The sequence below is a fragment of the Cibotium barometz genome, chromosome 26 (genome assembly GCF_041138505.1).
Source record: "Cibotium barometz isolate CiBa-2024 chromosome 26, ASM4113850v1, whole genome shotgun sequence".
Taxonomy (NCBI): domain Eukaryota; kingdom Viridiplantae; phylum Streptophyta; class Polypodiopsida; order Cyatheales; family Cibotiaceae; genus Cibotium; species Cibotium barometz.
In genome coordinates this window covers 38,412,339-38,552,338 of record NC_141071.1, presented here as the reverse complement: position 1 = coordinate 38,552,338, position 140,000 = coordinate 38,412,339, and the positions used below count along the sequence as shown (strand labels likewise).

General features: G+C 41.5%; 1 protein-coding gene and 1 long non-coding RNA gene across 2 annotated transcripts; one reads left to right on the top strand and one right to left on the bottom strand.

Annotated features, from left to right (window-relative positions):
* Positions 1-16,078: 16,078 nt before the first annotated feature.
* LOC147623943 (uncharacterized) lies at positions 16,079-17,135 on the top strand. The gene is made up of 2 exons (XR_015269297.1): positions 16,079-16,200; positions 16,427-17,135. It is a non-coding gene; the product is annotated as an uncharacterized LOC147623943 (long non-coding RNA).
* Positions 17,136-33,382: 16,247 nt separating this feature from the next.
* On the bottom strand, positions 33,383-85,206 carry LOC147623942 (uncharacterized). The gene is made up of 20 exons (XM_086820594.1): positions 84,042-85,206; positions 83,734-83,954; positions 83,419-83,455; positions 82,800-82,862; positions 82,601-82,715; positions 82,417-82,481; positions 82,239-82,316; positions 61,409-61,474; positions 50,213-50,361; positions 50,021-50,081; positions 49,772-49,911; positions 49,568-49,684; positions 35,841-35,907; positions 35,435-35,649; positions 35,184-35,319; positions 34,940-35,109; positions 34,787-34,832; positions 34,595-34,665; positions 34,089-34,233; positions 33,383-33,983 (listed from the first exon to the last, which is right to left on the bottom strand). The coding sequence occupies exons 1-20, from the start codon at positions 85,029-85,031 to the stop codon at positions 33,780-33,782; spliced, it is 3,156 nt and encodes a 1,051-aa protein (XP_086676720.1). The 5' UTR covers positions 85,032-85,206; the 3' UTR covers positions 33,383-33,779.
* Positions 85,207-140,000: the final 54,794 nt, after the last annotated feature.

Below are 140,000 nucleotides of genomic sequence, written 5' to 3'. Positions count from 1 at the left end.
CCAAGCCCAAGTAAGTATATCTAAAAACATTAAAACACAATCTCAATAGAATCTTGGCTATTCACATCATATACCTTTCTTAGTCTTTGCCTGTTTTTTTTTGCTTTTCTTGGAGCCATCTCTCTCTCTTTTGCCTTGAATATGAGTAGCAAACAGTTTGAGCTGAATGACAGATAGGAGACGAAAGGTCATGAATCTTGCTCTACTGCTATTGCACAAACGGTGACTCCTCCCATCTTGCACATCTCCCCCCTTGCCCCCCGTTGCTTCGGCCAGTCCAGGCACCCAGCAAAGCCAGGGGATGGCTCTGCCGGGTGCCTGGACTGGCCAGTGCAACGGGGGGCAAGGGGGGAAATCACACCTGCCTGGACTGCCTCCACCTCCACCTCCATCTCCACCTCCACCTCCATCTCCATCCACCTCGCCCTCCACCTCCATCTCCGCCTCCTCCCCCTCAACCATCACCGCCTCCTGCCCCTCACCATCGCCGCCGCCGGCCCTCTCAACCCCCCTGAATGCTGCGAACAGGCCCTCTTAGCCCTCCATCTCCCTCTCCATCTCAGCCCTCCATCTCCATCCTGCACATCTCCCCCCTTGCCCCCCGTTGCTCCGGCCACTCCAAGCACCCGGCAGAGCCGGGTGCCTAGAGCTCTGTTGGGTGCCTGGAGTGGCCGGAGCAACATGGGCAAGGGGGGAGATCACTCCTGCCTAGACCACCTCCACCTCCACCTCCATATCCATCCACCTCGCCCTCCACCTCCATCTCTGCCTCTCCAGCGTTGCCGCCTCCTCCCCCTCACCATCACCGCCGTTGGCCCTCTCAGCCCCCCTGAACGCTGTGAACACACCATCTCCATCCACCTCGCCCTCCACCTCCATCTCCGCCTCCAACACCGCCGCCTCCTCCCCCTCACCATCGCCGTCGCGCCGGCCCTCTCAGCCCCCCTGAACGCTGTGAACAGGCCATCTCTATCCTCCATCTCCATCTCCATCTCCATCTCCATCTCCACCTCCATCTCCATCCTGCACATCTCCCCCCTTGCCCCTCGTTGCTCCGGCCACTCCACGCACCCGACAAAGCCGGGGGATGGTCTGCGCTAGCGTAGACCATCCCCTGGCTCTGTCGGGTGCCTAGCGCAGATCATCCTCTGGCTCTGCCAGGTGCCTGGAGTGGCCAGAGCAACAGGGGGCAAGGGGCTACGCTAGCGCAGACCATCCCCTGGCTCTGTCGGGTGCTTGGAGTGGCCGGAGCAACGGGGGGCAAGGGGGGAGATCACTCCAGCCTGGACCGCATCCACCTCCACCTCCATATCTATCCACCCCGCCCTCCCCCTCACCATCGCCGCCGCCCCCATCTCTAAGCGCCCGAGCCATCTCCACCGCTGCCGCCACCTCCACCGCCGCCGCCAGCCCTCAAATTTTCAGAAAAGAGAACAGCAAGAAGATAGTGAGAGAAGTACCTTACCTGTTCGAAGTTCACAGATGGGATGCAAAAAGCAAGGAAGCACAATGCGTTAGATCACCAACTGAGTTGAGAGTCTCCATTTGGATGATTAATACTGTTGGTTAGATATAGATACATATGTAGATACATATAGGAGATAAATATAGGAACTCAAACTATAAACCTTGATGTCAATAATAATAATCGTCTACTATTTAAATAGGGCCTATAGACAGTTACATATTATTTTCATTTTAAAGGTTACTTACATATAAAAAACTAATATAAAAAGATACATATAATACTTAGAACCAATAAATGTATAATTTAAAACATACATATAATAAATTAATATAAAAAGATACATATTTAACTTATAATTTTTATATATATTTGTATATTTTTTATATAAAAAAATTTATCGTGACCATTCTCAATCGTGATTGCTCCACCTTGTTTAATCATTTCACCGCCTTCATTCTCAATCGTGATTGCTCCACCTTGTTTTATCATTTCAGCCTTCATTCTCAATCGTGATTGCTCCACCTTGTTTCTTCTTTGTTATATTTTCATTTCACATTTTCGTCTCTCCTGTCCTTTCTGCATCTTCGTATTGCCTTCCCTATGGGCACACTGTGACCTTTGAGTGGGAGCTTGTTGATGGCTGTAGCAAACAATCTCAAACTTTAATACTTCTCCACCAGACCTCGCTTGTCAGTCACATGGATATCTACAAGGGTTTCTGCCTTCATCACACGCCCTTTCTGGAGTGAAAGCTACTAGGACCAATGGAAGCCTACAGGAAATCATCACTCATTATAACATGGAGGGCAATAAAAACTACCTTGTAGATATTACTCGAAGTAAAACATATATGCTACAATGTAGTCCTCTCTGTGCTACTGATAGTCTTGATTCTAGTGCTAATGACATTGCCCAAGATGTCCGACATTTGGAGACCTCAGTGGAGAAAGAATTAGGGACATAAAACACCCATGTTCATATCTCGAGCTCCTCCTCTGAGAGTGACTTGAATGGCTCAGCCAACTATTTTGCAACTAGGTGAAGGCACAAGCAATCCAAAAGGTTCTAAGCACAATATCTCTGAAGATGAATGTATTGCTTCAGAGAGTATACTTTTAGTTCTTCGTCATAAGAAGGAGCAACCTTCTCTTCTACGTTCATTGTTGGAAAAAGTTGCTCGAGCCATCCAAGTCCAGGAGGTGCCAAGACATTATGATGGTGATTCCATCCTAGAGTTTCCACCAACATATGGCAAAATAGGAAATATGGATGGAATGGAGCAAAAATATGATGGTCACCTATGGACACGTCCACTAACATCAAACATGTCTGTAAGTTGTACCGTGCATATTAGCTATTGTGTTGGTGCTTTGGAGTGCCATAGGCTCAGCTGTCCTTTTTACTTGAACAATAAAAGGTATAACAACACCTTCTTTCATGGACATCTAACAAAAAAGATTGCAGTTGGACTTCTGACAGAGGATGAGAAAACTAAAATAGTTTGTCACTTTTGTCGCAAAACTGCACACTGTGTGCAAGTGTGTAGATGTGTTGTGTATTACGTAATGCCTCGTGACACAACTATTACAAGAATGATGCTCCACACTGGGCTGCATGAACATCCAGTTCAGCCAGGAAATTCAAGGTCAATGTTGGAGCACATGAAAATGTTTGTTTCTCAAGTGTTGAAAGCCCAGAGAAGTGCAGGTCCTCGAAAAATACAGATGGATATTGTGAAGGATATACTGTTTTCCTCCATGTGATGAATCAAAATGATGAGATACCTACAAGTATTGGGGATCATGAGCTCTACAATTTTTTGGAGGAGTTGAGTCCTCTTGTGGAAAACTAGAGGTGAGTATTCATTCTGTAACTTAATTATATTTGGATGCATTTTTCTACATTCGGTCCTCTCTTTATTGTGAAATTATGTTTTTTAGGTTTAGACGCATTGTATCCCAGGAGAAAAGAAAATTGATGCCGACAGGAGAGGGCTTTGATAACATCCTTCTTATACAGAGAAGATCTCGCTATTCATTTTTATAAGGTAGCCGGTTCCTATGACAAGGTGGCCTTGATGATAAATGTTATGTCTTTAAGATGTCTTTGTGCGAGGACCAGCATCAGGCGCGGACTTGGTGAATCGCATGCGGTGTGATAGTGGAGGTGACTTGGCAAAGTCGTGGGTTTTTTTTTATCACACTCATCGAGTTTTTGGTTGGTCAACAATGGCTTGTCATGTTTACGACCCAAGGTGAGACTACGTACTTTTATTTTTTCCTTTCTTTCATTTACCTTGAATGATAGCTGATTGAAAAAAAATTCTCTCCAAAATCCTATAGTGTTCAAGAGCTGTTGACAATTGCCACATACGAAATGAAGGAGGAGGATACAAAAAGCCAAGTACTATTTTGGGAAATGCTGAATAGCACAATGGAGCAATGCGGTTATGCACCCGCACACTTCTATGGGTTTATGGCTGATGAAGCAGGGTCAAATTGGTGTGCAATTAGGACCGTTTTCAATGGGGGTCCACACAACATTATGGAGGACAAGGAGCGAACGTGCTTATTCCATTGGAAACAAAGTTTGATGAAGCATGCTAAACAATGTGTGAAGGCAGAAAGTCGACAACACCATATTGACTTGTGTGAAGAATGGAGATTGGCAACCAATAAGGAGTCAGCTTTCTTAAAAAGTAAAGAGATTCGTGAGTGGTGGAGAAATGGACATGTTCATGAGGGAAAACTATCAGTAATGGATACGTGGATGAGTTGGTGGGAAGTACAAATAGCACATTGGGGCAACCTCATGTCAAGGGTGAGAAATTTTATGGAGAAATGATATGTTGTATGGATGTATTTGCATTGGAGTCAATTTTGTGAATTCATGTATGAAACCTCTTGTGTGCAGGTGGTCTTAAGCTCGGTGGATTTAGCACAAACCCCTCGAACAAACTTATCTGAAAGTGTACATGGGAGTTGGCTTGCTGGTGAAGGATATAAGGAAAAGGTTAGCTTGTATGATGTGTGCATTTCAGATATGGCAAACGCTTTATTACAAAGTGCAAAGCAATATGCATATCAGATGGGGAAGCACAAAGGTGAGGGACCAAGCTTGAGCAAGTTGCTGGATAGGGTGGCAGAGCAAGGTCAAGACCGACACCACCACAAGTGGCTCGCATGGTCCATGAAACAGTAGCTAATACTCCTATGTATGAGGAATCAAGGCCTCTACATGGAGATAAGGAGACTATTCAACAGAAGAGGGTGAGGACAACGGAAGTAGACCAATGCTCACATCGTCTAGGTTATGTCATGCAGAGCAGACATCGTCAAAACCAGGGAACAACAAGAAGAGTAAGTTTTGGAGATAGATCTAGAACAAACAGTGCAACAAGTCACGCTTCAAGGGGAGGACCAAAAAGTCCAATGACTAGAGGGAACAAAGATGTAGGACATGAAGAGCCTAAACAACATTATGGCACAATGATCGGAGGATAAATGCATGTAAAGGAAGAGGCCGTTGGACGCACAATGTGGGCCATTAGACGAACCCCATTGAACTCAAAAGTCAAATGTTTGGGAGGTATTGATGGAAGACTTAAGTGCAACTCATACATATAGGGAAGCTCTATTGGAGTTGTTGCCCCTAGCTTCTACTCAGAGCGACGACATCCTGGTCCGGGAGGAGGGCCAAAGCTCAAATGATGTGGTTTTGTCCTTTAGATGTTTCACACACATGGCATGTAGATCCAAACATAATATACAAGCCATCATACCCAGATATGTGGAAAGTGGATGTTGGGACCAACATAACCAGCCAAGAGGTAGAGAAATTAGTAAAGGCAGGGTTCAAGTTAGATGTTACTCATGAAGAACCTTTTGTGTCAGGGGTGGGAGAAACGTCCACACAAGCAGCGGGCAACAAAGAAAGTGACAAGAGGCCACATGATGCTACACAGAATACAAAGAGATCAACCAAGTGGCAGCATTGGATTTCCAAAGAAGCAGAAAAGAGGATTGGTAGTGTCGAGGCCATGACAGAGACAGTCCTTAATGAGAGTGCAATGCAGCTGTCCCCCTACTCTATTTTTCATTTGGCATGTGAGAGTGGAGAGGACTATTTTATGCACATCAAGGTACAACCTTGGTGTACATGTCTTGATTTCATGCAGCCGTCCCCCTACTCTATTTTTCATTTGGCATGTGAGAGTGGAGAGGACTATTTTATGCACATCAAGGTACAACCTTGGTGTACATGTCTTGATTTCATGCAAAGAGAATCTAGAGGAAAGTCTTACGTTGCATGTAAGCATATCTATTTTGTCTTCTTGCGAGTTTTGGGATTACATAAGAATGAGGATATGGTAATGCATCAACCGACACTATCACCAGAGGATGTGGGCAATATACTATCACGTCCTCGAAGCAAGGATGTTTGTGCCTATACTTAAGCTTTAATCAAGCCTCTCATGTTTGTGCCTACTTAAGCTTGTAAGGAAATGTGAAGTCAATCTTTTTGTAAGAAAATTTGAACCCAATATTTTTGTCTTGCTTTGGGATGGAGTATACTGTCACGTACTCTAAAGTCTTATTGTAGTAGGTAGCTTGCGACGTTGTGGTAAAGGAGCTGTACCAACCATATATCTTCTTGTAAGAAAATGTGAACTCAATCTTTTTGTAAGAAAATATGAACCATGTATACTTGTTTTTACTTGTGTTGAAATAAATATTGGTCTTTGAGTATGCATGAAAAGTTGAAGTATCCTCGTCATCATAAATTGTATGTATTGGAAGAAAGGTACATAGGTAGGTATGTTTGTGCCTATATTTAAGTTTCTTTGACATAAAATGTGTGTTTACATGTAGGAAGGAAGGAAGGTAGGTAGGTATGTAGGTAGGTATGTATGTATGCATGCATGTATATGTTTGGGAGTATGCATGCATGTATGTATGCATGTATTGTACACATGTGTGTATATATGTATGTATATATGTAGGAAGGTAGGTAGGTAGGTGTGTTTGAGAATATGCATGTATATATGTATGTATGTATATATGTATGTAGGTGTGTTTGAGAATATGCATGTATATATGTATGTATGTATGTATGTATGTGAATGTATTTATTTCTCTTTCATAAATACTTACTATATAAAAGCTCACCAAAATGTATCATTTTTCTTACAAGCTCGCATAAAACTATCTTATCTCCAAAAAGCTCGCCAAATAAAGCTCGCAAAAAAATCAAACTCTTGTTGAAAGACTGCCTATGTCTCTCGGTTCTCTGGTAAGTGAGGGATCCTTACACGTGTTTGTCTAATATTCAATCCTAGGGAATGAATGGATCGACAAATCTTAATCTGCCTCCTCAAACATTCTTGTCATTAGGTCACTATGAGTTCCTTCCTTGGACCCTTCTAGAATTGGAGTAGGCACATCCAACTTCCTTTCTTTTAACAGCTCATTTCGTGAGTACATTGTATCCCTGGCCTTGTTAGCCCTCAATTTGGCTTCATGGTTGCGTTGACACTCCTCAACAAGGGTCTCAGCTTCCTCAATCTTCCTTATTTTCTCTTTAGCATTTAGATATTCTCCAACACCCTTGAGGGTTGCAGGTCTCTCTTTTGTCTACTCATCCGGTTTCAACACTTGGTCGTCTCCTTCCTTTGATTGCATGGATCCCCGGTGTCAATGGTATCTTCCTCGGATCCATCCTAAATTATGACCATGGTATCACCCTTGCCCACCTTTTTCACTCTTCTTCTTCTCCCAATCTTAGAGGTTGTAATACCTCCTGGGTTCTTCCCTTTGTCCACTTATTTCGCTTGTGCATGTGTCAGGACATTCAGTGGCATGATATTTCCAGTCTGCACACTTATAGACCTAATGGTGGCATGGTTAGAAGTAGAAGCAGAGCCATTGACGCGATATGAGCAGTCCTTGATATGATGATCAACACCACACTTAACACATGAAAGAGTTTGCATGATGTTGGTCTGCACTACTATCAGCTGAGTTTGGCCAGCATTAGTCACATTTTTCAAAGGACACTCCACTACTCGATGAGGTCCATTACAATGAAAACACTATATGGGTTCCCTTCTCATAGTCGAGTTTATGCATTTTCCCTTTCACTGTCCCATGGTTTGAAACACTGGTACTGGCGTGCTTTTTTGTAAGACATAAACTTTGGTGTGATCTCCATTGGTTCCTCATAGTAGTCGTTATTTACTTCTACTTCATGCATGGCTTCCCCTTCTTCCAAGGGTTCTTCAATCAACACCTAGTTGATCTTGGCCTGTGGTGACTGTGGTGGTAGAACAAGTGGGGGTAATGGTGACATGTCTTACATCCGAAACATTCCTCTTGGTAAGTAGGACATATTCGGCTGCCTTGCAGCCGCATTGGTTTGCATTGGAGGGTGTTGGTAAGGCTAGTGGTACTCTAGGTGCTGGCAATTGTGCTAGAGGCTGGATCCTCGGATATCTGCACATGGTAGTATCATGGTTTCCTAGTCTTTAACAATGAGCACAATAGAGTAACTGCCTGCGGTCTTAGGTGAGGACATTTAGTGCTTTTATGATTTTGTCTACTGATTGAGCACCAAATCAACTCTCTCCAAGGGTAGAGATGATCATTCCTTGATGCTTCTCTCCCATCCCTAACTTTTAACTTCTCCAAAATGGTAATATTGAGCTCCTCTTGGTAAGTAGGACATATTTGGCTGCCTTGCAGCTGCATTGGTTTGCATTGGAGGGTGTTGGTAAGGCTAGTGGTACTCTAGGTGCTGGCAATTATGCTAGAGGCTGGATCCTTGGATATCTGCACATGGTAGTATCATGGTTTCCTAGTCTTTAACAATAGAGTAACTGCCTGCGGTCTTTAACAATAGAGTAACTGCCTGCGGTCTTAGGTGAGCACAATAGAGTAACTGCCTGCAGTCTTAGGTGAGGACATTTAGTGCTTTTATGATTTTGTCTATACTGATTGAGCACCAAATCAACTCTCTCCAAGGGTAGAGATGATCATTCCTTGATGCTTCTCTCCCATCCCTGACTTTTAACTTCTCCAAAATGGTAATATTGAGCTCCTCAATTGTCATGTTGCCAACTTGCTTATTCTTGGGTCCCCTGTCTTGATGACTAGAGACTCGTGATGCTCCCACCACCGAAGCTGCCTTGACATCTTCTGGTTCAATAACTCGAGCATGTTATCCTTATACTCAATAGCCAACTTACAACACGTATCCAAAGTAGTCGATCGGGCTAACACCAGATAACCATGCATCTTATGATCTCAAACTCCTCTCCAAAAGAAGGGTAATAATTGATCATCAGTTAGCCTTTCTCTCAATTTGCATCTTGAGTTTGAGTTGAGAAACATAATCCCACATGGATTCATTTTATTTTTGCTTGATGATGTGGAGCTGTGCTACACGACTCAATCTATCACCACTTCGAGCAAAGCTCGGTATGAACACATTCTTAAGCCAAGTGAAATTGACTTTATCCTTAGGCTTTAAGGTTCGATACCATTGGTGGGCCTTCCCTTCTAAGGTTAGAGAAAAAGCATGTATCATGGTTACAGCACTCACTAGACCACATGTTTCACACATTGACACAAATTGACTCAAAGATCTCCATGTGCTAGTTCGGGTCCCCGTCTCTTGAGAACTTTTGCACAAGCTTCAAAATGATGTGTGGCTTCATTTGAGATGGTTTGGATTCAAGGGCAGTGCCTAGTTCCCTTTGCCCATTTCTATACGGCTATATTCAACAAATCTGTCCTCATGGCTGTACTGCGTGGGGATCCATTCTTGGTCTTCGAAGGAGCTACCCCCCTACCTAGACCTCGTCCTCTTCCTGCATAGGTTCTTCTATTCAATTCAGATTATTCAATTCAGGTCTATGGATGGGTCCAAGCACATCCTCGTCACCTAGCTCATCATTAGTGGTCTCAGCCCACCTTTTTTGAATTAGAAGTTCCATGCTCTGAAGGAATGTGGGATCATTGATCATTTCATGTATATCCTCTCTTGTATAGAGCCGGTCCTCTCCTCCTACAGATGCCCTAGGTAGATTATCCACTTCTTCTTGTGTTTCAAGGACTTCCTCAGCCTTTGGTTCCTCGTTTATGGGTTCTAAGGCTAGTATACCTCCTTCTGTCATTCCCATCCACATGTTATTAGTGGCATTTCTAGACATTTTTGGTTCTTTGCCACATGGTCGAAACAGATTCAAATTATCAAATTCTATTCTGCCAATCGTTCTTCTCGTATCAAGCTCTTACCTTTTTAAGCTCGATAGTTGCAATTGGCGCTCAGCTTTAGCCAGTTTCATGTCAATGTCCACTTCCTCTGATGTGGGGAAGAAGATTTGACCTGTCTCGGCAACATTTTCCTTATCCCTTCTAACCCTAGGAGTCATTCCACTAATCCTCACTGTGTTAACATTCTTGGGACGGCCAGAAATTAGGGTTGTTTGGGTTGGTGGGTCCAGTATTAGACCATGTTTTGTACTTGTAGACAGGGCCCGTACCTACAGATTGCACTTTATATTCGGTGCCATGTTGGAGACCAAAAAATCCCATGGCCATATCAAAGATTCCACTCAACTTTGCAGGAGAAGCTGGTTTTCCATCCTCTCCAAGCCCAGCAAACCTTAATCCTTCTTCCATGGATTCTTCGCTACTCGTTTCTACAGTGGTCAAATTTCTCCAAGCTACAACACTCAATTTAGTGCTCATTGAGCAACCTAAACCAACACTTCCCTAGTAGAAAGAACTTGGGTGATTAGATGCACTGTTGTCTGAGGTCAGGTCGTCTCCAATAAGTTTCCATGACCTTAAGTGCATGAGAATACGATTCAGCATGATAATTCACTACTCCACTGTTATGCTCAAGTTTCTCTCGAACTAACATTTTTTGTCCATGAAACGTCGTGAAATAGCAGGTTCTATTTTACGTCATGAAATAGCAGCTATTTAACGTCGTGAAATGCAATGCGTTTTATACGATGAAAGACTTGTGTTTCACGCCTTGAATTTTTTGTCTAAAATTACATCAATTTGAGTCAAGGAGACTCCTCCTGTGCACATATGACCCTCTAATACCTCTGGTCTGACAATCCTATACTTCATGAAAAACCCTTTTTACTTCGTGAAACAGAAGAATGTGTTTCACATCGTGAAGTAGCCGGTTCTATTTCACGTCGTGAAATGCCATGCATTTCACGCTATGAAATGTTTCACTACACTTTCATGAGATTAGGTTTTTTCTGTTTCTTTGTGTTAGTTGTGTCAAGATAAGGCACCCTAACTTTAGTAAGGCAATCCCAAAATTTCCAACGCTGATGGCGGACAGTGTTTCACATCGTGAAGTAGCAGGTTTATGTTTCACGTCATGAAACGTATTCCTGTACTTTCATGTGGCGGTTTCGACTGAGTCAACAAAAATGATGTTTTTATTGATTTAGAGTATGAGTTCCCTACCCAAATGATCTAAAGGAATGTAATGCAAGTCAACACACCCAATGGCTCCTTGTTTTTGTAATTTTCATGATTTTTTGTTGAAAAACAGAAAACAAAGTATTACCAATTGCTATCTCATGATAGTAAATTTGGTAATCAAAATAACAAAATTGAAAGAAAAACCAAGTGTAGCTTTCCTCTAGGTAATACCAAGTACTCACCCACACTTCCACACACACAATCTTTCACAACTACTCCAATTTCTTCTCTTCCACACAAACCTTATCTACATAGTTTTTCACATTACACCTATAGAATGCAAAGACAATAGTGAATCTTGCATAATGGGAGCTAGAGCTATAAGAAGATGGAAGAAACAATGGTTGTTTCCCCGGCCACGACGCCAAAAATGTTATGGTCTACTGCACCTCCGAAGGGAACTCCACACATTCACCAAATGGACAAGCAATAGACTACAACCGTCGTAGCGTACTTACCAATGCTTCGAGCTCATGTCCCTTGAGGCTCTCCAAGCTCACTTTGGGAAGCTCCAATCTCCACCTCCACGCTATCACCGTGGAGTTACTCACACCACATGTAAGGCAATCTCTTCCTCTTACTCTCTCACACACAAGCATGAAAGAGGCACATGTACTAGAGTACTCTCTCTCTCTCTCTCTCTCTCTCTCTCTCTCTCTCTCTCTCTCATACATAAGATAAGGGAAGAGTTCTCATAGCACAAAGGGGCATTGTTCTCTTTCATATGAGAAATTTCCTTTTATACATTTGGCCCTTATTGACACTTGGGCGTCCTAAACTTACTAATCTAAAGCCTTAGCCGGCTAGTATCTCATAATGTATAATGTTTATAGTGCCATTATATAACACTTATTAATGTCCTCAAATGGAGGAGCATCTTTGTTAATCCATAGTGGGATTAACACTTGGTTCTTTGTTTGATCCTCAAGATCATGGGTTAATCCCACTATGGATTAACCAAGTGTTAATCCATAGTGGGATTAACACTTGGTTAAATACTTGCTAGTATGATTTAGAATGCACCATCAAACATTCCACTTCCATACTCAATTTTCCAGGGGATTATTCCCAATGTTAAATACAGTAGAAAAGGCTTTAAGACATGCAATAATAAATGAATCTAATGTTCTTAATTTGTGATTTTATGGGTGCCAATGTAGGTTGTCCAAGTAAAAGCACCAAGCTTCACGAGACATTAGATTGTGGCTAGATTATGCCTAGCTCGAGTGTCAACTAGAACTAGCTTCTGCTCAAATCCCATCTCTATGGTCATGCCTATGGTTGTCTTTACCTCCCATTCTTCTTCTTCCAAGACAATGGCATAAACAATGCTTATGCTTGAGTGTCAACTAGAGCTAGCTGCAGCTCAAATCCAATCTCTATGGTCATGCTTGTGGTTGGCTTTACCTCTTGTTCTTCTTCCAAGATAATGGCATAAGCAATGTTTATGAAGTTGTGAAAGTTTTGTAACTTTTCTTGCTACTCCATCACTTCTGTTGTGATGATCTTCTTATTTCATCTCGTCTTGTTCATTGAGTCCTATAGTCAGTGTGATATTTTATCATGTATGTTGTCCATCTCACTATGACCACTATTGAGTATGCACGGTGTAATGAAGAGGCATGTAACTACTTCTTGGAAGTAATATAAGTAATGTTTACAATATTCTTATCATTGTATTATGTTGTACTATGCTTATGTTCAAGTCTATTTAAAGTGTTACATTATGTAGTGTGAGAGTGTTGGGGACTACATACATATTGTCTATAGAAGAATCACCACTTTAGTGTGACGTGGTCAGGCAACCAACCCTTTTATATGATTTTTTTAAAAGTTATAACGGCTCAAAGTTTTTGGATTTGCATTTTTATTTTTGATTTTTTGTATGATGTTAAGTTTGTTAAAATATCAAGCTCAACTAGTGTGGATATAGATGATAGTCAAGATTACAACTTCGTATTTATACTACTCGCATGGTTGATGAGATTATTATGCTTGATATGTAGCAAGTGGTTTGTAGGTCGTATGCCTATCACTTTGGTTACTAAAGTTATGGCATAGCTATAGCACCAGCTCATAGACTAGCTCATATACTATATGGATGCTATATGTTTTAATAGAAGATTGCTTTCCCTTATAGTATCTACTCTTTTCTCTATGCTATGGTTGTAGAGAAGTAAGAAGAAACAAGAAAATTCAGCCATCCATCTCTCGCTTATGTCTGTGTTATGTGTTTATCTATTCTTATGTATGTGTGTGTGTGTGTGTGTGTGTGTGTGTGTGTGTGTCTGTGAAGAAGAAAGCTTGCAAGGAGCTCAAGCTCACCCTCCCCCCCACACACACACATACGGGTAAGGGCAACTCTCCATCTCTTTCCTTTGATTCAAAACCAAATCTCTAAAGGTAGCTGCTAAGTCTAGGGGACATTGTCTAATCTTAGGATGCTATCTTCATTGAAGTAAAAGCATAGTATGCCTTTCCATTGTTAATTTGGCCATCCAAAGTCATTTTAAGCCATATTTTAACCTACAAGGTTTTTGCAAACACTCTACCAAAGTGTTTAGTTATGCAATGTTTCTAGGCATGTTTTTCATAGATTATCATGCACAATGGTTGATCTCAAGTGCCTTATGATATTTTGAGATCTGCACATATATAGAACATGTATGTTAATGTGGTTGGATCACTTTATGCGATTGGTTCACATGTATGTTGATGCTATTGGTTCACATAAAAGTGACTATAAACATATTCACAATACCTTTGGTAGTTTGTTATATATCTATCATACCGATTATTAGATATTGGAGGATTGTTATGAGTGTAAAAGTTATTGCAAGTTCTACTTAACCTATAGAATATCATATTTGGTGTAGGTGAAAGTTATAGGTAGTAAAAGTCTGACAGTCTATCCCAGATTGTGAAGAACAAGAAGTTGGACAAGAATAATTCCAAGCATGACCTATAGAATACTATATTTGTTGTAGGTGAAAGCTACTATAGGTAATAAAAGTCTGTGATAGTCTATCCTAGATTGTGAGTAAGAATTTGGATATAGAACAACTTTTAAGCATGGACTTTGAGGATGACAAAATTCTTTATAGAAATCAGATATTGAGAGTTTATTATAGGTGATGAGAAGGAGACCAAGCTTCTAGAAGAAAATACCACTCCATAACATATGCAAGACTTTAAGGAAAAGTATGAAGGGAATAACAAGGTTATGTATTGGCTCTCTATTAGTGTGTATGATTCTATGATTGGTCACCGAAAGATGTATGGGGTACCTTTGTTATAGTATCATAAGTACCAAGGCTAGGACGACGTAATTAAATGTAAGAACTACATAATGTGTAAAGGAATAAGCTACATATCAATGATTACTCTACATATCATTAAAGATTAAAGGGCTTACAGATGATCTTGCCTTTATTAGAGCACCAGTTGATGATGATGACCACTTGGAATGGGCTTGAAAAGTCTGTGATCAATTTTGGACATCTATCCGTGTTAAACTCAAGAAAATTTAGCAAACTTTCAGGAATGTTGTAAATAAGTCATCCTCTAGTAATATGCATAGAAGCATGCCTTCTACACACACACACACACACACACACACATTAGTAGAGGTGTTGGCAGATCTTCATCTGGAGAGACCGAGGTGTAGCCGATATGGAAACATGAATCTTGAACAACAACAATAAGATTCCAATTCATAAACATGTGAAAAAGCTCACCCTCAAGGGAAAGGGAGCCAAAGAGACCAAGGTGAATGGTAAAAAAAATCAAAGTGAAAATAGCATAGAGTGCTATTACTATGACAAACTAGGGCTTATAGTAGCAAAGTACTATTATAAAAAGAAGAATTACATAAAAAGTGAAAAGTTGCAGTAAAGGAACTATACATTATCAAGTAAGCAGGGAGGCTAAAGATAGAAGTTAGCAACTTTTTGTGATGTAGCTTAGTTCACGACTAGAAATTCACTAATAAATTAAAGAGATGTATGATATGTTGATTAAGGTGCCTTTAATAATATGACCAGCCATGGTGAGTGGTTTAGCGAACTGAGGTGTGCTAATTCAGGTGACTAATAAAATTACCCAGCCATGGTGAGTGGTTTAGAGAATTAAGGTATGCTAATTCAGGTGACTCTAATAAAATTGTCCAGCCATGGTGAGTGGTTTAGAGAATTAAGGGATTTGGAAAAACTAAGTCATGTAGAAATAGATGAGGATATAGCAAATCCTATTATGTATATTAGGAAATTCTTTTTGCTTATACGGGATGCAAGATGAAGTATCTTTCTGATGTGCTTCATGTGCCAAACATAACATAGAACATGGTTTTTGTTAAGCAAATGATTGATCAGGGTATTTAACCTCCTCATGGATGTTATGTGGAAGACTTTAATAACCATTATCTCTTGGTTACAAAGGAAAACAGAGTTCGTAGAATGTTTACATTGGATATAAGCATACAAGAAGTGAAGGCTGTAATATTTGCACATGGTATAGGTATGATTGTAGAAATTACTATTTGGCATAAACGCATTGGATATGTCAATATTCAATGGGGTGGTGTGGCTGAAAAATATGTAAGCCAAAGTATTATTACTGGTTTGCCAAAGTGTAAAGTGGATGGAATGCATAGAGTATTTGGAGCGTGCCAATTGGGCAAGCAAGCTAAGCATGCATTTTTGCATGATAATCATGTAAATTAAAGATCTTTGGATGTGTTCCATTCTGATGTTTGGGGACTAACAAAGATGACATCAATCAAAGGATACCAGTATTATGTATCTTTCATCGATAGTTAGAATTGAAAAATGTGAGTGTATTTTACTCACTTTCAAAGCTTCAAAGATATGGTAGAAAAAGACAAAGGCATGCACATATAAAATGCCTAAAGTTAGATGGCGGGGGAGAATATTTCTCAAATGAATTTAGTGATAAAGATGTAGTTTACATGTAGATAGACCATGCATTAACATAGAATAAAGAGTCAATTTACATGCAAGTACACCACATGTCAAAATGGGATAAAGAGACAGTTTATATGTAGGTACACCATGCATCAAAATCAGGTTATAGTAGAAAAGAAAAATATGCATATCACAAGAGCTGCTCATACATTGATGAATGAGAAGGGATTTCTCTAGTAGTAGGATCAAGAGCCATCGATTGAAATAGCCAAGGAGATAGATGTGAACGGAAGGCAAAGTAAGTGTAAAATGGGCCAAGTTAAGGGAATGTAAAAGAGGAAAAGAAACCCTAAGGTTTTTAAAAATATATATATAGTATATGCTCCTCTTTCTTCCCGCGTGGCTACCTGGTACCACAACATATAGCTCCTCTTTCTCTCCACGCTGTTGTGCCACTGCTCTTTGAGCACCCCTCGTTACATTTTTTCTTCTCATTGATTTTTTCAACGCTTGTTGATCTGCAGGCGATGAAACATGAAGCTTTTAAAAAAAAACTGCACTATCTTAACTACAGCAGTGGGCAGGCCAAGACAGGGCATGGGTGGCGGGCAGCATCTTTGTCAGGGCTGGACAGGTTAGGTCCTTCCTCTCCAAGTTTTTTCTTGAGACCATGGTGCTAGGGCATTTTGGATAGTGAAGCTTGGAGGGCTTGAAGCGGTGGTAATTGTTTTTGCTGAAGCGACACCTTTGAAGATGGAGATGAACCAATTTTGAAAGGAAGGTTTTCCTTATATCTGATTTCTTTTTATGGTGGTTTCTGTTGCAAGTTCTTTTGTTGATGCATCCTGGAACAACCCATGGGTAGGAAGGTTAGGGTTCTTGGGGTAATAAAACCTGCTCGTGTGAGGTACCCTTACTGCTAGGCTGGATAGCAGCTAGGCTGTACATGAAAGGGCGCTCAGATCAGGTGGGGCAGTTGGGATAGGGGTGAGCAGGCCGTGAGGTGTGAACGCCTTGATGTGGATGGGCTAGTAAAACACCTAGTCCGGATGCATTCGGTGTGTGCATTGGATAGTGAGATCAGGACAATGATGGTATACTTGAATTGATGCTTTGGATTATTGAGATTTAGCACCAAAAACAAAGGAGAAATGCTAATTTTTTTGCAAAATACACATGCATGACACTTGAAGTTGATCTTGGATTTTCATAAGGATACCAATTGGTGTTGCACGTGCTTTTGGATGGCTCCAATACATCTTCGATGCAATTGAGGGCAATTTTTGACAATTTTTAGCAATTGGAGGCACTTTTTGATCATTTTTGCTGAAGCACAAAACCCTAATTCAGTCCAAAATAGTCGAGGCTAATTTCAAGGTGTTTATATAGCCTTATAATACTCTCCAAGGGCTACGTCTAGATTCCTCAACTGTCCAATTCCGATACCGTTTGCTTATGGTTGCTTCTTGAGTCCCATATCTTGCTTCAACATACAAATAAGAGTAATTGATTATTTCCATATCTTGACTTAGAGAGTCATCAAGTTGATCCTTCCCGTAACCAAGTAGAGAAGCACTTGATGATCTACAAAAAATACAAATTCGTTTGTCAGATAATGACGGTATTTCTTTTACAGCATAGACCATTGAGAGTCCTTCCCTTTCTGTGGTGGTGTAGTTTTGTTTAGCATCGTTTAGCTTTGGGGGCGAGACTAGAAAAGCTAACACAGAAATCCTCGTTCTCCTAGTTGTACCAAAACATAGTCAATTACGAAAGCGAAGTTATCTATATGCACATGGAAAGTAATATCCTAGTTGGAAGATCTTAGGATCAGTGTGCTTGCTAGAGCTTTTTTGAGAGTGTTGACACTCATTCGTTCACTCAAAGATGGCAAGTAGTCTCTATAAGGGTCTTGCTATATTGATGTACATAATTGTAAATCTTTTATAGTATCCGACATGTCCCATGAAACATTGGCACCCTTTAAGTTACTAGGTGATGAAAGCTTAAGAATTAGCTTTACCTTGCTATCATGTTCATAAATAATGCGGCCTCGTATAACTCTATGCCTCCCCTAAAATTGGCATTTGAATAGGTTAAAGGATATTCTATATAATCTGCATCTTTCTAGTACCTTTCTCGAGCATCAAAAATGTGCTTTCCATTTAGAACTGATGCAAAGGTCATCCATGAAAACCTCAAGGAACTCCCCAATGTATTCCTTGTATATTATGTACATAAGCCTTTGGAAAATCCCTAGTGCATTGGATAGGTCGAATGATATAACTCTATATACACAAGTGTCCCATTCTGTGTAAAATATAGTCATATGTTGATCATTTGGGTCTATTTCCACTTGGTTATAGCCCTAGAACCCATCAAAGAAGTTGTAGGCCTCCTTGCTTGCTACTTGTTCCAGCAGATGCTCAATGTGAATGAAAAAGGGTAATGGTCTTTAGCGTGATTGCATTAATCTTTTTGAGGTTATAGCCCGAGAATCCATCAAAGAATTTGTAGGCCTCTTGCTTGCTACTCATTCTAGCACATGCTCAATGTGAATGAAAAAGGGTAATGGTCCTTCAGCATGTATGCATTAACCTTTTTGAGGTCAATAACACAAAGCCTGATCTTTTCATTTTTCTTAGGCAAAATGATTATTGGGGATACCATTCCGTGTGCTTTATCTCGTAAATGAATCTAGTTTCAATGAATTTGTCAATTTTGTTTTTGACCATTCTAGAGTATTTGGGATTCATTTGATAGGTCCTATGTCTTGATGGTCGTGCTCCTTCCACAATGGGAATAGTGTGTTTGACCACCTTCAAGGGTGCACCTTTCATGTCAATACATTTCCAAGTAAAGTAGTCTTAGAATTATGTGAGTAGATCATTAAGGTCTTTTTCTTCTTCTAGAGATAAGTTTTTTCTAATGTATCTAGGTTTGAGATCCTCGTCTCGGGCCCTGCTATGTTAACCTCCTTAAATTCAATCATAAGATGTTTCAAGCTTCTCATCAAGGGTTCTCTTTACCTTTTCAAAGTGTACAAAGCGGTCACCGACATTATACATTTTGAAATACTCAAGCACCTATCTAAGGTCTTTAACGTTGGTGCACCCTCTTACAAGATGCACTTAGCTTCTTTTTTAGCCTCTGCTAAGGCTTTGTTTTTTCCCTTCTTATGGACCGAGAGAGTTTTATAGGCTCATTAAATCCAGCAGGTTCATCTCTCCATGGCCGGTACTTCATAAAGATTAAGCTCCTGCTCCACCACGGATTGCAAAAGTGTACATGGGAGTCTATGGCTTTGATGTATCAAAGCTAATGGTCTTCATTTCCTCCTTGGAAAAGATATAGGTCATCCCTTTTTAATCTCTTTGGCCCCCAAGCTACCATCTTCTGGTCATGGATATCACCTTCAGATTTTGGTGTATATTGCATTGCTGTTGTTGCAGAGCACTCAACATATATATGGAAGCAATTTCCTTGCCATCTATCATGGCATATCTTGTGCTGTTCTCGTTGTTGGGAGGATGTCCATATTTGTAAGAATGTATATCCAATTCTTGGAGTCTTCCGGCTGTGGAAATGAGGCAAACTCTAAGCTCTCACATTAATCGTCCAACGTTTTATGACAAGTTTGTCACATGTTTAGCTTAGTGGTGTTATTGGTGGTTATTGAGTCTTCAGCCACCACACTCATAGGATGAGTTTTCCATGTTCGTAAGCTTACTTTAAGGGTTTCATTAATTTTTTGAATGTAAATGTGGTCGGTGTTCCAGTCATGGACCATTTGGGTCTCTCTCTTGAAGAGTCTACCAAGACACAGTCATAGGAATTAGGGTGATGTGAGAAGATCATCACTAAAAAAGAGTGGTAGAAATTTGGATCAAAAGTCTTAATTCTCAAATTTTACAATAGCCCCATGGGTCAGCAAGCTTGGCTATCAAGCTGGTAGTGTTAAGTGATTGTTGCCACCATTTTTCTTAGCACTACTTAGTAATGATGTTGACTCTAGTCCCTCTAGGATGGTAGGCTATCCTTGTATTTTACCAGGAGGAGGATGACATTCATGTTGTCACTCTCAAAGTAATGATCTAGCTTATTCATTGGTACCTTTGGAAAGGCTTGATGAACTTCCTCTTCCTTAGCAAGATTGTCATTATCCGATTCATCCAAGGAGTCTTGAATCGCTTGCTCTTCCATACCCACTTTTAACTTTTCGTCCATCTAATCCTTTAAGTCCTTCCATAGGCTTGGACTTCCTTGAAGTAAGGAGCCAATAGAAATCTGCACTTGGAAGGAAAGAAAGGCGGTAAGTCTAGCTATGTCTCTAGGTATTTATCCATTATCACTTACATAGCTTTCAGGGCTAGTAATGGTGTATGGAATGTGTATAGGCTCTTTTGGGCTGCATGATGCTGCTATCTCTCGACTATTTGCTATCTCTCATAGCTAGCTCTCACAAGTTGCATGACACTATTGTCTCTCGGCTATTTGCTACCTCTTACACTATTTGCTGCCTCTTGTGCCTACATGTGATGGTGTCCTTGGCTATGCAAGGTGGTGCTCTCACTTGGACTGAGGTAATATTTGGCCCCTTTTGTTAGGGTCTCAGGTTATATTTGGCACATTTTGTTAGGGTTTCAGGTTATATTTGGCACCTTTTCATGTTATATTTGGCACTTTTTGTTTATGGTTCCTTTTTCTTAGGCTTCTAAAGCTTCATGGAGAAGCTCAACTATGTGTATGGTAATATGGCCCTTACGGTTTGTCTAGTGCACTTATGCCTTGGGGTGGCCATCCATTCAATGGCTCAACTATAAGAGAGATCTTTGCACTCACGTTTGTGTGTTGTTTGGTTTGTCGGGCCGTTGGGTTGCTCGTCTTCCTGGTCTTTGTGTGTTGTTTGCCTCTATGTTTGTCTATCTCTTGTGTGTATGTTGATCTCTATGTCTTGGGTTTGTTATCCTTGTATCTTTGTCTCGTTTGCCTCTGTGTGTCTCTTTTACCTCTATGTCTAGCCATCTCTTGTGTGTTTGTCATTTTCTATGTTTGGGGTTTGCTAACCTTGTATCTTTGTCTCGTTTACCTCTGTTTGTGTATGATCTGGCTCTTTATGTGTGTCGATCTATATCTATGTACCATCCTTTGTTGCATGTTCTCTGTCACTTGGGCTATGTGCTATGGCACCTCGACGTCCTCTTGCTAACGTTACCAATGTCCGTGGCATTCATTGTGAAGATGTCACCATCATATCAATTGCACTCGTGGGTGTCCTGTGTTTTAAAGATGTCTCCATAACATCCATTGGTGGCTAGCCCTAGAAATCTGTAGATCATCACACCACCTAAAGGATCCGATGCGGTAAAAAATGTGGTCTATGAAAAAGAAAGCAAGGTCATCTAATACATCAGTGCATAATGTTGCATTTAAAAGGAGTTATTGGAAGAATCTATCTGAGTTGAGCACATGAGGGGGTCTATTTTCATTAGAAAAGGGTGGTACTCTCCGTTGTTTTCATTTCCAAATGGTAACTTGATCAAGTTGGTTTCTCAAGTTATAACCGCAAACTTGGCCACCAACATGTGTATGTATTTCCTCATAGCCTCCCCACCATGACTCTAATCGATGCTCTCACTTCCATCACTTGTAAGAATGGGCAATCATGAATGTGACGATCGATGTGGATCTCAAGAAAATCAGTAAGCCACTGGTTGGCTAGCCGAGAGCCTCTTGCCACATTTGACCATAGTGTCTCAGGGTGATCCAACTACCCCATAGCTCTCACACTTTTGGCCAGTCACCCAACCCAAAGGGTATGGTAAGCTTGCAGGTTGAGACACCGTTGTGCATAAGCCTCTACGTGTATTAGAGTGGTGAGTTTAAAAGGAGTGATTTGCCAAGAGGGCTTGGCACACATAAGATAAGGCTTAAGTAAAGGAATTAGTGTGGTGACTATTGGTAGATTGATCAAGAATTAGGATGTTTGTCCTAGGGTATTGTATGTGTAGAGGTTTGAAGCAGGTTTGTTTACACACCTATGAAGGCATAGGGTATTGCATGAAAGATTTACACAAGCCACACTTTAGGTTCTTTTCGCTAAATGTGGAATCTGAAGAAATAATAAGGGGTCGTGAGCAATATGCATTATATGGCCAAGGTGACTTGAAAAATAATGTATGTCTCATGTCCATTAACTTGTTTGATCGTGCCTATGTGTATATGGATAATTGTATAACAAATAGGCTTGGTGAAACCCTAGAGTCAACCTTGCTATGTATGCTACAAATCGGCAAGTACTAGCCAATTGGATCATTCCGAAGATAGGGAATGGCATGGATAAAAGAAGAGTTGCATAGCAGTGTGAACTGGAAACTTCACAAGAAGTTACAAAAATAACATAAGAAAGAGAAAAGTAGGACTCGCATGGGCAAGCAAAGTAAGCGGCTTACAAATGCTAGTCAAGGCGACAAAATGATAGTTTAACCAATAAAAGTAGAAGTAAGAAACTAGTGGGTGAAATAGGTTAGGGTAGGTTAGCATGTCAATAACATACGAAGAACCATTCATCTCTTGTTTTACAATTTCAGGTGAATATAACATGCACTAGTATGTGATAGCTGAGAGAAGCTATATCATGGTAGCTATAAATAGAAATCATGGGGTAAAGAACAATTTTACACTTTTGACTTATGAACTTTGTGGCATTTCAAGCAATCGTGTATATTGTACTCTAAAATTCACAAGGTTCTAAAAACTATAAACAAGTCTTATCAATGAAAATGGCAATCATGTAGACTTTTCCATATCTTGTTATATTTCCACATTATGCTTCCTCATTATGCAATAACTCTCTTTTACTACTTTTATATATATGTGCATTATCTGCTATAAAGAATCAATACCTGTAAACTTTAATGTTAAAATAGCAAGTGATGTTGGGTAAATGTTAGGAGCAAGGGGGAGTGGTATGTGACCCTTAAAATGATTATATGAGTTGTATAAAAGTTCAAAGGGAGCCCAAATGTGAAGGAATATGTGGAATGGCCAATACATGTGGAGGCCAAAAGTAGGCACCTAAAAAGTGGTGGGAAAAAGGCCAAGTGGGTGCTCACTTTTCAAGGAATATGGTGCTCAAATTTAGGAAAGACTAGGGGCAACTTAATCAAGCTTATGGGCCATGATTAATAGAGATGTACTCAAGCCCATAAAAAGGAACTCTATCTAATGGATTATCATATGAGTTTTTTGCTAATCCTCTTGTCAATATGCTCTAGTTTTGTCATTACCTTTATCATCAATTTTAATCTCTTTTCTTGCATTCTAGTATGTCAAGATGTTGATGCTAATCCATTTCTGTACGCCTTAATCCACAATTACCATGCCTAAATCCATGTGCTTTATCATGGTATCAAAGCTACATGTGCATAAGTCTATGGTAGAAGCAAGCAAATGATAGCATAGGTAGGCTCCTTACAAGCTCAATTAGGTGATTAATTCATTAGGGGTTGATTAGGCTTCGCTTAATCATTTTATGCCTTGTAGTAATAGACAGTGTACATCTTTGTTGCTTTCTCTTTTTTTTCCCAGTTTAGGATTAGAAAAGAAGAGAGTACAAATTTCATTTTGAGAGAAAGAGATTGTGTGCATTGTAAGCTTCAAGTTTTTATCCCTATCTGTTATCACAAAAGTATACCAGTCACAAAAAAGAAAAAAAAGAAAAAAAGAGAAAAAAAAACAGGAGAAATCTGAAGAGTAGGTTGATCATCAGTAGCAAACTTTCAAGAACTGAAGAAGAGCAACATAGAGAGAGAGAGAGAGAGAGAGGAAGAAAGCAAAGTAATGCATCTTTGCAGTCCACAACCGTAGCCACCAACATCCTCTCACTGTGTGCTTTTCAGCAAAGCAAGAGAGAGCAGCATACAGAACAAGAGAGAGGTACAAGCCTTTGCCATCATAGAGACAAATTAAGCGGCAGAGGCATTGCTGGCAACTTTACTATACATAGCCCCGGTACCTCCATGTGGGCTTCTCAAGCATCTAAAAGAGAGAGCGAGAGAGGGCGAGATATTTAGTAGGCACCTAAAGTCACCCCACCTAGCAAAGAAAAAGAACCTTGCAGTCGTCTCTCTGCACAGCTATATTGTGAGAAGCAGTAGCGAAGAAAAAGAACCTTGCAGTCATCTCTCTGCATAGCTATACTGTGAGAAGTAGTAGCAAGCACCAACGCAAGCTGAGCGGGTATAGCAGAGAAGGTAGCTCTCTCTTCTGGGTGCGTGACAGACCGAGAGCAGCAAACATCAGCAACGTACAAGGTAACCATTCACCACCATGAGAAGATTCATGCTTGCACAACAGGCATCGACGTGAAGAAGAACCCTTAGCTAATATTAAAGTGGTGTTAAAGAGCCCTAAAAGGAGGGTGTTCACATGGAGGATAAGAGCGACTTCACACGGGATGGCCACGTTCCTTTTTCCCAAGTATCTTGAACTCAGCGAACAAAGCCCGCCGAAAACGGGTGTACCTTCACACGTCAAAAATCTTACCTATGTCGTTCGGTCATAGTGGCCAGGGCACCAGCTCAAAATCAAAGCTACTACCTTCTTGACGTCATGCCATGCAACTCCACGCATATATTACAGGTTGTAAGTGGTGCAAGAAGCGATGGTGACCTGCTAAGTGGTGGAAGATGCTTGCACTTCGCCATTTCTGGCAGAGTAGAAGGCCCAGACTTCTTTCGCCTATTTCTCAGGAACATGATTTTTTTTTTCGCGTGAACGCTAATGTTTTGGTGGAATCCTAGGAAAATAGGGAAAGAAGCCTTGGCGTGTGAAAGGCCTCTAACATACATGGACTTCCATGGCCTATTCTTTACCAATTTCTTCATCAACCATATTATCACTCACAAGGGCATCATCAAAGCCAACTTCATCAAAAAACATCACTTTTCCCTTTGTAATAGTTAGACTCTATAAAATTATTGGATCATATGATGGATGCAGAATTGTTTATAGCAACAGTAGTGCAGCAATATGAAAGAGATTGGTATTATTATATATTAACCTTTTTACAACAATAATCCAACAATACGAAGGCTTGGTATTATGATATGCCAACCTTTCTATAGTAAGAATCCGACAACATGAAGGCCTTAAATAATATCATATGTCAACCTTTCTACAACAATAGTCCAGGAATATATAGGCCTTTGGTATTATGATATGCTGACCTTCCTACAATAGTAGGAACTGAAAACATGACAGATATGCATAACTATTTACACCAATAGCAATAGTCCAACAATATAAAGGCAATTGATATTATAATATACTGAGATCTCTACAACACAGAATGTTTCTTGAACACATAATAAGAGATTAGTGCAAGAAAATGGCTTGAAAAGTAGAATTTTTACATTGGTAGTTGGTCAACTAATCAGCCTACCAATTTTTACATTAGCTAAGTAAAATGGGAATAGATCAAATACTCCATAGACATGTGCTTGATCATGAATAGGAAGCTCATCAGGGCATCAATGGCAGCCAAATTGGAGGTAATACAACACATTAGGGCATCGGTGGTGGTAACTTTGGAGGTGAGACATCACATGTAAAAAGATAATGCAAGCAGGCCTATGATGGCCAACTATACTAAACGATGCTTGGAGCTTTTCCAAGTAGTGTGATGTGTGTTGGAGGCTAGGTCAGTCCTACAGCTAACAGAATACCTTATAATCTGATCACCACTTAAAGCATTCATAAAGTGGAAAGATTTCATCGCCAAGGTCAACCCTACAGCTTAGAGGATAGGAAATTGTTACATCTTGGTTGCACAATAGACTACTACACCAAGTTGGGTGAAGGTAAAGGCTCTTAGAGAGAGTTCGGCCAATTTAGTGGCAAATTTTTTTAATGAAAATATCATGACAAGGTTTGGATGTTCATCAGTAGAGCTAGTTAGTGACCAAGGAGGCCATTTCCTCAATGATGCGGTGCCTAAGCTCATGACCAAAAACTTAGTCATTCACCAAAAAAAAATAGCACGTTGTAATGGGCAAGCAGAAATCTACCAATCAAGTGCTCCTAAAAATATTTTAAAATATCCTCAACAAGAACTGGTAGTGGATAGGTTGGGATCAGAAGCTATAATCCACATTGTGGGCATTTAGAACAACATACAAGGTTGGAACTGGGCAGACATCTTTCAAACTGGTGGATGGGCTAAAATCAATTATTCCCATTAGAGTTCATTGTGCCAAGTATGAGAGTGATAGTACACAAGAGAGGCTTTCCCTAAATAAGTCTCGGCAACATTGACTAAAACAACTACTAGCACTAGAAGATGACAGAAGAAAAGAATCCTACCAAAACATTTGTAAAGGAGAAGGAAAGCATGGGGCTAAAATATAAAATACATGCACTTCGAAGAAGGTATCTTAGTATTGGTATTCAACTCAAGAATGTGGTTCACACCTTGGGAAGCTAAAGAATGGGTATTGGTATTCAACTCAAGAATGGGTCCATGCCCTAGGAAACTGAAAAATATGGAGATGATCATATCATATCATGGTCCCAAGGACAAGGAACCTTCTAACTGATGGGATTCCACTTCCCAATCTCGTAAATAGATTTAGATTGAAACCCTACTTTGAGAAGGTCAACAAATGAAGATCTGCAAAAAATAATGGATCCACTAGTAGAGCACTTTGTCAGCCCCACAAGATCAAGGTAATGCGGCATACATTGGATTATGGGGACAATTTGGCTCATTTATGGTGCAACCAATAATAAGGGCCAATAAAAGGGTAGTATAACAGCCACAAAATAGAAAAATATTAGCAAAAAGGGCAATTCAAAATTTAAAAAACCTGAATGTGATGACATGGAAAAAATATTTCTATTTCTAGTATTTCTAATATAGGGAAAGCAAGCAATTTTTTGGATCGTGGTTTTATTGTGTTAAGTGCATTTTTTGGCTTGAAGTTTGATTGTGTAAATGCACTTTTGTTAGATTCCGAAGACTAGTTTCATAAAGAGAAAGCAGCAAAGATGCCTGCTAGTGAAAGATTTGATAGTTTGTTGCTTTTGAGGAAGCGGTGCATGTACTCTTTTGAGGAAGTGGTGCATGTACTCTTTTTTGAGGAAGTGTGTTGCTTTTGAGGAAGCGGTGCATGTACTCTTTTTTCCATGAAAGTCGGTTCCCAGGCCAAGGCCACTCAAATGACAGATGTTTTGTCTTGAAAATGTCCACCAAGGGACCCACATCTGGTGTGGATTTAGTAAATCACATGAGGCATAATGGTGATGGCGATTTGAAGTCATCTTGGGTGTAATTTAATTACACACAGAGTAATAAATTCGTGTACCATGGTGGCTCACGTCTATGACCCAAGGTAGTAAGTTAAAAAAGGGTCAACCGTGTCATTTGTACTGAATAACCATGGAGAAAGATGTTTTGATGTTGTTTTATGTATACAGTGTGCAAGAGCTCATGACTATAACAACTTGTGAGATGAAAGAAGAGGATACAACAAGTCAAATTAGAACCATGGAGAAATGTGGCTATAAGCGTGCTGATTTCCATGGCTTCATGGCAGATGAGGCACGGACAAATTGGATGGCGGTACAAAATTTCTACAATGATGGGCCAAATAATAAAATGGAAGACCGAGAACACTCCTGTCTATTTCATTGGAAGCAATGCCTCTAATGACGAACTAAAAAGTATGTTAATAAAGACTTGCAACAAGAGCACATAGCCATGTGTGAGAAGTGGCGGAATTGTAGAAATAAAGAAGAGGCTCTAGGAAAAAGCCAATCGATAAGAAACTCGTGGAAGGAACGGTCAAGGATTCTCAAATCCCTGCCATGGATATTTGGATGTCTTAGTGGGAGGTTCGCATTGCACATTGGGAAAACTTAATGTGTGGTATGATACACAATGTAATTTAACCTGGATTTGAAAATGTAATTGTTGGTTTTTTATTGTTAGTTAATTAATATTGAATTTTGGAATAATTGTTGTACCTTCAAGTCCAGAAGAGTCCAATAGAAGAGGCAAACACACCATGAACAAACCTGGCTGAAAGAATGCATGGGAGCTGGTTAGCCAGTGAAGGCTATAAGCACAAAATAACCCTATATGATGCTTGTGTGTCGGACATGGCCAATGCACTGATGCAAAGTGCAAAACAATATACATACATGATTGGAAGACATCTGGGTGATGGGCCTAACTTGGAAACATTACTCAACCGGGCCGCGGCTAGAAAATCACCATCAACTACTTAAGTGGCACATGTTGTTCATACTACTATTGCTAGCACTCCAATGTATGAGAAAGCTCGCCCATTACATGGAGAGAGAGAAACAATGCAACGAAAACAAAATCAAAGTGCAGTGATTGATGTTGAAGATGATGATTGCCATCAACCAGGGTTTGTGATGGAAAATAGGGACCAAAAACAAAGGAGTCCGAAGAATCTTGACTTCTCTACTCTAGACCATGGAAAAAGCAAGGGGTCTTCGAGAGATTTCTCCCATTACAATGCAGTGGAAGCACCTACAATAACTCTCAAATGAAGTTCCAAAGAGGATTTGTATTTTTGAACAAGAGGCCAACCGTACATTCTGGGCCATACGTTTAACCCCACCCAATTCTAAGTTGAAATGTCTTGGATGGACAACAGAGAAGTTCAAATGCAATCGTTATATCCAAATCTCATCATCAGGAGTAGTGGCTCCTTCATTTTATTCTGAGAGACGACATCCTGGTCGAAGTGGTGCAAAGGCACAATTTATGTGGTTCTGCAATGATGATGTTACCCACACTTGGCATCCAGATCACAATATAAATCATGTGTCCCTAATGCCTTCTGTTTGGCCTGTGCAAATTGGAACAAATATCACCCGTGCAGAGATATAGATGTTAGAAGTTTCTAGGTTTCACCTGCAAAAAATAGCTACTCCGATGCATGAGATACATGCAGCTCCAAACCAAGTTGAAGAATTCCAAGAACAATATACAACAAATACTATAAGAAAGCCTAAGTGGAGACAGTTCATTTCAAAAGATGCCTTCCAAGAGAATAGAGACAACTCATCAAATGAAAATTGTGCACATTGAAGAGCAAATCATTGTTTCTTTGAATCATTCAATCTTCCATGTGACCACAACTAGCTATGAGATGACATATGAGGCCCATTTGACTAGTCAATCCAAGTGCAGTTGTCCAGATTTTCAAAAGAGGGAGAGTGAGAACAAGTCATATCTTGCTTGCACATATTTATTACATCTTTCTGCATGTTCTGGGATTATCCCAGAACGAGAATATGTTTGTCCACACCAGCCAAGTCTCTCTCGTACCGACCTATAAACAACCCTAAGTTAGATTAGAACCTTTCCTTAAAGAAGAATCTTTTAAGGATCCTCTTGCAACTATCTTTGTTTACAAAGCTTGTCCTTGGGTTTCTTTTGAGATTTTGGTTCTAATCATTTTTTATAGCCATGTTTAATTATTTTGTGTGACAGAATGAACAAGAATATGTTTGTCCACCAGCCATGTCACTCTAGTACTAACCTATATACAGCCCTGAGTCGAATTAGAACCTTTGCTTAAAAGAACAGCTTTGGGGAACCTCTTGTAGCCCACTTTGTTTACAAAGCCTGTCCTTGGATTTCTTTTGGGATTTTGGTTGTAATCATTTTTTTTGTGGCCATGTTCAACATTAACATAGTGCATACCTTGCCATTTTTAGGATTCTATAATTGCAATGGCAAGGTGTGCACTATGGCAATTATAGTTATAACTTGTAAAGGGAAACTATAACTTATACGACCCCACTTGTAAGAGAAGTTATATAACAAGACAAGAAGATCTTAATAAAAATAAAAATCAAACAACTAATTTATCAAAACCATTGGATTCCAATAAACTCAAATAAATTCAATGGATGGGATTTGGTCAAGTTGAACAAACATTCAAAATCCGAAATTTTCCCCCATCCTCACTATACCCTGCTTAGAGCAGGACTAATAAAGAGACTTCCTTCAACATTGAATTTATCTTCAAATTAGACAGACTGTAAAACAACGATCTTCATTTAAATTAGTGATCAAATAACTTCCCAATAGTAAACTTTAAATAACACAAATTGAAACTATGATAAGCTAACAAAAACCTTGGCACTTCAAGCACAGCACACACATCTCGGTAATCAAGAAGTATCATAATATATAATAGGGGTTAATTATCTTCTTGATACTCTTTAATAATAATAATAATTAATATTATACCTAAAGCAAAATAATTATGGATATAGCAATGCTGAAAGTAACCTATCATGTCTTTGTGCCGATCATGATCAGATCCAACAGTTTAGGATGAAATCTTTTATTAAAAAAAATTAAACGTGAAAAAATCAAATAATTGCTCCTCTACCACCTAATTACAATGTGCAAGAGGTGAAGATGGCAAGGTGTTTCCAATATATTTGCATTATTCCTACCATATTGCGCAGCCTTCCATTGAAAATATAGAATCTTGTCCTAAAATGTTTTGCAGTTACTCAAAAAAGCTCACAAAATCCTAAAAATGGTTAAAAAGCTTGCTAGGAAATGCTCGCAAAAAAATCGCACCTCAACCCGATGAGGCAGTACAATAAAAAAGATGGACACGAGCTACAAAACGAGGGAAACAATTCAATCAACCCATGTTTAATGACACATACCATAGGGTGTGGAGCCACACATACCAAAAAATATGGAGCCACATATACCAAAAAATACAGAGCCACATATATATAAGAAGATGCGATAGAAGACATGATCAATGCATTTTTTCAAGGTGATCAAATGAATGAAGGACAAGATGCATTGTTGGAAGAAGCATGAGGACAAAATTTGGCATCAACTCCATCGTATGAGGGATCATGAATGTCAAAACTTTAAGCCTGTCTTTCTTTGTTGAACTTGTAATCTATTTACAGTTGGTTAGACAAAACTGTCTCTACATTACTCAAGTGAGTGAGTCAACTCTTGTTAGTGAAACAACCACTTGCATATTTTTTGGTTTTTTACTAATATTTATATATTTTACAAGGTTGTTCAAATTAACATATTGCCTAAGGGTAATGTTATGCCCAAATCACGAGATAAGGCAAAGAGGATGTTGGGTTTTATAAGCATGGATTATGTCCAAAGGATTTCATTCTATTTCATGGAGAGTACAAAGAATTCTTTGCATGTCCAAAATGTGGCGCTCAGAGATATAGGCAAGATTTACAAGTTGAAGCAATACCTTGTAAGATTTCATGGCATTTTTTAATAATTCCAAGGATAAAACACATGTTTAAGTGTAGGTCCATAGCAGAGCTAAAGACATGACATGTTGAAAATTACTATCTTAAGAATTCCTATTGATTGTGCTGCATGGAGGCACATAGAAGAGACGTGGGTTAAATTTAAGGAGAAGCCTTGCCACATACATTTTGGTCTAGCAATGGATGGTGTTAATCCATTTGGTTTGTGTTCCACAACATGGAGTACATAGCCAATGATATTAGAAAATTACAACATCCCACCATGGTTGACTATTAAGAAGGGACATGGTTTGCTCTGGTACTTCGAAATTACAAAGTGAAAAGCATGGATGTTTAAATGGCACCATTAATAGATAAGCTCGAAACCTTATGGGCAGGCATTCCTATACATCATATATCTAAGGGGGACCTAATTCTAGGTCAGCCAACATAATCATATATCTAAGGGGGACCTAATCCTATACATCATATATCTAAGGGGGACCTAATTCTAGGTCAGCCAACATAAGACCTAATTCTTAAGGACCTAATACTAGGTCAACCAATATAAAGGGAATATTGATATTGATAATGGATGACTTTTGGAGCTATGGTGAGTGCTCAAGCCTTGTTACAAGTGGGTACCATGCATGTCCTATATGTGGACCTCACTTAGTTACACTTCATTCTCAAGATTTAAAGAAGATGATATATGAAGGCCATATTAGATTACCTTCCAAATGATTAGCCCCACAATGAGAGGGGAATCTTGGATGACCACCTCCAAGAATAAAAGCTAGTGATTGGTTTGAATCATGGAGAGCAATTGGTAGTGGATGGAACGAAAAGACTCTCTATCTTTCACCAGCTCTCTTATTGGAATAGTTTACTAATTGACCATGTCTTAGACCCAATGCACATATTTGAAAATGTGGGTACTACTCTTTGGGAGTTCTCGATTGGTGACAAAGACAATAAGATAGACGAGATGATCTAATGTAAGTTTAGAGGGTATGGCCACAATCTATTGATGGCAAAGTAACCCTCCCATGTGCACACCTTGGATTTTTATCAAAGAGGGAGGAGAGAAGAGTGAAGAAGGTGATTGCATCCTTCCACACACCAACAAGTCATATGCATTATCTTAAAAGTGCTTTCAAAAAGAATAATAAGCTCAGTGGCTTGAAATCTCATGGCTGGTACAAGTTCTTTTGCAGGTATGTATGACTAGTTTAGAATTTCTTTTTTTGTCCTTCAAGTTTTACATGATCTACTCATCAATGTTTGTTTATTAATGGCATTGCTTTGTAGTTTAAGCTTCCTTGCAATCAAAGACTGTAATTGAAGACATAAGGATTGCCGTTTATAAGAACAGTGGATTAGTTAGATGTTTTTCTTCAAACAAGATCAATTTGCAATCCATCGAGCAGTTGGATTTCTTCAAAGAAGATCAACTTGCAATCCATTGAGCAAGCAAGAATCAACTCCATAGAAGCTCTGTGCTTAATTGGGAAGCACTTTCCAACCAATATTCTCACTATATCCAATTGCACTGGTTAGTATTCGTAGTAGATGAGTTTGCAATACCAAGTACTATCCTTCTTTTTGGAGAGAATTATGAAGACCTTAAAGGGTTTTTTTTGAGGTAATGACCAAGGCGTGAAGGGAATATGGCAGAAAATTGACTAGTACAAGAATCATTGGTGTACATCTCAAAGGTCCGTCACATTTTCAAATTTCTTTATAGATGGAAGGTGGTGTCTCATGCTTTTTTTGGGTCACCCCAAGATTGGGCCTTACACAAGCAATCAAATGGGTTATATTGTAGAATTGCCTCGTCTGAATGTATCCATAACCCTTACCCTCTTTGTTGATCCCACCCTCTTTGGAGACTGCTAAAGCATAGTTGCTATGATTACTGCCTGTGTTGCCACAGGCGATTGTAAATCAATCTTATTAATGTTTATGTATTTTAAGGAAAAAAAAAGTGTCGCCTCTCTGTGTATGGTCTTTTTTCCTCACTACACATGAGAAGCATTGTTACAGCCTAAATCACTAACTGAATCAAAGGACTAATGTTACAACCAAAATGATAAACTTCACCAAACTGTAATCAACAATTGAAGCATCCGTCCATTCCCTAACAATGAGTTTAAAAATTTCCACAAGTTTACTTCTAATAGAATATTTTGTTTTTCGAGTTAATTAGCCATTAGAGTCGATTTTTCTTACTACGTCTTATGCGGTTTTATAAAAAGTCTATGTTTCTACAGAGTGAATGACTAACACATTAGGGCCTTGTGAATATGGATTCATTATTGGCTTAATAAGCACGATAACGTACTCTCAAATTTATGAATCTCCTAGTACTCTACATTTTAAATGTAGACAATGAGAGACCACACGCACAGCTGATATTCCAGTTCACTCTTGGGTAGTCTTTTGAGGATATCTACAGGACTTGTGAACCAGTATCAACCCAAGAAATACACATGCTTTGATGGACTGGACTTCAAGCGACTGTAACTGATTAGCAATCCTTCAAGCTCCAAGTGTTGGACTTGGTCATGATTTTCGCTACGAAACAGGGCTACTAAACAGTACATCTTCATTTATCTGGTTATCGAATGCCTGCAACTTTCTGTGAACAAAAGAGACCACGCCACTGTGGATTGCCTCCTTCAATGCCGGATCATCCACATCCTGTGAGCAGTCTCTCCACTGCTCCTCAACAGGCAAGTCTCGGCCTGACAGTAGATCATGTGTGTCACATTGAGTATCCTGGACAAACAAACAAACAGACAATCGCTTTTTATATCAAAATGCAAGCATTCCATTCACCAAGTTTACATAGCAGAGAGCAATGATAAGCCCAAGGGTGAATACCGAATTCAGTGTAAAAAGTTCATGGAGCTCCTCCCGGCTGAAATACCTGCCACCATTGCTTTTAATCCTGCTATCAAAATTATCTTCCACTGTTGCGGCGATTTCACCCTTGACCATCTGACGCTGGTAGATTTTCTCCTCAATGCTGAAACCACACTAAGCAAGTTTAAAATTTCAAGCCCTTGGCTATGAGCACTCTGATTATTGTGCAAAGGAGCAACAAACGAAGAGAGCTTCCAGCCGAATTTTCAGAGCAGAGCTAGTCCTCACACATGTATGCTAAATCTAAAATGTGCCCTCAATCTAGAGATAGAGACCACAATGCTTTACAACAAGCAGAATCTGTGTGTGTGTTGTGTGTGTGTTGTATTGGTGGGGGTGGGGTGTGCTCCAAGAACAGGAAAAGGCAACTCATATGATTGGAGGTCCTGCTAGCAGTACTAAGTACAAATAAGCAATGCCTGATCAGAAAAGCTAATAAAGCAAGGCTTCACAAAAGCAATCACCTGCCAGTTGAGAATAGTCTGTAGATCAAGACAGGCTTCTTCTGTCCTTCCCTCCATATGCGGGCCATTGCCTACATACCAAAATCAAATACCGTGTTTGCTACAGCAGCACAAAGTCTACCTCCCTTTACCCTTACAAAACCAAGGCAGCGTGTCTATAAACACATCACAAATACAGGCAGCACACCAAACCTGTGCATCAGTTGCAGGATTCCAATCTGGATCAAAAAGTATCAGTCTGTCATTGAACATACAACAAATCGTTTCTTAAAATTTTGCCTTTTGTAACATCGCTACAAAGCTTACCCAAAAAATACTTGAAACATCAATCGGCAATGACTTTACCGGTTTGCTCCCACCAAATTTAACCCCATGCCACCAGCCTTTGAAGAAAGCAGAAACACTCTCTCTCCACCACAACCAGAGTTGAAACGATCAACAAGTCGCTGTCTGTCCGCAACAAGTGTGGCACCATCTAGCCGCAACCATTTCCAGCTCTTACTCTCACACAGAGCCTGGGAAAGATGGAAATGAGTTTAAGAACTTCGATTGAATCAACTTGTAGAGATTGACTGTTATAGCTAAAGACCTGGACAAGATTAAGTGTCTGGGTAAAATTGGAGACGACCACCACTCTCTCTGTTGGGTCTCCCAAAGCAGGCTCAAAAGTTGCTGAAAGCAGTGCACATAGACAATCAAGTTTGCCAGAGAAAGATTTTTCATATCTGCAAAAGCAAAATTAGGTTAGGATGAAGAAAAAACTACTAGGTCGTAAGAGACATTTATCTAAACAGGAATCCCTGGAGTGGCATAATACGGTTAACAGCTTGAACAACTTACTGTGTCGATGATTGCTCTTGCTTTGAAGACCCCTCATCACCGTGATCATGAGTCAAATCCATACTTAGACTGCAATTTTGCAAAGAGGTTTCCAGATTTTTTCTTGACATGTCATCCAACACCAACCTTGGATGATTGCAAAGCTTCCTTAAGATACCAATAGCAGATAACACATTTGCAGAGCTGGTCTCTGAGAAGAACAATTTGGTCACAAACTGCAAACGCATTTAAACCCACTATTGTGGTGTTACATGTTGTGAGTCTTAATAATCATATCAAGGGAGAGCTGGGATAAAGCTCCCAAACTTAACAAAGAATATTGACTTCATCATCTGTTCAAGGGCAAGCTAACTTGTATTAATGAAAGCAAAATGCCATGTTGCCCACATCCAGGGAACTTAATGACCTGTGACCTCACAAAGGATTCGTATAATGAAACTTGAAGAGGCTGAAGTCGACAGAATACTAGATATCTGCATCCAAAAAAACCCATCATTCCAACGAGCCTATAGATGAGATCTTATAAAGATAAGCTAATGCACTAAGGGCTTGCTGAGAGGCTGAGCAAGATGCAGGTGCATGCAAATAAAGGTTAGCTGTTGCAGAGGATCTGCAGTAATGACTGCGCTAGAAAATGGCTATCACGAACACCTCATCTTAGTAGGCAAGAAACTGCTGGGACTTAAGACATGAGCATGGATGAGTTGGCAAAGAATTGTTAAACCGTTTAGGCCTAAGGACAACCTCAAGGCCAGCCCCAGCCAACTGCAATCAGTGGAAGAGAGTGGCAACCTGATGTAGCAAATCATTGATGAGTCTACTGCTTGAACAAATACAAGAGGTCCTGCTGCTAAAGCCTAAGCATCTGAGTTTCTGCTGCCTTCTTATGCCACTCTTGGTGCTATTCCACATTCTTACTTTGGATGGCACTTTTGCAAAGTTTCAATCAAGCAATTACCAAGATCTTAGGGTTCAAAAAGCGTTTACAATCAAAAAATGGAGACCACCCTCTGATAACATTGTAACACAGTTTGCCCTTTAGATCTTAAAATCTTACTTAACAACAGATCCATGCAAATACGACATGCAATAGAAAATTTGGTGCATGCTTCCCTATGCTTTGTATGCAACCATTGCAATGGGGCCCATTCTCTTTTCAAGTTTTCTTTTATTTCAAAAGTTTGGATACAATGCTTTGAGGAGGCATCAATACATTGTCCTCAAATTTGGCATGCTCAATATAAATCAATACCAACTACTAGCAAGATGACTTTTGAGGTTGATGCTTTCTATACCCCCATCCTGTGTGACAGCAAGTTCAAGCTGTCATTGAAGGATCTCAGCAGTTAGGGTTAGGGTTTGGAGGTACTTCAACAGAAAACGTGAGAGGCAGAGAGAGAACACGACTACTCTTGTATTCAGTATATTGATAAAGTGAAGTACAATAGCCACATAATGAAGTGACCTAAAAGATGTGTTCACATGGTTCGGCCATAAAGTGTGCCAGGTGGACCAAATCACTTATAAACTATTATAAGTGAAACTAAGCTAAAATTGGGGTAAAAAACCTCCACTAACTGAAGTAAAAAGTGCCCCAATAATCTACTGATGATCACTAGCACTCCTCTGGGTGCATACACAGCATAAAACCCAACAAATCCCCCTGGAGTGATATGTGATCACTGTACATCATCCACCAAAAGGAAACAAATTCAAAGCAGTGCGGAATGCTTCGAATTTTGGACGTGGTAATGCCTTGGTGAAGATGTCTGCCACATTCTGATCTGTAGGACAGTAGATCAGACTGATATCACCTGCCTGGAGTCTCTCCCGAACAAAATGATAGTGAATCTCAATGTGTTTCGTGCGAGCATAAAACACAGGATTCCTGGCCACAGCAATGGCACTCTAACTATCAGTATAGATAGGTGTAGGCTCCTCCACTGAAATATCCATATCAGTCATGAGACGACGCAGCCAGACACACTCAACGGTAGTAGTGTAGGCTGCTCTGTACTCTGCCTCACAAGACGAAGTGGCCACTGTGGTCTGTTTCTTGCTTAGCCAAGAAAGAAACAATTTCCACTAGTGGAATGTCTAGTATCAAAATCACCAGCCCAATCTGAATCACTGTAAGCATATAACTGCATGTCACCCCCCTCAGGATAAAGCAATCCAAGAGACAAGGTACCCTGCAAATACCGGAATACACGCTTCACAGCTTGCCAATGTGACAATCGTGGGCTGTGCATGAATCTGCTCAACTGAGATACGGCATAGTGAATATCTGGTCGTGTAGTACACAAGTAAATAAGGCACCCAACAGCCTGAGCATATGTAGTGGCATCAAAAGAAATACTATCATCTTGTAGTGACAGTTTCATCCCAGGCTCCATAGGAGTGCTAATAGGCTTGCAATCCTGAAATTTAAACTTCTCCAGAAGTTTAGCAACATACCGAGATTTCAACAACCCAATGCCTCTGTTATCCTGCACAAACTGTATGCCCAAATAGTAGTGTACGAGCCCCAAATCAGACATGTCAAATGTCTGTTGCAGTATCTCTTTAAAAGCTGCAATTTTGTCATCATTCGATCCCATGAGCAAAAGATCATCTACATAAAGACTGATGACCAGCAGATCTTTCTCTTCTTTCTTTACATACAAAGTGGCTTCTGATGGACTGTTCACAAAGCCTTGAGTGAGCAGGAAAGCATCTATTTTTGCATACCAAGCTCGTGGAGCTTGTTTCAAACCATACAAGGCCTTTTTCAACCTGCATACTTTCCCTTCATGACCATGTTCTGCAAAACCTATGGGCTGATATACATAAACTTCCTCCTCGAGGTCCCCATGTAGGAAAGCAGTCTTGATGTCCAACTGGTGAACAACCCAACCACGATGTGTAGCCAATGCAATGACACACCTAAGTGTCGACATACGGGATGTAGGAGCAAATGTCTCCTCATAATCAATGCCCTTCTTCTGTGCATAGCCCTTTGCAACTAGACGTGTCAATGGATCCATCTGCATGTCTTTTCAACTTATAGACCCACTTAGTACCAATGGCTTTCTTGCCTTTGGGCAGATCAACCAAATCCCATGTTTGATTCCTTTTAATAGAATCAAGCTCATCCTGCATGGCTTTGTTCCAATGCACATTGTCTCGTCATCCTCATCCTGTAAACTGGCTGCCATAACCATATTCAAATCCATGATGTGTGCATGCTCATTGGTCCGTGTCTCCCTACGAGTACGACCAACAAGAGGACCCTCTAGATGGCTGTCCTGTAATGTCCTCAAATAGCATGTGTCTGACCTGTGGTGCCTGCTGCCCCATATTTGGCTCAACTTCTGGCTCAATTTGCTGCTGAATTTCTGCACCACCTTCATGATTGGCTGGCTGTCCTGTACCCTCATGGGTTGGATCACCAACTGTGGAATGAAACTCCATAGGTAGTAGACCTTCAAACACATCATTTTCAGCCTGATTTGCATCATAACCAGCCATGGATATTTCTGATTTTTCATCAAAAATCACATCCCGACTAGTGAATATCTTCTTGGATAGGGGGTCATATAGCCGGTAGCCCTTGCTCTCACGGCTATACCCAACAAAAATGCATTTTGTGGCTTTATCATCCAACTTCCTCCTCAACTCTTTGGGTATGTGTGCATATGCAAGACACCCAAAAGTACGAAAATGTGATACCAAAGGCTTGCGGCCATGCCAAGCCTCAAAAGGAGTAATCGAAACCAATGCCTTTGTGGGACATCGATTCAAAATATGACAAGCACACATAACAGCTTCCACCCAAAAGATATGTGGTAGCTTCTTTGCCTTTAACATACATCTGGCCATCTCCATGAGTGACCGATTCTTCCTTTCTGCAACCCCATTCTGCTGTGGAGTATAAGGAGTAGTATACTGATGTTTGATACCTCTACTCTCAAGAAAGGAGTTCAACATGTGTGACATATCTTCCCCCCCTCAGTCAGAACGGAGAGTCTTAACCTTGCATCCTGACTCTGTTTCAACAAGTGCTACAAAGGCCAAAAATGCATCATATACCTGTGATTTCTGTGTCAACGGATAGACCCAGCATATACGAGAGAAGTCATCAATAAATGTAGCAAAATAGAAGCAACCTCCTAATGACTTCGTCTGCATGGGACCACAAAGATCACTATGTATAAGCTGCAACTTTGCAATTGCTCGTAGAGCCTGATCACGTGGGAAGGAAACCCGATGCATTTTTCCCAAAATACATCCTTCACATATGTGATTTGGAGGCTTCTCCATAAGAGGTAGGTCTGTAAACATGTTATGTCGCTGCATAAGCATAAGACTACCAAAATTTACATGCCCCATGCGAGCATGCCATAACTCCGCATCAACCATAGCTGGAGTAAGAGTGAATGCATTATAAGCAGACTGATCCACTGGCTGAAATGCATCCAACTGATAAAGCCCATGACATAATGTACCAGTAAGCATCAAGATCAAAGCATTAGCTTTGTCTCTGACCATGCATTTGTCATCATCAAAGTGGACTTGCATACCACAGTGTGCTAAAGAAGAAATGGACAACAAATTCTTCTTTATCCCTAGTACATATAAGGCATCTGTAAGGCGAAGAATAGAGCCATCAATGGCTGTGAGCTGAATCTCCCCAATGCCACGAACTGGATATGAAGCATTATTGGCACACTAAACAGTTTTGCCAATAGGGGCAGGGCCTTACATGACAAAACAAATCCCTACGAGATGTGATATGCTTTGAAGCACCACTATCAAAATACCAAGTACATGCATGCTCTGTCATACTGAGTACCTGTGAAGACCAAGAGGCATCATAGCTGCATGTGTAGAAACAGTAATCCTTGTCCTCAACAAAAGAAGCAGTCTCCGGAGGAGCTTTAGAGGCATCATTTACAGACATCCCAGATTCCTTTGCCTTCTCTTTGGCAATCCTCTTTCTACACTCTGTGATGTAGTGACCTGGCTTCTTACACTAATGGCATTTGCCCTTCTTCTTGGGCTCTCCATCACCTTTCTTGGTATCCTGAGATGAACCACCATCACCTGGGTTCTGATTTGAACTCTTTGGCTGAGATTTGCCTTTCCCTTTTTGACCTGTAGTAAATGCTTGTTCAGCACTTGTGTTCATATTCATGTTCTTCCTGATTTGCTCTTCTTGTAGCAAGAGAGCAACAAGTTCCTGATACTTAAGGGGTTCAACAGCATTCCTCATGCTAAGGTTCAAAGAGGTATGAAAAGCCAAGTAAGATCTTGGCAAAGAGTTCAAGATGGTGGACACAAGCTGTGTCTCAGGAATAATCTCATCCACATTGATGAGTTGCTCTCTCAAATCCTGCAGCTTGTTCAAGTGGCTAGACATATCATCTCCTTCATGCATTTTCTGATTTTCTAGCTCTCTTTTCAAAAACGAGATCCGAGCCTCATTACGAGCAGCATACATCTGCTCCAAAGTCACCCATGCATTCCTTGAAGAGCCAGCTGAACGAATATGAGGTATAATAGACCTCTGTACTGACAATGCAATAAGTGACAAGGCTTGTGCATCTCTGGCATCCCATGTCTTCTGAGCATTTGTTCTTTGAACAGGCAATGCCTGACCTGGTGCCTGTACCTGTTGTCCTCGTCCACGAGCACCCCCTTGGGGAGGAGTCTCTGGAGCCAATGGACCTGGACGTGGTTCATCACCACTAACAAAATCCCAAAGACCTTTTGCCACGAGCACATTTCTCAGCATAAAACTCCACAAGGAGTAGTTCATGCCATCCAACTTGTCTTCCTTAGACAAATACGTGAATACATCACTCTGCTGTTGATTTGCCATTATGCCAATGCACAATGTTGTACCTGTGTATCAAAAAACCCAATAGCAACAACCCTGAAAGCAACTGTACTCCACTGAATACAGCTTACCCAAATATGCCTGCACTCTCAATCCTCCGAATGTGCAAAACAATGCACCACTGACTGAGTAGAGCAGCAAAAATGGCTTACACAGTGCCAAAATGCCCAAAAATGCCCAAAGTTACTGCACCCAAAACCTTGCAAAAAACCTGTAGAGATTTCTTTGCAAGAAAATCTGCCTGTATCTGCCAGAAAATTTTCACAGAGAAAAATGCCCAAATTTCAAAACTTGTAAAGCTTACCACAACTGTGATTTTTGCAGGTACAAGTTGACTGTACTGTGCAAGTACACCCAGCAGGTACTGTACGGAAACTACAGTCGACTGGTTGGCTTCAGATATGCGTAGCAGGTACTGGACTGCTGTACTGTGCAGGTACGGATGACTGTACAGCTACAGTACTGTACGATGACTGTACGGATCAGACTACAGGCGAGCAGGTACACAACAGCAGGTTCTGTATGGAGCTGAGCGAGCAGCTAACAGCAAGTTTAGGTCACTTGTTGCAGGTACTGTACGGGACTGGGCGACTGTACGGTACAAAGCAGGCACCTGTACGGAGCAGAGCGACTGTACCTGCAGCTGACAGGTACTGGGCGAACTTGGTTGTACGAACAGAAATGATAACAGGCGAACTCTGCTCTGATACCAAATGAAGGATCTCAGCAGTTAGGGTTAGGGTTTGGAGGTACTTCAACAAAAAATGTGAGAGGCAGAGAGAGAACACGACTACTCTTGTATTCAGTATATTGATAAAGTGAAGTACAATAGCTACATAATGAAGTGACCTAAAAGATGTGTTCACATGGTCCGGCCATAAAGTGTGCCAGGTGGACCAAATCACTTATAAACTATTATAAGTGAAACTAAGCTAAAACTGGGGGGAAAAACCTCCACTAACTGAAGTAAAAAGTGCCCCAGTAATCTGCTGATCATCATTAGCACTCCTCTGGGTGCATACACAGCATAAAACCCAACAGTCATGCAGTTGAGAAACCTTACTTTCAAACAAGCAAACAAGCCTTTGAAATATCTTCAACACACCACACATTTCGCTATCAAACGAGGGATTTAAATTCAGCGTGCAATCAAGAATCAACCCCAAAATCATGTCCGTTGACCATGTCAGTAGCTTGTACATACTCCTATGGCCACATCAACAGTTCATATAGTTGTGTGCATTGCCCGTACACCTAGATCTGCTGCTCGCACCCTTCTTCCTTGTCAAACCCGCCTGTTTTGTTGCTTGCATTGCTGTTGTACACTTCTTGTACAAATTGTAATGAAAGGGGCTTGGTCTTGGACATAAGGGAAGACCATGGGCTTGGATATGGCCGGGCAAGTATGGGGACCCAACATTAATAAGTGTGAAAAGATGGGTAAGTATATAAGTGAACAAATTGTAATTAGGAAAAACTAATCATTTACTAATCAAATCATACTTTCTTGGAGCTTCAAGCTTCCATGGCTATGGTGGTACTCCCTTGAGTGCATGTGACATGCATGTTGTCACATGCACACTGCAGACAACATGCACTCTGCAATGTAGTGCATGGTGACAAGATGGCTCATCATCATCAGTGCAACATTGTACAGTAATAGCACCCTTTAGGATGATATTTGTCGTACGTCGTGACCCCATTGTAATCCTTAGTCCAAGATAAGTCAGGCGCGAGCTACGTAGGTCATTCCTCAACCATAGCGAGTCACTCAGCCAGTCAACAAAGAATCTAGTTTCTATTAGCCAGATGATTGAGCAGGGTTTGCAGGTTTGGTTTAACCCTAATGGCTACTTGTCTACCATGCGTGATTTCTATCATACGGATACTGATTTTGCCACTATTTGGGCTGATTTGATGGCTGGTCATGCACATGCCTCATATGTGATCAAAGAGGATTATCTCATGAAAGATAATTGCCTATGTGTGGTGTTTGACATGAGGCAAAAGGTTTTGGATGAGTGCCATGCTCCTCCATATGCTGGTCATAGAGGCATAAGGCCTACTACACACATGATTGAGCGGTATTTCTTTTGGCCAGGTATGCAGAAGGACATAGAGCCACATGTACGTGCATGTATCACATGTCAAAAAGTCAAATTTGATAGACAAAAGGCACCAGGTTTGCTTCAGCCATTGCCTATTCCCACGCAGCCATGGAAAAGTATTACAATGGATTTCATTATGGACTTGCTACGTACCCAACAGGGTAATGATGCAATTTGAACAATTGTGGACAGGTTTAGCAAGCAAGCTCATTTCTTGCCGGTCAAAAAGACCATCAAAGTTGCGCATATGGTTGAAATATATCTTGCACAAGTGTTCAAACATCATGGAATGCCGAAGTCCATTGTGGGAGATAAAGATCCCAGGACTACAAGTCTCTTTTGGCGGGCCTTATTTGATAATATGGGCACCAAATTGGACTTCTCATCAGCTTATCACCCTCAAATAGATGGGCAAAGTGAGGCTGCAAATTAAGCTGTGTTGGATCTCTTGAAATGTTATGTGGCGGATCAGAAGTCTTCTTGGGAGAAGTACTTACCGCTTGTGGAATTTGCATACAACAACACAGTGCATGCATCTACGGGAAAGGCCCCATTTGAGATTATTTATGGTAAGGTGGTTTTGCCACCCATCCTTCGCACAAAGGATGAGATATTTACAGCTGATGAGTATGTAAGAGACTTGGATATTGCTTTTGCTCAGGTGCGGACAGCCATTGCAAGGTCACAAGACAAGCATAAAAAGGCTGCCGACAAGCATAGAAGGCAATTGGATGTTAAAGAGAATGATTGGGTATTGTTGAAATTTGAGAAAGCAAGACTTGCAAAGAGGCCTCGCAAAGAGGGTGCATATCCTAAGCTTGCAACCAAGTACTATGGGCCTTTTCGAGTGATCGAGAAGATCAATAAAGTGGCTTTCAGATTGGCATTACCTAGTCATTGGCACATACACAATGCTTTTCATGTGAGTCTCCTTCCCAAGTATGTAGGGCCGGAGCCCAGTGAAGTGGTCATTGAGGATCCACTAGAAGTGGATGAGCTTGAGGAGATCTTGTAGCCAGAGCAGATTGTGTATCAGAAAGAACGCAAGCTTGCTGTGAGGCATTACCTTGTGAAGTTTAGGAACTATCTTCCCATTGATGTTAAATGGGAACTATCTTCCCATTGATGTTAAATGGGTAGATGAAGAGTTCTTCAAACATTGCCCGCATGTGCTTCAGACATATTTGGATGCTTTCCAGTTGTGGACAATTGTTTAGAAGCCGGAGGGGATGTCACCACTTGCCCACCCAATTGGTCCACCCGTGCTTTCTTATCATGTATGTACATATAGGACTGGTGTCCATGGCAGTTGTTTATGCCGGGGATTGATGCCACTCATGTGATACTGTAGACTTGGCTTTCTGTTGGGACTTGTGCCTCCGTGTACATACTCGGAAATGCTTGGTGGATTGGTGTTCCATTGGGTCTGGTACCTCGTGTACTTGCCTGGAGCACGTCTATTTTGGTATAGTCTCATGAACGGGGATTGTCCATACCAATGCTGCATTGCATTGCATCTTTATGTGTTGCCTGCAAATGAAATTCCATGTTGTTTTCATACCTGCATGACCTATGTGTAGTTCCGGGCTAGGGGACGCCCGCCCGTGAACCGTGCGTGTGAAACTGTTTGCTGACATGGTTGTGGGGCATGTGAACAGGTGGTAAGTATTACCCAATCTAGGCTCAAATAGCCCTTAGAACTTAGCCAATATTTATAAGTGAGTGCGTTCCCACTTCATTAAAGTTTGGGCACCCAAAAGTCACTTATAAATTATGATCGCTTCCAAGTTCACACTCACTGAAGTCCCGAGGCAGACAAGACTCAATGTCCAGGACCTGATCCTCTCCTTTTACTCATAAATGGGCATCTCCCCATGTCCCTTCACTTGATTGGACCCCAATTCACTTACTTCTTAAAAGAAAATTCGTGTTTTCTCTTCATGAAGATTTTTGGAGGCTGAAAACTCTGTTTTTCCACCATTTTCAAGCTCTCAATAGCCATACCCAACTTACTAGGGTGTTTTCCAAGCTTCCAAGAGTGTTTCCAAGTGCTAATCACTCTCCTACTCACTCCCAATGACTGAAATTCAGTAAAACAGCTCTCATTTTTGCTCTAATTTCTGGTCTTTTTGCTGAAAACCCTGATTTCAGCCTTTCTTTCTCAAGTTGAACCATAGGGAAGCTTTCCCAAGGTTCCCTTCATCCTCTTGAAGACTTTTGTCGCGAAGAAAGGCGACAAATCAAAGATCTCAACACTCCAAGGACTTCCATCGCAATGACTTCCGCTGTCATCGACTCTACTTGCTATTGGTAAGCTTTTATGCTTAAATATGGGAGCAAGTAGCAGAAGGGAGGAACTGGATTACAAGATCACATACCTTGTGTAGTGTTCTCTTGTCCTACGTGCTCTCTTGCAGATTCTTGCTACCATGTGTTGATGGAACAATAGAGAGCAGATGGTAAGGAACATGGGCACTTGAGAGGATAGTGCGGGTTGCAAGTCTACATCGACAACCACTTGTTTGCAATACTGTATTCATATGCATTGGTATGGAAATCTCGTCAGAAATGCCCATGACTCTATGTACTTGATTCTCCCAAGATCAATATACTTTATTTGAGGGAGGGGTCGGCCGTTCCGGCTCATTGTGTGTCTCTTGTCAATTCAGCAACTTACTTCTTGTATTTTGAGCAAGTGTCCATCAAACCTTAGTGTATTTAAGTGTATTGGATTAGCATTGTGTTCAACCAAGTTAGAGGTGCAAAGGGACTAGTTTGGTCAGACCGAAAGTTCTAATTCAGTCCAAAACAGTGTGGACTGAATTCAAGCATAGTAGTTACGAAACGCGTTTCCTACAAGGAAAGAAACGTGGAAACGTTTCATTGTAGAAAACGCGTTTTTTTCACACAAGTTTTATAACATTTTTTTTACCAAAATCTCACGTCAACATCAGGGAACTCTTTCAATAAATAGTTCTCTTGTTTCCGTGCGTCGCTTTCCCTTCATCGTCAACATCGAAGACAGCACTGCCCGACCTGTCCCAAACCTACACGTTTCCTCCCTTGGGTCGCGTGTCTACAACCAAGTGTGTCTTTTATCAAACCTACTTACTAATTTTGGGCAGTTTGGGACAAGATGGAAATGCTGCAAAATGGGGGTTTTCTTCACAAAGACCCCATTAAGCCTCCAACATTCGCCTTAGACTCTGCCCAAGGGTCTTAAGCAACTATGTAATCCATTACATGGTTGATTTTTGTCAATTGAAGTGGTTTAAAAATTGGGGGTTTCTCTGCATGCACACTCCTTTAAGAAAATGCCTCGCACAAGAGATGATATGTGGACCCATGTGATCAAATCAGCCTCCTACAAGGGTGGTCCAAATGGTAGTGCAAGTATTGTGGTTTGCAGTCCGGTGGTAGCATAGACCGGGTGAAGGCCCATTTCACAGGTTTAGCAGGGAAGGGAGTTAGCTCTTATCCACTTGTGCCGGATGCTATCAAGGCATCATTACAAGAGTGGAAGAGAGCCAAATTATTAGGCCAAATGAAGTTACAGACAGAAAAGGAGAGAAATGAAGATGAGGAGGAAGATGTGGATGTGTCAGCTACAGGTCGTACAAGTGTATCCAAGAAACAAAAGGTAGCTTTGCACCACAAGCACAAAGGACTCCCATCCCAATTGCAAAGTCCTTGCAAAGAGGGAGCATCAAAGACAGTCTACAGATGCAAGCAAAGCAATAGGCCACCCGAGAGCTGACAAAGCTCTTCATACAATGTGCTTTGTCTTTCAATATTGTATGCACCGCACAATGGAAAAAGGTCATGAGGGCAATCGACCGCATAGGATGTGAGTGGGAGGGGCCCTCTTATGCAGCCTTGCGCACACGGGAGCTCAGAAGAGAGAGACGAGCTGTGGAGATGGAGGTAGAGCCTCTCAAGGGAACATGGAAAAAATATGGATGCACTCTTCTATGTGATGGATGGTCAGATGTCAGAAAGAGGAATGTTTATAACATCCTCGTCTCATCATGCAAGTTGCGAGTATGGTCGGTGTCGCTGTGAGAGATCCATCGGAGAGGTAGGCTATGGGGAGGGGCCCACGGGGGGCTCAGAGAGGTCAACCGGCCTCATAGTGCATTGAGGGCCGGGGAGGGGGGAATCTCGACGAGGGATCGATCGCCAAACTAGTGAGGCCGGAGGGGTCACTTCGTGACTAGAGAGGATGCGTCACCAACGGAAAGATGCTGAGATAAATGCTCAAAACGGTTACTCTGACAAAACCAAATCCTCCTGAACTCTACCAGCCTGGAGCATGCGACGGCAACGCTTGGCTTTGGTGGTCGGCGCGCGGCCCAAGCATGGGCTAACCGTCCACCACTTGTCGGAAGCTGGGTCGTCTGTGGGGTCGGAGCCTAATGCTCTACTGTCTAAGAACCTACCTCTCTCCCTGCCCCCTACTAAGGAACTGAACGAGAAACGGGGGGGAGGAACCATCGGAGGCGTTCTCCTGGACTGCCACCGAGGACAAGCTCTGGCTAAATGACCCATCTGCCTGCAAATGAAGCATTGACCTGGAAGACCTGAATACTCCACGCGTTGTATGATGGGGTCGCCCCTGAGGCTGGTAATAGATATACAATGCGGCACAAAATCCGGCAAGGCAACACAGATGCAGAGGGCTGGAATCCTGCTGCTCATGCCAAGGTCGAGGCAGCAATGGGGGGGGGACTCTATCACTCTCCCGATGGCACCACCAATCATCGGGAGAAGAGAAAGGTACTCCTTCCTAAGGCCTAGGAAACAAACTGTCACTGGGAAGCCCGACACGTCAGAGCCAGCGGATCAGACGCAAGATCGAAGCTAGGCTGCCACCGTGCAAAGAAGGCATGCACCGCACATAGTGCAAGGGGGCTCAATTGCATGACTCGGTATGACGCCGTTGGCAAGTCGAACTCCACCTGGTAATATCCGCACCCCAGAGGGTGAATATCGGTGATCTTTGCAAGCTCGCCAATGAGGCTCACTTGTAAAAGATCCCTGAGCTGTCCGCGCACAGGGCTACCAACAATTTCGCAAACCAGGGTGGAGGCCTCTAATGAGGCAATAGTTGTGGTGAGAATCTGAAGATCAGCTTCAGAAAAGGAAATGCAAGCAACGGCAGCCTCGGTTAGGGATGACAAAGCAGCTACCATGGAGTCCTCCTGAGGGTGAGGACCAAAATAGGCCGAAACTAACTGAAATGAGCGAAAAAAACCCGAAGAAACTGAAAGCTCAACCTGCATGGGAGGGGAGAAAGGAAGAAAGGCTGAAAACACAAAAGGACGACGGAAAGGGGGGGGCGCTGACAAGAGGCAGGGCAGGCAAGGGGCCTAAGGAAAGTGAAGATGGGGCGGGAGGAGACGGAGGCGCAAAGGAGAGAGGGCAGGGCAGCGCGGGAGGCACGAAGGGCGAAAGAGGGAGGGGGCGCGCAAAAATTGCGCGGGGGAAGGGGGGGTGCGGTGGGGAAGGGGGTGGCGCTGAAAAACGCAAGAAGGGGGGGCGACGCAGGAACACACAGAAAAGGCTGGGGGGGGGGCGCAGGTGAACCGCAGGCCAGGGGAGCTCGGACACGCACTCGTGCAAAGCTCTAAACGACGACTAGTGATAAATTATGTAGCGATGGGCTTCATAGTCATAGTTGCCAAAAAAACGTGTTTCATACCTTCGTACCAAAATAAAAGCGGCACCATCCTCTCCTACTACAACTAATTTTTGCTTGAAATATGTGTCTTGTGCACCTTTCTTTTCAGATTGGTACCTTCAACTTTGGTTGATTTTACTCAATTTTTTTGCAAATTAATTTTGACATTTGGGCATTTTCGCCAAGCTACCCTGGCATCTATCAAACCTAGCTATTTTTACATGTTGTAAAGGCTAAGGGTATGCATGTTGTGTAACAGTGTATGTTTTGGCATTAAACAATCAAATCTAGCACAAGCATCCCCTTGCGTGAAAGGTTTCTGAAACTTCCTTAAACTGTATGAAAAGTTTTTGAAACATTCAAAAATGACATAATCTACATGCTTTTTATTGATTAATTGCCACAGCAGACAAACATCTTTAGAATGGTTTGGAAACAAAAGTGATCTGGGCATTTCAACATACTCTATTTTAACAGGCAGGTAACTTTTGTTGACAGCAGCTGTTCTCCGCAAGATGCAGAACTTGGTTCTTGCCTGCAGTTCTAAAAATCTGGCTTGTCCCAATTGTCTTTGGTCATCGCTGCCGCAAATACATTACCATATCTTCAATTTGTTTTGTTAAGGAACATGAAACCGCAAGGAAAAACTATTCAGATTATTAGCTGACCTTGCATCACGATCTCTGCTCAGTTCAATCGGCTCAGTGTAAAGGCGCTTGAATGCAGAAAGAGGACCAAGAAGATTTGGGTTTGCAAAGTCAACCATTGCATAGAACTCGTTCAGATCATTTTGTACAGGTGTCCCAGTCTGCAAGTCTCAAATCAAATCAGCCCACTGAAAACTAAGCTAGATGCCTTACATATTTCAATCATTGTAATCAGGAGTGCAAGGGACAGACAGGTTCTACTCAGCTTACCAATAGCACTCTTCTAGGACAGTTCAATGCCAAAAGTGCATTGATAGTTTTGTTTCCAGCACTGCAAGTTGTCATGAACTAGAGTAAAGATTGGCAAGAATGGCACTTAGAACAGGTCCAGTATTTGCCAAAAATGGCACTTAGAACAAGAACAAGGTCCAGTATTCGGGTAGGTAACAACTTCAAGAGTACCTATTCTTCAATCGATGAGCTTCATCGCATACTAGGAGCCCAGGCTTTGAAGATGCTAGAAGATCTTGATGCTTCCGCAGTAGTTCATATGATGTGATCAAAAGAGGATGTGTTTTTCCATTTTTAAAATCTAGAAATTTCTGATCTACCTACATTGAAGCACACAAAATCCATGTCAGCACAGTGACTGGTAAAACATTATTGTTTCAAATTAGGGTTAATAGGAGTTCAGGCTTGCCGTTACTTCAAAAATGTCATCTTCATGAGTAAAAACAGACTGAGAAAATTCATTAAGAATGATGAAATCTTCAAAACTTGAGAAATATTCTCAAAGTAACAAATTGCAATGCTTGAAAGTGGCTATAGATTTGTACATTGGTGCATTCGTTTCAAGGTGAACGGAAAATTTTGCGGGTTGAGACAACAAGCAAAGATAAACTGCCAGTATCAAGCTACATTTTAGATCCCCTCCCCCCTCCCAAAGGCAGTCCTTGAAGAGTGAACGAAAATCCTCTGATTACTGTGACCAATTATAACCATGATGCTTCATGAAGTTTCCAACAGCCTGATTTGAGTAAAAGCCCAGGTCTATTATAAACAGGCAGAGCATGCTGATGTCTCAGAGCAGAACTTTGGTTTGATCTCTTGTTTGATGCCATTAAAAGTAATGTATCTGTAAAGCAGTAGTTTCTACAGCCATACATCAAATCTTCAAATGACATCTTACCCTAGTTTGACCACTAGTATCCATGAAATTAAATTGGCCGGTAGGCATGACATTAATTTATAAGACATTCATTTGGTAACTAACCCATATATTTCTGTTGGCATTATCATCTCCAGATTGGGCATATATGTGCATATTTCATGCTGTATCTGGCCAGATTTATGAGGCCATGCATTCATCTTATTTTAGATATTTTTCTGCTATTTTTGTCTATTTTTTTAGACATTATTTTAGTATTTTTTGCATAGTCGGCCAGCCCACTGTTTTTATACTGGCCGACCAGCTCTTGTCCAACCTATATATAGGTGGCTTGGGTTTGCATCATTAGCACATCATTATTCAGCTATTGCTGTTGGTTGTATGCACCTACGGGCAGCCCTCGTGCTCTACTTCAGCAGATAACAAGTTTTCTACTTCAGTTCTTTTGCACGTGTGTTTCTTTGCAAGATCTATTTGCTGTTTTTTCTGTCTTACAGCCATTCTTTCATGGTATCTGAGCCCAGTGTTATAAAGGGACCTGCGTTTTCTACATCTACTGCTGCACGCAAAGATCCACCGCCTCTACATCTACAAAGGAGCTGCGTTTTCCACAAAGGAGCTGCGTTTTCCACAAAGGAGCTGCGTTTTCTGTTGTGGACCTGTGTTTTCCATTGAGGAGCTGCATTTTCCACTGAGGAGCTGCGTTTTCCACAGAGGTGCTGCGTTTTCAGCCTGAGATCTGCGTTTTCAGATCTCAGCCCTGTATTTTGGTGCTACAACAGGGTTTTAACCCAGGGGAGTCATTTCTTACCTCTCCTTTTGGTTTCCCACCCTCCCATCCCTTTTCTCCTTCCTTTCTCTTGGCTGCACTCAGCTTTCGAGGAGTTTGCTGATTTTCTGATCAGCTTTGTTGAAGAGGAGGATTCTGCTGCATTATCAGAGGATATGGCTTCTGGTCATAGTCATTCTTCTCTCTCGGGGATTCTCTTTTCTTCTCCCCGATCCCAAGCCCCAACTTCACAGGCTTCTTCTTACCTTCCTGTTTCTGCCTTCTTCCCAGATTCCTGTTTCTTTTCCTTCCATATTCCCCACCACCACCACTTCTCTTGCTTCTCCCCTCCCACAAACCCTCATCCCAACCCCTTCCCATGTGCCATCCTATTCACTCCCTCCAGTGAGTGATTCCATGAAGCTGACTGCTACCAACTACCATACTTGGTCGTTTTATACGCAATTGCTTCTTGAAGGAGCAGGTGTGTGGCCCTCTATCACCACTCCTCACTTGGTGGATCCCACGTTTCGTGGAGTTCTGGATGCACGGGCCCGTCTCATCATCATCCATCATCATCCATTGTATGACACCATCTATCCAGGCACAATTTATATCTTCCTGGAGTGATGCCAGTCAGATGTGGAATGAGATTCAGAGGAGGTTCAGGAGAGTATCTTCCGTGAAGATTGCTAAGTTGGAGGCGGATCTTGAGAAAATTACCATCAGTGACTCAGATAATATCATTGATAAGATTGGGGAATTCACAAGGATCAAGAGGCAGCTTGAGGAGTATGGGAGCTCAATCAACAACCCGATCCATAAACTGCTTGGTAAGCTGCCATCATCCTTTGACTCTTTCAAAGATCACGTCTACTTCCGTGAGCCTCTCCCCCCTTTTGAGGAAGTCGTGAGTTATCTCCACGACAAGTGCATGCTTCACGGAAAAGGCAAGTCAGAGTCTGCTTTTGTTGCCTCTAACAAGGGCAAGGACAAAGGCAAAGGCAGAAAAGGGAACTCCAACAACAACAAGCAAAAAGTCACCACAAAGTCATCTTCTGACGACGACAATTCTGACAGCAACAAGGGTTCTAGGATCAAGGAATCTTGTGAGTTTTGTGGCCGACTTGGTCATTCTGAGGCCAAATGTTTTGCCAGACAAGCTAATTCCCACAAAGCTAAAGCCAAAGCTAAAGCAAAACAAGAGTCCTCCTCCAATGGCTCAGACACTTCACCCACGACAGATGGTTCAGATACTTCGCCAACGAAGAGGAGGGTACGAAGTCTCATGCGCTAAGATGGCTTTTCTTGCTGTCTATGATCCCCCCTGCTCTTTCATCTTCACAAGATCAGGATGAGTCCATCCTGGTGGTCATAGAGGAGACTTCTATTTCAGAATTCAATGCCCTATCCGCAACAAAGGATTATTTATAGGAGTTTCTGATAGAGACCTTATCAGTTCCTCTAATCCCTTTGGATGAGTATCTCCCTTCCCTTGTGTTGTTTCATGCTGATGCTATTATTGCAGATTTTCTCTCGTCCCTTTCAGAGGAGGATAGTGGTTCTTCTACTGGGCAGGTGGATGATTTTGCCGAGATATCCTCACATATTCTCAAGCTTCCTACTTTGGCAGTTGCTTCTCCTTCTTATGTTTCAGAGGAGGCATCTTCCACTATCTTGGAGCCTGTCACTACTTTGAACCTAACAACTTCTACTATCATTGATGATCAGTTTGTTCCAATGGTTGTTTCATTTCCTTCTTCTTCAGAGGAGGAGTCTACTTCGGTCCCGATACTTGTTGCATGTGCAGAGAAGGTACCATCTATGGTTCCATCTCCTGAGGGCTTCTCTCTTCATATTGATCCTATTGTTTTGTCTTTGATATCTTCTCGATCTTCTCGTGGCTTCTTCTGAAGACCTTCTCGGTATTCAAATGTACCATATGTTCGCGAGCTTTGTGCCTTTTATGAGGAGGTGTTCCTTCAGACTCTTTGGAAGTCGGTCCGCCCATCTGGCGCTGAAGAGGAGGTGTTGGCATTATCATCTCCAAATTGGGCATATATGTGCATATTTCATGTTGTATCTGGCTAGATTTATGAGGCCATGCATTCATCTTATTTTAGATATTTTTTTGCTATTTTTGTCTATTTTTTAGACATTATTTTAGTATTTTTTTGCATAGTCGGCCAACCCATTGTTTTTATACTGGCCGACCAGCTCTTGTCCAACCTATAAATAGGTGGCTTGGGTTTGCATCATTAGCACTTCATTATTCAGCCATTGCTGTTGGTTGTATGCACCTACAGGCAGCCCTCGTGCTCTACTTCAGCAGATAACAAGTTTTCTACTTCAGTTCTTTTGCACGTGTGCTTCTTTGCAAGATCTATTTGCTGTTTTTTTCTGATTTACAACCATTCTTTCAGAGCTGAAGCACGGTCGATGACGAACGCTCGTGTCAATGATGTGAGGCAAAGCACTCTAAGTGGTGGTCGGTGTCTAAGGCTCGCGTCGGTGGATGCAGAGGCACTCCGAGGTGGTAGTGGCAGTGGAAGATGAGGTGATGCAGGCTCTGATGACAAGAGTACTACTGTACCTGAGGTGGTAGATGAAGAGCAGAGAGGGTTGCCGTCCCGAGTGGTGGTGGTGGTGCACGCTCTGATGACAAGGGTGCTGCAAGACCTGAAGGGTGCAAGCTCTTGTGACACGAGTGATACGTACCTGAAGGGTGCACACGCTGATGACAAGGGTGTTGCGTACCTAAAGGGTGCTGAAGAGCAGAGAGGGTTGCCGTCCCGAGTGGTGCAAGCTCTAGTGACACGGGTGCTGCATACCTGATGTGAAAAAGAGCAAAGAGAGATGCCATCCTGAGTGGTGCAAGCTCTAGTGACAGGCTGACGTAAACACTGATGTAAGCGCTGATGTAAAACGCAGATGAAGTCTGATGTAGGCACCGATGTATGCTGATGTAAAACGCGGATGATAGTGCTGATGTAAGCCTGATGTAAGTGCCGATGTAAGCCTGATGTAAGGCTGATGTTAGCCTAATGTAAGGCTGCTGTAAAATGCCGATGATAGCAGAAGTAAAACGCTGATGACAGCAAATGTAAAACATTGATGATAGCAGAGAGGGTTGCTGCCCCACCATCGCTTGTAGCAGAGAGTGGGCTGCTGTTTTTCTGTCGTCTCTTTCAGAGGAGGATAGTGGTTCTTCTACTTGGCAGATGGATGATTTTTCTTTTTCTTTTTTGAAAGAGACTTCTATTAAGTATGAGAAAAACATACAACAATCACAGCTATAAGCTGGAAGAGAATAGAATCACCCCAATATGTAAGGTGATTTCAACCACTGAGGAGTATCATGATGCCATGTAAGACCTGTGGTACTAGAGGAAAAGAAGATGCCATGGTCCCATTCTCGCATAAATATCACACGCTTCGCCTACGCAAAATGAGAGGGCCCCTGAATGCGAGCCCAAGTAGCCATGAGAGTGTGGATGATATCACCCCATATAGTACTAATGCACTAGGACCCAAAAATCTGGACACCCTCAATAGCCTCCGTGCATCTACCTCTCCAGATCTGCCATGCTGTAATACTGGCAATAATCTCTCAACTGGTGTCAATCCTCTGTCTAGGAGGTGTATAATCAGAGTGAGGAACATCCTGCAATAGACCATGCTGGGCAATACCTCTACGAATGAAAAAAACAGAATCTGTACCACTGCCCTCATAAAAAAATTGCGGACCGAAGTGGGAGAGCCAAGCAACTGCCTCCCAAGTCACATGCATGGCTCGACCACTCAATTTGCCCATAAGTTGGGCTACAGGACCCCAACCCATAGACAATGTTGTACGGACTCAGAATATACCGCACATCTAGGACAGGAAGGTGCTACACCGAAAATTGATCTCCACTGATTGGTGGGGAGACCACCATGTAAGAATAACCAAAAGAAATGAGAGATCTGGCTCCTTTTGTATGAGTGCCAAAGTCTATGCCAATATCTGCGCTGTATCACTGGAGAAATATCATAGCTCTCCCAATGAGGCCTGAGAATAGGGATCCTATGCATCTGTCGAGTGAGGAGAAGCCTGGCATTCCGAACAGTGAAACTGAAAAAAGGAAGGCTTTTCAAAGGATCGAAGACATCAATCCACTCCCACTCTCCTGGATCCCACTGAAGATATATGATAGGACTGCCACCATATAGCCACAAACACCAAGAGCCATGAGTCACTATCTGAGGAGAAGGGTCAATGAGCCAGTGCTTCCCTGAGCGACCAACAATCCTCACTGAACTAAGCCTAGTGTTTGGTATGATCTCCTCCATACTACATCTCCTCAATCTCCCACCAGGCATGATAGAATACATGAGGAAATCTGTATCCTCTTGGCCTGGCAGAGCAATGACCTACAGAGGTATGCCTATCCTCGAAAAAACTCCCAGCGAACTCGGATGATAGTCTCCGTGAAAGGTCCCAAAAAGCCACTCATGCGGAACAACTGCATCAATCTAATCAATACGAATGCGAGAGCCCCTAAGATGCTCAGTGGATGCAACTCTCCGATCCTCCGAAAGACTCTTCAAGGTCTTCCAAGCAAGAACTGTGTATGTGCATCTCTCCCATCTTGACCATTGCATATAACGAGATGCACCAAGTGGCCCACCAGCCTCATCCCTAATGAACTCGTTCCACATAATAGGTTGTCGGTCAACCTCGTCCAAAGACCTAGAAAGCCTTTGTCGCAAAAAATATATCATGCTTCTCCATGCTCTGACAATGGCTCCAATAAGAGGGGAAGATGGTGCCCTAATATCAGCCTCTGTGAACAAAAAACGTGTGTTGGGCATCCAGCTCTCCCGACCCTAGGTGTACATCTGGAAATCTGAGACAAGAAAAAATCCTTCCAAGGCTCAGTGCCTGGTAGGAAACCTCTGACCACAAGTTTGGCGGCACGAGTGTCTGAGGTGCCATCCACGCCCGACCAAAGAAAATTGCGGATCAATCTCCGCAATTGGCCAATGCACGCACGAGAGAAGCACCAACAAAAGGCAATAAACCAAGCTGAGGCAAGCAAAACCTGATTAGCCACCCACCAAAGCTCTGGAGGCTAAATCTAATCTCTTGGAGCTCCAATGGAGGAGCTTCTTTCGGATACTCATAAGTACCGGAGCAAACTGCTGTGCAGGAGAAATATCAATCCCAACTTGGCATCCCAAATATCTAGCAGTACATCCTCTGCTGATCCAAGTAAAACCAAGCTCTGCACCCCAATCGACTCTCCGTGAATCACTAACCCAAAAACCAACAGATTTGTGCCATTAATGAGTGCCCCTGCTGCCAAACAGAACTCCTCTAGTGCTACCCGGAAGGAACATAAGCATATATGTGAACCCTATAAAAACAGGGCTGTGTCATCAGCTAACTCAAAGTCAACCAACTTCTCATGACTACGAAGAGGCAACCTCAATCCTGAAATACCAGCAGTGGAGCGGAGAAAGATGCTCATGGCCTCTGCAATTATGATATATAATAAAGGGGCTAATGGGCAGCCCTGTCGTACTGAGCGAGAAATCTGAAACCGCTCTCCTCTATCACCGCAAGCAAGAACTCTACTGTGGGCATCACGATACATGCATGAAACTCCCTTGATCCATCTCTGAGAGAAGCCCATATGACTAAGAGTACCCTCAAGAAAGTCCCAATCCACTCTATCATAGGCCTTCTCAAAATCCAAGAGCGAATGGCTAAGGGCTGATTGCTCGCTTTAGCCCATTCGACGGCCTCCCAAAACGAAAAAATGTTATCAAAGATGCTCCTGCCATGTAAGAATCCATTCTGGGTATCATGAATAACATCCTGCAAAATTAGCTGCAATCTGATGCTCACTGCCTTAGCAAGAATCTTATAGGCAGTCCCAAGTAAGGTGATACGTCTCCACTGGCCAATCAATGTCTTATCCCCGCTCTTAGGAATAAGATAAATAAGCCCCTCAGTGAGAGAAGAAGGCATAGAACCTGTGTCCCACATGTCCTGCAATGCCAATGTTATCTCAACCCCAATCTCATCCCAAAAAGTAGTGAAAAAAACAGGGGAGAGGCCATCCTCCCCTGGACACTTACCATGAGGTAAGGCATGAAGAGCATGACTGAACTCCTGCATATAGAAAAAGGGGCATCCAAAGCGGCACACATCTCCTTGGTGATCAAATGTGGCAATGCATTCCAAACCTTCCTCTGTGCCCTGTGTCTCGGATCAGAATGCGGCTCAGCACTAAGAAGGTGGTAATAGAAATCGGTGGCAATCTGTCTAACCATGAGAGGATCTGAGTGAAGAGTGCCATGTGAATCCTGCAACTGCCTGACACTATCTCTGGCATGAGATGGGCCGTGAGAAGCAAAGAAATGTTTGTTACATCTGCCACCCATCTGTGTCCAAAAGGATTCTTGGGCATGTAAACGATACTCCGCGCGCTCCTCAAGAGAGTAATGAAGTTCTGCTCTAATAGTACATAAAGAATCTGCAACCCATTGAGCATGAGGATGTTTCTCGTGCTCTTTCTGCAAGGCAGCCAATCTACGTCTAGTAGCCCTTTCTAAGTCCAAGGCCTCTTGCCTCTTAGACAAGGCACATGTGTGATAAAAGTCACTAATATCACAGAGAGCAGAGGCCACGCTTTGAGAGGCCTATAAGAAGTCATGAGATCTCCAAATATCAAGCATACGACGCGATAGTTTTGCATCTAAAAACAAATGATCAGGGATGCGTACATGGGGTGCTGATCCATGGCAATTCGGATCTCTAATACATAAAACCACTAGGCAATGATCCGATTTGGAGGTGCCTGTAGAAATCAATGTATGTCCACCTCTGTCAAGCAACCAATCATCCACATAAAATCTGTCTAACCGTGCATAGATACATCCTACATCTCTTCTCCTGTTAGACCATGAATAAAGAAGAGTGGATGGACTCCTCAAAATGTCATCCTCATGCCAACAATCTCTACCATAAATGGAGAGTATAAACCTCTCCCAAGACGCTCTTTCAAGAGGATGCACCAAGCCCTCATGTCCACCTCTTTTATCCATTGGCATCTCAACCATGTTAAAATCCCCACCAATAATCCAATGGTCGGCAAGAGGCATCAATGTAGTGAGAGATTTCCAAAAGGCAATCCTCTCACCTCTATGGTTAGGAGCATAGAGATTGAGAATACCAATGCGTGTAGTACCCTGCATAAGAAGGATCCACTGCGCTCTCGCAGGCAAACTGACACCATGTCCAATGATGCAAGGCAAGATCAAAGCTGAAACAGAGATACAAACACCACCCTTGGTACCAACAGCCGGTGACCAAAAGGTGTGTCCCAAGAGAAGCTTGCCTGATCTCCCACACTGACTAGCATCCAATTTATGCTCTTGCAAGAGCAATATATCCATAGGTCCACCTGTGACTGCACAATGAAGCTAGGTTTTTACAATTTGTTTCCGTCGACGCGGAAAAAAATCCCCAAGACCCTGAATGTTCCAAGAGACAATCCTCATAAAGACTCAAAGTAGGAACGACCATATCTCGTGGTCGACGAAGGACCCCCTTTAGAGACAGAAGTACGTCTCGCATAGGTAAGGGAGAGAAAATCTAATGATGTAAACCTTACCTCTCTCTCCCACTCCGGGGAAAGCCAAGGCTAGTCCTCAAAACTGGAGAGGTACCATGACAATGCGAATGTGCAATATCATCCTCAAGGGTGCAATCATCCTGTATCTGTAATGCAGCATCCTCCTATGAGGGATCCAGATCATGTGCCTGCAAGGCCTCATCCTCCAAAAAAGGATCAACATCCTGTGAGGCAAGAGCTGCATAGGGGTTAGGGTGCTCCACAGGGAGTGTGGGTGAAGGGGCACGTATGGGGGGGCAGCTGAAGGGCAGGCGGGGCAGCAAAAGGGGCAGGTGAAGGCAAGCGGTGAACAGCAGAGGGACTAGCGGGGGTAGCTAAAGGGCAAGCGGGGACTGAAAGGCTAGCGAAGGGCAGAAGTTGGGCAGGCGAAGGGGGGTGCGAAGGCAGCAGATGGGCAGGCGAAGGCAGCAAAGACAGGCGGGAGCAGCAAAGAACCAGCGGAGGCAACAGAGGGCAGGCGGGGGCAACAGCGCAGGTTCACGTCACTTCAACAGCGCAGCTCACGGTATTCCAAGATATCGAATTTCTCCTTCTTCCACAGGTGGATGATTTTGCCAAGATATCCTCACATATTCTCGAGCTTCCTACTTTGGCAGTTGCTTCTCCTTCCTATGTTTCAGAGGAGGCATCTTCCACTATCTTGGAGCCTATCCCTACTTTGAACCTGACAACTTCTACTATCACTGATTGTTTCATTTCCTTCTTCAGAGGAGAAGTCTACTTCTGTCCCGATACTTGTTGCAGATGCAGAGGAGGTACCATCTATGGTTCCATCTCCTGAGGGCTTCTCTCTTCAGATTGATCTTATTGTTTCATCTTCGATATCTTCTCGTGGCTTCTTCCGAAGACCTTTTGAGTATTCAAATGTACCATATCTTCGCAAGCTTTGTGCCTTTTATGAGGAGGTTGTTCCTTCAGACTCTTTGGAGGTTTTTCTTCAACGTGCTAGAGTCGGTCCGCCCATCTGGTGCTGAAGAGGAGGTGTTGGCATTATCATCTCCAGATTGGGCATATATGTGCATATTTCATGCTGTATCTGGCCAGATTTATGAGGCCATGCATTCATCTTATTTAAGATATTTTTCTGCTATTTTTGTCTATTTTTTTAGACATTTTTTTAGTATTTTTTGCATAGTCCACCAGCCCACTGTTTTTATACTGGCCGACCAGCTCTTGTCCAACCTATATATAGATGGCTTGGGTTTGCATCATTAGCACATCATTATTCAACTATTGCTGTTGGTTGTATGCACCTACGGGCAGCCTAGTGCTCTACTTCAGTAGATAGCAAGTTTTCTACTTCAATTCTTTTGCACGTGTGTTTCTTTGCAAGATCTATTTGCTGTTTTTTCTGTTTTACAGCCATTCGTTCAATTTCTGATGCAAGGAATTGAAAAAACCATGCTTCTTCATGCAAGGGCAAGGCAGGTGCAATTCATACCAATGGAATTCAGGTTATTTTCCAAGATTAACAAAAATCAACATTAATCTTAACTTCATAAGAATCTACTCACAATGCTTCAAAACATCAACCCCATCATGCATAGCACGCTATGACGTCCCCATTGACACCAGCAGCTCTCAAGAGTGATGCCTAAAGCTGTCCACTTTAGTAGACAAATCTTCATGGAAAAACCACCATACTGAGTCTCTATCTATTCTCCAGAGGTGAAGGGCAGACTCAGCCATGAGAGACAAGTTCAGTAACTCTTGCTTTGATGGTGGACAATTCATGGAATATGCAAGCTGGTTGTAAAAGTCCACGCATGACAATAGCTGATGGACTGAGACATACATCTATCCTTGAGACATTACTTTTATCAAATGGAGTAACAGGTTGACAAATGATTATTGATTTGGCTGAGGCTACAAGCTATCCAAAACACAAGTTGACTTCCGAGCTGCTCATGACAATACCTGGCATAATGCAGCAGGCAACAAAAGTAGAAATAAAAAGTCAATGGAAAAATACAAATTATGTTTTGCTAGGAAAATCGGCATCAAATCAATCAAATGAGAAGAATAAAAGAACATACCTCTTTCAGTAGACCTGCATGCACAACGAGAGCTTTCAACCTTTCTACACCAAGCCACTTCTTCACCTGTACAATCAAAATTGTATTATTGAGGTTCAAGAGTATGAAACGCCCCCAAAAAAAGAGAGAGAGAGAGAGAGAGAGGAGACTGCAATTAGCTTATAGCATAATAGGTACAAACAAATTGCACAATATTCAATGTTGAAATAAGATGGCAAAACTACACCAGCCTGATAATCCAGTGGAGTTTAAGCCCAGACAACTGACGTGATGGGAGAGGTGGAGGGTGTGACGAAAATGGGTGGACATCTGTCATGGGCAATAGTGTGTGAACACTGAGAGAAGAGTAGAGAGAGAGAGAGAGAGAGAGAGAGAGAGAGAGAGAGAAGATGAGAGTCAACACCAGATTGGGTCCCAATTACGCACTAGAGGACCCCCCCTGCAAGCAAGAGTATTCGCTTGTTTTTCTTTGGAGAACTTTGTACAATGATAATGAATGATGATTGAGGACTGCCCCAAGAACCCAGGGGATCTCAAGCAAACATGTTCTCTTGAACTGCTTTGCTGAATTCTGAATGAATGAATTGATTTATCTAATGGACCATGGAGTCATGGACTGTTTTTATATGCATCTTTGCTCCTGGTCGGTCCAGACTCCACATAAGATGTTGTCGGCAGGTTTATATGTCCCACGACTTGTTGAAAATAGCATTTAATGCTATAATTGCTGGCCGACTGACATTTTATGCTGTCAACTTGCATTTGATGCTGCCGACCTGATATCTGATGCTGGCCGACGACTGTTATATGCTGGCCAACTGGCTGTTTTGGGGGTGTATTGTGTGTGAACACCATACACAAGGCATCCCCTAATGTGGGGAGCCTTATGGGTTGGCCCATGCCCTAGATGATGTTTACATGCTTTCTATATTCTTCTATGTGACTGACCTAATGCTAGGCTGACTTCTACATGCTTCTACATGATGAATTCTCCAAGTGGGTAAGAGGACTGACATGCAGACTCTCTAAGGCTTGGAAGACTGACCTACGTAGCTCCTGCCTAACATGTCCTGGACTAGGGCTCACAATGGGGCCACGGCATATGACAAATAATTCTAAAAAGTATTAATACTATATGATGTTACATATAATGCTAAGCCAGTGTGTCACATAGCACCATAGTGCAGGGTGCATGTTACACGACATATCCTTTCAAGTGAGATACATGAAAGACATTATATATCGTTGTGGTGGAAGGGAGTAGCAACTGATATGCCACTTCTCCAACTCTCCTCAACACCTTGTATGGACCAGAGTAATGGTTGTTAGAATATTGTGTATCTCAGTGTGTGGGGACCTTGCCTATTTATCAAGGTTTTATCTATTTTTCTCTTTATTTGAAGGTCGCGGAGCAATCGGAAAGGGCCTCCTCATAATCACTTGTATCATCCATTCCCTACACATTGTAATATTGTCTGCTGGCTATTGCCATTGTAAAAGCCTCATGCTATAATAAAGGTGATCTTGTCAACAAATGCTCTCTCTCCTTTGCTCCCACTCTCTCCTTTGTTTTGCTTCCGCATTGTGCAAGTTTATCATGGTATCAATTATTTCGGCGCTTGCATCCACATCTCGTTGCCTCATCTGGTGAAGTTGGCATTTTTTGCTGGAAGAGGAAGCATGTGTTATCTTGCATTTACAGCAGCACGAAGCTGCATTTTTACTTCTTCACAAGCAGCTGCATTTTCTTCATCTACTGGTGGCTGCATTTTGCTGCATTTCCATCCAAGTGGCTGTGTTTTCAGATCTGTGGCTGCATTTTCACCCTGAGCTGCGTTTTGGTGGGTGGCTGTGTTTTTTCTCTCCTTTCGTCATCTTCTTCATCAGCGTGTTTTTGGCGGTGTGTGGACTGCGTTTTAAGCCTTGGTCAGCAGTTGGTGGTCTTCTTCAAGTGTGCAGCACCCCTGACTAGTGGCATTAACAGCCTGCCTCTTCTTTGGCCGTTCTACCTACTTCGTGGGTGTGTCCATGGGCTTGTTTGCTGCAGTCCAGTCCCACTCTAACTCAGTTCTTAGAGGGGGCTAATCAGTCCTTTCCTTCCGTGGCGTTGGAGTTTGTTGGAGAAGTTTTGGAGATTGGCGGCTTGCTCGTAGAGGTTTGCTATTGTTGTGGATATGGCTCCCCCTTGTATGAACAAGGAGGACAAGTTGGATGGAGCCAACTATGCCCATTGGAAGCTGAATATGCGGATTTGGTTCTGTCAGAATACGCAGCGGAGATGATGACCAGATCTGGGAACACGAGCAAAAAACGCATGCAGAAAAACAGCACAAGAGAGAGAGAGAGATGTAGGCGTGTAACTCTGCTCTGATATACACAAGAAGATCCCCGTGTTGGTACAATGAGTGGTATGGGGCTGGGGGCCTATTTATATGCCCCCACATCAACAGTCGGCCTGTAGGCAGCCGACTGGCCCTGAGAACTCCACGACCAGCATCACAACCAGTCGGCCAGATCATCAACAGTCGCCCAGCTTTGGCATGAAGTCGTGGACCAGTTCAGCAGTCGGCCAGCAAATGGGCTGCCTCCCAAGCCACAAAAAATGGAAAAAAATAGGGGAAAAATGCGGGGAGTGAGGAAAAATGATAAAACACCTCATACCAGCAGGCACACCCGCAACAAAGGCCCTGGTGTATAAATCTAGACAGGAGATGACTTCTAACACCCCCTCTCAGCTCCTGGATGTGAAACCAACCACAGGGAGCTGGGGTGCCGCCTGAGCACATCCTGAGATAGCGACTTCATGAAGAGGTCCACCGTACTGTCCTCCGTCGAACAGAGCTCTAGCAAGATGTCATCAGCAACGATCTATTCACGAACAAAGTGCCTCTCGATGACCATGGGTTCCTCCAGTGGAAGCCCAAACCTGCAATGCAACCTCTGCATCCTCACCACCTCACAAGCAGCATCACAAACAGCCCGGTACTTTGCCTCTGTTCTCGACAAGGCAAAAGATGATTGTCTCCTACTGCTCCGTAAAACTGCTCCTGGGCCTGAAGTAGAACTCCTCGTGTCTGAATCTCTTCCCCAAACCGAGTCACTCCAACCGTGGAGCGGACTCCATCCAACAATCCCCCTCCTATGTAAAAGAGTCCCTGATCCTTCACATGCCGCAGAAACCATAGGAAACGCAATCCTGCCTCCCAAAGAGTCATCCTTCACATGCCTCATCAGGAAGCTCCCGTCCAATCTGGTGTCCATCAACCAGATCCATGAACCATACAACTTCTGAGTCAAAGAGACATCACACTGCTCACAAGGATCACCACCTGTTACGGTGCACATACAAGTCCTGGAAACCTGATGAAACCTGTCAACCACCCTCTCTGAATCCGGAACCACAAAGCCTAGAGAAACCACCTCCTTCTGCAAGTAGGCACCTGCCACTTGCCTGGCTTTCCGAAAGGTCCCCGTGGAAAGAACATCCTCAACTACCGGAGGTTCTTTGTCCCGAACACGACGCGACATCAGAGCATAAGTGACCTGTTCAATTTTCTCTGACTCATGAACACAAGAACTACCGACATCAGTACTGGAAAGTTCCTGCCAACTGCTGCCATCTATTGGTAAGCTATCCACCATCTCGTCTCGGAAAGCCTGTACCTGCAGCGTATCCACACTTGAGTGGCCATTACCAGACTGCCACTCATCACAAACCTGAGAACCTGGGAGAGAGAGTGCTGAAAGCTTGTAAACTCCATTCTCCACTCCGCCTTCCCAAACCACTTGGCCTGTTGCTTTGTCCCGGAGAGCAGCAAAATGCTCATCAAACTCCACCCGTACGCCAGTCTTGCAAACCTGATGCACTGACAACAGATGAAAACCAAGTGCCGGAACATACAACACCTGGGAGAAATGCTTCCCCCCTCTGCCATCGAGAACTATCTCCATCCTGCCCTCACTGTGAACTGGGATAGTGGACGTATCCCCAATAAGAATATGACCAGAAAGCCTGTAGAGATCCTGTAAACCGGAACGGGAAGAAGTCATGTGCCTGGAAGCATCACTATCGAGAATCCACTCCCGAGTATCCGTTGCGGAGAGTCCTCCAATCTCCTCCCTGCCGGAAGAAAATAAAACATCGGTGTCCATCACCTCCAGGTGCACAAAAGCCGGAGTCTTCATGATTGCTGCTGAGGAATCTTCACCCTTCTCGGTCTTCCGCTTGGGACACTGCCTCCAATAGTGGCATTTCTCGCCACAATCATTACAGGTCCTCTCTGCCTTCAGTTTCTCGCGGTCAACGTCGGACTTCTTCTCAGAAGACTTCTCCGATGAAGCCTTCCCTTTGCCCGAGTTACGGCCTTTCAACCGTTGGCCAGTTAAGGCCTCCGAACCTCCACCCTGAGGAGGGTTCGTGAATCGTTCCTCCTGGTCCAGGACCATCTCGAGAGCTTGAGCCGTTCTCCATGAGCCATGTGGCTTATCATGATTTATTCATATTCAATTTTGTGTTCGTAGCCTCACACAACTCCCCTTGAAATGATCGTACTCAGTGTGCCCAACTCGATGTGCTTAGTTGGCATTGGGCCATGACTATTGATTCATCATGATTCATGTATGATGTGACATGAACACTTCAAACTTATAAGTTTTAACCTATGTAGTATCATGTATGGTTTGACATTGATGATGGATGATTATATGGTTTTTGTTATTTGTGATTCAAAGACTATAGGTTTCAAATTGATTATATGGTTTTTGTTATTTGTGATTCAAAGACTATAGGCTTCAAATTGATTTTTCCATGTATTCTATGCATTTAGTGTTATTTTTACTGTGATATGCAGCAGAAGTCTTTGTATTGGAAGATCTTGTCACACAAATGCTCACACCATCTTCTGTATCCTGAGTTTCGTGAGTTTAGCAATCCACTTTAATACTTCAAACTTTAAAGAGATATGAGAGAGAGATATGAGAAATGTACACCAGATTGGGTCACGAATTACTGAAGGGCCCCCTATCCCGATAACGAGATAGTATTTGCTTTATTTCTTTAGAGAGAATGATTGTGGACTGTAGATAAGCCAAACGCAAGATCTCGAAGGATCAGAAGCCTAGCTGAACTGTACACGGCTGTAGAAACACCTCAATGAACTGATCTCGAGCCTATGCACTCTTCCCAAGGGCATGAGAAAGGGCTGCACACCTGAGGCTCAGAAAAGAAGGCGGTGGACTGTTCTAAGCTATGTTAGAATGCTGTAAATGCTTATGAATGCTTGGTTACCTTTACCAGAGGGCTGGTGTATGCCTGGATGATGTACTGAAGGCTGGTTACTGATGTAAACTGCTGTAGGACTGAAAACGCATGGAAGAACTGCTGTAGAACTGTCAACGCATGGCTGGGCTGATGCTGGACAGAAAAACACAGATTGATGTGCTGTTTTGGGGACTGTGTAGGACTGAATCTGCAGGCGGCTGGTCACTATGCAGGAAAACGCAGATCTGCTTGCTGATTTGGACCTGAATAGATGCTGAATGCAGGCGCCTAGGGTCTGAAGGGCTGCGTTGAACTGTAGAGGCTGATTGAAAGCAAAACGCAAGGTCTCCTAGCTGGAGAAGCAAACGCAGAAGCTCCAATAGAGCTCGATTAGTCTAGGGCTGAAGGCAATGGAACTCCTAGGACTGAGGAGGAAAGCTCTTAGCACACTGAAGACTGCATGAGAAACTAAGCCCTATGCAAGCCTATTTATACTAACTAGAGGCTGGTCAAGTTGGCTGGTCATTTATTTAATAAAGTTTATATTTATAAATGACAATAAATGCTAAATAAAAACCAGATAAATCCTAGTAAATTCCCTAAGGCTTCTGGGATGTTCTAAATGATGCACAAGCATATGAATGCATATTATGCAGGATGCAGAGTGCTTTCTAATGCATCGATCTAGCCATACGGCTTCGTGGGTGCCTCGATCTCGGAATTTTGTATAGAACTGAGGTATCTGTCGACCGGAACCATGCTTCCATCGATGAAGAAGGATCTGCTCAGGCTCAATAACTTGTGCTTCGTCTACCACGCTGGCTGCTGTTCATCTGAAACATCAAACACTTCTAGACCAACATATGGTTTTAGCCAAGAAACATGGAAAACATCATGCATTGTCCAACTAGTAGGCAACTTTAACTTCATAACTTCTTAACTATTGGAAAAGGACCAAAACTACGGAATGAAAGCTTGGGACAACGTTTGCCTACTTGTTTCAATCTCTGTTTCATGATACGCAAATAGACCCAATCCCCTTCCTTGAAGTGGACATCTCGTGACATCTCGTCTAGACTAATTTGCCTGTCTGCTATATGCTTCCTGAGCTTTGGTCAAACGATCCTTGACTGACTCAATGATCTCGGAAAATGCTTCCATGGTTTTATTAGCCTCTAAAGATGGAGACACCATTCTCGTCAAAAGAGAAGAAAAACGGCGACCAAAGGCTGCTTCATATGGAGTCTGTCCGACACTGGATGAATGACTGTCATTCAAGATAGCTTGGGCCAATGGAAGATAATGTTTCCATTTGGACTGCTGGTCATGACAGTATGACTTGAGAACATCAAAGGCCAATTGGTTATAAATTTCTGTTTGGCCATCTGTCTGCGGATAGAATGCACTAGACAACTGCAACTTAGTTCCGAAGTTTTCAAATAATGCCCTCTAGAAATGCGAGGTAAACTTGGAATCTCTATCTGATGTTATGATGCTAGTCAAACCACAAACTGGATACCAATGCTTGAGAAACAGACGGGCTACGTCCTCGACTGTGGCCGTATGCTTGCATAGGATAAGCATGCAGAATTTACTAAAGCGATCCACAATGGTAAAACACTGAGTGTTACGGGATCCGGTGGATGCTGGTAGAGACCCTACAAAGTCCATAGATATGTCGATGAAAGGTCCGTCGAGGATGGACAAAGGTTGAAGTAAACCTACCTTCTTTGTACAGGGAACCTTGACTTTTTGACAAATCTTACAGGCTTGTACATGTGCATAGACATCACGCCTCATCTTTGGCCAATAAAAGGACCGTTCTAATTTCTGGAGGGTACTGTTGATACCCCTATGTCCTCCAACTAAGGAGTCATGGGCATCGTGGAGAAGAGCGGAACGCTTTTCCCGAGTAACACAGAGACGGTTCTTGTAGAACAACCAACCGTTCTTTACTTAATAGTGGCCAAGCTCAGAATTGAGGACCAAACTGTACTGAGTACCAAACTCAAGGGAGTCGACATATTGGTCTTTCATACTATCTAAGTCCTTCCCCGTGATTTCGAGAATGGTAGATTCGTGGACTGCCTGGATGCTAGACTTTCGACTAAGAGCATCTGCTACTGGGTTATGCTTACTAGGGATGTATTTAATCATACCTCCAAACTGTTGACTCCACCTGGCCTATCGATCACTCCATTGGGCACTTGGCATAGTCTGAAGCCACTTAAGTACTTGGTGGTCTGTTTTCACTGTGAAAGCCTGTCCATAAAGAAAAGGCTTCCAATGTTTGAGCACTGTGATCACACCCAAAAGCTCTTTGTCATATACCGAATAATTCTTTTCGGCGACATCCAACTTTCTACTGTAATATGCCACGGGTTGATTGTCCTGCTGGAGGACTGCACCTATGGCTACATTGCTGGCATCGGTGATGACCTCGAAAGGTTCATCCCATGATGCTAACTTTAATACAGGTGCTTCTGAGGCAGCTTTCTGGAGTGCACAGAATGCATCAAGCGCCTTGCCTGTAACTGAGACTTTCTGCTTGCGAGTCTTCACCCCCTTGAGCAAGTCGGTAAGAGGTGCTGCAAGGTTGGAAAATTGATGGACATGGGTACTATAGGCCTGACAAAGACCTACGAATGAATGGATTTCTTGGGCGGTCTTAGGAATGTCCCAATCTAAGATCTCCTGAACCTTTGATGGATCCAGTCTAATCTCATCGGAACCGATGATGTAGCCCAAATACTGAACTTCCTTAACACCAAAGACAGACTTTTTGGCGTTTATGTAGAGCTGATTATCTCGCAAAAGTTGCAAGACTTTCTCCACATCTTTCTCATGCTGCTCCGCAGTGGCTGAGAAGACTAGTATATCATCAAGGAATATGAAAACACACTTCCCAATGTGGACTGCGAAAATCCTAGACATCATCTTATTGAACATTGCGGGTGCATTTGTAAGCCCAAAAGGCATGACTACGAACTCGTAGTGACCTTGCTCTATCCGAAAAGCTGTTTTTGGAATGTCAGCTTTAAAAATGCGGACCTGATGGCAACCACTCTTGAGGTCGATCTTAGTGAAAAACTTAGCAACGTCTAAAGCTCCAAAATGTACTCTATCCTTGGCATATGAAACTTATTCTTGATAGTGAGTTTGTTTAATGCCCTGTAGTCTACACAAAGGCGTGAAGACTTGTCCTTCTTTTGGACAAATAGGATAGGTGCAGCAAATGGGGAGGAAGAAGGCTGAATGAATCCGGCTCGGAGAAGCTCAGATAACTGCTTTTCTAACTCACCCTCTAAAGTCTTGGAAAGACGATAGGGAAACCTGCTGGGAGGATCTGATCCAGGGACCAAATCAATGTGATGGTCCTCAAGGCGAGAGGGTGGGAGACTAGGCGGGAGATCGTCCCTAAGCATAATGTCCTGATGTCTGGATAGGAGGTCTGCTAACTGAGGGACTGAAGATGTAACGGATGCTACTAATCAGGGAGGGACTGTTTGAGCACGAACATAAAGGAGTGCTCCTTCTGCTCCCTTGCGGATAGCTCGTCTGGCCTGGAGATGCGAAATCAATGAGATGCCAAGAATGCTTCTCTCCCCACGAATCATGACAAGCTCAGGAAAACCTTTACAAATAGTAAAAGTGTCCTTCCCCCAATCGAGAATAGGCTCATACTCACAGAACCATTGAATTCCTAAGATCATGTCACACCCCAACAGAGGTGAGACGATGAACTCTCGTTGAAATGAGACCTTCTAAACTTCAAAGGCAAATTGCTGTGCCTTCTAGAAAATGTGGGTGCGAAGACCTAGTGTACACATCCAGATGATATGGGACTAATGTGCAGTTCAATTTATTAGCCAACTGGGGAGAGATGGCGTCTTCAGAACTACCCATATCGAAAAGGACTACAAACTATCGGCCTTGGACAGAGCCATAAGCTCAGATGAGGCTCTTCTAAGAGAGCAGCATCGCTCTCACCCTCTTGCTTAGCATCAAATACCACAGATGGCATAGGATGCATGGATGGTAAAAGTTGAACTGCATTTGAGGTAGTAGGCAGGGCTGGAGGAGCTGGGGAGGCTGTGACAACTGTGGCAGAAGGAGCTTTGGCGGCTTGTGCCACTTGCCATTTGTGGCAATCCTTCTTACCATGCCCTATAATATGACAAAAAAAACATCTATTTTCTGACTGGTACTTCCTTCGCTCCTCTAGAGGAAGATAACCTCCAGTAATGCTTGCTTTAGCATTTTCATCAAGGGTTTTCTTAGGTTCTTTATCTTTCTTACCACCTGAACTAGAGCTATTACTGCTGTCCTTCTTAGCGTCTTTAGAAGACGCGTTACCTTTCCCTGTCTGTGCAGCTGATTGCTGCTGCTAGGGTTTGGTACTGGACTAAGAGGACTGCTTGGGCTTGCACCCGTTAAGCTTCATTTCTTCATTCTGAGCGAGAGTCAGAGCCCGGTCATATGTACTTGGTTCAAAGTTACGAACTGTGAACCGAATGTTAGAGTCCAATCCACGAATGAATTGCTCCATCTTAGCCTGCTTATATAACCCTAATTGTTGTGATAAAGTAATAACCTTACCGAAAAACTGAAGCACTGGAGATCCGTTCTGTCTGAGTCCATAAAACTCGTCTTTCAGACCGGTCATGTACTGGGGCAGGAGAAATCTGGTCTTCAAGTCATGAACAAAGATATCCCAGTCAAAGGCTATGACACCTGTGGCCTAGTTTGTATGAATACTAGACCAATGCTGCCACCAAGTGACTGCCTCACCAGTGAGATGGGAAGCCACTAAGTGGACTTTGTCTTGAGGATCTGTGATCCTAGCTAATGGAAAATGAGCATTAAACTGATGAATTAATTGATTAACTGATGAATGATCACACTTACCATCATACTTATTTGAAGTTTGGTTGACTACGAATGATGGTGGTTGATGCTGCTGCGGACTGCTGACTGGTGACACCTATGATTGGGAAGACTGAGGAGAGCTGTTGATACCTTAAGTGTATGGCTTCCTTTTCCCGTTGGTGCTCGAGTAACATACGTTCTCGATCAAGCTCACGTTGGTGTTCCCGAGCGACGAGTTCAGCCTGACGCCGATCTTCGTCGATCCTGCGTTGGGCTTCCTCATAGTCCCGTCTTTCTGCTTTTTCTCTTTTCCTTCGGGCCTCATCCTCTCTCCTTTGTTGTTCCATCTGAAAGAAGAGGGAGATGTAGTCGGGTGCTGCTGGAGGTGTAGAAGGATGTGCTGCTGCTGCCTCCAAGAGTTAGAGACGCTCCATGAGTAGCTGGTTCTGAGCTCTAAGAAGAGCTATGGTGTCTGCCGTAGGCGGAAGAACATGGTCTCCTTCGGGGGAGACATCTTCCAGCCGATGAGTTCTCTCTTCTGTAGACATGATGCTGAAGTCGGTGGTCGTGCCGGAGCGCAATCTAACCATCCAAGGATGCCCCCACGCTAGGATACGGTGTGTGTGGACAATCTGAATCTGATACCAATGTGATATGCAGCGAAAGTCTTTGTATTGGAAGATCCTGTCACACAAATGCTCACACCGTCTTCTGTATCCTGAGTTTCGTGAGTTTAGCAATCCACTTTAATACTTCAAACTTTAAAGAGATATGAGAGAGAGAGATGAGAACTGTACACCAGATTGGGTCCCGATAACGAGATAGTATTTGCTTTATTTCTTTAGAGAGAATGACTGTGGACTGTAGATAAGCCAAACGCAAGCTCTCGGAGGATCGGAAGCCTGGCTGAACTGTACACGGCTGTAGAAACACCTCAATGAACTGATCTCGAGCCTATGCACTCTTCCCAAGGGCATGAGGAAGGGTTGCACACCTGAGGCTCAGAAAAGAAGGCAGTGGACTGTTCTAAGCTATGTGGACTGACTCGCTAAGGCTGAGGAATGACCTACGTAGCTCATGCCTAACTTATCCTAGACTGAGGATGTACAATGGGGTCACGGCGTACGACAATTATCATCCTACTGGGTTCTAATAATGTACAACTGTTGCACTGCTGATGATGAGCCATCTTGTCACCATGCACTGAGTGCAGAGTGCATGTGACATTTACATATTTTATACAATATATATTTGAAATTTTGTACATGCAAAAACCTGTAGGTAGGAAACTTCGGACTAATTTGACGAAACCCATTTGAAACGCGTTTGTAACTTTTAGGAAACGCGTTTCAAACAACCCCGTAACTTCTATGATCTTGGTGAAGAATCTTGCACCTTTCAACTCACCCAAAAGGTCATCTATCCCTAGAATGGGATAACGAGTCTTCATAGAGATCTTATTCAAGTCTCTATAATCAATGCACATACAAACAGTACCGTCTTTCTTCTTCACCAAAAATACAGGAGATTCAAAGAGAGGTTGACTTGACTCCACCCAACCCCTATCCATGAATTCTTGGACTTGCTTTGCCACCTCATCCTTCTCCACTTTTGATGTCATGTGCATGCACATGGACATGCCTAATCCAAGGCTATTCCCTAATGGGTAGCAGATAAGATTAGGACACTAGCCAGGCTCAGATATTTGCAGAAGAAGTCCGACTTGATCATGACAACAGTCGGCCATGTGGATTGGAGCCTGTAGATGAAGTCACCAACATATATATATTGATTGTTATCCATGGAACTTGCTGATAGTAGGTCGGCCAGTTGATTTAGTATTCCAAGAGTCTATAAAAAGGCATAGCGTTGTTAATGGTTTTGGATCTCTCTGTTGGAAGGTTGGCGATTTCGAGCGTGTGATCTATGGCTAGAAGGTGCCTTGGATTATCCCATAAGTGGAAGCATGGGAAGTTGAAGAGCCATATATAGGCTAGATTGACACCTTGTCATAATCATCTCCTCCGGCCGGTGTTTTGGGAGGCAGCTCACCGGGAGATGGGAGCCCGGTGGAGGGATGCTGCAATGCCCGTTGGGGGTGTTCGTGGAGCTCAATGGTGATGCGTCTCCTACGTGCGTTAGTCTTCCGCTGCGCATTCTGACATGGTATCAGAGCGCCCGGGCATGTGTGGTCCTGGGCGGCTCAGGCGTGTGTGGTCCTGGGCGACCCCCTCACGCCTCGGTGGCTTGCAGAGCTCGAATCGAGGGAGGGTGTTGAAAGGTTGGCAATTTCGAGCGTGTGATCTATGGCTACAAGGTGCCTTGGATTATCCCATAAGTGGAAGCAAGGGAAGTTGAAGAGCCATATATAGGCTAGAGTGGCACCTTGTCATAATCATCTCCTCCGGCCGGTGTTTTGGGAGGCAGCTCACTGGGAGATGGGAGCGCGGTGGAGGGATGCTGCAGTGCCCGTTGGGGGTGTTCGTGGAGCTCAATGGTGATGCATCTCCTACGTGCATTAGTCTTCCGCTGGCATTCTGACACTCTCTCCCATATGGAGATAGGTCCTAGATAGGAATTAGAGGGTCATTAGTCAATCTTTTGGGTAGGCCAAAGGCCATGTAATTTGTTCAAATATATACACCTTTTTGTATCTTATGAATATACTGAATACACAACCATCTCTCTCCTCTCTCTGTCTATGTTGATTGTTCTTGCATCAAGAGTTTCTATGCAGTGCTTAGGACTAAAAGAAGACTATCTAAGCTTCCGCATGTGATAGTGGTATTACAGCATCAGGCTCAAGTATGCTAAGTGCTATTGGTGTCCCAGAAGAAGTGCACAAGTCCAAGGAGAGTAACTCAGCATGTGTCAAGACCCCAAGAAGCTCGTTGGTATCAAGCAAACCCAAGGGGAGGGTTTAATGAGAGTCAGTAGCCAATTGGAGCTCTGCCAAGGAAGGCTTTTATGGAGCAACTCCAAGGGATGATGATCATCCAAGGGGTGGAGCCAAGGGTGCCAGGATCAAGTTAAAGAAGAAGGATTCATGTTTGTGTTCAAGGACAGGGCAAGAACACAAGGGGACAAAGTGGAACAAATGCATAGATCTCTACACTAGATAGATTTTAGAGTGGAATCAAAGACAACGCAAGGTTTTCAGTGAAAACGTTGCCAAGAAGGGGAGGATAACAAGTATGGGAGGTATGTTGAGATGGAGGATGATGACAAAATTATCCAAGGTCAAGGTTGGAATCTCGTCATCAAGTTTAGTAAGAGGGGATGTCATGTGCATGCACATGGACATGCCTCATCCAAGGCTAACCCCTGATAAACAATAGATTAGGGCACTAGCCAGGCTCAGATATTTGCAGAAGAAGCTTGACTTGATCAAGACAACAATCGACCATCTGGACTGGAGCCTGCAAATGAAGTTGGTGGCATATATATATTTATTGGAACTGGATGACCTGCTTGACTTGATCAGGACAGCAATTGACCATGTGGATTGGAGCCTGCAAATGAAGTCGGCACCATATATATATATAATTTTTTTGTCCATGGAACTGGACGACCTGCCTGACTTGATCAAGACAACAATGGACCATGTGGATTGGAGCATGCAGATGAAGTCGGCGGCATATATATATTTATTGTTGTCCATGGAACTCGTTGTGTAACACGCGGAAGCTCTGGGGAGTCTTCTTTCAGCCCTAAACACTCTTGAAAACCTTCTGATGCAAAACGCACCATCTGATGCAAAAACGCAGGTAGAGAGATAGTAGAGAGAGAGAGAGTAAGAAGTGCTGGAATTTCAGTATATACTATGGTACAAAAAGGTACATGTCTTTGCAGCCCTTGGCTGCCCTCTTGAAAAGGTGATAACACACCCAAAACTTGCCCTAGACTAGGATCCTAATGACTCTCACCCCTAGTGGGTGGAATGATTAAAACAAGGAGCAAGTAGCCCTTTTTATATGGGCCTTTTGACACTTTATGCTGGCCGACTGCTGGTCGGCCAGTTCCATGTCCCAATAATCCCTTTTAGCCTGCCCGACTGCTGCTGCCCCTTGTCTTTGATGCGCATGCTGCACACCCCTCTGCTGACGTAAGCCGACAGCTCCTCTGGCAGCCAGCCTCCAGTCCTGCAGCCGACAGCCATCTGATCATGCTTTGCTCCATGTCCACCTCAGATGAGTCACCTGAAGCTCCTACCTTCTGGTTCTACTGGTTCATAATCTTTATCTGTTTGCCTCTTCTGGATCTAGCCCTGAGAAGGTCCATGGCATTGCTGATGCACATGACATCCCCCTCTGCTAAACTTGATGACGGGAATCCAACCTGCTCTTGGATGACTGTCATCATCCCAATCCTGTTCCGAAGTCCCTCTGTCATCATCCATCCCTGGCAAACCTTTTTTCTCTGAAAATCCGTTCTGTTCTCCAAACCACTCTATCTCTGATGAAGATCTATGCATCTGGTCTTCCTCTAGTCCACAATCCATTCCTGCCCTGGCTCTGAACACCGTCTTGGTCTTCGTTCCTGGAACTGAGTCTGGCACTCTCACATCACCCTTGGAGGATCAACCTCCCTTGGGACCGTTCCCTTAGAACCTATCTGGCTCACGGAACTGCCATCCCCATCTGGCACTGTGGAACACCACCAACTAACCTCCTGGGAATTCTTCCCGCTCTGTGTTCTTGCCTTGGGCTTTGAATCCGTGTACTTTCCTGTACCTTGGACCTGTACACCATCATCTGGGACTGATTCAGTGTTTAGCTTGGCTGAGCCTGATGCTCTGATACCAATGTAACACGCGGAAGCTCTGGGGAGTCTTCTTTTAGCCCTAAACACTCTTGAAAACCTTCTGATGCAAAACGCACCATCTGATGCAAAAACGCAGGTAGAGAGATAGTAGAGAGAGAGAGTAAGAAGTGCTGGAATTTCAGTATATACTATGGTACAAAAAGGTACATGTCTTTGCAGCCCTTGGCTGCCCTCTTGAAAAGGTGATCACACACCCAAAACTTGCCCTAGACTAGGATCCTAATGACTCTCACCCCTAGTGGGTGGAATGATTAAAACAAGGAGCAAGTAGCCCTTTTTATATGGGCCTTTTGACACTTTATGCTGGCCGACTGCTGGTCGGCCAGTTCCATGTCCCAATAATCCCTTTTAGCCTGCCCGACTGCTGCTGCCCCTTGTCTTTGATGCGCATGCTGCACACCCCTCTGCTGACGTAAGCCGACAGCTCCTCTGGCAGCCAGCCTCCAGTCCTGCAGCCGACAGCCATCTGATCATGCTTTGCTCCATGTCCACCTCAAATGAGTCACCTGAAGCTCCTACCTTCTGGTTCTACTGGTTCATAATCTTTATCTGTTTGCCTCTTCTGGATCTAGCCCTGAGAAGGTCCATGGCATTGCTGATGCACATGACACGCTGACGGCAGGTCAACTAATTGATTTAGTATTCCAAGAGCCTATAAAAAGGCATAGCATTGTTCATGGTTTTGGATCTCTCTCCAATATGGAGATAGGTCCTAGATAGGAATTAGAAGGTCATTAGTCACCCTTTTGGACACGCCAAAGCCCATGGAATTTGTGTAGACATATACACCTTTTTGTATCATATGAATGAATACACAGCCATCTCTCTATCTATGTTGATTGTTCTTGCATCATGAGTTCCTATGCAGTGCTTAGGACTGAAAGAAGACTATCTAAGCTTCTGCATGTCACATTTGACAATCTATATAGAAGATTGTTGACGAGCCTAGCATTAGGCTCAAGCTCTAACCCATGATCAACATCCCACTCACGTGGCAAGCACTTGGGCATTTGAAACACACCCTCATACTCTTTCAGCAATCAGAACATCCCATTATGTGTACTTTTAGAACACTTGTGCCTATGTGCTAGGGATTTCTAGAGATAGAAGAGTGTGACTGACTCACACATACAACACACCCAAGAGTCCTAAACTCCTGCTCTATGTTATATACAAGAAAGAAAGTAATACAACTGAAATTCAAGTGCAAGATGTGGCAAAGAATGAAGACATCAAATCACAACCCTGTAACCTCCTATACACTCTTGGCTAGCACTTCACCTACAAAGAAACGCTTTATGAAGTCCAACACTGAGGAAGCAAATGAATATGACGATTTGGCTACCCACGTATATATATGCACCAATGCTCCTAGTCAACCAATAATATTGTTGTTGTAGGCATATGCTCACTTATAGTAGTGCTACGTGTGAACAGGGCTTAACCAAGGGAACTTTTTCCCATGTAGTTTTTTCCCTTGGATATCAAGTGTGAAAGGACACTCTATCCATATAACTTTTGTACTTGTATATTATATGGATGACTCACATGCAAGGGTTGACTTGCATTTGTGATCACCACACTTTCTCTCTCTCTCTCTCTCTCTCTCTCTCTCTCTCTCTCTCTCTCTCTCTCTCTCTCTCTCTCTCTCTCACCTTCTTGTTTCTACAGCTAACCCTAATCTACAAGAAACACTACTGTGTGTGTGAGTGCGAGTGTGAGTGTGAGTCCCAACAGCCTCATCAGGAAGCTCCCATCCAATCTAGTATACATCAACCAAATCAATGAACCATTCTGCTTCCGAGTCAAAGAGGCACCATACTGCTCACAAGGATCAATAACTGTTACGGTGGGATACCAAGTCCTGAAAACCTGTTGAAGACCACTCAAGGCCTTCGGAAACCTGTAAACCACTCCCTTTGAATCCGAAACCACAAAACCTGGGTCCTGGAGAATGTGCAACATCCACCTCCTTCTGCAAGTAATCAACTACCACCTGCCTGGCTTTCCAATAGGTCCCCGTGGAAGGAACTTCCTCATCTACAGGAGTTTCTTTGTCCCGAATACTACGAGACATCAGAGCATAAGTTACCTGTAAAGTTTAATGTGACTGACGAACACAAGAACTACCAACATCTGTACTGGAAAGTTCCTGGCAACTGCTGCCATCATCTGGCAAGCTATCCACCATCTGGTCCCGGAAAGCCCGCACCTGTAGCGTATCCACACTTAAGTAGCCATTCGACGGTAACTCCCCTTCCTCTACCTCCGACCGTGGAACCCCAACAACGACGAAATCAGCAAGGTTGTATTACTCCAAAACAGATTTCATCATAACCTTCCATATGCCGTTATTGTTCCCATCCAACTGACGGTCCACTGGGAAAGTGGGGAGTGTCGGGATCTTCACATGTCTCTCCGCCATCTCAAGTAGATCTTCCATTGCGAGGATGTAGCTGAAAAGGGTGGGTTGGTGGGAACAAAGAAGAACTTAAACCTGCAATGGCTGTCCAACAAATCAACCCGCCTTCCTCTTGCTTCTCCTCTTCCCGAAGAGTCCAAAATAGTACACCAATCAGCAACACAACAGTCCCCCTCTTGCTCACACAATTCCCAAGAGCTATCAAGAGCCTAGAGCTCTGATACCACGTCACAATATGCAGCAGAGATGAAGACAAAATCTGAGAACACAAGAGCAAGTGCAAAAAAAATACAACAATGGAGAAAGAGAGAGAGAGAGAGAGAGAGAGGCATGTAACTCTGCTCTATATACACAAGGAAAATCCCGAAAACATGATACAAGGGAATGGGGGCCATGGGGCCATTTTATATGGCCCCAAATACCCAATCGGCCAGTGCATAAGCAGTCGATAGCCTCGGCCTCACAACTGGGTGTTAGCCAATCGGCCAGCATAAAAGAGGTCCACGACCTGTACAATCCAATCGGCCTGCTCCAAGAAGTGAACACATACACACTAGTGCAGTCGACCAACTTCTGGGTCAAGGGCAGCCACCCATACCAAGGAAAAAAAGGGGAAAAAATATGGAGTGGGGAAAAATGAGAAAACACCTTACGGGCGGGCACACCCACAACAAAGGCCCTGGTGTATATGTATAGACAGGAGATGACTTCTAACACATTTGGCATCAAAGCCTGCAACCCCCTTCCAGCGCTCACGTCCGTCAGACACTGTGCAGCTGCCTCCGTCGCTGGTTTGCCCGTGCAAGCTACTCCGTCCGTCCGCCGCGACAGTGCTCCAACGTTGCTCCGCCACCCAACCAAGCCTGCACCACTCTCCTCCATCTCCATTTCGGGCGGTGCTATTGTCCAAAGGACCACTGCCGCCCTGCCCGACGACAGCGCTCTTTCCACAAGAGGCGCAGGTTGGCGAGCCCCACATGTGCCTTACACGGCAACTGCCAGAATTTCAAGGTTTTTTTCACCCCGTTCCGTCGCCAGTTACGACAACTACGGTTCTGTCAGCCGTCTGTCATCGCTAGCAGACTCTCTTCAATTGTCACTGCCTCAAGCCTCGTCTATAGTCTATAGTGGGCCTCCATAAGTTCATGCACCTTCCTTCTGTGTCTTTTGTGCACGTTTTTTTAATAAAATTGCTTGCTTTTACAAATATCAAATAGCATACATTTGCATTTGCAGGTACACAAATTTGGGGGTTTGGCAAAATTCCCCTTTGCATGGAAAATTGAAGGCTATGTCCATTGTCAAGACTCACCATCTGCGGATTTTTCAATTTGATGCATAATTGCCAAAATTGAACATTCTGCTTTGCTTGGAATTTAGGGATTTTTCAAATTGAGGTCAAAATCAATCAATCGAGCCTTTTTCAATTGCAAAAATTTGGGGCTTTTGTGAAAATTGGGCAATTAACTACACATTGAAGCAATTGCAGTGCATAAAAAATGGAGCTTTTCAGTTTGGAGCATGTAACAACTGAGGGCTTAGCAGGATGAGGACGAACCCGAGTTGGTGAATGATGGAGGATTACAGGAGGTTGTAGTACTGGAGCAAGTTGTTTTGCACAAGTACAAGTAGGGTTCTTGTCAAAAGTAGCTCCAGTATCTCCTCAAGTTCAAGGGCTACCCAATCTGGCATGTAGTCTGGTTTGATAAAGATCAGTTCACGGATGAGTCTCGCTCATTGTTGAGAGCTAATCAAGAGGCCATGCAGCTAAGGACAATTGTGATGCAGGTAGGGGAGAATGTGACACACCTACGAGTATGCAGGGTACAACCGGGCATCATATAGCGATCTGCACATGATACAGTGCGGCCATTAGAATCATAAACCAAGTGCTAAAATACATCTTTGCATGAAATGATGTGGCTCGAAGCACCACTATCAAAATACCATGATACATCCTGTTTGTTGGATGCAATGCAAGACATATCATTCCTTGAAGCACTTGGTGTGTCACTAGTGCATGCGACCAAAAAAGTGTACTCTTCTTGAATTACATTAGCCGATTGCTCTGCTTTGTCATGAGAAGAGTCTGGCACTACATTTCCTGCATCTTTCTTCTTCTCTTTTGCAATCCACTTTCTACATTCATTGATGTAGTGGCCAGGTTTATGGCAGTAGTGACATTTTTCCTTCTTTTTAGGCTTGTTTGCATCCCCTTTGTCAGACTTTTCACCACCAGAAGAGGGCTGTCCATGACCAGCCTTACTAGATTGGTGTCCCCCATGCTTAAAGCTCTTTGCTAAAATACCCTTATCCTTGGTTGTAAATGCGTTGTCTCCACCACAGTTGCTAGATAGGTTTTCTCTTGTTTGCTCTTCTTGCAAGAGTAAACCCCATCATACTCTACAAGGTTGGTCGAATGAAACACCACTCAGTATCTCCAGCTTAAAGACTACATCACTGAGCTTCTTGATAACCTTGAATGGGCCTTTCTTCTTCGGAAGTAACTTCCCTGAGCTGTTTGAGCCTCTACTTCACGATCTTCAAAGAAACCCAATCTTCTTCTTTGAAGGTACTATCTCGAGATGTTTGTCAGCCTCGAGGACTTGCTTTGTCTGCGCCTTCCGTATTTTTTCCCTAACTTGTTGCAATAGCTGGTCCAAATCTTGACCCACCTAGTCTGCACCATAGTTCCTTGTGGAAGTTTTGGGAGCTTGGGTCATCGAGTCTACCACATACCACCTCAAAGGGGATCTTCTTGGCCTATGCCTGCACTGTAATCTGTATCATTGATGGCATGCTCCACCAATGGGAAGAACTCCTCCCAAAGAGTTTGATGCCCTACACACGTGTGATATGGCATGCCCACTCATGGCACGAGCAGGTGCAGGTTGTCCAATTGCCCAAATGAAGCACTGACCAAAATATTTAGATGTAACGTACTCCCCGATCATAGATGTACTAGCACCTACTAGATCACTACAGCAAATCATGCACTTAAACAAAATTGGCTATCTGTCAAGCTTAACAAAGTAGAGTTGCAGACAAAGTTTTCTAACCGCATCATGCATAGAGGGGATATGCATGTTACAGCATCCCCTACCCCCTTTGGACCAAGATAAAGTGTAGACTCAATTAAAGATATGTCCATGTCATGATTACATTTCTGTGATAAGTTGAGTTTCTCACTTTCCCAAAAGACTCAGCCATTAAAGCTGGCAACAATTTTTTTTTTAATCAAAGGTGATCATCTCTCTCTCATTCAGTCATTACAAGTCAAAAGCAGCTTAAGGAACAAAGGAAGTCGACCAAGGTAAATAAAACTTGTCATCATCTGTGAAATGCATGAGTGTGCAAAACTTGTCATAGCCTGTGAAATGCATGTGTGCAAGTCATAGGGCAAAAGCACTTCATCTCAAAACCCAACTTGAAGCGAAAGAAGGTTTAGTTTGGACCTCATTCCCCCAATTTTGCACAAGTGAAGAAGGGCAAACAACAACAATGTGCTTGAAGGATGACTGAGATTTGATGCCCTGTTAAGACATGCAAATTGCAATGATTTAGATTACGTGCCAGCAATTTATAGATAAAACAATTACAGTTATAAAAAAAGTCCAGAGTTAGAAGTGATACTTGTCCTAAGGCTTGCTGTATGAGAGTCCAAATAAGAGCTATAACTTGGACAGTCTTACCAAGGCCTGCACCATTTTTATTTTAAAAAAACCAAAAAAAATATGGATTTACAAATAAAAGTACATTTCATCTGGCTCACACTCTGCACTGCTTTGTGTGGAACTTACGAATGTTGAAGACATACCCATCTCATCAGCTAGAAGGCAACCAGTGAATAATGGAGCCCTCAATCCCATCACACATTCGTACATGAATCTCACCCCTTCTCGTTGATGTGGTCTAAGTTTAGTCGCAAGATACTGCAAGACAAAAAGTCTGCATCAGGAAAAAAAAAACTAGAGCAGATAGAAATTTTAGTAGTTTTCAATTGCAAGCATACTTACAGGATCTACTACAATGGGTACAGAGCCGTCAGTGATATTATTTGCATTCAATATCAATGCATCCTGCACAGAACACATCATGAGCTACTCAAGTTAGTTACTCTGAGAAAGTGAAAGAAAAAGCTGACATGTAAGCAGCATAAAGAGTATTATAGATGGCAGCTAAGCAGACACTTTAGAGCTTTGAAACCTAGGGTCCTTGTTGTAAAGAACGCATGGTACACCCTTTACACTTGATAGCTACCCAGGTACGCCTCTCATTAAGTGACAAAGCAGTAGCTATGAGATCAAGACAAACACAAAGGATTGAGTTATCAAACATCTCAGAGTGGAAGGACAAAAACTGTGAAACAGCACACTACTGCAGAAGCCTTATGCTGCAGCAGAAGCATAATTCAGCCTCATTAAGAAGCCAGGGTCAGGGCTGAGTCAGCTAAACACTACATGACATACTCGTCAGTACAGTAAGGGTGCATGAGTGAGCTTTGAAGGGCCATGGCCTCCAATATTTCAACCAAAAAAAAAACAGCACGTTGTATTACCTACCTCCTCATCTGACAAAACAGAAGTAAGCAGGAAAACCTATGTAATTCATTCTAAAAAGAGGAGACGGGAAGACCTTTGGGATCATCTGTTGTGTAGCCTGTGAACCTTCTCTGAAAATTCCAGGTTACCCAGCACCAGAAAAACATTGTTAATGAGAGGTTTTCAAGGTCAATTCAGATGATTTCCACTCCTATAATGTTATCCATTTTTTTTTTTACCAACAAGTGTTGCTAACAAAGGTTATGGTGATACTGTGGAGACGAAAGCAATAGTAATGTCTGATTAATGAATATATTTTGGGTTGCTGGACAGCCAAGGTTGTTAATACAATATAAATATATGTTATTCTTCCCAGAAAAAAGCAATGTATGGTTAATGAACATATTACCTTTTTGATTTCAGAGAACCCTTGAAATGCAGACTTTTCACATGTCCATCCTTGCCATTAGAGCTGGAATGGCTCACACACTTTTGCCTCTTTGTGCATTCTCCATCAGTTTTTTCCCTGATATGTTTAGAGCTGGTATCAAAACAACCTGTAAAGAGGGTGCCGCTTTCATACTCCTCTGATGAAGCCACTCTCATAATTTCTACTTCATACTTGCTGATCTGCAAACAATCGAGCAATGGATGTGCCTATGGGCCCAATTTAAAAAGGTAAAAGCATCAAACTTCACCATAATCAGAGTCATTTACTTCAATGGTGGCATCCACTGCCAAATCCTTGCTGCCATGGCAGTCTCCTTTGCACACAGTTTTGCCTTCTGTGTCCTGCAATGTGCACTTTCTTCCTCGTGCAATAAGGATGCCATCAAACCAAGGTCCTTTGCGCTTGGCATTCTTCTTTCTCACGCAGTACATAACACTGTAGAAACGAACGAGAGACGGCAGCAGCTGGACTTCATGTGAGGTGGTGTTTCCAAGCACCTGTGCATCGTCATCTGCTTTCTGCTTATTTCCATGGTTATTATTATCTGCAAGGGGGATTCTCAACTTGGAGTGTAAGTTTCCAGTATGAGAAGCAGATTTATCTGCTAGACCTGGGGGCCTGTACCTTGAAACGCTGAACTTGTTGCAACATGAAAGAGAGGGCATGGATGGAGTGATCTGTGGAGAAGCTTCAACAGTACTTATATTCTCTTGTTGATGCTCTGAGATGTCTGAAGCTTTGAAGCTTTGAGGAATACCTTGATTTGAAGTTTCCACGGACAAACGCAGACTTGCCTTCTCATTGAATGATGATCCAAGCTTCCTCTCATCTATGCAGTTGCTAGGGTTGGCAGCAGCAGCAGCAGCAGCAGAAGCAGGCTTGATGACCTTGGCAAGCAACACATTCACCTCCACAAAGGACGCATTTGGTCTCTTCTTGCGGGATGAGAAGCTTTGAGCTCTCCAGTCCGTTGATTCACTCCAAATCCTTTTCAATCCGAGGCTTCTCTTGCGCGTTTCAGAGGACATGGAAGGGGCAGATAGAGCGCCGAGAGGCGCTGCAGGAATCCCAGGATTAGGGTTAAGGCTAGAGTCAAGGTTGGGGTTAGCGTCAGGGTTAAGGTTAGACAGGACGGAGTCTGAGGAATCCGGTCGAAGTTTGACGTCAGACACCGAGGGAGGAGTTAAATGTAAAACAAACGAAGGGCCTTGGGAGAGGTCGGTGAGAAGGCTGGCAGGAAGCTCGGGCTCTGCCATAGCTCTCAAGGATATGCACACAACTAGGGAAATCCCGCCACAGTTGGTTTTTCAAAATCAGAATGCTGTTCTTCACTACTGTTCCTGTACAATGTACATGAGCTCTTTTGATTTGGTATTTAATAATGGTTGCTATCGTGGGGCTTTGTTTCTAGGCCCCATGCCCTTTTACAAACACCACCACACCCTGGTCCACACACCCTCGAGGTAACTCAGTCGTTAAGGTGTTTGGTTATGCCTCAGGTTATGGGTTCAAACCTTAGTGGTTACCCCGAATGATGCTATCTTGTCCTGACGCTTACTGAAAAGTATATCCTCCTACATGCAACTTATCTAGTTACTCTACTTGTGCAACCATGCCCATGAAAGCTTCTCCAATGGCTACAAGCCTAAAAGGATAGTAGTGGGTTACTTCCACTCACCCTTGTATGTGAAGATCATCAACGGACTTCTAATCATAGTAAAGCTAATCTTCCGTGTGACAAATATAGTTAGAGCATGCACACACTCATACACGCACAAACACATGCATACCTGAACCCATGTGCACACCTACAAATGGACATACATAAACTAGCACCGAGCAGCACTTGCAGTTGCATCTATACTCAACAAGGGCTCTTTACAATAATGGGGACATTTCTGTAAAGAAATATTTCACAGACAAGATGCATGGTTATGGTGTGTAGCAATTTGTTAATGGCCATTAATATGTTGAATGTTTTATCAGTTCAAATATGAAATGTAAGAATGTTTTTTAAGAATACATAAATTAAAATAAGAGTATAAATGTAGCATGAAATGCTATTATTGTGAATATAAGCATGCATACATACATACATGTGTGTGTGTGTGTGTGTGTGTGGGGTGTGCTCGTGCACGTGTGGATGTAAATGTGAATGTACGATGGGCATGGGTTTGTGCATGTGAATATGCATACAAATGGGGATGCGAGTGTGCACATGGGTGGGTGAAAATGGGGATACAAGTGTTGCAAATGTGTGAATATATGTGCATGTGCAATAAGTGCGTGTGCATGTTTTTAGTTATTTTTTGACAATTCGTGATATATTTTTGAGTTTTTTTTGCTTTTTTATCATTCTTGATGAAGGTAGTGAATGACTATACACTTGAGCACAAAGGGCTATGTTACATATGTACACATGGGATAGAGTTTGAGTCTCGTGTATGCGCTAACGGGTGAGAGTGGATAACTATTTGCCGATCCACGACAAAAGCTTGATTGAGCTATGTCTTCCCAGTTCTAGCTTGTGAGTTGGTGTTGTAGCATGGTACACATAGGTGTTGTGGGGTCATGGTAACCTTTTTGAGCCATGGGATTGCTCGATGGTGCCATTGAAGCTTATGCTGAGTTCGCTTTAGGGTTGGCACCATGGGTGGCTCTTCTTCAATGAGAACAAGAGACTAGTAGGGCCACTACACACGGGCAAGGTGTTGCCTCTTGTTGCTTGGAGTCCATGGGCTCTTCTCATTTTCGAAAGGTGGTGTTGGCACATGAGTCAAGGTGGAAGTCATTGCTCACTCTTGTGAGACATGACTTTGGGTCTCCACACCCACTTGGATTTGACATTTACGGGTGTGTGCAACTATGGTTTCTTTGATTTCGACACCCAGCACGCAGGTTGAGGACAAATGCAAGGAATGTAGATGCATCATCTCGGGGTACTACAAGTACTGATACACATGTATCACGTAAAGGGAACGAAAAGGTAGATCAACTTTTTATGCCTAACCTGTCACATTAGGAAGTCACTCTTATGTGGATGCAAGGAATGTAGATACATCATTTGTGGTACTACAAGTACTGATACACATGTATCACATAAAGGGAACAAAAAGGTAGATCAACTTTTTACGCCTGACTTGTCACAACAGGTCACTCTTATATGGATGGTGACTCTAATGGCTCTGAGCAGAGGCTTGATGAGGAGCTTGGCATGCCGTCAATGGTTACTTTTGGTGCAAAGAGAACCAAGGTTGTTTTGAGGACACGACAGGTGTACGCACGTATACCATGTTGATAAGTTGAGATATGATGGATATACAGCCCATCACTATGCTTGCAAGCATGGTTAAAGCAATATAGGAGATAGAGCTCACTTATTTTTTGTAAGCATGCACTTGGAAATCTGAAATGGGATGATGCCATGGATGAGAAGTGATATGATTGGATATAAATATGACATGGGAATTAATGCCTTTGTCTAAGGATAAGAAGGCAATTGGATGTAAGTGGGTGTACAAGGCCAAGAATAACTCAGATGGATCTATAAATAGGTATAAGGCAAGGCTGGTTTCCAAAGGTTATGCATAGATATATAGCATTAGCTATCAGCCCAATTACAAGAATGGAAATTGTTAGAGGTGTCATTGCTATGGCTACACAGCAGACAAAGGGTTGGTCTTTACATTAACAGATGGATGTAAAGAATGTGTTCTTACTGGTGATTTGCAAACAAGAAGAAGTTTGCGTGACTCAACCACTAGGTTATGAGAGTAATAGGCATCCAGATTTTGTGTGCAGGTTATACAAAGCATTATATGGCTTGAAGCACGCTCCCAAAGCATGGTCAAACAAGATCATGTTACCATTGGATTTTAGATATCCAATGCAAACTTTTCACTCTATGTGAAAAAGATAGATAGAGAGATCATGTTGTTAGTCATTTATATGGATGACTTGATTACCTCACTAGTGATAGTGATGTTGACATACATCAATGATGTTAAGATGTTTTTGAAGTAGAAGTTTTAGATGAAAGATTTGGGTGAGCTATGGGGTTTCTTGGTATAAAGGTGGTGAGAACACATGATGGCATTTTGCTATTATTACAGAGCCATTATGACTTATGTATATTATCCAAGTATGGTATGTTAGGTTGTAAGCTTATTTTAGTGCCATTGGAGAGTGTAGCTATTATAGATTTTATGACAGTAAAATCTTCCAAGGATATGGGTAGGTGTGTGTGTATGGGTCTTTATGGTAGTAATAATTAGTCCATACTATATTAGGTATACCTAGCTCCAAACTCGTGTCTCTAGGCTCAAGTCTATAGATTCACATGTCCAGGCTCATGGCTCACGTGTCCAGACTCACGGCTCATGTGTCTAGACCCATGGCTCATGGGTCCAAGCTCACTTTTATAGGCTCGTATCCAAGCTCACGTCTTTTTATGTGGGACTGTGTGTCTACTCGAGAGTTGGTTTAGCTTGGTTTTTGATGATTTTTAAGATATTTTTTGACATGATGGGGTGTGATTATTGATCTTGATCTTAGTTAATTGTTATGATGCAACTAATTAAGTATTTTTTGATGGTTTAGCATGTTTATAATCTACCAATTCAAATAAAAGCATGACTAAACTATTAAAGATAAAATACATGAGTAAAAATTGACAATTCTGCTCCAATTCAACCTAATTGATGTTAATGCTCATATTTTCGGAGTGGATTCCACTCCTATTCATAATTGTTAAGCTAATTCTTGGATTAAAGCAATGAAATCTAAGCCTTTTGGTCTCCAATTTTATGTAAATCACCAAAAAACCAGGTTTTTGCTCTATAACAGATGAGAATAGAATACCCTCCAAATCAAAACTAAATACACAAACAAACACATCCAATGTTCCAAAACCATATGTTTTTTGGAGTGTAACCTTGTAATCAACACCGGGCAATATTGGGTAATTGCAATAGCTTGGAATAGACGAAAAAAATGAAGCTAAGCCCTGAGGTAGTCCCTGGCACCAGTAACAAAATTGTGTCTAATTTGAGAGCTTACCTTAGCATTGCCAAAGTTTATGTCATTGGGTCTTGCCTTCAAGCTGCAAATGTAACTTCCCCCGTCAGGGATACGCTAGCTCATCCATCATGTCCTCACCCCATGTCACACATCGGAATACTCCTTGCCAAAGGGGTGAAGGGAGAGCTCTCAATGCCTAGATAGAGGCAAGAAGAGATGGTTCTTCGCGATGGTTCTCTCTCACAAAAGGCGGGGAAAGAAGAAGCTCATGGAAGAGGGAAACCTACAATGACACTTATTCAAACAAGCATCCATCTAACAAGTAAGCAATAAGAGGGAAGAAGGAGAGATCACAAGAAAACTATTAAAAGGAATGATTCTGTCTTGCTTGTTGTCAAAAATGACTTATATACAAATGACTAGTTTTCACACTAGGCTGACCAAAACTTAAAAATTTTTCGGCATCTGTTACTAGTCTAAAGCAACTATGTACACAAAGTCCTCACACTCTCCCTATTTGACATTGGGCACTATGTTCTAGCATCATCTTACGAAAGTTAAGTGCCCATTCATATGAGTAAGATGCCAAAGCACCTCACAGTAGGTCAGGCAGGTGTGTAAGAACCCTCCTAGACCCCTCAACAGGTATGACTAAATTCTTGTAATATCAGTTAATTTTATAGAGAGGGAACAATAACTTAGAGAGAGAAATTTGATTTTTTAAATTGTTTGAATAGAAAGTTTCTCTTTGATCCCAAGAAATCAAAAGGGCAAGCTGTAGAACCAAGGTTGAATTAGTAGTATCTTAAAGATTGTGTTGTAACAAGTACCATCTATAAAGAAGTGGGGTTTTTTATTAAACTACTTAAAAATCACTTTTGAAGATTTGTAAGTCATTAAAATCTTGACCGATATAATTAAGAAATGTTTGAAGCCTTCTAGCCTGAAAACATTGTATTTACCTTCTAGAAAATCTAGAGAGAGAAAATTATTATAGTGAGAGAATATGAGTTTTGACAATATGCTTAAGCAAGATTCTTCCTCTTGATCTTAACACCCCCTTGTGCAAAGACCATCATCTTGATCTTAAGAACTTAATTGTCTAGTCTAAATTCAAATTAGAAATCCATCATGCGAGAAAAGCTAGAGAGAGATTTTCCATAAAAACACCACACTCCCTTGTGCAAAGACCATCCATTTTAGAAAAAAATTAATATAGCTTGGAATAGGTATTTTTTCTAAGGTTCCCAATAGATAATTAAATCCATGTGAAAATAAATAAAGTATGTACAAAATACACTAAAAATTTGATTAAAAATGGCCTATATGACACCTGATTTGACATAGGGGTTGACCAAGGGGATTAAAGTAATAGCATATGGCAAATTTCATTAATAAATTAGGAGGGGGAGAGCCCAAAAGGGGGCACCTACAAGAAGGGGTATTTTAGTACATTCTTACATTAAAAAAACAAGAAGTGGCTTAAATCATGAGATATTTTCAAAGTTCCAAGCATGTGAGCCAAGTGGACCCCAAATTAACTATTTTGGTCCCTTTTCTTCACTGATCCCCGACTGAATAAAAGTTTAAGCTAGTTTCTGCAAAGGGGGAGCTCTCCTCCACTATAAAAGGAAGGGAGGGTAGATCAAAATATATCATTTCCTAGAGGAGACCCTTCTCTTCTTAAAAATATCTTTATCTTCTCACTCACTCTAGGGAGAGGCTAACCTAATCAAGGTAACCATGATTCTAGTTCTCAAGCATGTGTACTTAATGAGTTATTTGATTACTTCTTTAAACATGATAGCTAGTTGCTTAACTTACAGATTAACATAACCCCCTTTGCTAGAAATTGAAGTACCGAATGTAGAGAGTTCTTTGGATAGGAGGTTGTGAGGCTCACCCTTGAAATAGAGAGTTGATGGCCAAAAACGTGTCTAGAACATGTCCTCAAAGGTAATGAGGTGATGTCTGGCCAAAATTTGAGCTTGTAAAAAGTATGTGATTAGCCATGGTAGAGTTGACCTTATGTTGAAATAAAAAACCATATAGTTGGGTACCAGTGTTCTTGCCAATGCATTAGGGATATTCTTCAACAAGATATGGATGAGCTTGAAGAATCCAATGGTAGCTTGCACTACTTGGTTAGGTATAAGCTTGTTGTCATTTGATGAACAGAGACATCCTTTCTAGCACCTTGTGTTTGCTGAGAACAGAGACATCCTTTCTAGCACCTTGTGTTTTTTAATCTCATGAGGGTTGTAGAAATATGATAAGTGAATATGGTGCTAGGGTTCTTTTTGGCACTTTAGTGAATATTGTGCTAGGTTTCTTTTCTAGCATGTCATTGAATTCTTTCCAATTCCATCTTCTTTAGATTGAAATATAAGTGGGGTTCATCCCATATACCTAGAGCATGGTAAATTTCTACCCACTCTTTAAAGTATGGGTTTCTCCATCTTGGTTAGGTATAAGCTTGTTGTCATTTGATGAACAGAGACATCCTTTCTAGCACCTTGTGTTTTTTAATCTCATGAGGGTTGTAGAAATATGAGAAGTGAATATGGTGCTAGGGTTCTTTTTTGGCACTTTAGTGAATATTGTGCTAGGCTTCTTTTCTAGCATGTCATTGTATTCTTTCCAACTCCATCTTCTTGAGATTGACATATAAGTGGGGTTGAGAAATGTGGTCGATTCAATGGGCTTTCTAAATCCACAACATACGAGGTGCTACCTGTTTGTGTCGGCTTATTAAAAGTTGCTTGGACAACATATGTCTTGGATAAGCTTGCATCCAAAACATAGTGAATATTTCTTTCTATGTCCATTCGACTCTGCATGGGAATAAGCATAGATGTTCCATCTTCCCCATCCAAAACTGCATTGAAACTTGACATGTAAGCACCAGTTAGAAGAGGATTAGCTAAATATATTTTCCCTACAATGATTTTGCCATTGTCTAAGCTAACTGTCCTCTTTGAGAGAATTAGCTTATCAGTTCGCCACTCCTTCCATTCTAAGAACAGAATGGCTTACTGTGAATTTTACACAGTGAGCTTGGAAGGGGAGGAAACATAGCATAAAGAATGTGAGGGGATGAACCCATAATCAACTTGACAGTTTGTTTGTTGGAATTCTACCAAATCCTATGCATTAAAATCACTTTATCACCAGCTATATCTAATAATAAAGGTAGGCACTCAGTGGGTACATGTTTATTTATATTTAAAATGTGTGTGTGTGTGTGTGTGTGTGTGTGTGTGTGTTTATAATGTGTAATTTAAAATATGTGTGTGTGTGTGTGTGTGTGTGTGTGTGTGTGTGTGTGTGTTTATAATGTGTAATGTATATAATGTATAATGTGTGTGAGTAGCTACGCTTCTCCCCCCAAAACTCCCAAACACCGCCCTCCCCCCTCAACACAGCCCCAACAAATCCCCACTCTTAGATTGTTTAGTAGGGACCCCCCTTTTCTTCTTTTAATATTTTCATTGTGGAAAAATCCATTTTCCCTCTATTTTCTTTAATTTTTCTTTTAAAAATGACTTCGTTTTTGTGTTTTATAAATTGAAAAAATCATTTGTTCTGCCACGTTAAAAAGTGAAATTAAGTGAATAAAATTCACTCCTCCTCACCCTTTTGTTTGCCTTTTCCTATCCTTTTGTTCTTTGTTTAAATTTAAAATTTAAAAAATTACATCTCTATTTATTCTTCTTTTTTTCCTTTATTTTTCTTTTCTCCATTGATCTCTTAAAAGACAAAACACCATGATGATCAAAAAAATAAATACGAAGGAAGGGAGAGAGAGAGAGAGAGAGAGAGAGAGAGAGAGAGAGAGAGAGAGAGAGAGAGAGAGAGAGAGAGAGAGAGAGAGAGAGAGAGAGAGAACCTGGCAAGGGGGAGGGTTTGGAAAGGAGGCTACAATGGAATGAAGTAGTCTGTAGTGGGTTTGCTCTATATTTTTAAAGAATAATAATCTCAATTAGTAAAAAGTATAAGGATTAATATAAATTAATAATGATTTAAAATCCTAATTTAACTACTACGGTTACTTAAACTATGGTCACACACAAGGCAGAATATATGTGAAACAATGAAGTAATTGTTGACTATATAGAACCTCTAAACATGATAATGAATAACCCTCAAGTACTAGAACATAATTAATATCTTTACAAATTGGTAAAGATACTTGAAAGGTAAATCGGCACATTTTGAAAAATTAAGAACAGATGCCCATTTCACTAAGGCCCATAAAAAAGGCCGAGCCCGCATCTTGAACTTAAGGCGAATTATGCACTTATACATAGGGGAGTCATTCCACTAAAAAAATAATAATAATCAGCAAAACAAAAGTTTAACCTTCATCGGTTCAGGCTCGAGGCTGACGTGGCCATAAGCTGCCACGTCAGATTGTCGAGCATTGGGTTTGCACTCTGACGACGTGGCAGATGCAAGAGTAATATTTTCTCTCATCAAACGCGCTCACATCCCTCTCCACATTAGATTGTTGCATGAGCTTGTAATGCCACGTCAGATTGCCGACCATCGGCAATCTGATGTGGCATATACATACTACACAAAAGGCTTGCAATCCCGACTGGATCTCATCAACAAACGCGCTTGCAGCCCTCTCCACCATAGATTGTTGCATGAGTTTGTAATGCCATGTCAGATGTCTAACCATCGGCAATCTGACGTGGCATATACATACTACACATATACATACTACTCCTTGCCTTGGCACTCATGGCCCACACGACTGCCTGCACAGGCCCGACGTCTTCCACGTGTACATGGGCACGGCTCCTAGCGCTAGGGCTGCCGTCTTCTTCGAGCGCATAGGGCACGATAAGTGCTTGCCTAGGTCCTGCAGAGCAGCAGAGTTGGCCAGCCCCATCCGTTGGGCTTGGCCTAGCCGTCGACTAGTGACCAGCTATAGCTTGGCAACCAACATGTCCGACCAACTAGCCCGCTAGCCCCTTCAGCGTTGTATGGTGCACGGCCAACTTGTGGCACATAGAACTCATTGCCCTCACACGCAAAGCAATGGCATGTCTTCTTTGATGTGCTTGTTCACGAACCTCGGCTAATTCACCGGGGGTGTCGCATGGCTCCTTGAGAGCAGGGCGCCAACTCGCCTTCAAGCGCATGGCTTGCCTAGCCACCCACCAGCTCAAGTGCTACGTGTAGCTGATGCACCCCCAAGCGCATGGAGCCCAACCGACCACCACCCACCACCCACCACAGGCTCCAGCGCTCCATGCATCGAGCTGGCCTCTTGGCCTTAGTGCAGCAAGCGGCCTCCTTGCGAACCTAAACCCGCCTCTACCCCTATCTCTTGTTAAGTTTGGGTTTTTGGAAACATAACCTTGGAGAAATTATTTTCATTGGCTTATTTGATTAATTGCAGGTAGAGAAGAGTAGTGATTAAGCATGCACACCATGCTCAAACTTATCAGAATCTAAGTATGGAAGTTGGCTGGCCTGGGGAGGGTTTCAAGCAAAGAATATCATTATATGATGCTTGTGTTACAGACATGGCCAATGCCCTCTTGCAAAGTGCAAAATAGAATTCTTACAACCTTGGAAAACACATTGGAACAGGGCCTAGTCTTGAGAAGCTCGTTGAAAGGGAAAATTCTACCACTCCTAGTCCACAGCATAGGTCATATAGACTATGAAATGCAACATTGCAAGTACTCCCATGTACAAGGCACCAACTTCTTTAAGTGGTGATCGAGAGTCAACAAGGTGTAAGAGGCAATCTTCTGTAGTAATTGATTCAAGCCATAGGCCATAGTTCAATGTGCATATTCGAGATAGAAAACCAATTGGAAGACCTAGAAAGAATCATTTCTTAGTTGAAGAGACAAGTGAGGGCAGTGAATCCATATATACTAGTGTGGTGGAAGCACCAATACATTAAACCTTCCTGGGAAATTACGAGGACTCCAGAAAATAGTAGGGTCAAATGTCTGGGGCATTTAGGAAGGATGGAAAAATGTGGGCGAGAACTATTGTGGGATGTGCAAAAGGGGGCACCTGCTCCCTCGTTTTTTTCAACAAGGTCTCATGTCGCCGCGCTGGGAAGACTAGTCAGATGATGTGGTTTTGCAACATAGATGTAATGCACACATGAGCCATTGATAAGAACATTGATCATCCTCCACACAAAGTCCCTTCAGTTTGGCATATGGCAGAGGGTAATAAACTCTCAAAAGATGAGGTCGATGCATTGCTTTTTACAGGTTTCAATTTGTAAATGAAGCAAGTGGAAGGAAAAATATCCTCCTCTACGCAAGCAACAACAAGAATTAAAAGAGCTCTCGAAATGAAAGCAAGGGTAACACAAGAAATGGTGATTGAGTCTAAACAACATGAGGTTTTCATTGTAAAAACTTTTTGGGGAAGGCATAGAAGTTGGTGTTTATGATATACATATCAAAGGCTATCCAACATGCACTCGTCCAGATTTCATGGTGGGAAGGATTGAAAAGAGGAAGGCATATCTTGCATGCAAGCACTTATACTTTGTGTACTTGATAGTTCTTGGCCTTAGCCAAAATGAGAATATGTTTATTCATCAACCAATGTTGATTGAAAGGGATGTCGCTGAGGCTCTGAATAGACATAGGACATACCCAGAGTTGGCCTAGAGTGTAAGCAAGTACAAACATTTGTATTAAGCTGACCTTTTTTTGGTTTTTTGAACTTGGCTTATGAACAATATGGATGCAAAGGGATTCCAAAACTTCAATGGCTAATGTCCTTGTCCACTTAGGGTATGAAGACCTTTTTTGTATGTAGTAACATGACTTTTTATTAATAGTGATGGAATGGATTGCAACACTTTAACCATTATGTGTGATTAATGGATGGAATAGAATGCTACACTTTATTCACTAATTTATTTATCCATTTGTCCACTTTTACAAGGATGTTGTACTAACATTTTGTTCTAAGGGTGTGGAAGAATAAGTGAGGGGGAGAGAGAGGTGGTGTATAGAGAGATGTTGGAGAGAGGAGGAGAGGGAGAGTGTAAATAAGGGAGTGAGAGAGAGATAGAGTGAGACAATAGAGAGAGAGGGAGTGTAGGGATTGGGTATGGAGAGGAGAACGTGAGTGAGGGAGAAAGATACATACTACGAAGAGAGTAGAGAGAGAGAGAGAGAGAGAGGAAAAAAGTGCTCGCCAAAAAGGAAGATTTCCTCGTTGGAAATTGCTCGCCAAAAAAATGTGTTTTGTAGCATGGCTTCAAGTGTTTTGTAGCATGGCTTCAAGTGATGTAAAGAAGCTATGAGATAGCTTTAAGCTGTGAGGTTTGTTAATTCAATTCTAGGATTAACAAGAGCTATTGCCAAAAAAATGTGTTTTGTAGCATGGCTTCAAGTGATGTAAAGGAGCTGCGAGATAGCTTTGAGCTGCGAGGTTTGTTAATTAAATTCTAGGATTAATAAGAGCTACCGCCATTATCTTACATCAAGGAGTCACGATAGATACACCAAAGGGTCATACATTCAAGATATGAAGCAATAGTGTCCAAAGCTACAACTTGGACGGGCGTCCGTAATGGTGTGATGGAGTATTTATGGCGATTCCTGCTTCAAGAGTGTGTGGTAATAAGTTAGGATGAAGTCCTAAGTGATGTACCTTATGAATATATTATGAGAGTAGTCATTGTAATAGCATTAGGCCTCTTATGAGCCTAAAGTGCCCGGCCGGCCATAGTTTAAGTGAGTGTGAACACTTATGGCCATGTATATAAGTGAATTTCTCTCATAATACAAGATACTCTCCCATTGTGCAATTGAGTCTTGCTCTTGCTAATCCTCTTTCCAATCTCTCTCCCTAATGCATGCTAGTGAGTGTGTGTGAGTGAAGTGAGGTGAGAGGAGGGATGAGGACTTGCAACACGACGGTGTGACAACGCTCGCGGGAGATGCGGTGGAATTGCTTCTCAAGGAGTTGTAGAGCTTGGAGACCTCAAGGGTTACGAGCTCGGCCATTAGATCCTACGACCATTGGCGGTTCATCAGGCAATCTCTTTTTGGATGTGTTACAAGGAGGGTTAGGGTGAGCCATAACATTTTTGGCGCCATTGTCGGGAAGCCATCCCTTGTCTTTTTCCATCGTTTTGCATCTAATCTACGCATAACCCATTTCCCATTATCTTGATTAATGGTTTCCCATGAAAAAGATGTGGATTTGATGGTCTCTTTTTTTATTTTTAGAAAGCTTTTTGCTTAATTTTTAGATTAATTTATTGTTTTTGCTGTTGTTTTGGTGGTTTTGCATTTTCTTGGGGCTTGCACATAGTTTGTATTAGGCTTAGTTTGCATCCATTGTATCAAACCATGCAATAGAATGCAATCTTTAGTGAATGTTAGCTCTCTTTAGTTTAAACATAGAACTAAGATCATTAATTTTAGTTTAATTGTGTGTTTTTGTTGAAATTGTTTGGATTAGAGTGTTAGCAAGCATTAAGAGTAGCTTAATCTTTCAAAAACTTTCTTAAAACCATCAAAAAACCCTTGAATTTGACTAATTTCTCTTAATGGATTGGTTTTTGTCATTAAAGGTGATTAATCTTGTTCAAAAGGCCAAAAAATTAGAAAATTATTAATTGGGATCTAAATTGACCATATAAGTAGTAGAAATTGGGATCTAAATTGATCATATAAGTAGTAGAAATTGGGGTCCAGTACTTGATTAGTGTAAAAGAGGGAAAGATTAGTGGTTCTTCCTCCTACTCTGCCTCTTCCTCCTGCTCATCCTTGAGAGAATCCTCCTCAGGTGAAGAATGCTTTTTCTTCTCCTGCTATTGAGTCCACCCATTTCTTCTCTTTGACCCTGGTCTCTTGCTCTAGTAGAGCTCCTTCTATCTCGTGCAGCTTCAATTCAGGTACATTCTTTAATGTTGCTACAATGTTTTCATATTCACCTTTGTCCACACTCTTCAGAAGCACTGCTAGTGCCTCATCATCTTCTACCTTTTTGCCAATGGTGGCTAATAGTTGTTGCTTAATGCTTTTATATTTGTTCAAGTGTGTGATTAAAGGTTCACTTTCCTTCATATCCAGTTTGTAGAATTGCATTAAGAGATTTATCTTTGAATTTTTTGCTTGAGTGCCAAATAATTTATTGAGTTCATCCCATGCATCTTTTGCCCATTGTATCCCTGTGATGTGATGAATGATTTCATCATTTAAACTGAGTGCGATATGTCCTAATACTTTCTCATTCCTACTCTTCCACTCATTTTCCCCACTCACCTTTGGACATTCATCTCTTCCCTCAACTAGCCCCCACAGATTTTTCCTCATGAGCAGATACATGGTTTTTGTTTACCGTGTATAAAACTGCTCCCCATTAAATTTGGCTATCTCTTGTGCTGTACTCATGATGATGTGAAGGGGATCTTACCTCTTGATCCAATTTCAAGATTCAAGGGTAATGTCTACCCTTTTGCAACTCAATCTAGTGTTTAGGTGATGATTACAACAGATTTATCAGCATAAATTCACCCAGAAATTACATTAAACCAAGGGTAACAAATCTGTACTGAATGGTTGGAGTATCAAACCATCTCCGAATTGCAATATGAAATTATAGGGATCTGTATCAGATACCCAATGGTTAATTTAAATCCTCAATTGCACCAAAATATAGTGATTTTAGTGTTGATTAATCACTGATTAGCAAATTAATCCTCTATTTTTTGTGTGCAAAAAACAGAGTATGCGGGGAGTCTAGATCTGGGGCCTTAGAGTTCAAATGAGCTCAACCCCTTTCAAGGCCATCGATAGCAGTTAGTCTAGTAGAGGATTAAGCCAAGAAACATAAGATTTGACCAAGCATTGAATGCTTAATCTCTGTTTTACCAAAGTTACCTGCAGATTTGATGGAGAGCATGGATCTCACTGTAGACTTGATGAAATCAAAAATTGTCTTAGCCAGCTTGTAGAGCACCCTTGAAAACCCCTAGGGCCAAGAGGAAAATAGAGCCATTGCATTTGGTGCAGACAAGATCTCAGATTTGCTTCAGAAAAAAGGCACCAACGAATTCGCAAAATTCTATAGTTATAGAAGGCGGTTTGGCGATTCGTTTAGCTAGGCTGAAGCACAAGGCTTGTGGCTATGTGTGGCTAAAGGCTTGAAGCCTATTGTTAAGCGTGGAGGGAGATCAAGCCCCTCCACCAGTTGGGGGTACAGAAGCTCTTTGAAAAGAAGAGGTAAAACTTGATTATCTACTAATCTTGATTAGCTAGGTGATTAGCAAGATAATGGGCTCATAAATTTGATGGATTCTAAGCTAGGCTCTGATACCATGTTAAATTTGTAGCAATGTGATGAACTATGGTGGATCAAATGCTAGAATCAACATCATTAGAAAAGAGATTAGATGATAATTAAGATGTGGTTAGTGAGCAATTAATTGATAGCTTAATGTAGGCATGGATAATCAAAAACCAACAAATTCTCATTAGGCCAATGCCTCAATTTATAGAGTTTACATCCAAGCATCTAATCCCACTGATCTCTCCTTGATTCACTCCACCTCTTTTGCTTGATTCTCTCCACCTCTTCCCAGAATATCTCCACACCTCCTAAATCTTCTCATGCTACCCTTTATTCTCTCCTAGTAGATACTTCTCACCTTTTCACAGCCTCTCACTCATTTACAGATTCTCTTTTACAGCCTCTTTCTAAGGGCTTGTTCCCACACACACCCTATTCACTTGTATATTTCAACATAGAGTGAATCCCTCTATCCATTAGGGCTACCCTACTAATAAGGTTAGCCCTAATGCATATAGAGGGCATCCCTCTATACATTAGGGATGCCCTCTACGTGCCATATGCTTGACGTGCATATGGGCATGCATAGAGGGTTGCCCCATGAGTAGCCCTAATGCATAGAGGGAAGCCTTCTATGCATTAGGGCTACTCATGGTAGCAACCCTCTATGCATGCCCACTAGAACTTGTTTCATTTTTCGACTTTCTTTGGTTTGTCAGTTTTTCATTATGTTTACCCATGCGACGAGATCGAATTTTCTTTTGGGTTTTTGTATCCCTGTGTCGCACATATAGGTGTCAAGGTTTGTGTTGTGGCTTTTGGAGGTGGATGCTTTTGCATCATATATAGCTTTTGGCTCTTTCGTGTTTATGTCCCTTTTTGGTTTATGTCCTCTACAGACTCCTTTTCCCTGTCTTTTAATTCAACCTTGGTTTTGACAGTTTGTTGTCTTTTGTTTTTCTTGGTTTAGAAGGTTTTGTTTTCTCTTTTGGGTTCTGTTTTAAAGCATGCTCTTCTATCCATGTTGAGGTGTTATCTTTTACATTCTTTTTGATTGATTCTCATGCTTTGGCTTGTAAGCGTGTAAGCACATTCAAGGGGTATTGTGGCCAGTTGCCCATTTTGTACACTTAAGATGTTAAGAGTTGTATTTTGTGAGATAAGTTGCATTGAAGCAATTCGTCTTGGGCAATCTTGGAACATGTAATCAATTCCACATCGTTCACACATTGGTCGCAAGGTGTCCGTGTGACTATGGGCATGGAAGTATTCCAAATTGTGCGGTCTACCACCTTGTGAGGTCCACGACAATAGAAACACTTAAGTGTTGGATTAACTGCTTCCTGAGCAGTTTCTACCCCTTGGACTGTTTCTATTTGGTGCACGAGAGATAAAGGTTTTGAGTACATTGTGGATGAAGTGGGACATTTTTTAGTATCATGGTCAAAGGTTTTATAATATATGTAGTATAGAAGAACATGTTCCTTGTATGCACAATGAGGATTGGGATGGTCGCTCGTAGTGATTGCATTCAACACAAGGCATTTCACTCCTCACTTTTAGAGGCATTAAGGATGTCTGGTTTTGAAGGTTTTTAACCTATGTTGTAAGGTTTCAAGCAAGGCTGCAGAAAATTCTGGGAATGTCAATTTCGAGATCGATCTTTGATTTACCATTGCTTCACTTGGTTTAGATGAGGAGCACCTCGTAGCATGATCATCTTCTAGCACGTTGTCATCTAAACGTATTGCTTCTTTACAACATTGATCAAATGTTTCCAGATTGGATACAATGATCAAGTTGTGTAAGCTGTTATTCTTCAAGCCCATCATGAAACATCTCTTCAATTGAATATCGTTTAATTTTTCCTATGACTCACAACATCAAGAGTTTTATCCTAAGGATAAAATCTCTAATGGATTGATTTGGTTAACGCTCGATTGAATAGAGTTATGTTACTGCACTCCATCGATCACCTTGTCTATAAAAGCCATATATAAAGGCCGATTTCAAGGTTTTGAAGTTGGTCTTGATCGCCGGCGCATCAATGCGATGAACCATCGACTAGCTTTTCCTTCTAAGCATAAGTTCAACGCATGTACCTTAGTGGGAAAGTTGGGATTTCCAAAGGCTTCACATCTCTGTTCAAACATTTGAATGAATTGAACAGGGTCTGTTGTTCCATCATATTTGCCCATAATTTTGGAAATTTGTACAGCCGTATTTCTGTATAAGTCATTAAGGCCGTATGTGAGTGCTCTCTTGTTGGAAGAGACTCACTGATTCCTTGGGCCACCTCCCTTCCTAGACTAGTCAGTATGTCTAAGGTGTAGGCATTCAAGAAAGGGTTGGTATTTATAGGATTTGCGGGAATGTTAGGCAAGGGGCCAAAGCCCGATGGAATTGAAGTGATAGGGGGTGTAAAACCCAATGACACGGTTGTTATAGGCATGGCCAATGGCATTGGAGGTGAATTTGCAGCATAGATCTCAATGGCTCGAAGATGTCAGGCATTGGGTTCAGTGCTTGTGTGATCCCTCGTAATCCCTCTATCATGGCCATATCAAAGTGCCTAAATGCTACTTAATGAGCAATCACATTTTTTTTTTTGCTTTTATACTTTCCCACAGGCCGTTACAGCCTCAAGAGGCTTGGCGTACTCTTCGTTGGATCAAACGGGTGTCCGTTTGCCCTAATTAGCTTAGGCGCTTTACGCACGTGAATGACCTGAGAGATATTTTTTCCAAAAAAAGAGTATGCTAGGAACTTCCCAGATGGAAGAGAAGGTCCTAAAACCTATTTTCCATCACTATCTCAAGATGAAAAAAAATTCGAGAATTTTTTCCTGTTTCACAGCACGTTTTTTAGGGTGTTCCAAAAGGAATTTTGAAAAACTCTGTATGAGGGAGTTGTAGTGTTTTTGGAGTACTACAACTTTGTTCCCCTGAGTCGCCTGTGATTTTGTCATTTAGACTCTCAAAAAGTACCCTGAATATGGCTTGTCGTCGTTTTCACACTAATTTTTACGATTTTTCGTGGTTTTGGGTTGTTTTTTGCCTCGATTTTCGGGTCGAATTTTGAGGTTGCTGGTCGGAGGCCAAAATTGTTGATTTTGACTTCAGTTGACCAAGTCCAATGTTGAAGAGCTCGATGTTAGCTTTTCGATGAGCCCTATAGCGCCTTCATCGTTCGCGAATATACGGTTTAGGAGATACGGGCCTCCAAACAGGGGTGGTTTCTAGAGTTTTTTTTTTTGGGCCAATGGACCCCTTTTCACGTCAACGGACTTCACGAGTTTTATAAATTTTGATTATTATTTTTTTGGTGCGTGAACTCTAGTTCCGTGAAAGTGCAGAAAATGGTTCACGCCGTGAACCGGACTCCACGAAATATTAAATTCGATTTTATTTTTTTCGCATGAAACCTTAGGCTTTCACGCCGTGAAACATTGAGTGTTTCACACTGTGAACCGGACTCGACGAAATATTAAATTCAATTTCTTTTTTTCACCGTGAAACCTTAGGCTTTCACGCCGTGAAACATTGAGTGTTTCACGCCGTGAACTGGACTCCACGGAATATTAAATTCGATTATTATTTTTTTCATGTGAACTCTAGTTCCTTGAAAGTGCAGAAAATGGTTCACGCCATGAACTCTGCGAACCCCACGGAATATTAAATTCATTTTTTTTACGTAAACTCTAATTCCATGAAAGTGCAGAAAATGGTTCACATCGTGAACCGGAACCCATGAATATTAAATTCGTTCTTTTTTTTTTACATATGGACTTTCACGCTAGATTTTCATTCACGGGGCCGAAATTTTTCCGTTCACGGTCGAAATTTTTCTGTTCACTGGATTTCTGTTCTCACAGTCGGAATTTTTATGTTCACAGCTGGAATTTTTCTGCTCACGGTCGGAATTTTTCCATTCATGGCTGAAATTTTTTCGTTCATGATCGGAATTTTTTCGTTCACGGCGGTCGATTTTTTTTTTTGGAGTCTAGTGGGAAATATGACCCCTTTTTAGGGAGGAATATTTTTGAAGTTAAAATAAAAGGGATATGGGCATTTTTCTAAAAAGGTAAGTGGTAATAAAAAAAAGTCAACCTTTTAATGACACCCCTTACACCGTTTATAAATGACCCCCCAAAATGGATAATTTTGACAACTCATGAGCATCTACTGAATGCTCATTAGCCTTAATGAGTTATGTAAAAAAGTGATTAAGGATTAATCTAAGATTAATTCTTGCCGCTTTCCACAACTGTGGAAAGCCAGGACACATGGCAAGAGACTGCTACAGCAAACCCAGTGGAGAAGGAACGACATCGGTAAACTTCATGGAGACTCCTAAGGAAGTGGAGTCAGATCATCTTTTCTGAGAGAGAGAGAGAGAGAGAGAGAGAGAGAGAGAGAGCCCACAACCCAATGTAACCTACCCCAATAGAGTAAAACCACCTCTGAGCCACCGATGATGTAGTAGGCCATGTGGTAGATGTATGGTGAGCACTTTAGTTAAGGTCACGGGCACTTTGTAGTAGCCTTGGACAGATACAGAGAGAGAGTGTACAAGAATTCTAGGAAGAAATTTGACTATCTTGTCGATTAAAGTCGTGAATCTAAGTGAAAAGGTTTTAACAGCCGAACAACTTGAAATCCAAAGAAAATACATACTTCTCTATATATGGCAGTACAACAAAGCACGATGAGTTTAGGGACTTGAGGCACTGGTTGCGGACTACCAAGTAAGAGGGAAACTTGGTATAGGGTCCAGGTGTGCTAGGATTATTCACTTGAGGGGAGGTGTTGAAATATACAAGTGAATAGGGTGTGTGCGGGAACAAGCCCTTAGCAAGAGGCTGTAAAAGAGAATCTGTAAATGAGTGAGAATCTGTAAATGAGTGAGAAGCTGTGAAAAGGTGAGAAGTATCTACTGGGAGAGAATAAAGAGTAGCATGAGAAGATTTAGGAGGTGTGGAGATATTCTGGGAAGAGGTGGAGAGAATCAAGCAAAAGAGGTGGAGTGAATCAAGGAGAGATCAGTGGGATTAGATGCTTGGATGTAAACTCCATAAATTGAGGCATTGGCGTAATGAGAATTTGCCTAATTGAGGCATTGGCCTAATGAGAATTTGCTGGTTTTTTATTATCCATGCCTACATTAAGCTATCAATTAATTACTCATTAATCACATCTTAATTATCGTCATTATCTATGCCTACATTAAGCTATCAATTAATTACTCATTAATCACGTCTTAATTATCGTCTAATCTCTTTTTAATGATGTTGATTCTAGCATTTGATCCACCATAGCTCATCACATTGCTACAAATTTAACACTCTATTCATTAGGGCTGCCCTTATAACCCTTAGTAGGGCTTCCCTCTATACATGCCATGCCATGCATAGAGGGTTACCATGGGTAGCAGCCCTAATGCATAAAGGGCCGCTCTCTATGCATACCCTCTATACATTCCATGCATAGAGGGTTGCTATGGGTAGCCCTAATCCATAGAGGGTTGCCCGCCCTCCATGCATTAGGGCTCCTACTAGTGGTAGCCCTTTATGCATGCCCATATACATGGCATGCATAGAGGGTAGACCTAAGGGTGCCCTAATGCATAGGGGACAGTCCTCTATGGATTAGGGCTACCCTTTAGGTTTGCCTCTATGTATGTCATGCATAGAGAAATGCCCTCTATGTATTAGGGCTACTATCTGTGGTAGCAGTTAACATGACATACTGACTGTCACCTATGACATACTATTGGATATGCGGGGAGGACTGAGGTCAAAATGTGCTCTATTACCTCTATCACAATGGGGTCCTTGTTAGTAGGCTATAACAACTTGGGTGCCTTCTCTTTTGAGGGCGTCAATATCAAGCTGCTCATTGAGGTTCCTCTCTGTAGCCAAGTTTATGTCCTCTACAACCTTGTGAACCTTAGCATCTTCTAATTTTGAAGGTTCCACTGACCTCTCCTGACTTCCTTCTATTAAAACTTGGATTTGGCTATTGACCCAGTTTCAGGGTCTCTTTTGTGAACATTTTGCTGTAAGAACTGTTTGATGTAAATATTGTTCTCAAAGGTTTTTTTAAGGAACATTGTGGAATTTCTTTAATTAAGGAACGTGTTTTTTTATGTTTCATAGTGTGGTAGGACCTAATTAGATAACAAAAATAATTGGGTGCCTGGGTGGAAAGTGGGTGGATGGATGCCCGATGGAGCCATCCTATGGATGGGTGGACCCGATGAGTTGGGTAACTTTCCAACATAATTATTATTTCCAACATAATTATTATTTGCACTCCATAATAGAATAGCGCCCGAACAAGTTTTGCTTTAGGAGAATGAGCTAGTGGTTGTGCCTTATAAAGAGGAAAAAGGCTTTGGCTTCTATGAACCAAGTGGGGACTTGTTCCATCCTCGATCACGTACATTGAGTGCCCTGCGAGATAGAGTTAGGTCCCTCCATTTGCTCATATCCTTGTATTTTCAAGAGATTAAGGTGTTGTCAATCAAAGATAAGGGGACTTAGCTGCCTATCAAAAGGATCCAATGTAAGATCCCTCCCAAGCCATGTAATGATTCTCTTTTAATATAGATCTATTTATCTCTTAGTAGATCTATTCTTGTCTTTTTATTTCTTTTCAGATTTCTAGAGCTAATATTTTTACTCTATCACTTTCTTAATGTTTCTAGCCTTATAGTCTCTCTCTAAGTGTACTCTCTTTCTTCTTGAAATCTATATTAAAAGAGAATCATTACATGGCTTGGGAGGGATCTTACATTGGATCCTTTTGATAGGCAGCCAAGTCCCCTTGTCTTCGATTGATGACACCTCAATCTCTTGGAAATACAAGGATATGAGCAAACGAAAGGATCTAACTCTATCTCGTAAAGGGGAAACGTAATGATTCTAATAGGAATCTATTCCTTCGATCAAACGACACTCAATGTGCATGATTGAGGATAGAACAAGTCTGCACTTGGTTCATAGAAGCCAAAGCCTTTTTCCTCTTTTCTTTATGAGGCACATCCACTGGCTTGTTCTCCTAAAATGGAACTTGTTCAGGTGCTATTCTATTATGGATCACAAATAATAATTAGGTTGGAAAGTTACCTGACTCGGGTCCACCCATCCATAGGATGGCACCATCGGGCATCCATCCACTTTCCACCCACTTTCCACCCACTCTCCACCCATCCATAAGATGGCACCATCAAGCATCCATCCATCCACCCACTTTCCACCCACGCTGGCTTGGGAGGGATCTTACACAAGGGCACTTTTACAGGGGGCACAACAAACAAAGACACGGTCGAATTTGCCAAACTCACATAGGAAGAGTTAGTCATGCTAGCGAGGGCCCTGCAATTTCTCGACAACCCGTTGGACTGGACACTTTAGCCGCTATATAGAATGTCCACTTTAGCCAAGGCAGCTAGTAAATTGAGCCGAATATCTGCACAAGGAGCTCCATGCCAATTACTCCAATCCTCAGGGGAAGCTCGTGCAGCCACGCTCCTCCGAAAGTTCTTTACCATGATGCGAGGTGGGAGGAGCTTCCCCGAGCCATCCAGACCAGTGGCCTAGATGGAGTACCCATCGCCATGCCCCCCCCCCCACCATCCTCTCCCCAATCACCACCTGAAAAGCGCCACCACCCAGAACCCAAGGCAAGGAGCCAGTTCCCCCACAGCCAAGGCCCTACATAAGAGGAGCATGATGCTAAAGAGGTAAGACAAAAGACTGCTGAGAGGGGGAGAGGTAGAAGCAGGCATTTTTTAATCAAAATTTGTTTGAAACATCGCCCTGGACACCATTGCTGATTTCCCTCCAAACTACACAGAAGCAGGGCCCTCCTCTCCTCACCTCATTCTACTCACTTCAACACATTGGAAACTCTTCAATGGGCCAGAAGAAGGAGCTTTCGATCAAGCCAAGCATATGCTAAGAGTGTGCATGCAGCCCATGAAGCACTTACCAAACTTTACATTGGGATTTTCTCATATGGCCAGGGAGCTCATTACACAAATGATGGATTGTATGTACCGCCAACAAGAGGTGGCAGTTGGTGGCCCAATGAGAGATGTTATTGGCCAAGCTCAGGAGAGGTAAATCTCTGAAGATTTATACACAACCAATCTGAACAAGCTCCAGCTGTAGAACATGATTGATAAGAAAGAGCAAAAGCTTGGGCAAGCCCTCTCCACCATCACAGAACTCCTCTAAATAGCTCCATCAAGCTTACGAGGCAGCACAAAACTCCTGCAAATAGCTCCATCAAGCTTACGAGGCAGCACAAAGGGCCCCACAATGAACTTGCATTAGCCCAAGCTATTGCCAGAGACTCCCAGAATCGAGCTACCTATAGAGGAAGCGCTTACAAAGACCCAGATCGATTTCCAGAGCAATACAGGGAGATCTCAAAGGAGACACACCACCACAAGATGGAGGCCACACTGGTCACAACCGAAGCCAAAGCCGTATAGCCCCCACCGACACCATCCGCCCCTTCCTCCAGTGCAATAGAAAAGAAGGTAGATGCGCTTATGGATACGGCCACGGAGCTGCCCTACTCGCCCTCCCCCCATAGAACCCCTTCTAGCTCCTTGACATCCACTATTGGAGTGTCCGACTTAACCTACTCTAGCACAACATGTTTTTGGACGAGCTTCTCTCCCACACATCCTATAGTTATATCCTTACCAAGCTTCCCCTCTCTAGCATCGCCCTACTACCTCTCTTCTTCTTCCAAGGGATCATCTCTTTCACTCACTCCTGGATATTCTATGAGCTCCCTACCCACCCTCTCCAAGCCACCCTCATCAGCTGGTGTCACCTCCTTTGATTTGGCCAACCAATAGAACCAGTTGATGTCATTGACCTCTCAGTTCTCGAAGGCATGTGCCCATCCCCCTACTCCTCAAAAAGGATCACCGAAGCTCTCCAACATCTCCATCGTAAGGGTTGGCACATGTAGTTGATTCTGCATATCACTCCCTTTGCCGAACTACTCCTTACTCTGTAGTAGCAGGCCTTCTTATCCTATACCAAAGGTGCCATGTGCAGATTGAAGTAATGGAAGCCATGAGCATCATCCAATTTGATGACTCGCACGTGGCCTTCCCAATGGATTTCACACCTAAGGAAGCTGCGGAGGCGAGAGCATTTTTCAAGTCACATGGCCTAAAAGATTCAAAAAAGATGAAGCTCACGACAATGACCACGACGGCCATGATGGCGGGGATGACAACCAAGGAGAACTCCAACCTCCACCCCCACCACCCTCCTCTCCCCCACATCAACTGCCACCCCCCAGTCCCTCTCATCCAAGCATCAACTCCCAACCACCACCACCCCCATGCCCATTTGGCACCTCAACCCTCCCCCTTTTTCCCTCACAATAATCTCCACCACTCCGTTTTCCCACCCCACCTCCCTCATCAACCCCACCCTCACCTCTGTGGGATCCCACTGCCCCCTCCACGCACCGGCGGATTCCCGGATGGTAGCAGAGCGGAAGCAGCTCCCTCTTGCACGGGGCAGGGTTTCCCACTCGGGGCCTCGCCCTCGAATGTCCAGGCACGAGACTAGGCTGGTGGTCATTCCAAAAGCCGAAATCGGAAAAATTTCCCATGCCCAAAAAACGGGGACGATTCCACCATTTATATTTTCTTAATGAATTTTTCTAACGAGGTCAAGATACTGAACTAAACTTCATCTGAATAAGGGAAACTATTACAGATTTAACTTGAAGGGATCAACGCTTTTTTCCTAATTGAATCAGGCACAGCTGTTGATCTATTCATTTGAGAAGTTTTCAGGCTTTTAATTAACTACTCGAGTTCTAAGCGTAATTCTATTAATCAATTTTATTATTAAAACTCTACTGATTCCAGCCTATCCGGCCCATGGGTTAGCCACCACCCAACCACTGGAATAGTAGAACCAGACAAGTACTCACCCACCCATAATTGAAAGCCTTTCTTAGCTTTTGCTTTAGAATACAGATAGATACTCACAGACTCCTCTTTAAACTTTAATTTATAAAACAATCCATTGACGAACAATTACTGGGTACAGATGTCACAACTCAAAATTTCCATTCAATCCTTGTTTCTCTCACAAAACAATATCACTTTGGACTCTCCGTTGTCCGTAGACCAGCAAGTCAGCAACGAGATCCAGTAATAGACTACAATAAGTTTCTTGTCATCATACATATATATCTTCCACGACATACGCATGGGTGTCCTCGGCACCGCGAGCCCGTGCATCGCCTGGTCAGAACCCTCTAGGATCCTCCTTAGGTGTCCTGGCACTTCACTCAGGGACCACTTTGTCGGCCCTCGCCCATTGTACCGGAAGCACACCATTTTACACCATACCTAGGCTCGTCAAGACCTGGGCAGGTTTTTGCCGCGTGAGCTTTGAACACTCCCCACTAGCTGTTGCAACCGAACTTCCCTTAGAAAAACACATATACCAAATGCTCCCTCTAGCATTATGGCGTAAGATAGTCCTTTAAGAAAAACAAGGTTTCTATGCAAGTTTTCAATTTTGATTTTCTTTTGAATACAATGAGTATATCTTAATTCCGTATCCCAAGACTTCTAGATCATAGGTCTGGATTCCCAAGTAGAACTCCTCGAATTCTGAATTCTTGATCCTCAGATCAAAATCAAAGGTGTCAACTTAGTTTTAGATTCGGTGGGTGATTTGAGTGTAGATTATTGAATTGGTCACATCGTCATTTCTTGAAACTGACAAAGGAGTTACGTCTTGGTATTTCAATTACTACTTTACTGAATTTTATTCATTGAGTATTTGCTTAACTGAATTCAAAACTAATCATAAATTCCTATGAGGGATAAGTTAATCATTTAACTAAAATTTCGACTTCCATAGATTTTCTGAATTTTCTCATTATCATCCTAGAGAATATGAACGGTAAAATTTTCTTTCCTAGAGTATTTACTTAATTCATTTACCCATATTCATGGGATTTAAACAATGATTAAAGAGAACTCTTATTTTGATTTAAAAAAAATTATGTATGCATCTATTTATGCATAAAATCCAGCTTCTATGGAATTAACACTTTTATAAAAGAAAATCCTTTCATGCATCTATTTATGCATAAAAATCCATTTTGATGAAAGTAACACTTTTATAATAAAAAGTCTTTTATGCATCTATTTATGCATAAAAATCAATAATGATGAAAGTAATACTTTTATAATTAAAAAAAATCTTTTATGCATCATTTTATGCATAAAAATCAATAATGATGAAAGTAATACTTTTATAATAAAAAAATTCTTTTATGCATCATTTTATGCATAAAAATCAATAATGATGAAAGTAATACTTTTATAATAAAAAAATTCTTTTATGCATAAAAATCAATAATGATGAAAGTAATACTTTTATACTAAAATTCTTTTATGCATAAAAATCAATATTGATGAAAATCACTCTTTTATAATTTAAAAAATAATCAATATGCATCTTTCTATGCATAGAATTTAAATCTAATGAAAATCACTCTTTTATAATTGAAAAATAATCAATATGCATCTTTCTATGCATAGAATTTAAATCTAATGAAAATCACTCTTTTATAATAAAAAATAATAATCAATATGTATCTTTCTATGCATAGAATTTAAATCTAATGAAAATCACTCTTTTATAAAAAAAATAACCAATATGCATCTTTTTATGCATAGAATTTAAATCTAATGAAAATCACTCTTTTATAAAAAAAATAACCAATATGCATCTTTCTATGTATAGAATTTAAATCTAATGGAAATAACACTTTTAGAATAAATATATTTCTACTATGCATTTTTCTATGCATAGAATGAAAATGACACTTTTAGAAAGGGATTATTCTTTTAGAATAATAAAAGATGAAACTTATTTCACAAAATTTTAGAAAATTTTGCCATAACCTCCTTTGTATGGCTGACCACTTTTTTAATTTTTTCTACTTTAATTTACTTAAAAACTAACCCCAATTGGTTTTAAGCACTCTAAACTAATCAATTTTTACTTTTAAAAGAGAAACAATATGAAAAGTTTAATTCCAACTATTAGATCACTTAACTAGGATAAAGAAGGGCTGAATTTAAGAATGAGAGAGAGAAAGCCTTTCCAACAAGGCATAGCATCATATTATCATTTCAACAAAACAAAAATTAGAAAACCAGTTTGAAGTACTTCCCGAGGTTTGGAATCTTTTAAAGTTAGAGGGTGCAGGCTTTGGCGGGACCTTAACAACAAAGGCTTTGGCAAAGTCCCTTGCCATTCTTATTGCTTCGGCCATTGAGACAGGTTTGGCATTCTTCTCACTAAGGTGTCCAATGGCTCGTTCATTCCTCGAATGAACCTGGCCATCAGCTGCTCTTCATCCAATTGCAGGGAATATTTGAGGAGAAGGGCAAAAGCTTGATGGTACTCTTCAATTTTCTGGCTATCCTGCTTTAGTTCCAAGAACTCATTCATCTTAGTTTCAAGGAAGCCTGGAGGACAAAACCTCTTTCTGAGGTAAGCTTTAAGATCGGTCCAAGTCTGGGTATTCCAGTCGAGACGGTTAGTCTCGTAGTGATTTCTCCAAGCGACCCTGGCCGTTTCCACAATCTTTAACCTGGCGAGAGACATCTTGCTTCTCTCATTGTAGCCAGTTACATCAAGGTATTCCTCCATTGCCTCAATCCACTTTTCCACTACTTCACCTAACTGTTCCCCTTCACCTTTGAAGGGACCAGGCTGGGATCTGTGCAGGGCTTTTCGAACATCCGGATCTAACTCTTCGTCATCGGTTAGAGGATCCGGTTGCCTTGTACGGGCCGCGCGCCTCATGATTCTGACAAAACGAGATTTTTGTCAACTTAACTTTGACAACAACAGATTTATGATTATTTAATTTTTATGATTTATTCTTTAAATAGATAATTATTTCATCGTACTTTATGAAACAAGATTAATCATATTCACAATCATGAAAATAATTTAGAATTTTTTTTTACAAAACATCATTTATTATCAAAAGTTTTCGATATATACATAGAGCATCACGGCTCCCAAAATCATTGCCTCAATCGTATTCACATAAAGAAGCGAAACTGCGAAGGAGACATGCCACGGTACACACGATTCATTACAAAAAGAGGTGCTGTAATTCTATCTCTAGAGATAAAGCGGCTAAGAAGCCTAACTCGGTATGAAGTTCTGAAGTTCCTGGGTGAATGATCAAAGAGTTGAACATGCTGAACAAGCCCTAGCCTTATCAGAATCATGGCTAAGGAAATATTTTGCCTGAGCCTCTGACGCTGACTGGTACTGACATTAATACATCGTCCTCCATAGAACCACATATACCGACATCGCTCAAGAGGATCATGAAAGTAAAGACTCTCAAAATGTCGTGCGAGTCTCACTCTGCTTACTCGGGTCGTAGCAGAGTTGATGAGGTGCTCAAATGTAAAGGCTATCATATCCTGACTCTGGGAGAGTTCAGGAATGCCAGATAGATTCGAGGAATCCATCTATAAATTTCCAATTCAATTTATGAGTTTTCAATTTTTGAAGTTTCTTCAACATAATATTAACAAGCGAAAACATTATTTCCCAGATTTACTTTAAAAATTTTAAGCAATTTATGCTACTGTTACGTAAATTTACAACAGCGCTCTAATACCAACTGTGGGATCCCACTGCCCCCTCCGCGCTCCAGATTCTCGGATGGTAGCAGCGAAAGCAGCTCCCTCTTGTGCGGGGCAGGGTTTCCCACTCGGGGCCTCGCCCTCGAATGTCTGGGCACGAGACTAGGCTAGTGGTCATTCCGAAAACCGAAACCGGGAAAATTTCCCATGCTCGGAAAATGGGGACGATTCCACCATTTATATTTTCTTAATGAATTTTTCTAACGAGGTCAAGATACTGAACTAACCTTCATCTGAATAAACCAGATAGAAGGGAAACTATTACAGACTTAACTTGAAGGGATCAATGCTTTTTTCCTAATTGAATCAGGCACAGCCGTTGATCTATTCATTTGAGAAGTCTTCAGGCTTTTAATTAACTACTCGAGTTTTAAGCGTAATCCTATTAATCAATTTTATTATTAAAACTCTACTGATTCCAGCCTAACCCCATCCGGCCCATGGGTTAGCCACCGCCCAACCAGTGGAATAGTAGAACCAGACAAGTACTCACCCATCCATAATTGAAAGCCTTTCTTAACTTTTGCTTTAGAATACAGATACTCACACACTCCTCTTTAAACTTTAATTTATAAAACAATCCATTGACGAATAATTACTGTGGGTACAGATGTCACAACTCAAAATTTCTATTCAATGCTTGTTTCTCACAAAACAATATCACTCTGGACTCTCCGTTGAGACCAACAGGTCAGCAACGAGATCCAGTAATAGATTACAATAAGTTTCTCGTCATCATACATATATATCTTCCACGACATACGCATGGGTGTCCTCGGCACCGCAAGCCCGTGCATCGCCTGGTCAGAACCCTCAAGATCCTCCTTAGGTGTCCTGGCACTTCACTCAGGGACCGCTTTGTCGGCCCTCGCCCATCATACCAGAAGCACACCATTTTACACCATACCCAGGCTGGTCAAGACATGGACAAGTTTTTGCCACGTGAGCCGTCCTTTGAACACTCCCCGCCAGCTGTTGCAACCGAACTTCCCTTAGAAAAACACATATACCAAATGCTCTCTCCAGCATTATGGCGTAAGACAGTCCTTTAAGAAAACAGGGTTTCTATGCTAATTTTCAGTTTTGATTTTCTTTTGAATACAATGAGTATATCTTAATTCCGTATCCCAAGACTTCTAGATCACAGGTCTGGATTCCCAGCAGAATTCCTCAAATTCTGAATTCTTGATCCTCAGATCAAAATCAAAGGTCTCAACTTAGTTTCAGATTCGGTGGGTGATTTGAGTGTAGATTACTGAACTGGTCTCATCGTCAGTTCTTGAAACTGACGAAGGAGTTACGTCTTGGTCAAAGTCTGATTCAGGGTTTGAGTCTGGAAAGGTTCTCTCTGAACTATCTTTATCGAAGGGTAATATTTCAATACTACTTTACTGAATTTCATTCATTGAGTATTTGCTTAACTGAATTCAAAACTAATCACGAATTCCTATGAGGGATAAATTAATCATTTAACTAAAATTCCGACTTCGATAGATTTTTTGAATTTTCTCATTATCATCCTAGAGAATATGAAACGGTAAAATTTTCTTTCTCAAAGTATTTACTTAATTCATTTATCCATATTCATGGGATTTAAACAATGATTAAAGAGAACTCTTATTTTGATATAAAAAAATTTATGTATGCATAAAATCCAACTTCTATGGAATTAACACTTTTATAAAAGAAAATCCTTTTATGCATCTATTTATGCATAAAAAGCCATTTTGATGAAAGTAACACATAAAAATTCTTTTATGCATCTATTTATGCATAAAAATCAATAATGATAAAAGTAATACTTTTATAATTAAAAAAATTCTTTTATGCATCATTTTATGCATAAAAATCAATAATGATGAAAGTAATACTTTTATAATTAAAAAAATTCTTTTATGCATAAAAATCAATAATGATGAAAGTAATAGCTTTATAATAAAAAAATTCTTTTATGCATCATTTTATGCATAAAAATCAATATTGATAAAAATCACTCTTTTATAATAATTAAAAATAACCAATATGCATCTTTCTATGCATAGAATTTAAATCTAATGAAAATCACTCTTTTATAATAAAAAAATAATCAATATGCATCTTTCTATGCATAGAATTTAAATGTAATGAAAATCACTCTTTTATAATAATAAAAATAATCAATATGCATCTTTCTATGCATAGAATTCAAATCTAATAAAAATCACTCTTTTATAATAATAAAAAAATAATCAATATGCATCTTTCTATGCATAGACATTAAATCTAATGAAAATCACTCTTTTATAATAAAAAAATAACCAATATGCATCTTTCTATGCATAGAATTTAAATCTAATGAAAATCACTCTTTTATAATAAAAAAATAACCAATATGCATCTTTCTATGCATAGAATTCAAATCTAATGAAAATCACTCTTTTATAAAAAAAAATAACCAATATGCATCTTTCTATGCATAGAATTTAAATCTAATGGAAATAACACTTTTAGAATAAATATATTTCTACTATGCATTTTTCTATGCATAGAATGAAAATGACACTTTTAGAATACACAAACGATAGGGATTATTCTTTTCGAATAATAAAAGATGAAACTTATTTCACAAAATTTTAGAAAATTTTGCCATAACCTCCTTTGTATGGCTGACCATTTTTAAAATTTTTCTACTTTAATTTACTTAAAAATTAACCCCAAGCACTCTAAACTAATTAATTTTTACTTTTAAAAGAAACAATATGAAAAGTTTAATTCTAACTATTAGATCACTTAACTAGGATAAAGAAGGGCTGAATTTAAGAATGAGAGAGGGGGAAAGCCTTTCCAACAAGGCATCGCATCAGATTATCATTTTAACAAAACAAAAATTAGAAAACCATTAAAAGAGTAAAGAAAAATATAAGATTTCTAACTTACATGAATTCTGGGAGCTTTCCTTTGGCTTGATGGTTTAAGGGATCTACTCTTGTTTGCAACAAGAGTGGCCACCAAATCTTTAGAAGAGGGAATGGTAAAAAACTAGTGAATTATTAAGAAATTCACAGTTCTTGGCTCTTGGGAGGAGTAGAGTAACAGCGCATAAAACCCTATTAAGCTTCAACAAAGGGGGAGGCTTCTATTTTTAGGAAAAAGTGAGCTCCTAACCAAGCAAACTGATTCTAGAATTTTTGAGATCAGTTTGGTCAATTTTAGGGTTCTTTTAGCTTGCTTTTTGGAGCTAGACTTGAATTAGGAGAGAGGAGAGATGAAATATCTCAATTTTTTATAATTTAAAACTCCACCACACATGTGAAATAGGTGCCTCCTTCATGAGGGGGGAATTCCCATTCTAAGGTGTCAAAAATCCATTTTTTTAGTATTTCCTTTGGTCCTTAGTCCACTCTTCATCTTATGTGAGTATTTACTCATTTTTGGGGGGATTTTCTTTATTTCTTCTATTTATCTTCTCGACACATTTGGATGAATTTGATTGGCCCCTCAAAACCTTAATTTAAAATTTTCAAAAAATTTGGACCCCTAGGATAAGGCCTCTTGAACAGAATATACTTGATTTCTAATGCACCTTCTGAAAATCTTTTTGAACTTTTGTTTCGGGGGAACTTATTTAGATAAGAAGAGATAATTTTTCATCTAAAAATATTCAAAATCTAAATAACCTCTCTCTAGAACATTTTATCTCTCTAGGCCAAAACAGGTAGAAACAAGATCTTTTATATTTCTGAAGAGGGATTTACAGGGGAAGATGCTGGACATCTTGAGAGGCTGGGGAGGAATCTTACAACCTCACTTCTTATCCTTTAATTTAGGCATGCACTAGCCCATGCTGATATCCCTTCAACATGAGAAAAGCCTCCACTCATACTTCATGCCAACCTCACCATGGGAGCGTCTTCATCGCATACCCCTCCACCCTCATCACCGAACCCCTCCCCCCACCCCTGGAAGAAGAAGGCAATATTCCACCACCGCCACCACTTGAGCATGAGGAAGTCCACCCTTCGCTTAATCCACTCAACTAGCATGACCCTCTCGATAGAACGGAGTTCGAGTAGGCCATCCAAATCCTGCTCGGTCGACAACTCTCGGCAGTGCCTATCACCTGCATCATGGATCACATGGACATCCATGTCCTGCGTCCATACAGCCAAGCATCACACATGGTGCGGCGATAAGAGCATCCACCCCAACAAAGAGGAGGATACCATCGGCCACCCGCCGCCGCTGCTCACCCCATCACTTTTTCGAACTCATAGGCAAGCAACCGACCTGGTGGTGCCCCTTTCTACTTAAGCCCTTCATTTGGGAAACCTACTACAGGCATCACGCCCCCTTTGCATCAACCCAGAGTACCTACCAATCACAAGAAGGTGGGCTTGGAACCTCTTCCATGAGGAGCAGTAAAAGAACACAAAACTAAGGTTCAACTTTCCATGGTTCTCTCCTCCAATGCCCCAGCAGCCCTGCAGCACGGAAGAGATAATGATCAAGTGCTTCCATGAGTTCATACACAGATATGATTAGGTTCCAAACCCAACCGTTAATAGCAACAATCAGATTCTTCAACTTGATCATCATGCTGCTAGAGGCCTTCCTTGATTGGGACCACTACCACAAAGGTGCATAGGGTTTGGCTTTCAACATCAACAAAGGGCCGACCCTCAAGTAAATTTTCAGCTACTATGCACGTATCATGTGGATGCCGGCTTGGTGCCTTTAGACGTTCAAAGACATGATGGAGACTACATTCTGGATGAGCTATCGAGTCTTCCATTGAGCACCCCCTACTCCTACCTTGCACTGTGACTTTATCCGCACATATTTGATCTACTACTACTAGATCTGGCCAGCTCTGAGGATAGACCTGAATTAGGGAGGGGGCTATGTTAACCACTCTAGTTAACATTACTTTTCAAGCGTGGCTACACTCATTATAACTCATATTTTGTAACAGATATGATCAGGTTCCAAACCCAACCGTTAATAGCAACGATCAGATCCTTCAACTTGGTCATCATGCTGTTGGAGGCCTTCCTTGACTGGGACCACTACCACGACGAAGGTGCGTAGGGCTTGGCTTTCGACATCATCAACAAAGGGCTGACACTCAAGCAGATTTTTAGCTACTATGCACATATCATGTGGATGCCTGCTTGGTGCCTTTAGACATTCAAAGACATGATGGAGACTACATTTTGGATGAGCTATCGAGTCTTCCATTGAGCACCCCCTACTCCTACCTCGCACCTGACTTTATCCGTACATATTCGATCTACTACTACTAGATCTGGCCAGCTCTGACAGCAGCTCTGAGGATAGACCTGAATTAGGGAGGGACGTATGTTAAACACTCTAGTTAACATTATAACTCATATTTTGTAACTGCGCAAAGCACTTAATGTAAAAGAGAACATGGGATGACCGAGCTTACGGCTTGTGTAATGTCCAGTCATAGGAAAGAGTTGTACATAGAGCTAGGAAGACTAATTTTGGGCCCCCAATTATAAATGGGTGGCTGTCCATTGTAAACTATGAGCTCTTGTATATAAGATATTTAATGAAATATGAAAAGGAACAATTTTTAACCGTAAGAATCAACCGGATTCATAGTAACACCTAAAACACCTATTGGCCGGCATAGTGAAGTGCCGACCTATCATGGCATCGTAATCCCATTAGTCTCATTTGAGTTTTTCTTCTCTCTCTCTCTCTCTCTCTCACTCTCATGAGATTGTGGATGTATGCTTGCTTATTGTGCTTGCATGCTTGATTGTTGGTGTGTGCTTATAGGGATGGTGATGTTCTAGCTTCTCTCCTTCTCTCCCCTCTCTTTGCTCTCTACCAAGTCCCTCTTGCATGCATGTGGCATGGAATGAAGGTTGAGCTTTCCATAGAGCTCCCTCCTTCTTGCTCTCTACCTAGCTATTGAATCTCTACTTGGGTGACACAAGTAGAGGTGGAGTGAGTCCCTAGCGGCTTCACATCGAGGAGTTAACCCTCATTAGGGTTGGCTAAGTGCACCTCTCTGAAATCAACCCTTGCATGTTGTTTCTCTTCTTCTTCTTCTTCTTCTCTCTCTCTCTCTCTCTCTCTCTCTCTCTCTATGCAAGGTAGTATGTTAGGATTAACACCGAGCCTTGCAAGAAGCAGAGCATGAAAAGCAACGTGTGGCCATTTACAAAGAGTGCGAGGCCCTTAAATAAGAGCACAAGGACTTTAATGAGAGATTATGAACCTTTATTGAAGAGCAAGAGTGCAGCGCCTTCTTTCATGAAGAGTTTAAGTCTAACGTTTAACCACAACATGCCAATGGAGATGGTGTACACACAACAACTACTCAAGTGCAATCACCTACAGTTTAATATGCCGATAACTTCTGATTGGTAATCGTTGGTCCCATAGAGTTGATAATGGAAATCTAGGAACATATCACTCAATCCCAATAATCTGACCTGAATCCTAAGAGACAGGCTCCGTAAAATTTGATATATGCTCCGATGTTAGGGAGTGGTACTAGACCATAAGTGGAGTTGACCACCCTGATAGCATCGCACACTACTTCTAAATCAGACCAAGAGTCCTCCACCACATGGAGGGATCTAGATCGATGATGTTAAATCCTATAGAATTCTAGTAGTAGAAATGGAACCATAGAGGTTTTAGGTAATTAATGGTGAATCTCCTAGAAGAGCTAAGAAAACTCAAGTGCCTCATAAGACGGGTGAAAGGAGAGCTTCTACTAGCAAGGGTAGGAGGGATAGAATGCAAATCTACACATCATCAAGTGAGACTTATATGTTACAATACTATGGTTATTGTGAGACTACTCGAAACCTAATCTATAAAGACCTCAATGGCCTACTCCTGGAATGAAGGCCACTCCTAGCATTGCCTGGATTTGAACCAGTGATCCTAGATAACCCAAAATTAGTGATTTATCTCAAGAAATGGCCATGAAGTCTATATGGATGAAGAAGGAAGCTCATATGAACCCATGCAAGACTCTGTCCATATAAGTCATATAAAGTACCTACCAAGGGATAAGGACCTCATTAGGTCCATGAGACATCAAGAGCTCACATTGAGCCCATTAGAACTCAGTCTTTGAGCATAGTAGACAAATTCTTCTTGAGGAGGGTTCGAGTCAAACGAGGCTACATAGGTCACTATGGGGATTCCTTTGGCAATCTCTATATGGAGACCTTTTTTGTGAGATCCCACTGCCCCCTCCGCGCACCGGATTCCCAATTGCTGGGCAGAAGTAAAAGCAACTCCCTCTTGCATGGGGTAGGGTTTCCCACTCGGGGCCTCGCCCTCGAATATCCGGGCACGAGACTAATCTGGGGTAGGGTTTCCCACTCGGGGCCTCGCCCTCGAATATCCGGGCACGAGACTAATCTGGTGATCATTCCGAAACCGAAACTCGGAAAATTTCCCTTGCCCGAAAAACGGGGACAATTCCACCTTTTTGAATTTCTTAACGAATTTTCTAATGGGGTCAAGAGACTAAACTAACCTTCATCTGATTAAACCAGATAGAAGAAAAACTGTTACAGACTTAACTTGAAGAAATCAACGCTTTTTTCTTAATTGAATCAGGCACAGTCGTTGATCTATTCATTTGAGAAGTCTTCGGGCTTTTATTTAACTACTCGAGTTCTAAGCGTATTCCTATTAATCAATTTTATTATTAAAACTCTATTGATTCCAGTCTAACCCCATCCAGCCCATGGGTTATAGCCACCGCCCAACCACTAGAATTGATAGAACCAGACAAGTACTCACCCACCCATAATTGAATGCCTTTCTTAACTTTTGCTTTAGAATACAGATACGCACACACTCCTCTTTAAACTTTAACTTATAAAACAATCCATTGACAAACAATTATTGGTTACAGATGTCATTACTTAAAAGTTCCATCCAATCCTTGTATCTCAACAAAAATAGTATCACTCTGGATTCTCCGTTGAGACCAACTGGTCAGCACAACGAGATCCAGTAAAACAGATTACAATAAACATTGGTCCATCTTACAATATCTTCCACGACATACTCATGGGTGTCCTCGGCACCGCGAGCCCATGCATTGCCTAGTCAGAACCCTCCAGGATCCTCCTTAGGTGTCCTGGCACTTCACTCAGGGACCGCTTCATCGGCCCTCGTCCATCCTACCGGAAGCGCACCATTTTAACCGTACCGAGGCTGCTCAAGACTTGGGTAGGCTTTGCCACGCGTGAGCTGTCCTTTGAACACTCCTCGCCCAGTAGCTATTGCAACCAAACTTCCCTTAGAAAAACACATATACCAAATGCTCCCTCCAGCATTCTGGCGTAAGACAGTCCTTTAAGAAAACAGGGTTTCTATGCAAGTTTCCAGTTTTGATTTTCTTTGAATATAATGAGTATATCTTAAATCCGTATCCCAAGACTTCTTGCTCGTAGGTCTGAATTCCAAACAGAATTCCTCGAATTCTGTAACCTTGATCCTTAGATCAAATCAAAGGGTCTCAACTTAGTTTCAGATTCGGTGGGTTATTTGAGTGTATTTTTCTTGTACTGGTCACATCGTCTTTCCTTGAAACTGACGAAGGAGTTTGGTCTTGGTCATAGCCTGATTCAGGATTTGAGTCTGGTAAGGTTCTTCCTGAACTATCTTTCTCAAAAGGGGTGATATTTCAATTACTATTTTTTGAATTTCATTCATTGAATATTTGCTTAACTGATTTCTAAACTAATCATCACGAATTCCTATGAAGAATAAATTAATCATTTATCTGAAATTTCGACTTCGATAGTTTTTTTTTCCAGAGTTTTCTCATTACCATCCGAGTGAATATGAAACGATAGAATTTTTCTCTCACAGAGTATTTACTTATTTATTTATCAATTATTCATGGAAATTAAACATAGAATTAAAGAGAACCCTAATTTTGATATACAAATCATTTATGCATAAAATCAATTTTGATGAAAGTAACTTTTATAATTAAAAAAATTCTTTTATGCATCATTTTATGCATAAAATCCATTTTGATGAAAGTAACACTTTTATAATTAAAAAAATTCTTTTATGCATCACTTTATGCATAAAAATCAATATTGGTGAAACTAACACTTTTATAATAAAAAAATTTCTTTTATGCATCACTTTATGCATGAAAATCAAATTTGATGAAAATGACACTTTTATAATTAAAAAATTCTTTTACGCATCACTTTATGCATAAAAATCAATATTGGTGAAAGTAACACTTTTATAATAAAAATAATATTTTCAATATGCATCTTTCTATGCATAGAAATTAATTATAAGAAAAATAACACTTTTATAATAAAAATATTTCCAATATACATCTTTCTATGCATAGAAATTAATTCTAATGAAAATTATGCTTTTATAATAATAATATTTTCAATATGCATCTTTCTATGCATAGAAATTAATTCTAATAAAAATAACGCTTTTATAATAAAAATATTCTTCTATGCATAGAAATTAATTCTAATGAAAATAACGCTTTTATAATAAAAATATTTCCAATATGAATCTTTCTATGCATAGAAATTAATTCTAATGAAAATAACGCTTTTATAATAAAAATATTTCCAATATGCATCTTTCTATGCATAGAAATTAATTCTAATGAAAATAACGCTTTTATAATAAATTTTTTTTCAATATGCATCTTTCTATGCATAGAATGAAAATAACACTTTTAGAATACACAAATGGAGGGGATTACTCTTTTTGAATAACATAAAGATAAAACTTATTTCCACAAAATTTAAGAAAATTTTGCCATAACCTCCTTTGTATGGCTGACCATTTCTCAATTTTTATATTCTAATTCTACTTTAAATTTACCCCAAGATGAATTAAAACACTCTAATCTAATTTATTTTCACTTCCAAAGAGTAATCAATAGGAAAAGTTTAACTTAATTTGTTTGTTTCTCATTTTAGGATAAAGAAAGGCTAAAATCCTTAATGAAGACAAGGGGGAAGCCGTTCCATCAAGGCATAACATCCAATTTCACATTAAAAAAAGCAAGAAATTAGAAAACCATAGAATAGAATTAAAAAAAATAAATTTCTAACTTACATGGAGTTTTGTGAGCTTTCCTTTGGCTTGAGGGATTGAGGGTTCTACTCTTGCTTGGATCAAGAGTGGCCACCAATTCTTTGTAGAGGAATTAGTCAAAAACAAGTGAATTATCAATGAATTCAATGTTTTTGGCTCTGCGAAGGAGTAGAGTAACAATGCATAAAACATTATTAAGCTTATACAAAGGGAGAGGCTTCTATTTATAGGAAAAAATGAGCCTCTATCCAAGTAAACTGATTCTAGAATTTTCTAGATCAGTTTGGTCAATTTTTGACCATTTTTGGGTCAGTTTAGTTCACTTTTTGGATCCAGTTTTGAATTAGGAGAGAGGAGAGATGAAATATCTAACTTTAATGATTTAAAATTAAAAAGCAATGATGAGAAAAAGGTTCCTACTTCAGGAGGGGGAATCCCTATCTTGAGGTGTCAAAAATCAGTTTTTTAACTATTTTCCTTGGTCCTTAGTCCACTCTTCATCTTACGTGAACATTAACTCATTTTTGGGGGGTTTTTCTTTTATTTTTTAATTTATCTCCTCCCTACATTTGGATTAATCTTATTGGTCCATAGGAACCTAAAATTTTCAGAAAATCTGGACCCTTAGGCTAAGGCCTTTTGAACAGATTATAATTTATTTCTAATGCACCTTCTGAAATTCTTTTTGAACTTCTATTTTGGGGGAATTTATTTTAATAAGAAGAGATATTTTTTCATCTAAAAATATCTAAAAACTGAATAATCTCTCTCTAGAATATTTTCTCTCTCTAAGCCAAAATAGGTAGAAACAAGATCTTTTATTATTCTGAAGAGGGGATTGATTACAGGGGAAGATACTGGACATCTTGAGGGCTAGGGAGGAATGTTACATTCTCTCCCACTTGAAAAATGTGAAATGTCCTCATCTTGTAAATTGGGGGTAATCCTGCAACAGTTTGGCTTCTTTCTCCCAGGTGGCATCTTCAAAAGGATAGAACTTCCATTTGACCATTCTCTCAGAATTCTGTTCCTGAGAACCTTCTCTAGAACATCAAGGATTTCTTTAGGTTGGAGTTCCATCTGCCCTTGGGTTGAAGAAGTTAAGATTTCATCATCAACAAACACATGATTCGGGCTTGGTACATACTTTTTAAGTAGGCTGACATGAAATACATTATGTGCATTGAGAGATGAGGAGGCAGAAGAAGCTCATAGGCTAAGTCACCTACTTTCTTTGTAATCAGATATGGCCCACAATACCTTGGGGATAACTTCTTGTACTTCCCAAGAGATAGAGAACTTCTTTTGGGGCGTACTCGAATGAAGACCATATCTGCTTCTTCGAATTTTCTATCCGTTCTCTTCTTATCTGCATACTGCTTCTGTCTATCCTGGGCAGCTTTTATATCTTTGCGAATTGACTGCATCTGCCACTCCATGTCATCAAAGGACATCTCGACCCTAATCAATGGACCGGACCAAGTTAATTGAGTTAAGCAATCTTGTCCATACAGAGCTTTGAAGGGGCTCATCCCGATACTTAAATGATAAGAAGCATTGTAGGCGAACTCGACTAGGTGTGCAGATAGCTTAGCCACTTCTTCGGTTCCCTGCCACCCACAGCATGACCAAAGTATATCTTCGATTACTTGGTTCACCCTTTCTGTTTGACCATCAATCTCGGGGTGGTAAGCTATGTTGAGATCCAAGAAAGTTCCTACTGCTTTGAAAAATGCAGTCTAGAATCTTGACGTGAACTTGGGATCTCGATCACTTACTATTCTCCTGGGTAGGCCGTGCAATATGAAGATTTCCTTAAGGAACACTGTGGCCACATCCACTGCATGTTGAAAGAATGGTAGAGGGAGAGGAGACACACACACACAGGAGCAAACCCTAATGTATATTGCAAACCCTAACCATAGAGGGAAGCCATCTCCCTTCTCACACAAAGCATAATGCCATAATCCATAATACACACAACACTATGAGTTGTGTCCACACACATCTAACCCTAGCTAATGTCCACACACTATGACCAGCTGGACACGTGGTCATTTATGTCTCACACATGTTCCTACCTAACATGCCAGCACATAGCATAGCTGGCTCACACTGACATCGAGCTTGAATCTCAACAACTCCTCTCAAGCTCATGATGTACTGCCATAGATGAAGATGTAGATGAGCTTGGGATATCAAGGCTCTCAACACTCCCCCTCAAGCTCATCCCATGTACTCCCAACATAGTACGGAAGTACTCAAACTTCTCCCTGCTAATTGGCTTTGTAAAGATATCTGCCACCCTGCTAAGTGGCTTTGTAAAGATATCTGCCACCTGCTAAGTGGCTTTGTAAAGATATCTGCCACCTGCTCATCAGTCTTCACATACTGTAGATCAAGTGTACCATCTAGCACCTTCTCTCTGACAAAGTGATAATGGACCTCTATGTGTTTGGTCCGCGCATGAAATACTGGATCCTTGGCCAACTGTATACTGCTCATGTTGTCACAATGAATGACAACTTTACCATCAATAGGCTCACCCAAGTCTACCAAGAGATTCTTTAACCATACTGTCTCACAAGTAGCAATGGCTGCACCCCTGTATTCAGCCTCTGTACTAGATAAAGCAACTGTAGGTTGCTTCTTGCTACTCCAACTCACCACGGCACTTCCAAGTGTAAAAGCATAACCACTAGTAGACCTCCTGTCATATGAGCTACCTGCCCAATCAGCATCTGTGTAGCCATGTATATCCAAGCTTTTACCACTCTCATAAAATAGACCATAATGTGCAATGGTCTTCACATATCTCATAATGCGTCTCACTGCATCCAAATGAGGCTTTCTGGGGCTCTGCATAAACTGGCTTACTAGCCCCACAGCATAACTCAAATCCGGGCATGTGATAGAGACTACCAACAACCATCTTCCTCTACATAGATGGATCATCAAGCTCCTCACCATAATCAGCCCGCAACTTCACATTTTGCTCCAAAGGTGTACTCATAGGCTTACACCCTGTCATGCCATACTTTGCCAACATATCCAATGCATATTGGCGTTGTACTAACCATGTATCTGCATGATCTTTGACCACTTCAATTCCAAGAAAGTATCTCAACTCACCAAGATCTTTCATGTCAAATTGCCCACTCAAAGCTTTCTTGACATGCATCACATCTGCACCATGATCACCTGTGATAATCAAGTCATCCACATAGATGACTAGTAAAACAATCCCATGCTCTGTCTTCTTCACATAGAGTGAAGAATCTGCTGTAGAAATCTGAAAACCAAGAGAGATAAGATATTTGCTCATCTTATCACTCCAAGCACGAGGTGCTTGCTTCAAACCATATAATGCCTTTTTCAATCTGCATACGTGAGTGGGATATCTTGGGTGTACATACCCTTCTGGCTGTGCCATGTACACTTCCTCTTGTAGATCTCCATTTAGAAATGCATTCTTGATATCCATTTGATGCATTTCCCAACCATTAGCTGCAGCCATAGCAATGATTGCTCTCACTGTGCCCATCTTAGCCACTGGACTAAAGATTTCATCATAGTCCAAACCTTGGGTTTGTGCATAACCCTTTGCTACCAATCTTGCTTTATGTCTCTCGATAGAACCATCAGATTTGCACTTCACTTTGTAAACCCATTTACATCCAATAACATTTTTGTCCTTTGGTAATGCAACCAAGTCCCATGTGTCATTATGGACCAATGCGTCCATCTCAACATCCATTGCTTTCTCCCATATATGCTCTCCAATAGCCTCTGTATAGCATGTAGGTTCCACATGCTTCACCATAGATGTCATATATGCATAGTGCATAGCAAAATCTCGATATGTCAATCTGTCAACTGGATATCTGACTCTCTGGGATCTCCGCAATGCATGCAGGTCACTCTGTACACCTGTAACTCTAGCATGTGGTGGCATATATTTGTCCTGCGTAGCACCAGCAGGTGTGCGTAAAACAGGTATGCCAAGTTCCTCATCCAAACTTTCTGAACTAGATGACTCATAACCTGTAATTCCAATGCCTTCAACTTTCTTCTTTCCTTTATCCACAGCACTACTCCCAGTGCTTACACTCTCATCTTCCGCACCATTCCAAATATGTAAATGAGCCTTCCTCAGCTCAACCACACTCCAATGAGTGTTCCAGATACTCCAAAGTAACCACCAATCTTCAAATTTGATGTAGAAAATCAACCTGTATGCATCCAAAATGAACTGGCTCATGCAGTCCGAGATACCCTACTTTGATGCGCTTTCCAAGGCTCCAAATCACAATGTAGTGGTGCAATCAAGTATGGGCAACTTGCATTGACACCTAAACAACCTCAATGTTGAGTATCAACACCATCTAACATGTGTACAGATCAATTTTTGAAAACCCCTTTCTCTGTTTTGGGAAAAACCAGAAAAACCAGTAGAAAATGGCTCTAATTTCTTCAATATTTGTCCAAATTGAGCAACCACGTATTCAATAGCTTAGCAATAGTGTCCATCAACTCCATGTAAGAGGAATTTGTCCAATTGTTTAAGACCAAAGATTAATTGCTCAATTAAAATTGCTCTGTTTCTCTGCAACCAGTGGACAGCCTGTTTAATCAGCTCAATTAAGCATAATTGATCAAACCAGTCATGTAGCCCTCTTCTCCAATGTGTATAGCAACCAATTGCTAAAGCAATTGTGAAATATATCAAGCAACCAATGAGAATTTGATCTCCTTGCTTCAAAAATGTCAATTTTCTGCTCTGTTTCTCTGTTGGAGCTGCGCCGCCTGCATTTGAGGGATTTGGAGATGATTATAATGTTAATTGATGAGGTATTTGAGTCCCCAACACACTTGGGTATGTGTGCAACCAGTCAATGCTTGGATTTTTGCCAAAAACACGCTCCAAATGCATCAAATCTTCACCTCCTTTTCTCTGTTTTGTGAGAGCTCAAAAACCAGAAATTTCCATACATTCATATGCATTCAAATTGCTCCAAAATGAGTTTAGGGCTTGCATAGGAGTTGCCAATACATTCCTCTTTGTCAAATACATGTGTCTTTTGCCAGATTTACATGTATTTCCACCATACATCAATGTTTCCAAGCTTTAATGGAAAGCTTCCAAAAACCAGAAATTTGCTTTGCTTTGAGTTGCTCTAAATTGCTTTGTTTTTGCCTGTACCACTTGCAATCCGCTCAAGGATGTTTAGAAGACCTTACCCGGTAGGCCAAGCTCTCAGATCTGATAGTAATCGGTGTGCTCCAAGCTTCACAGCTCCAATGGCAAGCTTCATAGCTTCTCTTCATAGCTTCTTCTCCCTCTTCACTCACTCACTCACTCATAAACCCTAATAAACAGCACAAGGCTCTGATACCATGTTGAAAGAACGGTAGAGGAAGAGGAGACACACACACAGGAGCAAACCCTAATGTATATTGCAAACCCTAACCATAGAGGAAAGCCACCTCCCTTCTCACACAAAGCATAATACCATAATCCATAATACACACAACACTATGAGTTGTGTCCACACACATCTAACCCTAGCTAATGTCCACACACTATGACCAGCTGGACACGCGGTCATTTATGTCTCACACATGTTCCTACCTAACATGCCAGCACATAGCATAGCTGGCTCACACTGACATCGAGCTTGAATCTCAACACTGCAGTAGTGTAGGTTTCTTTTATTGGAATTAGATGGGCAACTTTGGTTAGTCTATCAACTACCACAAAGATGGAGTTGTAACCTGATTTGTACTGAAGGTAGTCCAGTAATAAAATCCATACTGATGCATTCCCACTTCATCTGGGGGATGTCTAATGGATGTAACTTCCCATGCATTTTTACTCTCTCGGCTTTGACTTTCTAACATGTCAGACATTGACGTACATGATTAAGTATATCCTTTTTTAAACCAGGCCAAAAAAAGCTTTTCTTTATAGATATGTAGGTCTTGATGAAACCTGGATGTCCTGCAGCAACAATAAGGCTGTCATGGGCTTCATTCAAAATTTGACCCTTAGTCCCCTCATCATTGGGAATGCATAGCCTGCGATTATAATACATAATTCCATCATCTAGGCTGTACCCTTGAACTCGATTCAACTCCTAAGGAGTTTTGCTTTCCTGCATAACTAGGATAGCAATAGGGCCAAAGAATCTATCCTGCATGATCTTCTCTCTTGCCTCATTAATCAATGGATTTGACACCACTATAAATGCAAACAAGGAGGCTTTTCTACCGAGGGCATCCTGCTACCACATTTTCTTTACGTGGGCACGGTACTTGATTTCAAAATCAAATTCCTGTAGGGTCTGCATCCACCTTCTTTGGCGTATGTTGAGATCCTTCTGAGTGAAGATCTGCTTTAAGCTCTGATGATCTATCCATCAAAGTGAACCTTTGACCCAGTAGGTAATGTCTCCACAACTTCAAAGCATATACTACTGAAAGTAGCTCCAGGTCATGGACAACATAATTCCTCTTATGCGTTCTGAGTTTTCGGGATTCATAGGCCACTGCATGACCTTCCTGCATGAGTGCACCTCCCAGGGCAAAACCACTAGCATCAGTTATTACTACCTCAAAGGGTAGAGAGAAATCTGGCAACTTCAGAATGGGATTGGTTACCAAGGCGGTCTTCAGCTTATCAAAAGCACTCTGGCACCTGGCAGACCATTGAAACGGGGTATTCTTCTTGAGAAGATTAGTCAGGGGGGAAGCTATGAGAGCATACTTTGGTATAAAAATTCTATACCAACCAGTCAATCCCAAGAATCCCCTGACTTCTTTCACTGTCTTTGGTTCATGTCAATCTATGACTGCTTGGACTTTTGCGGAATCTGGAGAAATTCCATCTTTGGATACCAGAAAGCCCAAGTACTCTGGTCGACAGAGAAAGTGCATTTGCTCTTTTTTGCAAAGAATTGGTGCTTCCTTAGAATCTTAAGAACTTTTCGAACATGAGCTTCATGGTCAGGTGCATTCTTTTTTCGGACATGAGCTTCATGGGGTCAGCTTCATGGTCAGCTGCATTCTTCGAGTAAATCAGAATATCATCAAAGAAAACAAGAACAAAATTATCCATGTATTCTCTGAAAATGCATTAGGCAATTGAATGTAGCTGGGGCATTTGTCAATCCAAATGGCATGACAGTGAATTCATAATGCCCATAGCGAGTATTGATGGTTGTCTTCGAGATATCTTGATCATTAATCCTGATCTGGTAATACCCTGATTTGAGATCTATCTTTGTGAAGATCTGGGCTCCATTTAGCCTGTCTAGAAGCTCATCAATTCAGGGGATAGGATATTCATTCTTAACTGTCAGCTGGTTGAGACCTCTGTAATCCACACAGAGTCTTAACCTTCCATCCTTCTTTTTCTGAAAGAGAACTAGCACTCCCCAAGGTGAAACATTGGGTCTTACAAACCCTTGTTCTAACAGCTATCTAAGCTGTTCCTTGAGTTTGATGGCTTCAGGAACTGACATTTTGTACGTGCGATGGGCTACTGGGCTGAGCTCTGGGGGTCGATTCTATCACATGATCTACTTCCCAAATTGGAGGCATCTTTGTTACCTTTGCTGCTGCGAATAAATCATCATATTCACTTAACCATTCTGGTTCTTTAGCCTTTAACTTTGTGTCTGCTGGATTCATTTTGACAACATAAATGAGTTGCTTCTTTCTAAGTCCTTTCAGTAATCTAGAAGCTTTTACTATCTACAGATCTGGGGATCCGAAAATATTAGTTCCTTGAACTTTATTCCCGTGAAGGTCACGGAAAGAAATGGTTCCATTGTGACAGTGTATGTCAGCTTGATTTTTGTGGAGCCAATCCATTCCAAGGATTTCGTCGAAAACTCCCAAAGGTAAGAAGACTCTAAACTGGCAGAAGTCAGTTATATTACCATCTAGATTGAACTGAAAAGAATCTTCCCAACCACACTGGCCAATTCAACTTGCATAGGTTTCCCTGATTTCTGTTCTAAGACTAGCTTACGCAAGCATCCTGGGGAAATAAATGAATGAGTACTGCCTGAATCAATCAAAAGCTTAAAAGGCTTACCCTGATACTCAGCTGGAGTATGGATGACGGAGAATTGATGATTTGGCCCTTGATTTTTAGTTCCTGGATTTCCTCTTCCACTACTACTTCTGCTATTGTGTGACTGCTCTGGCTACTGCAAAATGGGGCGGAACTCTCTCTTTGGTTACCCCAGTTCTGGGAAGGAGTTCTGAAACTACTCTAAATAGAGGCAGATGGCTGAGCTGGAGTTCTCCTTGGATTACCTTGATTTTGGTGAGACTGAGTTCTCCTTACATTACCTTGATTACCTTGATTTGACTGATACGAAGGGGTTGGTCTTTGCACTCTCAGTCCTTGACTTCCCTGTCCCCTTGACATGGCAGGAGTCGGGCAGTCTTTCAACTGGTGACCAAAACACCGGTTCTCACTTTTGAGCTCATCCCTCTGAATCCTTGAAATAGGTGGGGCTCCTGAGAAAGTGTTCTGTGTGGGAAGGGTCTTCCTTCACTTCTGAATCTCCTAGTATCCTGATTCTGATTTGGGCCTTGTTGCCTCTTTGGGGGTGGAAAGTTTGAAGTACTTCTCGGGGTTTGGAATCTTTTAAAGTTAGAGAGTACAGGCTTCGGCGGAATCTTAACAACAAAGGCTTTGGCAAAGTCCTTTGCCATTCTTACAGCTTCGGCCATTGACACAGGTTTGGCATTCTTCACTAAGGTGTCCAATGGCTCATTCATTCCTCGAATGAATCTGGCCATCAGCTGCTCTTCATCCAATTGTGGTGGGAAATATTTGAGGAGAAGGGGAAAGGCCTGATTGTACTCTTCAATTGTCCGGCTATCCTGCTTTAGTTCTAAGAACTCATTCATTTTGGTTTCAAGGAAGCCCGGAGGATAGAACCTTTTCCTGAGGTATACTTTAAGATCTGACCAGGTCTGGGTATTTTTGTCGAGACGGTTTGTCTCGCAGTGGTTCCTCCATGCGACCCTGGCCGTTTCCACAATCTTTAATCTGGTGAGAGCCATCTTGCTTCTCTCATTATAGCCAGTTCCATCAAAGTATTCTCTCGTTATAGCTAGTTACATCAAAGTATTCTCTCATTATAGCCAATTACACCAAAGTATTCTCTCGTTATAGCCAATTACATCAAAGTATTCTCTCGTTATGGCCAGTTACACCAAAGTATTCTTCCATTGCCTCAATCCACTTTTCCACTACTTCACCTAACTGCTCCCCTTCACCCTTGAAGGGACAAGGTTGGGATCTGTGCAGAGCTTTACGAACATCATTCAATTCCAATCGACAACATGGAACTTCAAGGCTCAAGGAATGTAGCAGAAGAAATAACTTCTAACCTAGGAAGCATTGTAAAATGAGGAGAATTCTCATTCTAAGAGAATCTCATCACCAAGGAAATTGGAGAGCAAAAAGAAAACTAAAAGGAGAAATAATGTCTCTCTCTTATATGAACAACTAAAGGACATTCACCTCATAGAGGAAAAGAGAAATTGAAAGGCAAAAGCTAGCTCGATGAGAAGCCAAAGCTTGTGAGGAGGAAGCTAAATTGAGGAGAGGTATTATACATGTAATGTAGACACTAATGATGGAGAAGAAGATGTGAAGCTTGTAAGACTTTTCTTGGACTTCCCCATGCCACTATAAATAGTATAGCCAAGCTTTCTTTCTTAGATATTAGAGTAGGAAGAATCCTCATGTCCTCTGAGACATGGATCTCGATAGGTAAAATGATCCTTGGGCCCATATATCCCTAGTGTAAACTATCTCACCGACTATATATAATGAGTGTGAAGGTGTTATAAAACTTAAGTTCCATATCAATTCTTATCTTGTGGTGGAAGGTATTTTCTTTGTCATGACTATAGGAACTAAGCCAAAAGAAATCATCCTTAAAATAGGATGGATTGCTAGGCATGATTGTAGCATTGATTGGAGGACAAGGACTATGACTCAAATTTGAGTAAAGAACCATGAGTGTCCTTCTTGTAGAAGGAGAACAAGGATAAATCTCCTCGGCGATCTAGAAATTGTAGCTCTATTACAAGCATGTCTGATTGAGTCCGTAAGTTTGATCATTTGGAATCTCCAAGACTCATCATAAAACAACCCTAACCTTTCCCAAATCTACCATAAGCATGGGCCAACAATCCAAAAGCCAGATCTAAAGCAGAGAAGCCCAAGGAGGAACCAAAAAATGGCCCAAGAATCACCAATCCCTATTGCCTCCACTTCACCACCATTGTTGAAGAATATTAAATAGGAATAGGTACCAAAAGTTCTAACAACTCTAGCACCCTTACCCCATATACATATCATGGGACTGAGATTTTTCAAATATTTTTATTACCCAATTTTTTTAATAAAAGAAAGCTTGTAGAGTAAGAAAGGGCTAAAATATCCATGTAACCGAGGATGCTTTTAGCACACGCTTAGGGGGGCAATTGGGACCCAACCCGGTGTTTCTCTCTGGTGCTTATATTTTCTGTTCTACATGCTTCCTGAGGATTGTTGTTTATGTCACACTGGTATTATAGCCTTATGCTCCGTCCGTCAATATATGTGTTGGGGCCATTTAGACGGCGGCCTGAGACCAACATGTCCTGTGTGTCAAGGTGTACAGAGTAACACAAGCATCAACGCGATGGCACGAAACCCAAGGATCCACCACAAAAGTTACATCGTTGGCAGATAGACTAGGTGTGAGAGTGAGCAGTTCAGTGTACACAGTGGGCAGCACAACAGTCAGCAGAATGGACAGTGCCAAGAGCATGCGACTGACCAACAATAACCACCGATCATCATCAACAACACCGGGCAATCAAGGATAGCACCAGCAAAATGGACGGCAGGGAGAAACATTGTGTGCATGTCTCTTAAAGAGACAATTACAATACACTTGAAGTTCTCTCCCTTATACCTTCAATGATTTCATGTGGGATTAAGGGGAGGCTGTATGGTAGAGGTAGGTGAGGTGCAAAAAGAAGAATAAGAAGAAGAAGGAGGACGAGGACGAGGAGGAGGAGGAGAGGAGAGAGAAGAAGAATAAGAAGAAGGAAAAGAAGAAGAGGAGGAGGAGGAGGAGAGAGAAGGACAAGAAGAAGAAGAAGAAGCGAAGGAGGAGGAGAAGGAAAAGAAGAAGAAGAAGAAGAATATAAAGAAGAAGAAGAGGAGAGAGAAGAAGAAGGAGGAGAGAAGAAGAAGAAGAAGAAGAAGAAGAAGAGGAGGAGGAGAAGAAGAAGAATATAAAGAAGAAAAAGAGGAGAGAGAAGAAGAAGAAGAAGAAGAAGAAGAAGAGGGAGAGAGGAGAAGAAGAAGAAAAAGAAGAAGAAGAAGAAGAAGAAGAAGAAAGGAGAAGAAAAAGAAAAAGAAAAAGAAGAAGAGGAAGAAGGAGAAAAAGAAGGAGAAAAAGAAGGAGAAAAAGAAGAAGAAAAGGGAGAAGATGAAGAGAAGAAAGAAAAGGGAGAAGAAAGAAGAGAAAGAAGAGGGAGAAGAAGAAGGAAAAAGAAGAACAAGAAGAGAGAGAGAGAGAGAGAGAGAGAGAGAGAGAGAGAGAGAGAGAGAGAGAGAGAGAGGAAAGCAATTATTGTTATACGTTTTGTTGGATTCAATGGTTTTAAATGTTTTCTCAGCTCTGTAGGGACTCTCATCTTGGCTAAATTTTCTGGTTATGCACCTCACTTGGGCCGACGTTATTCTAGGCCATATGGTAGTTTCACTTAACTAGTTTATAGAGTTGAGTTTGTGCATGAGGGTAGGCATGTTGTTATGTGTGGTGTAAGCATGATGTGCAAGTTATTCCAAAGAATTCTATCATGGAGCTTCGTTGAGCTTCCGACAATTATCAGCTCGACTTACACATGATAAATCCTCATCTTCACTAAAAGATTATATTTTCAGTTATTTACAAATTATTTTAAGTTCTCTATTTTTCTTAACGTTTTCATTTTGTAGTCAATACATCAAGGTTAGACCTTCTTACTTTTGCATTCTATTTTATATCGTCAAGTTTTATTTAATATTTGTTATTTAAGTTTATTTTTATAGCAACTTTTAAAAAGTTTCAAATGCACTTGTTATCTATTTTTCATCACCTGGTTTTACATTAAGCTAACAAATAATGTATAGATTTCTACATGTTTTTCTAGTCTTAATTTATTTTTCCAAAACCTTAGGAAAACAAAGTTTATATTCCAAATTCGCAATTCATGATGGATTTGAACTAGCTTATTAACATCTTGATCTTAGTGTTGCAATTTATTTTGTAGAAACAAAGTGAATTTCGTAATTAATTTATTAATTGTTGGGTGACCTAATAAGTGAAAAGAATATCTTGGGTGTTCAAGTTAAGTTGATTGTGAGTGAATCAAATCAACTCTAAGACACGTGTGACGCATGTAAAGATTGTGAGTGAATCTGATCAACTCTAAGACATGTGCGATGCGTGTAAAGACATTGTGAGTGAATCCTATGTAGGAATGGATCCCATTTTGATATTTACTATCTTCTTCTCAATTGGGAGGACTATCACAAGAGTGAGATTTTTAAGATATTTTTATTATCTAATTTTTTAAAAAAGAAAGCTTGTAAAGCAAATAAGGGCTAAAATAGCCATGTAACCTATTTTTTTAAGTAATAAAATCTATAAATACTCAAGTGGGGATGCTTTTGGCACATGCTTGGGGTGGCAGTTGGGACCCAATCTAGCGTTTCTCTCTCGCTCCTGTAATTTCTATTCTGCACACTTCCCAAGGATCGTTGTTTCTATCACAATACTACTCCAAAAGCCAAGGCAAGAATCATGATCTAAGAAATCCTGTCGTGATCTAATTAAATTTTGATAATTTAAGTATTGAATTGTGATCCAAGAAACTCGATCGTGTGTTCATGGAATTCTTTCAGGTGGGCATGTTGATAAACCCTCTACTTTGACATGGCACCATCCACACTTTTCACTTAACCCCTTGTAACTTTCTTGCGCTTATAAGGATGGAAGCATGTCTAGGCAAGGGGGGATGTTATCTGTATTCATCTACACTTCTATAGTTTCCCACCCTCGCTTAAGTGGTTCACATTTTGTACGTCCATGGGCCTACTTTTGTAATGGACGGTTGACAGTGGGCCCACTTTTATAATGGAAGGCCGGCCATATAAGGCTTATATATACATGAGAGTCATTTTGGGAACCCCATGGGGTTGTGTAATGTACAAAATTATGTGCTTGGATGTATTGCACATGTATATGTGGGATGAGGGCCTAGGCACATAATTTGGGACATAGGACTTGGGTTTATGGGCAGCCCATGTGCAAATAGCCCTAGGAGTAAGTGACTATATAAGTCACTTCTAGGAAAAATTATATACCTTCTTGATACCTTTTTGATATCTTCTGATATTGAACCATCACTTGAAGCTTATGGCTCAAGGATCCATGGTGGTAGTCCACCATGGCTCAAGGATCTATGGTGGTAGTCCACCCCCTTATGTGCATTCCATGTGATGAGTGGTAGGATGTGTGTATTTCATCCCTATTGAATGCACTCCCCTTTCTCGCATTGGTATCAGAGTCTTGCCTTTGATCCATTTTTCTTTCTTTATTTCTTTCACTTCTTGCAAAAATTTCAAGAAAAGATATGGTTTCTTGATTTTCTTGAAATTTCTTACATTTTCTTGAAAACCTTGATTTGGTGATTTTATGCTGATAAATTTGTTGTAATCATCTCTTAAACACCAGATTGAGTTGTAAAAGGGTAGACACTACCCTTGAATCTTGAAATTGGATCAAGAGGTAAGACCCCCTTCACATCATCATGAGTACAGCACAAGAAATAGCCAAATTTAATGGGGAGCAGTTTTACACATGGCAGACAAAAACCACGTATTTTCTCATGAGGAAAAATCTGTGGGGGCTAGTTGAGGGAAGAGATGAATGCCCAGAGGCGAGAGGGAAAAATGAGTGGAAGAGCAGGAATGAAAAAGCATTGGGACTTATTGCACTCAGTTTAAATGATGAAATCATTCATCACATCACAGGGATACAAGGGGCAAAAGATGCATGGGATGAACTCAATAAATTATTTGGCACACAAGCTAAAAATTCAAAGATAAATCTGTTAATGCAATTCTACAAATTGGATATGAAGGAAAGTGAACCTTTAATCACACACCCGAACAGATATAAAAACATTAAGCAACAGTTGCCAGCTATTGGCAAAAAGGTAGAAGATGATGAGGCACTAGCAGTGCTTCTGAAGGGTGTGGACAAAGGTGAATATGAAAATATTGTAGCAACACTAAAGAATGTACCTAAATTGAAGCTACACGAGATAGAAGGAGCTCTACTAGAGCAAGAGAGCAGAGGCAAAGAGAAGAAATGGCTTGACTCAATAGTAGGAGAAGAAAAAGCATTCTTCCGAGGAGGATTCTCTCGAGGACGAGGACGAGGATGAGGAAGAGGCAGAGTAGGAGGATTCTCTTGAGGATGAGGCAGAGTAGGAGGATTCTCTTGAGGATGAGGATGAGGAAGAGGCAGAGTAGGAGGAAGGACCTTCACTTGCCACAACTGTGGAAAGCCAGGACACATGGCAAGAGACTGCTACAGCAAACCCAGTGGAGAAGGAATGACATCGGCAAACTTCATGGAGGCTCCTAAGGAAGAGGAGTCGGATCATCTTTTCTGAGAGAGAGAGAGAGAGAGAGAGAGAGAGAGAGAGAGAGAGAGAGAGAGACCCCACAACCCAATGTAACCTGCCCCAACAAAGTAAAACCACCTCTGAGCCACCGATGATGTAGGCCACGTGGTAGATAGATGTATGTGTGAGCACTTTAGTCAAAGTCGCGGGCACTTGTAGTAGCCTTGGACACATAGAGAGAGAGTGTGTCAAGGACTATGAGTTTAGGGACTTAAGGCACTAGTCGCAGACTATCAAGTAAGAGGAAAACTTGGTATAGGGTCCACGTGTGCTAGGAAGTATTCACTTGAGGGGAGGTGTTGAAATATATAAGTGAATAGGTTGTGTGCGAGAACAAGCCCTTGGCAAGAGGCTGTAAAAGAGAATGTGTAAATGTGAGAGAACCTGTGAAAAGGTGAGAAGAATCTACTGGGAGAGAATAAAGGGTAGCATGAGAAGATTTAGGAAGTGTGGAGATATTCTGGGAGATATTCTGGGAAAAGTGAAGAGGTGGAGAGAATCAAGCAAAAGAGGTGGAGTGAATCAAGGAGAAATCAGTGGGATTTGATGCTTGGATGTAAACTCTATAAATTGAGGCATTGGCCTAATGAGAATTTGCTGGTTTTTGATTATCCATGCCTACATTAAGCTATTTGTTAATTACTCACTAATCACATCTTAATTATCATCTAATCACTTTGTTAATGATGTTGATTCTAGCATTTGATCCACCATAGCTCATCACATTGTTGTAATTTTAACACATGCTCTAGTGCCTATGCAAATCATGGAGTTCCATGGTGATTTCTTTTGTGGATGATCCGGCCATATACTGATTGTTGATGTAGATGCTTTTACATAACTTAGATGATTTCTACGGTGATTCATTGATTGTCACATAGTGCTTCATCGACACTTTTTCTTGGTGGTATACCTTTCATAGCATGTCTCCCAGCTATTGGAAGATTTTCATCGACACTTTTTCTTTGTAGTATGCCTTTCTCAGCATGTGTCCCAACTATTTGAAGATTGTCATCGACTGGTCCTTATGTTGGTGGCAGTTCTTCATTGACATGCTCATTTAGTGGGGTCTTTTTTAGCTTATGATATAGTTTACTATGGTCTCTACATATGTAGATCTATTCCTATCCGATGGTGTTCTTATGGTGGATTCTATGTCCACGTTCTCTTAATCAATATATTTCTTTGGTGTTGCATGTGTTCCAAATGCTTGGGTTTGTACATGTGGATTTTCATGAAACACGATGTGGTCCACTCCATGCTCTTGGAGTATGGATCTCATTATTGATTCATGGTTCCATATATTAATATTGTATGATATAGCACGATACTGCGTTCAGCTCCTAGGATTTTATTTTTGGCATTCTGGGTTTGCACTTTGGATTGGCATCCCCGCCGTCTCTCCCCATCGAGTTTGCCAAGTGTTAGTGGATACACCACACACACATGAGCTTAGTTATATGAACATATATTATTATATGATTTTAGCCTTAGGCACATGTAACTGTTGACTAACTATTGATTGGCACCCCTTCACATCACCCTTCGTTATGGACATTTATAATATTATATGTTTTTAGCCTTAGGCACATGTAATGATTGGCACCCCTTTACATCCCACATCCCACCATTTTTTTTTCTCTCTCACGTACACAATGCAATGTAATCTCGAATGAATAAATATACAATGGTAATGGAATTCTCTAGGCATCATCGTGCACCAACAATGTTTTGAAGAATACAAGGAGACCCAAGTATGTTTACAAAAACAAGAAGGAGTATTGTCGTACAAGTATGGTAGTGCTCCATTTCCTTATGATTTATAAGGTAAGATTGCAAAGCGCGTTTTGAAGAGTACAAGGAGACCTTAGTATTGTACGTCTATGAGAGTTGAGTTTATGTTGATCACATGTGAGTACATTTATCTTGCTTACATTGCAATAATTTTGTTTATGTTGATCACATGTGAGTTTATGTTGATCACATGTGAGTACATTTATCTTGCTTACATTGCAATAATTTTGTTTGATGTTTCATTCTTTATGTCTCGGAGTTAAATTTTCAAAAGCTCTAGTATGCATATTATTGTGCAATCTTCTTGATGTTAGAATCAAGACGTTAAAGTAGTTTAACTTGGTTTTAGAAAAGTATACTAATATTAACCCTTAACAACCATGAAAAGATGAAGCATGCCATCATAAAAACTCAAAAACTCATGCCATTAGGAGCATCCTCATAAGGTGTTTTAGTGTCACCCAAGCTTGATCCTTGAAAATATTTTTTATATGTTTTGGATGATGCCTCCCAATGAA

Bases quoted from the DNA above. Each gene is read 5' to 3' on its own strand.
- LOC147623942 (XM_086820594.1), bottom strand. From the start codon at position 85,031: ATGGCAGAGCCCGAGCTTCCTGCCAGCCTTCTCACCGACCTCTCCCAA. The intron at 83,955-84,041 runs GTAAATGACTCT...GATTGTTTGCAG, and splicing joins CAGTGGATGCCACCATTGAA to ATCAGCAAGTATGAAGTAGA. The intron at 82,863-83,418 runs GTCTTCCCGTCT...TGTTCTGTGCAG, and splicing joins CACAACAGATGATCCCAAAG to GATGCATTGATATTGAATGC.